Source organism: Prionailurus bengalensis, chromosome B2 (genome assembly GCF_016509475.1).
Source record: "Prionailurus bengalensis isolate Pbe53 chromosome B2, Fcat_Pben_1.1_paternal_pri, whole genome shotgun sequence".
NCBI lineage: Eukaryota > Metazoa > Chordata > Mammalia > Carnivora > Felidae > Prionailurus > Prionailurus bengalensis.
In genome coordinates, this window is record NC_057349.1 from 24,203,032 (window position 1) to 24,347,210 (window position 144,179).

Consider the following 144,179-nt stretch of genomic DNA (forward strand, 5'->3'; position numbering starts at 1 on the left):
TCTTTGTGTATTTGCTTGTTTCCATGAGTCTCTGAATACTCAAGAAGAGAAATGCCATTGGTCTTTGTTAACTCCACACTAAGCACAGTGCCTGGTACATAGTGGTACTTAATCATGGGTTTTTTTTTTCTTTCTTTCTTTTTCTTTCCCCCTCTGGAACAGCTTTTTATTAAACAGCAAAGCAAAAGTGCAACACAATTTTAAATGTTTGTAAATCAGGTCACAAAAGGGACACAAGATGTTTGCAGTATAACTATTATATTCATACAACTAAAGTCATTCATTGAATCTTATACCACTACAAACATAAGATTATTCCATGATTAAAAGTAGCTCAAATCTAATAACCAAAATGATTTAGTGGATCTCTTGTCCTATTTAATATTTATTAAAAAGTTTATTTATTTTTGAGAGAGAGAGAGCAGGGGAGGGGCAGGGAGAGAGAGGAAGAGAGAGAATCCCAAGCAGGCTCCACCCTGTCAGCACAGAGCCCCACACAGGGCTCCATCTCAGGAACTGTGAGATCACGATCTGAGCCGAGATCAAGAGTTAGGCACTTAACCGACTGAGCCACTCAGGCACCTTTTTCCTACATAACATTTTAACATGGCTTCTGATACTAAATTTCTTACCGAATGGAATCTACAAACTAAATTTTTACAAGCTGCGAAAAAGTGACTAATCTTTCAAACCAAGTAGTTAGGTTAACAGCAAATTCTGGGAGAAGTGTTGAGATAAAATACTGAGAAAGTATCAGCTAGTATGCATGCGAAACTCTTGCATTTTATTCATGATTCTGATACCAATACACTGTAGAGGGCTTTTGCAAAAGTTGATCTGCTGGGTGCTACAAATAAGCCTTGAGACTAAACTCTTTGTCACTGTTCTCTTGTAGATGTGGTTGACTTAAGGTTAGTCACATTTCATCTACTTTCATATATATATTCCCTAAAAGATCTTGTCTGTTCCAGAGATCACACAATTCTGGAGTAAAAACATTTGGAGTTGGTTACTACTGTATGCCAAGTACTTTTCCCATCCTATTTCCATTTTTCTCAAAATTTCTTATTTCAAACATATAACTAGAGCTCATCTTTTCAGATACCAAATGGGTTATTTTGTGCAAAAGGAAGTTTTTAACAACAAACCTTTCCAATGTGACAATTCAGTTGCAAAGAAGAATCTTCATATTTATAGGCTCTGTTTTCAGTTGATTAAAAAGAGACTAACAATCCTATCTTATTGCTATGATAAGCCCTAACTGTGATTATACCTTATTTTGGCTAATTTTCAACAATTCAAGCTCAGGTTACTCTCACAGATGATTAAATAGTAAAATTACTTTTACAAATGTGAAACCAATTTCTTCCTTAGGGGAGGGGAAATGGGAAGGAAGAAGCCAGTGGAGACGAGGCACAACATGGTAGACAAGGTACATAAAGCTGGGTATTCAGTGCATGATTTTGGTCACTTTTCACAACACAGTGGTTATTTTCTTGTATCTCTTACTATGCCTACAATAAAAGACAGTGCTAAACCTCTAAATCAAAGCAAATTTGATAAAACATTCACTTTCAAATTTTATACATACATGCATTTCTAATTATAAAGTCTCTACAATACATTTGCATGTTTTCATAGACTAACATATATCACACAAACTCATGGAAGTCTTCTGTTATGTTCTTAATTTTGCCTAGATCTGACATTATCTTCATAAATATTCAATTAGGCCACAAACAAAAGTACTATAACTTTTTGAGTCTATCCACATTTCAAAGAAAAAGATCAGCGGCAATTCCATAAAACAGAAGGGATGTCAATCCTTCACATTCTTTTGCTTTTTGTGTCAGTCATTTGAAAAACACTATAAGCTGACATGAGGTTTTCTATATATTGTCCAAGAGCTTGGTTGTCTGATTTTAGCTTCCTATTTTCTTCCTTAACTGCATCTACTCTTGTGGAGAGATCTTCAAGTGTGTGCCAAAGTTACAACAGTTGACTACTAAGTCGTTGTTTTTTCCTCCAGTTCCACATGATGTTCAGCATCAACTGCGTCTGTGTTGGCATTCATTATCTCCAGTGACAAACTTGGGCACTGGGTACAAAACCCTGGATAAATGGTCACCCGTTGGAGGTCCTGGGAGTGGGAGGGATCTAATCATTGTTTTTCTGTGGTCAGGGTGTCCTTAATAAAGGGTACAACAGAGAGAAGAGAAACATCCTCAGTGTTCCCCTTGGGTATTGGGAGCATAATACTCTCAAATTCTAAGACAACCACTTGCCAGGGCTAGGGTTAAGATAACTGGCTCTGCAAGATGCAAAGAGCAGACCCAGGTAGAAGTGGTAGCCAAACATCTTGCTGCTAACATAGGTTCAACCTCAGTCTATGGACTTCTGCCAACTGGTCAGGATTATCGAGGAGAATGGTGATGTCTACGATAGTGGCAGTGTGTGGTGAGGAGAGGTAATAAGTGTTCACACAGTCTAGACTGGCCTCCAAGACTTGCCTGTAGGTGTGCACAGTTTATTAGGTTCCTTGTGAGGCAGTGACAATAATGAACCACCTAACACCCATTTCCCCTTTCTTCCTCAGTATCTGAATTTTTGGAAGGCAACAAGGTCCCCAGCTGAAAAATTGCATTTCCCAATCTCCCTTGTGGATAGGAGTGGTTAACGAGATTTAAGCTGAAGTTACTGTGTCTGCCCTCTGCTCTTCCTTCTTGCAGCCAGGAACATGAACAGCAGCTGTAGCAGCCATTCTGCACCTGTGGGTAGATGCCATGAGCAGGAAGCAGTCAGGGTCACTGTTGACATCACAGAACTGGCATTTTAGCCATGGATTGTCAACCTTTGGACTACTTTTATGTGGGAGACAAAACAAACAGGCACACAAAGCCTTATATTGTTTAAGCCACTGATCTATAAGTTTTCTGTATAATCCTGATATTCACACTGCTGACATCACTTGGCTTATGAACTGATTGCCCAGTATGGATTTCTTGTTTGCTGTGCTCATGACCTCTTAGAGAGGCAAGACTCACCCTTCACTCTTACTATCTCTGCTCCCAGTTCCACAGGGTCATTGAGACTGTCTGCCTGAGACTATTCAATCTTTTAAGTTACCTGAAGACAAGCAACTGGGCTCACTAGCCACCTGCAACATCAACAAGATGGGTCTTCGAACTCTTTGCTCAGCCCACTCTGCCTGGGGAACTCTGGAAGATTCTTTCATGGACTCTTTAATTTGTACCCAGAGGAACTACTCAGCTGGGAACATGTTACTCCTGAGATTTTCTTCCTCAAAGACAGTTGCTTTTGAGATTTAACTGTATATGTGTAAATCTTCCAGTTTTCAGTTGACACAAGATTTCCTGGGTAGTCAATGCCAAGCTTATAAGGGAAAATCCCATGATGCTCTCAGAGAAGGAAGCATGTACAAGACAATGTATTATTTTAGGGGGAGGCACTTCAAGGTGTGGGACTTCAAGTCTTCCAATATGAAGGAGACTTTGCAGTCAACAGATCCAGAGATCATCACTAAGAAGATCTAGGCTAAGCTCTAACCAGCATTCCAGTGCCAATGAAACAATGTACATCTGTAGGTCTTTCCGGAATATTGTGCATAAACCAAATCTAGCTGAGGCAAGACCAAATAATCCACATGCAGTGATCAAAATGGTAGAAACAGAGATCTGCAAAAGTGTGCTAACATGGCCTTTGAGAGTCAAAGAGAACTAGGTTCAAAGCCTCTTTTCCTCATTAGAAATGAGAGTGTATCTTGGCAGGGTTGTTGAGGATGAAATAAGCAGCTGTGAGTAAAGGGGACTGGCCATCAAAACACAGAATAGAGGCATGGGGGAGATAAGCTCTGGGGTGATCAGAATGGGCTTTGCCATCTAGAGGTGATGGTCTGAATCTAGCCTCCTTTACTTATTTCTCTGTGACCTTGGACAAAGCAGCTCACCTTTTTAAAAAAAATTTTTTTTTAATATTTATTTATTTTTGAGACGGAGAGAGACAGAGCATGAACGGGGGAGGGGCAGAGACAGAGGGAGACACAGAATCAGAAGCAGGCTCCAGGCTCTGAGCCATCAGCCCAGAGCCCGTCGCGGGGCTCGAACTCAGGGACTGCGAGATCGTGACCTGAGCTGAAGTCGGACGCTTAACCGACTGAGCCACCCAGGCGCCCAGCAGCTCACCTTTTTAAATCTCAATTCTCTGATCTGAAAAAATAGGGATAATAAACTATGTTATTGATTGGGTTCTTGCGAGAATTATGTGACATCAAGCATGTCATATAAGCACTTAGCAAAATTCCAAAAAACAGAATATTTCAATAAGTAATACTGCCATAGGCCAGATTCTTCCTCCTCCCTCTCCCCTCCTTCCTCCTCCTCCTCCCTCCCCTCCTCTCCCTCTTCCTTTCCCTCCTCTTCTTCTTTCTTCTACTACTTCCTCTTCTTCCTCTTCTTCTCCACCACTTCTCCTCCTTTCTCTCCCTTCTTCTCTTTCTTCTCCTCTTCCACAATAATAGGAAAGAGCAGATTATTTTCTCTTTTATACCAAAGAATACATTAACATGCTCCTTGGACTAGGAAAAATTGTTTCCTATATATTTAGTCAATGTTTTCCAAGTTCTATTCATTGGAATGCTAGTTATGACAGAATCATTTACTGCTCACCAAATATCCATGTGCATCTCATATTTCCCAGTCCCTTACAGGGTCTATATGACCCCTGTCATACAGTGGGGCTATATGACCAGTTATGGCCCATGAGTAGTCAGCAGAAGTGATGTGTACCATTTGAGCTCAGAGCATAGAAGAGTGACCACTTCTTCATGTGCGTTCTTCCCCAGGCATGGCAAATCCTGGAGTTACACGTTTGAGATGGACACAAAGTATTGGAACTGCCATTAGTTTGAGTTCCTGAGTGGTTATTTGGACCCACACTGGCTGTGTTTAGCTACTGGATTTTGATATTGATTGTTACGACAGCATAACCTAGCATATCTTGACTAATAGAAATATTTGTAGCAGCTGCTGATATGAATTACACAGAAAAGTACTTCAAGGTCAGATAAGCTTAGAGAGTTGTAGGTTACAGAATAGGTTTATTCTGGACTTTGTGGGTCCTTTAAATGTTAATGTCCCTTGTGAAGCTCCAAGTTTTTCCACAATAATCTGACAAAAGATTATTTATTTATTTTTTAAATGTTTATTTCTTTTTGAGAGAGAGAGAGAGAGCACACGAGTGGTGGAGGGGGCAGAGAGAGAGGGAGACACAGAATCTGAAGCAGGCTCCAGGCTCTGAGCTGTCAGCACAGATTCCAATGTGGGGCTTGAACTCACGAACTGTGAGACCATGACCTAAACCCAAGTCAGACGCTTAACCGACTGAGCCACCCAGGATCCCCAAGATTATTTTTTAAAATTATTTTAAAGGAAGCATGTTATACAGGTCTAGTGTTCCATAAAATACACTTCAGAAAAGTGTGCTTGGTTAATTGACTGTTTCCTACTGAGACCCATCCTTATTTTTCTATTTCCATATGAATCCAAGCAATGTATTCCTGCAGTTCCCTACTTTTTTTATTCCAACATTTCTACATTCCATGGCTTCCCATCACTCTTAATTCTTTTTCTTCCCTCTGAATCCCAAATTGCTGAGCCCTGCTGGAAAATAAGAGGTGGTAACTGACTGAACCTCCAATGCTATTGCTATGCCCTGTTAAGCTCCTAGAATCTGTAACCTTTTATTTCATTTTCAGGCAATTCCCTGTAAACCCCCCACCACAGCTTTTCTTTTGTTCACTTTGCTAACACCTCAAACTTACCCTTATTCCCCCTCAGAAGAAGACCTCATTACCTACTTTATGGAAAAGACCAGAGTCATCCAATGTAAACTTTCAATGCATCTTCTCCTCTTCCTATTTTATGTAGATCATTACTGTTCTGTCTTATCTGAAAAGAAAAAAATTTGTTTTCTATTTTAGACATTCCCCAAAACCGAGCCAAGCTATTTTTTTCTATTCCTTGTGTCTGTTAAGCAGCTTTTAAGCTTTCAGCAAATGAACACAGTAACCACCAAGAAGTAACCAAGAGCTTCTTAAAGCCCCCCTCGTTTCCTCAAATTTAGTTTTTTTTACCCTGTGTGCTTTCCCCTTGGCCATCTCACATCCTCTTGTGACCTTGATGTAACTCTATGCAGATAAATTGTGAATCTAGGTTTTCTTCTTTCTTGTTCTTGAAGATGCAGATTTTTGTCTGCCAGCTGGGCACCTCCATATGAATGCCTCAGGTATCTCACCATTCAAATCAAACACATTACCTTTTCTCTCTTGTATTCCTCTTCTTCTGCTTTTTCTGGAGTTGGCCTCCCAGGAACTTAGTGCAAAGTATCACAGATATCTTTGCCTCTTCCTTTCTCTTAACTCCATCTGCTGTGTTGATAAAAGACCTCCTCTTTCCTTTCCTGTATCTGTTTCTTTAGTCCTCATTCCTCAGATATGGACCAAAAAAATAGTTCCGCAACTGGTATTTCCAACTCCAGTCCCCACTCATAAGCCCCCTCCTAATTGGTGCCAAAGAAAGACTTGATGGAATTCAACACCCATTTGTGATTCAAAAATAAACAAACAAGCAAACCAACAAGGAAACAAACTTCCTGGCAACCTAGAAATATAAAGACAACTACAGTGGTAAAGATTGTCTCAAACTGGCAGCCAGTACTATACTTATCAATAAACATTGGGACATTCTCATTAAGGCCATGAACAAGACAGAGATGTTTGCTATTATAATTAGGCAGCATTATAAAAAAAAAAAAAAAAGGAGACATAACCATAATAAAGAATGAAGCAAAATTATCTTATGGTATTAATTGATTTTTTGAGCCAATGGATGAAAGAATGAATCTCATGGAAAAATATTTATATATACAAATATATAAATATATATTGTTGAGTGAAAAAGTAGTGGCTAAAAAAAGAATATAAAGAACATGATCCTAATTTTGTGGTGAAAATAAATGCATATTGATTGAGTGAATGGGGAAAAATTTCATGACTGAACAAATTTAGTTTGCAAAAATTTGTCCACTGTAATCTTAATTTTGTTATTTTTTTTCCTAAAATAGATCTTCAGATATATAAATGAAATTTTATTTTGTTTTTGTGTTTGTTTTATGTGTTCTATAAAGAAATAGATTCTTTTGAAATAAGCAAAATGTTACATATATTTACATATATATATTTATATAATACATATATATGTAACATATATGTTATAATATATTATATTATATAATACTATTATATAATTATTATATTATATACTACTATATAAATATTATATTATATAATAATATATATGATAATATATATGTTACATATATATGTATTATATATGTATAACAACATACATATATATATGTGTGTGTGTGTGTATATATATATATATATATATATAACCAAGCCTCTAATTTTTAGGTTCCAGTATAGATACCAGGTGAAGTTTAATATCCTTGCCATTTCCCTTGTGACTACCTAAAGATTAACTACTCATCACCCCTTTTCACAAGTTCTAATCCTCCCTCTTAGATATAAAATGCCTTAGTTTGTCCTAAATACAAAAAACATTACTTTCTGTCCAAGAACTTCCAGGCATAAGACACCCATAGGGAAACTTCTATTTAGAAGCTATTTGTTAATTGGTGTCTCTGTTCTCAGAAATTCAGTGAGTAAATCACAGATCTAGACCAGGAATTTACCATTTCAGTGGATAAAGAAAGGAGGACATTGTTGAAGCAACAGAATTCACACAGAACCTGAGTCACAAAGAGTATTGTTCAGCCCTGCTTCTGTTAGAAGTTAGGAAGAACATTTTGAAGCTTATGACCAGAAACTGCCATAAAGAGCCCAACTTAATTAAAAATAATAAATCCACCTGATTCAGGAAATTTAGCTATGTTTCCCAATGACTTAATCCTCCTCTGCTTGTTACCTTATTTTTTGGATTCTCTTGTCCTCAACTTGACTTGGTCCTAGGTTTTTAAATTTCTGATCTCCTTATTGTGAATTCTGTTACCAGTTCCCAGTGTTGGCCCTCAGACCATGCACCTGTCAAGGTCTCTGGGGTTCATCTCCGCCCAGCTCATGAGGTTGGGCATGACATTTCATGCCAGCTATGCATTCAGTTAATTAATCAGGTCAGGCAATAAACAATTGTAGGTGCTAACACGACAAACCATAGGGTATGCTTTTGAGTATATTCTTGCTTGAGGTTTACTGAGTTTGTTGGAATTGTGAATTTATAATTATCATCAAATTTAGAAAATGTTCAGTCTTTTATCTTCAAATATTTTTTCTCCCTCTCTTCTTCTGAGATCCAATTATATATGAGATAACTTGTTATTGTTCCACAGGTCTCTGAACTGTTAATTTTATTTAGTAATCTTTTTTCTTGTCTATAGTTTATTTTTGATAGTTTCTATTTCTATTTCTTCAAGTTCACTGATCTCTTCTTCTGCAGTGTCTAATCTGGTGTCAAGCACATCTAGTGATTTTTTTTTTCCACCCGTTTCTACATATTGTACTTTTCAGCCTTAGACTTTGATTTGGTTCTTTTTTTTAAATTTTCTATTTTTATATACCTTATGTTCATGGTTCATTTTAAACCCTGAGCATATTTATAATAGCTATATTTAAAAGTCTTTACTCATTCCACAATTGATATCATTTCTGGTTCTGATTCCATTGACTGATTTTGCTTTCTGGGTTATAGGTCCTTGGGTCTCATTTACCATTTCGTCACATGTCTAGTAGTTTTTTATTGAATGCTGCCCATTGTGTTATGGGGTGTGTATTGCATGGGTTTTGTTGTCTTCTTTTGTTAATTAATTAATTACTTAATTAATTTTTAAATTTACATCCAAGTTAGCATATGGTACAACAATGATTTCAAGGGTAGATTCCTTAATGCCCCTTACCCATTTAGCCCATACCCCCTCCCATGACCCCTCCAGCAACCCTCTGTTTGTTCTCTATGTTTAGGAGTCTCTTATGTTTTGTCTCCCTCCCTGTTTTTATATTATTTTTGCTTCCCTTCCCTTATGTTCATCTGTTCTGTATCTTAAATTCCTCATATGAGTGAATTCATATGATATTTGTCTTTCTCTGACTAATTTTGCTTAGCATTAATACCTTCAAGTTCCACCCATGTAGTTGCAAATGGAAAGATTTCATTCTTTTTGATTGATGAGTAATACTCCATTGTATGTATATACCACATCTTCTTTATCCATTCATCTTTCAATGGACATTTGGGCTCTTTCCATACTTTGGCTATTGTTGATAATGCTGCTATAAACATTGGGGTGCATGTGCCCCTTTCTTGTCTTCTTATAAATAGTATTGAGCTTTGTTCTGTCAGGGAGTTAAGCTGTTTACAAATCAGCTTGATCCTTTCAAGGGTTGTTTTTCACTTTTGTTACAGCAGGTCTAGAGTAGACTTTAAGGCCAAATAAGCCCTCCCATTACCCCTTCTAAGGTCTCTATTGAATCCCTTGGGTATTGGAGAGCCCTCCACTCCGGATTATTGGAACTCCAGTGTTTCACATCCCTCTGTGAGCTCCAGGAATTGTTGAGCTTATAGGTTTCTGGTAATTATTTGCCTGGCCTTGTGGGGTTTCACTCTCTGTAGACTCATGGGGACCTCTATTCATATTTGTCTTTTCTGGTACATGCCAATTACAGCTACCTCAGAATCCCTTAACTCTGATCTCTCTCTCCTCAATCCAGAGGGCTTCCATGCTTTGTTTGGGTTCCTTCTTTCCATCTCTTGGTCTGGAGAATGTATCCAAGCAGAAACTTCTTGTGATTTTAAGACTTAGGTCTATGTCTCTCTTCTTTCAGGGATCATCGTTCTATGCTACCTTTTGTGCAATGTTTTTAGTTGTTATAGTGGGATGGAAGTCTAATATCAGTTACTCCAACATGGCTGGAAACAAAGCTCCCCTGTACTTTGTTAGTGGTATTGTGAGAAATAGATCTCATTCTATATTTTACCATTCTTTCTTTTTTAAATTTAGAACTATGTATGTCAGATAAATTCAGGTTGATATGTTTATATCAATTTGTTTCTTCTAACTGTTGCATGATTGGAACTTTATTTTTTTTAATTCATCTGGCAGTACTATGAGCTGAATAGAGAAGGGACTTGTCCTATTTATTCACATTTCTATAGTTTTTCTAAAGCTCCTCTCATTAACAAAAATACCTTTGTTCCTCCTGTCTGTTGAAATATGCTTGTCACTTTCTTAATAATTAAAACATTCTGAAGTATTTTTCACTATATGGAAGTATATAGATAATATAGAAAAAATGTAGCAGATATATATATGTGCCAATCATCTAGATTTAAATATACTTCTCTGCCTGCATTGTATGCAAGCTTTTTGAATGATAAGAAATAAGATGTTTCAGAAACAGCAAAAGTCATGTTTCCCCCTACTCCCTACCTTAGGAAAACACTGGAAGTTGCTGTGTACTTTTCAATCCATGATTTTATATTTTTATTATATAGGTATTGCTTCATTAAGTATACAGTGGTTTTTTACATGTTTTAAAACTTTACCAAAATGGCATCATGCTGTTCATATCCCTTTGCAACTTACTTTGTGGCTTAGTATTAGGTCTGATATTTTGATTTATTGAAACTGATAGGCGTGATTAAATATGTTAATTGCTCTATGGGATTCTCTCAGTTATTTCATCCATAGTTTCTTATCTGTCCGCCTACCCATGGAAAGTTTACTCTTTATTCTTGTAGATATTTCCTTGCCCTCATGTCTCCTTGTGCTCACTTCATCTAATTGGCAAAAATTTAAAAATCCAGTAAGACTAAGTATGGTTAAGAATACAGGAAAATGTAATATCTTATACGATGTTGATGTGGGTATAATTCTACTTGGGAGATCAATTTAGAGATACTAGCACTGACAATGACTAAAGGTCCATTTTTTTATTTTGGTGAGAAAACTGTCAGAACCACTTTTTTTGGTTCTATGTAATAAACTTTTATGGCAAGTACATAGCTTATTATTCTAGCCATCTCAAAAACAGAAAACTGCTGTAAAACTTTATGCTTTTTGGGAAACAGACTCCAAATGGTGGAAAAAAAGTCTTAAAAATTTTTGAGTGAGTTTATTGTAAGTTTAGTTACACCTGGAATTATTAATAGAAAGTAAAGTTACTGTCTTTCACTGTATCCTACACTAGCGATCTTTTACCACTTTCTACAGTTACTCAAAATGTGTTTTAAGTTAGCTCCCCCTCTTAGCTGAAAATGTCCAGCGTCTTTTCTAACTCCTCTTTGCTCTGATAAGGTCATTTCTCTCTCCCTCTGCTGCTTAGTATACCCTTTCTATGTTTATGAAAAAACAACAAATCCCAGTGGTTCTCAACCCTGGCTGCTGATTGGAACCACCAATTTTAAAACACCAATCCCTGGGACTCACTCCCAGAGATTCTGATTAAATTGGATTTAGAACCACTATATTATGCAGTTCAATTTACCAGTATAGACCTTTACACAAAACAATAAATTATGAAAGATACATCTGTATATAATATACTCATATATCTTCTTTATCTTTTACCTTCTTTTGGAGTCCATAATTTGGGGAAATTTTTCACATGAACCACCCCTACTCTAGTTCCTACTAATTATGTGAATTTGGAGAAATTACTTAATCTCTGTGTGGCATTTTCCCCCTCATCTGTAAAACGGAAATAATAATCACAACACACTCTTCAGGGCTATTGCAAGAATCAAATTAAATTATACATGCAAGTAAAATGGAAAGCAATTTACAAATGTTAATTATTATGAGTCTCTCTGCTCAACATTAACATATGCTGTTTGAATCACATCCGCATACAATTCTGTATATGTTGAATTGTAATTTCCTGTTTATTTTTGTATGTATCCTTAAATTTGTGAAACCTAAATCTCAATTCAATTAAGATGTTTTTGGGGGAAGAAGCAAATTTATACTTCTTTAGTATGTTTTATTTTCCCCACTTCCAAACAGAGAGAGGCAAAAACCATTGAGTTGAATGTATTAACAGAAACATGGTCCATAATTAAAATTTTTTTTCTGTTACAGTACATACTAACTTTGGCTATATTTTATAGACACAGGAAATTGTTTTCTGACATAATAACCTTTATTCCCTCTCCACATATCTCTTTTTCCTTTCTACCACTTTCAGTCAGATACTTGGCTCATTGAGAGTTGGTTAATTGTCCAATGGGAGGGTTGTGTCAAGATCAAAAGCAGAAATAACATATGTGTCTTTTTTTTTTTTTTAACTTTTCCTTTCTAAAAGTCTAAACCCAGAGCAAGTTAGAGGATTTGGAGCATAGACAAAATGACCCATGAAACCATGGAGAACACAGAATTTTTTCCATCTCCAGGCAAGAAAAAGATTTACTTGAGCTAAGGAGTGAGGTGAACAGAGAGAAAGGAAAACTGTGCACAGAGGTGGCAAGATCCTAGAAAAGGAGGCCAAGGGGGCATCAAGGCAGATGGACAGGTTTGAGAAGACTTCAGTGTTCCAAACATGATTCAGAAAGGTTGACAGCACCTGGACTTCCAAGAACTGACATAATAGGGAAGTGGATGTTCCCCATGGCAACTCGTGTGGGCAGATGGCAAAGGATGGGATTTCCTATAATTCCCCATGCCTTGCCACTGTGTAGGATTTTGCAACCATGCACAACTCTGGCTATTGTGGAGGCACAAGGTCATAAAGACCAAGGTTAACATATCTTAATAGCTTAGTAGCTAAACAGGAATTAAATTGCTCAAGAAATTAAAGAAAGTTCTATTTCTTGCACATTTAAAAATATGGGCTGTAATATCCACATATATGCATGTAGTTGTTTATATTTTACATTTATACACACACACACACACACACACAACCACACACACAACACAGAATTCAGGTTATCCTGCCAGAAATGACATTTGTAGTTTTCTGTCTTCTCTAGGAGAAGTGCCTAGAAATCACCTTAGAATCTCTGGTAGTAGCCCCACTATTGGAAAGACCCTTTCATATTACTGTGGAGTCACTGCACAAGGAAAATGCTACCTTGAGATATATTAGAAAGGTGACAATTTTGTAGTGAAGAGAGCATATATCACATTCTCAAAGAAATTCAGAGGTCAGAGGTCAACCACATATATACTAAAGAACAAACTTACATTAATGTTAACATTTTCCCATTGCTGATATTTTTCTCCTGACAGGACAGTTGACATACAGTTTTTGTGATAAATTAAGAATTATAAAACTAGGGTATCTGGGTGGCTCAGTTGGTTAAGTGTCCAACTCTTGATTTTGGCTCAGGTTGTGATCTCATGTTTCTTGAGTTCAGGCCCCGCATGGGGCTTTGTGCTGACAGCGCAGAGCCTGCTTTGGATTGTCTCTCTCTCCCTCTCTCTGCCCCCCCCCCCACCCTGCTCATGCTCTTGCTCTCTCTCTAACTCTCTCTCAAAAATAAATAAAAATAAACTTAAAGAAAAGAATGATAAAACGAATGTTATCTCATTAGCAACGACAAATTGACATGACAGCCAGTGGCTAGTGATTTCCACAGCAAGGCAAGGCTCGGTTGTTTTAAACGACAAAGTGAAGGCAATCCAGAGTTTCTCACATGTAGCCTGGAGCGTACATCCTCGGAGGTTCTGGTTTTTAATTCCTATGAGAAGGAAGGTGAAAAAGAAGGGGGGGGATAATTAAGAAAATTCCATGGGGAAAAAAATAGCTGATCAAAATTTGAAACTGTATCTTCCTCACCATTCTATTCTTCCCCTTTGCAATGCATCTGAGATGTCTATTAATAGAGACCTCTGTCTGTGATGCATCAGTAGTCCTGCAATCTTGAGACAAAGCTATCTGGGAAGAAAGGTAGAACTTGAAGACAGAAGGAAACTGATTTCTTTTTTTTTTTTTTTTTAATTTTTTTTTTCAACATTTATTTATTTTTGGGACAGAGAGAGACAGAGCATGAACGGGGGAGGGGCAGAGAGAGAGGGAGACACAGAATTGGAAACAGGCTCCAGGCTCTGAGCCATCAGCCCAGAGCCTGACGCGGGGCTCGAACTCACAGACCGCGAGATCGTGACCTGGCTGAAGTCGGACGCTTAACCGACTGCGCCACCCAGGCGCCCCAGGAAACTGATTTCTTGATAACTCCCTGAAATGGATGTTGATGGCCCATGACTGCATACCTCTAGACTTCTTGTTACAAGAGGACAATAACCTTTAAAAAAAATTTTTTTTTAATGTGTATTTATTAAGAGAGAAGAGTGTGAGTAGAGGACAGGCAGAGAGAGAGGGCAACACAGAATCCGAATCAGGGTCCAGGCTCTGAGCTGTTAGCACAGAGCCCAACTCGTGGCTCGAATTCACAAACCATAAGATCATGACCTGAGCTGATGTTGGATGTTGAGGCAACTGAGCCACCCAGGTGCCCCAGAAAATAATCTTCTGTCTTAAGTCACTATGGTTGGATTTTCTGCTCCTTGCGGCTGAATGCTTCCTTACCTCAAATCTACATGTACAACTATGAATGGCTAATATCCTAAGGAGCAAGATATGCTTAGGGCAGGGCTCATTTTTAATAATAGTAAATGGAAACCTACATTTCAGTAAGTTGCCTTGAAGATGTTTGGCCAGGCCCTTGTTCAATTAGGTTGGATTATCACTTTTATTCACTATGGAGGTATTTACAGTTCAGGCCAGGACCTATTCTATCACCATCCTGCTGTTTATTTATGCCTCAGTTAATACTCCAGAAGAATCTTTAGAAGTCACTATTGTATCTTATGGAAATTAACTTAATTAAAAGGTTGTGATGCATATGCAATGTAATTCTTTACATTAAAGAATGGAATATATCCATGTAATGAGTCATATAAAGTGCAAAAGGAGTTTGTAATCTGCCATCAAACAAACAAGGGAGTTCCCAGCATTCCTACCCCATCAGACATGAGGGTTTTCCCTTTAGCAGGACCTGGCAGGCCACATGCAGATGAGGAGAAACAACACTGTTAGTCTGAATATGAGGCAGTAATAGAGTTTAACTTACTTATTTTAGGAACTGAAGTAAATATAGAGTTCGGTGAATTAGAAACTCTAAAGGGACATTCAAAGAATGTCCCTTCTTTTATAAGAAGATTTTAGCAACTAGATTTTGCATAAATTCCCCCCTTTCCAAATTATTTTTTACTCATTACTAGGCCTGCAAGAAAGTCTGGGAAATTTTCAAGGAGCCAAAGCAAATAAGTCTCACATCTCATATGTAAAAAAAACAAAACAAAACAAAAAACAAAAACAAAAGTAATCAACATGGATCATGAACTTAAATGTAAAATGTGAAATTGTGAAACTTTTTGAAAAGTTAATAGGAGAAAAACCTGCTGGGTCCAGGATTAGGCAGACTTCTGAGACTTGGCACTAAAGCACTTTCCATAAGAGGACGAACAATCAACTAGACTTCATCAAAATTAAAAAATTTCACTCTACAAAAGACCCTCTGATGAGGATTATAGACGGGGAGACTATGTTTGCAAACCACATGTCTGACAAAGGACTAGAATCTAGAATATATAAATAACTCAAAACACAGCAGTAAAACCAAGCAATCCACTTAAAGAATGGTCAAAAGATATGATGAGACATCTCACTGAAGATACACAGATGCCAAATCAGCACATGAAATGATGGTCAGCATCACTATCCATTGGAGGAATGCAAATTTAGACCACAATTAGATATCACTACACCTATCAGAATGGCTAAAATAAAAAACAGTGGCAACTCCAAATTCCGGTGATGATGAAGAGAAACTGGGTCTCTCATACATTCTTGGTGGGAATGTAAAGTATGGTACAGCCACTCTGTAAAATAGCTTGTAGCTTCTTAAAAACAATAACTAAACATGTAATTACCATGTGGCCCAACATTTATACTCTTGGGCATTTGACCCAGAGAAATGAAAACTATATGCACACCTGTACATGAATGTTTATAGCAGCTTTGTTTGTAATGGCCAAAACCTGGAAACAGCTCAGATGTTCTTCAACAGGTGAATTGTTATACAAATGGAGGTACATCCACCCCATGGAATATGGTACACCAATAAAAAGGAATGCACTATTGATACACGCACCAATCTAAATGAGTCTCCTGAGAATTATACTGAAAAAGCTCAATCCCCCAAATGACATACTATATGATTCCATCTTTATAACATTGTTGAAATAAGAAAATCATAGAAATGGAGAACAGATTAGGATTAGGGACTAAGGGGGGATAAGAATGAAAGGCAAGTGGGTGTGGCTATGAAAGGGCAAAATAAGGATTCTTGTGCTGATGGAGAGGTTCTGTATCTGACTGTATCAATATCAATATCCTAGTTGTGATATTGTATTGTAGTGTTTTGAGATGTTACCATTAGGGGAAACTGAGTAAAGGATACAGAGGATATTTGTATTATTTCTTAGAACTGTATATGTATCTACAATTATCTTAAATAAAAAGTTTAAAAAGTTGTTGGAAGTGGGGGAGGCACCTGGGTGGCTTAGTCAGTGAGGCACCAGACTTCAGCTCAGGTCATGATCTCATGGTTCATGGGTTCAAACCCCACGTCGGGCTCTGTGCTGACATCTTGGAGCCTGCAGCCTACTTCAGATTCTGTGTCTCCCTCTCTCTGCCCTTCCTCTGTTCACACTCTCTCTCAAAAATAAATAAACATTAATAATAATAATAATAATAAATAAAAAGTAGTTAGGGCATGTGGGTGGCTCAGTTGGTAGCATCCAACTTTGGCTCACGTCATGATCTCATGGTTTGTGGGTTCAAGTCCTGTGTGGGGCTCTGCACTGACGGTGAGTCTGCTTGGGATTCTCTCTCTCCCTCTCTCTCTGTCCCTCCCCACTCATGCACTCTCTCTCAAAATAAATAAATAAATTTAAAAACAAATTAAAAATTAAAAGGTAAATAAATAAAACTGTGCTTTAAAACCAGAAGGTAAATTATAAACAAACTTGAAAGTTAAGGTTGCCCAGTGAGTAGAAATAGCAGCAGTTATGGCCGTCAGACTAAATGTTAAGTCCATGGCAAAAACAAAACAAAACAAAACAAACTTGAACTAAGTTAGGTTTCTTAAATATCTTGGGAGTAAGGCACCTCAGTTTGGGTCACCAGGATCCCCACAGATTAAGTTCAATTAAGTAGAAGTTCATACTAAAGTTACAAGGAAACAAGCCGCCATAAAGGAGAACAATAAATTAACACAATAAATGTTAGATTTAAGTGCTGAAGGACATGAGGTATTTTTTACTTTTCTGGTATGGGGTATAAAATGGCTATAAAAGGAGGAATTAAACTCAATAAATGATGAAAATAAAAATAAGGAAAGAATAAGAATGCAAAATTACCATTATAAAAAGATTGTAAGGTGAAACAGCTAGAACTTACAAAAATGAAAAAATATAATCATTAATTAAAGTTAAAAGTGAGGGGATCACTGCCTCCATTCTGCATTGTACAGAGGCCTAGCCAGTAAAAACGAAGTTTTTTTTTTTTTTTAAAAAGGAAATAGAATATATAAAAATTGGAACAGAAGGAGCAAGTCTGTAATTATTTTCAGGTGATACAATTATACAGCAAACTCAACACACAGAAAAATCATTAGAATAAAGAGAGTTTAACAAGGTGGCTAGAATGTAAATCAATATACAAAAATCAAATCATTTCTATAAACCAACAATAAACAGTGAAAGTAATTTTGAAAAAGATACACTGACAATACCAACAAAAACAAATTGCTTCAGAAGAAGTATAACAAAAGGTCTGTAGACTTTTTATAGAGAAAACTTTTAAAACTTATTGGGAAAGAAAACTGAAATAAATGGAGAGATAAATAATGTTCATGAATTAGAGAGACTTAATTTCAGCAGCTTTTTACCCTCTCTTCTCCTCCAGTTGATGTGCTTGCTTTCTGATCCACTGAGAAGAATGTAGCAATCAAAGAACTTCAACTACCACATATGAATATCAAAATTGCAGCAGCAGTTTTATGGAACTATATATAAAAGTTGCTACATATGTTTTGTTGAGTGTATCTTTTGAGGCTTTTTCTGTCAGAAGCAGTGATATATACACTGGATGCAGCTTCCTCTACTTCTTCTGCCTCCCTCCCTCTCATCCAGGCCAGGTGCAGCTGACCAATCTATGGGCAAAGAGAGACAGTTCCATGATTGCTTAAATTAGGCTCTTGCTTCCCAGACCTTGTTACTCCTGTCCACAGGTGTCAAGAGACAGCCTACTCCCTGCCTCCATCTACAGAGGGCAAGAGGAAGCCATGACACCTGTCCCTCTCTATTCTTCACCAGGCTATTTTCATAATTATGTTAACCTGTGTTTATGTCTGTTTCCGTCAGTGGTCCCAGACTCTTGGTCACCTCCTAATCTCCTGTACTTGAGTCCCCACATAGCTCAGTACACCCTTTCATGCCCATTTCCCACGCCTTCCCAAAATATGAAACCCGGCACTGTGCCCTCTGTAACTCATTTGGCAAAATCTTTTATACTTTAAACCTCTCCTCGGACATGTTTTCACTTTCTTGCTCAGAGGACACCTGGATTTCCCCTGAACACCTGCTTCTTCTAAAGACCTCTTACATGACTGTTAATTGTTCTCCCAGAGTGCTTTGATCCCTGGGTCTGGAAATGGCCTGAATATCTTCTTTGCCACACATCATTGTCTCAAGCCATTCTCTCTCTTCCCACTCAATAAAATACCCCATCTTTGAAAATCATTTTGTCTTTTCTAGCCCCCGGGGTACAGCTATCTCCTGACCTTTGTTTCATCTTACTTCTAACTTACTTTAACTCCTATTTTTCTGTCACTTTATTCAACATTCCTTTTGTCTTCATTCTTAATGATTTCAATATGCACATAGTCTGTTCCACACTCTAAACTCTCATTTCTTTGACTCTTCTCAATTTCCATTTTCTTCCACCGTATCTTTCCTTTTTACTACCAAGCACATAACTTAGACCTTGTTATTACCAATAGCTCCAACTCTAATATTTATGGCTCTTTGACTTCAGGCATATGGTAGAATTGAACTTTGTTCTTCCACTGAAGTTAGACATGGACATATGATTTCTCTTGGCCAGTGAAATGACCAAAAGAAGCTTTATTATGAAGAGCCTTATTGCTCTTCTCCCTGGCATGATACCCAGCTACATTTGCGATGATGACTTCCCTATCTTCTGGGACCATGGGTTCTCATTAGTGATGGACAGAGCCCTCCTGAAGGCTTAAATAAACCTTTACTATTTACATTAAATAAGGAATTTGGGTTTGTTTATTGCTGTAGCATTTTGTGCTTTCTACCCTTTCTCTATTCCTCCAATCTTTCCACATCACCCCCTTTAGTTTCCAGATCCCAACAAACCTATGTGAATGTCAGAGAGCCAAAAGTGGCATATGGTAATTCTCTTTGCAGTTCTTTGGGGGTAAATCTAAAACTACTCTAAAGTAAAAAGTTTATTAAAACTAATATAAGAGAATGTCAGCAGCATGGTAGACTAGGAAACTCTAGGCCCTAATTTTCCCACAGAAACATGAAAACAAAACAAAAACTAGACACTGGATAAAATAACTTTATAAAAGATCTGGAAAAAAGAAAAAAATCTGCAGCAACAGAAAAAATAGTTCAATCCTTTAAAAGCCACATTCAAAGCAGTAGAGAATTTCATGGCATGTTTACTTGTTCTTGCCCCCACCTTCTTACCAGTATGATCAGGAATAAGCAGCTAGTCCCTGCTTCTCTCCCTTGAGATGGAAGAAGAGTAAATCTTATCTGCCGTGTTATGACCTGTCTGCGGGCTGCTCAGACAACTGGTTTCAGTTTTGCCTTATTTGGAGCTTGATGAGGGAAGGTAGCCTAACTTAGATCCACAGCTTGAGAAAGGCCAGAAAAGGCAATGGGAGACATTGTGGCAGTAAAAGCTTCAGGGGGACTGCAGATCTTCAGGTCTGTGGCAAGAGATTATAAGTAGAAGAATACAATAGAGCATCTAAGGCCTCAAGAAAAAATGAGAGGTGAGATTCTGGAAAATCAAGACATTTAAACATAGTCATGTATATGGAGGAATATTTAAAAAAAAGAAATCATCCAACCCCCCACTCCTCACACAGCCCACACAAGATGGAGTCACAGAAAAAAAAAAACAACTGATAAGACCTTAGGCTTTCACTCTGGGCTGATCCCAATGCTCAGATCATGCCCTGATAATTAGCAAAAGGCTTTTGTTCCTACTCCCTCATCTGCAAAGGCTGAGAGGGGTGGTTATTTTTTCAAATGCCCATTTTCAACAAATATTCACAAGACATACAAAAAAACAAAAATATGACCCACTCAAGGAACAACATAAATCTCCATAAATCATTCCTGAAGAAACCTAGGCACCAGACTTAAAAGACAGACTTTAAAACTGTTGTCTTAAATGTGCTAAAGAGATAAAGGAAAGCATGGAGAAAGAACTCGAGGAAATCAGGAAAAAAATATATGAACAAAATGAGTGTATCAGCCAATATATACTAATAATTTTTAAAAAGAATCAAACAAACTCTGGAGATGAAAAATATAATTAATGAATTTAAAAATTCACTAGAGAGGTTCAACAGAAGATTTGAAGAGACAGAAGAAAGAATCAGCAAACTTAAATACAAGTAATTTGAAATGACCATGTCTGAAGAGCAAAAAAGGAAAAGAATAAGAAAAAGTGAATTCCTAAGGGAATTCTGGAACACCATAGAACAGAGCAACATATTCATTGTGGGAGTCTAAGAAGGAGAAAGTAGCGAAAGGCACAGAGTAATTATTTGAAGAAATAATGGCTGAACACTTACCAAATTTGAGGAAAATCATGGATCTACAAATCCAAGAACCTCAACAAACTTCAAGTAGGATAAACTCAAAAAGACACACACTAAAGCACATTATATTTAAATTTTTGAAAGATAAAGGCAAAGAGAATCTTGAAACAACAAAAGAAAAGTGACTCATCACATAGAAGAGATTCTCAATAAGATTATTAGTGAAGTACCTTGCATGCCAGAAGTTAGTGAGATGACATATTTAAAGTGCTGAAAGAGGGTGTCTGGATGGCTCAGTAGGTAGAGTTTGCAATTCTTAATCTTGGGGTCATGACTTCAAGCCCCATAGTGGGTCTAGATTCACTTTTAAAAATTAAGTAGGGGCGCCTGGGTGGTGCAGTCGGTTAAGCGTCCGACTTCAGCCAGGTCCCGATCTCGCGGTCCGTGAGTTCGAGCCCCGCGTCAGGCTCTGGGCTGATGGCTCAGAGCCTGGAGCCTGTTTCCGATTCTGTGTCTCCCTCTCTCTCTGCCCCTCCCCTGTTCATGCTCTGTCTCTCTCTGTCCCAAAAATAAATAAACATTGAAAAAAAAATTAAAAAATAAATAAAAATAAATAAAAATTAAGTAAAAAAATACTGAGAGAAAAACAAATGTCAACTGAGAATTCTGTATCTGACAAAACTATCCTTTAAAAATCAGGGAGACATTAAGACATTAAGACAGATAAGGAAAAGCTAAAGGAGTTAATTACCACTAGACCTGCCTTACAAGAAATGCTGAAGGAAGTGTTTAACGTTGAAATGAAAGAATAAGAAATGAAATGTAAGACAGCTACACAAAAATATAAAGTTCTCTGGCAAAGGTAAATACATGGAAAGACATTAAAAAACTGTTATTATAAATTTAGTTTATACCTCTATTTTTGTCTACAACAGGATTTAAAAGATACATGCATATACATTATTATAAATTAGGTTAATAGATGCATAATATATAAAGATATAATTTGTGATATCATTAGCATAAAGGAAAGGAGAGTGAAGCTGTAAAGGAGTAGAGTTTTTGTATGCAACAAAAGTTAGGTTGGTATCAATTTAAAATAGATCATTGTAACTTTAGTATGTTATACACAGTCCCCATAGGGAATAAAAGGAAAGTATCTGTAGAGTATACACAAAAGAAAAGGAAAAGGAAATAAAAATGACACTACAAAAATCAACTAAACATAAAAGAAAGCAATAATGAAAGAAATAAAAGACAAAAAGCTGTCATATACACAGAAAACAAATAACAAAACTGCAGAAATTAATCTTTCCTGATCAGTAATTACTTTAAATGTAAATGAATTAAACTCACCATCAAAAGGCATTAATTAGCAGGATGGTAAAAAAAAAACATAAACAAAAACAAAAGCAAAAGCAAAAAATATACACAGACAAAACAAGATCTATCTGTTGCCTACAAGAGAGTCATTTAATTTTTTAAAATTTTTTATTTAACTTTTTATTTTTAGAGAGAGAGAGTGGGGGAGAGAGCAGCAGAGGGAGAGAGAGACAGAGAGAGAGAATCTTAGGCAGGCTCCATACTAGGCACAGAGCCTGACACTGGGCTCAATTTCACAGCCCTGGGATCATGACCTGAGCCAAAATCAAGAGTCAGCTGTTCAACTGACTGAGCTATCTGAGGTGCCTCAAGAGTCATTTTAGATCTAAGGACACATATATAAGTTGAAAGTAAAAAGATAGAAAAACATATTTGGTGCAAATAGTTACCAAAAGAGAGAAGAGGTGCCTATACTATCAGACAAAATAGACTTTAAATAAAACATTGTTATGAGAGACAAAGAAGGACATTGTATAAAGATAAAAGAGTGAATTCATCAAGAATATACAATAGTTATAAGCATATATGCACCAGACGTTAGAACTCTAAAATATATGAAGAAAAAATTGACAGAATTACAGTGAGAAATAAACAGCTCTACAATAATAAGAGACTTCAATACTCCTCAACAATAATGGGTAGAACAACCAAAACCAGGCAGAAAATCAGTAAGATAAGAGAGAACTTAAACAACATTATAGACAAATTGGACATCACAGACTTAGCCATTCTACCAACAACAGCAGAATATATGCTTTTATTCAAGGGAACATGGAACGTTCTCCAGGATAAGCCATATGTTAGGCCATAAAACAAGCCTTAATAAATTTAGTAAGATATAAATTATATAAAGTATGTTTTCTAATCACAATAGAATAAAATTAGATAGTAGCAGCAGAAGGAAAACTGGAAAATTCAGTATGTAGAAATTAAACAGCATACTCTTAACAACTAATGGGTAAAAGAAGAAATCACAAGGGAAATTAGAATATATCTTGAGACAAGTGAAAATGAAAACACAATGTATTCGAACTTATGGGATGCAGCAAAAGCAGTGCTAAAAGGGAACTTTATGACTACAAATGCATTTAAAAAGAAAGATCTCAAATCGACAACTTAATTTTATATCTTAACAAAATTGGGAAAGAAGAACTAACTAAACCAAAGCTAGCAGAAGGAAGGAAAAAAGTAAAGATTAGAGAGAAATAATACGGAGAATAGAAAAACAATTAAAAAAATCAACAAAACCAAGAGCTGGTTCTACATAAAAATCCACTAAATTGACAAATCTCTAGCTAGATTGACTAAGGAAAAAAAAGAATGAAATAGCTAAAATCAAAAATGAAAGAAGAGAGGCATCTGTGTGGCTCAGTTGGTTGAGGGTCTGACTCTTGATTTTGGCTTAAGTCATGATCCCAGGGTTGTGGGATCAAGCCCAGTGTCAGGCTCCATACTCACCATGGGACCTGCTTGGGATTCTCTCTCTCCCTCTATCTGACCCTCACCCCTATGCATGCACACTGTCTCAAAAAAAAAAAAATAGAAAGAAAGAAAGAAAGAAATGAAAGAAGGGATATTACTACTAATTTTACAAAAATAAAAAGGATTATGAGAGTGTACTATGAACAATTGTTCACCAACAAATTGGATAATTTAGATGAAATGGATGAATTCCTAGATACACAATCTACTAAGATTAAGTCATGAAGAAACAGAAAATATAGGTAGATTTGGAACTAGTAAGGAGATTGAATCAGTAACCAAAAACTTCCTAATAAAGAAAAGCATAGGGTCAGATGGCTTTCCTGGTAAATTCTGTCAAACATTAAAGAAAAATTAAGAATATTTCTCAAACTCTCCTAAAAATTGGAGGGAATGCTTTCTAACTCACTCTATGGGGCTAGCATTGATACCAAACCATATAAAAACACTACAAGAAATGAAAATTACATACTAATATCCTGATAAATATCGATGCAAAAATCCTAGACAAAATACTAGCAAAACTGAATTCAAGATCATATGAAAATGATTATCCCCATAAGCAAGTGGGATTTACCTCTGGAATGCAAGGATGGTTCAGCATGTGAAAGTCAATCAAGGTAATACCCCACATTAACATAATGAAGAAAAAATAAACACACATCATCTCAATTGATAAAGAGAAAACATTTGACAAAATTCAACACTGTTCTATGATAAAAACACTCAACAAACTAGTGACAGAAAGAAATTACCTAAACATAAAAGTCATATACAAAGTTAGAAATAGAAGGATACTACCTCAATATAAAGACCTTACGTGAAAAACTCACTGTTAACATCATATTCAATGTTGATAAATGAAAGGCTTTTCCTTTAAAATCATGAACAAAACAAGGGTGCCCGCTTTTGCAAATCCTACCCAACATAATACTGGAAGTCTTAGTTAGAGCAATTAGGCAATAATAAAAAATTAAAGGTATCCAAACTGGAAGGGAAAAGTAAAATTATCTGTTTGTAGAAGACATGACCTCATGTGTTATCCAAAGGATACAAAAATGCTGATTCGAAGGGGTATATGCACCCCAATGTTTATAGCAGCAGTATCAACAATCGCCAAATTATGGAAAGAGCCCAATGTACATCGAATAATGGATGGATAAAGAAGATATATGTACATACATACATACATATAGTGGAATATTACTCGGTGATCAAAAAGAATGAAATCTTGTCATTTGCAACAACGTGGATGGAACTAGAGTGTATTATGCTAAGCTAAATAAGTCAGTCAGAGAAAGATAAATATCATATGATTTTACTTATATGTGGAATTTAAGAAACAAAACAGATGAACATAGAGTAAGGGAGACAAATCATAAGAAATTTTTAAATGCAGAGAACAAACTGAGGGTTGCTGGAGGGGTATTGGATGGGGAGATGGGCTAAATGGGGGATGGGCATTAGGAGGCACTTGTTGGGATGAGCACTGGATGTTGTGTGTAAATGATGAATCACTAAAACCTAGTCCTGAAATCATTATTACACTATATTTAACTAACTTGGATTTAAATTTAAAAAATAAAATAACATAATAAATAAATAAATAAATAAATAAACAAATATCAATTTTTGAAGGAAAAAAAAAAACCCTGAAGTGATGCTCAACATCGCTAATATTAGGGAAACGCAAATCAAAACCACAATGAGCTAGCACCTTACACCTGTCAGATGGCTGAAATAAAAAAGACAAGAGGGATGCCTGTGTGGCCCAGTCCATTCAGAATCCGACTTTGGCTTGGGTCATGATCTCGTGGGTTGTGAGTTTGAGCCTTGCATCAGGCTTTTTGCTGTCAGCATGGAGCTGCTTCAGATCCTCTGTTCCTCTCTATCTCTGCCCCTGCCTCGCTTGTGCTCTCTCTCTCTCTCTCTCTCAAAAATAAATAAAGCATTAAAAAAAAAAGACAAATAACAAGTGTTGGCAAGGATGTGGAGAAAAAGGAAGGCTTACAGACTATTGATGGGAATGTAAATTGGTGCAGCCACTGTGGAAAACAGTATGGAGGTTCCTCAGAAAGTTAAAAAGAGATGACTATATGATCCAGAAATTCCACTACTAGTATTTACCCAAAGAAAACAAAATACTGGTTAAAAAAGGTATATGTGCCTTTATGTTTATTGCAGCATTATTTACAATAGTCAAGATATGGAAGCAGCCCAAGTGTCAATCCATGGACTAATGGATAAGGAAGATTATATATATACATATAATTAAAATGTTACTCAACCATAGAAAATAAATTTTGACAAAGGTGTCAACACCATTCAATGGGGAGAGAATACTCTTTTCAACATATGGTGTCAGAAAACTGAATATCCCACAAGCAAAAGAATAAAGGTGGACCGTTACCCTACACCATACACAGAAATTTAACACAAAATGGGTCAAAGACTTAAGCATGTGGAAGAAAACTATGAAACTATTAGAAGAAAACATAGGGAAAATCTTTATGACATTGGATTTGGCAAAGATTTCTTGGATATGACACCAAAAGCGCCGGCAGCAGGGGTGTCTGCGTGGCTCAGTCGGTTGAGCGTCCGACTTCAGCTCAGGTCACGATCTCACGGTCCGTGAGTTCGAGCCCCGCGTCAGGCTCTGGGCTGATGGCTCAGAGCATGGAGCCTGCTTCGGATTCTGTGTCTTCCTCTCTCTCTGCCCCTCCCCCGTTCATGCTCTGTCTCTCTCTGTCTCAAAAATAAATAAATGTTAGAAAAAAAATTTTTTTAAAGCACAGGCAGCAAAAGAAAATATAGGTAAATTGGAATACATCAAAAATTAGAAATTTTTGTGCATCAGAAGTAATAACAGAGTAAAAAGGCAATCCACAGAATGGGAGGAAATATTTGTTAATCATATATCTGATAAGAGACTAATATACAGAATATACAGAGAATTTCTAGAACTCAACAAACAAAAGAATCCAATAAAAATGGACAAGGAACTTGAATAGACATTTCTCTATAGAAGATAAACAAATGGCCGGTAGATGCATGAAAAAGAAATGAGGGAGATGCAAATCAAAACCGCAATAAAATACTACTTCACACATTAGTGTGGTTATTATTTAAAAGAAAAAAAACACAGAAAATAATGTATTGATGTGGATGTGACAAAATTGGAACCCTTGTGCACGAGTGGTGGGAATATAAACTGGTTAAGTTGTAGTGGGAGACAGTATGGTCGTTTCTCAAAAAATTAAACATAGAATTACCATATGATTCACTAATTCCACTTCTGGGTATATACCCCAAAGAATTAAAGCAGGGACTCAAACAGATACTTGTACAGCCATGTTCACGGCAGCGTTATCTATAATAACCAAAAGGTGGGACCAACCCAGTGTCCATCAACAGATGAATGGATAAACAAAACGTGGTATATAGATACAATGAAATAGTATTCAGCCTTATAAGGAAGGAAATCCTGACACATGTGACAACGTGGATGAACCTTGACGACATTACACTAAATAAACCAGCCACAAGAGGAAAAATATTGTATGATTTCACACATATGAGGTCCCTAGAGTAGTCAAATTCATAGAGACAGAAAAAAGAATGGAGGTTGCTAGAGGCTGGGAGAGAGGGGGATGTAGGAGTTAGTGTTTAATGGGGATGGAGTTTTAGTTTGGGAAGATGAAAATGTTCCAGAGCTGGATGATGATGATGGTTGCACAACAATGAGAGTTACTTAGTGACACTGAGCCATACACTTAAAAATGGTTAAAATGGTAAATTTTATGTTATGTATATTTTACCATAATAAAAATGTTAATATAAATAGAAATTCTAATATTTCCCCCCAAATCTCAATGAATTGTCTTATGCACTGTATGGGTCCATGTCTTCTACTGTGGACAACGCTAATCTAGAGGATCCCTTATCCACCAAAGACAGTGAGGTCTCAGATTCTGTTGCTTAGCCATTCTGTTGTGAATATGCAGGACATCTACAGAACCAGATGGACAACTTCCAAGAGAGTCCAGTAGATTAATTAGACCACCTGGAAGATTCCACCCCTTCTGCCATGCAATATGTACACTTTCCCACCCCTCCCCCCGCCATTTTATCTGCGCTGCATACTTACCTTCAATCTCCTTGATACATTACCAGTATGACACCAGTGTATCATAACTTTGTCATCTGAGATGTTGGCTTCATGCCACACCTATAGCCTAACATTCCCGATACTGATCCAAAAATTCTAGACAAAATACCGGTAAAACTGAATTCAAGACCATATGAAAATGATTATTTAGATAATAAAGGGTGAAACTGCCGTTCACAGTGTTGTGAAAAACATTTCTTTTGGTGTGCCCTGAAATAATCAGCTTTGCTACTGGATCACTTAGTTTCATCTCAACATGTCTTCATTCGTTTTTCTGTACCACAGTCAGGGATATCATTTCTGTACCTGAATGTACCTCATTTTTATAGAGGAAAATGTTCTCCAAGTTGAGTGAGTCCCAGGATACTTATTAGTATATTTTCAGATGAACTTGATCTCAATGTGTACATAACACAAGATAAGCACATTGTAATTATCTCTTGGAGAAACAAAAATACACAATTAGGTTGGCAGGTGTCCAGAATTGGTGCATTCTGAATTGACCAGTGATAGTTAATGTATCTGATGCATCTTGGGATGCTTAATTGGCATATGTAATATCATCATAGTCTCAGAGATGATTATTGGCTTTGTTTTGATGTTCTTTAATTTCACATTTGTTTCAACTTCTCTTCTAGACCACATATTTGTCTTTTCTGCATCTGTTCTCAGAATATTTCTGCTTAGCAGAGAAGCAATGTCAGTAAGATTTACTATGTTAAAAAGTTTATCAAACAGCAAACTGTTTTTAGCTGGTCTGTGGACCAGAAATTATTGGTGTCTTTTTTTTTTAGTTCTTTTAAAGTATATCCTGTAGGGGCTGATTTTGATTAAAAAAAAAAAATCCTTTGACTTTTAGTCTGCCATGAACTTATGAACTCACATTACATAAAATCTTTATATTTGCACCAAACTTTGAAATTTCCTGAGCATTTCCATACAGATTTTCTCATTTAATTCAACAATAAATACTATGTGGCCATCATTAATTCTGTTTTACGGGAAAAGCAACTAATATCCAAAGCTCCTGAGGAAGGTTTTCTCTTTCTGTAACTCTTGAAAATGTGATCAAACTTTCAAAATGTATGAAATAAATTATACTAGTATTTCTTCATTACGTATTTCAGGCCTCTGCAAGTGTGCAGATATATTCTGCATCATCCTAACGAAATTTATGAGAATATTTAAATTTCATGGTTTTATTTTTTGATGATAAACATGTTTTAGATTATCTGGATAAGTGCCTTAGAAGCAACATGTACATTCATGGTCATGGTGATATTAAGTAATGATTTAAAGTTATAACTCTTTACTTTTAATGTGGTGTTTCTTAAGCTAGGGTGGACTTTCAGGGGATCTAGAATTTTCCAAATTAACCAACCCCAAGCAAAAACTGACAAAGAGAAAATGAGCTAACACCTGAGTATTTGCAGAAAACTTTCTGGTTCTTTCTTTAAATAAAAAAAATTTAAGTCTATTTATTGATTTTTGAGAGAGAGACAGACAGACACAGTGAGCAAGGAAGGGTAGAGAAAGAGGGAGAGAGAGGATCCCAAGCAGGCTGTACACTTTCAGCACAGGCCCAGATGCGGGGCTTGAACTCACAGATTTTGAGATCATGACCTGAGCTGAAATCAAGAGTTGGATGCTTAACCAACTGAGCCATCCAGGTGCCCCTTCTGGTTGTCTTTTAAAAGAAGAATGTTTTGTTGTTGCTTTGGTGCTGTGACTTGTGTTGATCAACATGATGATATAGAATTGAAAGGAACTTGAAATGATTTATTACTATTTAAAAGAGCAGAAAGTCTTATACAAAGGGAAAAAATATAGAACCAGAAATGGAGCAGAAACAGGTAGAAAAGAATAAGGGGATGGGGAGAAATTGAGGACAGCACAGGAAGTTAGATTTGGGGCTGCTGCTCTGTTTAGCCTGTAAGAGAAAGGAAAAGAAGTGTTTAATAAGTGTGCTCTGTGTTGTGAATAAAAATCCACTTTAGCATTTTTAAGAGACTATTTGAAAAACTTAAATAGCTTTGATATCAGACTGGTGTCCAAATGTAATACGATCCTAAGATGGCCCCTGAAGGAAGCATCTTGGATTTATCTAGCTTATTTTATTAATAACTTAGGTTCTTCTGTGAGGGCCAGAAAATTGAAAAGATTGGTGAATTACAGGAGATAAATATTTATCTATATTTGTATAAAGGCAGCCCAGGGTCCATGGTCATCAGGGATTTGGTCCTCTATTTTGTGGTTCTGCTATTCTCAACATGTGGCTTCTATCTCATGAGCCAAGGTGGCTGTCTCAGCTTCATCTGGGGTCTTGCTGACCCTGGAGGAACTACCCCTCCCAGAACTATCTAATTCCTATTAATAGTAAAAAATTTACCTACAGTGTGCTTATCAGATGCAAACCAACCAGTCTAGAGCCCACACCTCCAACATTTTTCTTATTAGGCTCTCATATTTAGGCCACTATCCACCTGTCTTAAGCAGGGTACCAGACAACTAGGGACAGCCTCTATGGCCTAGTGCCACATTGAAATCTTTCAACCTAGACAACCCTAAACCTCTTTAGCCTTCCTCACCCATTTCTTGCCCCAGAAACCAGTTCCCCACTTCTGCCTCCAGAATGACACTGGTGCTTTCCTGTGTGACCCCTATGGCTGGTGTGCCCCTTCCTTTAGGGATCTGTGAGTACAAAACTTTCTTTTCAAGGATTGTTGTTTCCTGATCTATAGGCCTAGATCATAATAAAACCTATATTTTATTTTATGTATCTAAAAAATTGTTTTAGCCTGGGTGGCTCAGTTGGTTGAGTGTCCAACTTTGGTTCAGGTCATGATCTCTCGGTTTGTGAGTTTCAGCCCCATATTGGGCTCTGTGCCAACAGTGCAGAGCCTGAAGCCTGCTTCAGATTCTGTGTCCCCTTACTCACTGTCCATCCCCCACTTGTGCTCTGTCTCTCTCTCTCAAAAATAAATAAATCATATTTATGCTTTTTAATGATTTATTTATTTTTGAGAGAGAGAGAAAGAGAGAGAGAGAGAGAAAGCATGAGTGAGGAAGGGGCAAAGAGAGAGGGAGACACAGAATCTGAAGCAGGCTCCAGGCTCTGAGCTGTCAGCACAAAGCCTGAAGTGGGGCTTGAACTCACGGACTGCGAGATCAGGACCTGAGCTGAAGTCAAACACTTAACTGACTAAGCCACCCAGGTGCCCTTAATAAAACCTATATTTTAAAACATAGTTTAATAGCGGGCATCTCTGGGGGATACTAAGCCTTTTTCTTCAATCCAGATAGGTACCTTATGTTCTGGGGACCTATAAATCAGAGATAAAATATCTCCCTCAACACACCCAAAATACAATGTTGAGTAGGAACAAGGAAATCACAATTAAAATTTTAGCGAAAAATTCAATAAAGAAAGAATGAGAAGCACCAGTATCAATCCCTGGAGATAGAGCAGGAAGATTCTCTTCTCTGTTAGGAGAGTGTGTTCCTTGGTTAGTCCATCTGGTAGCTCCTATTGGAATAAACCAACCCAGCCAATAAAAGACACTCCATTGCACTACAAAAGAGAGAACACAATTTAATATTGAATAAGCATTAATGTAACACATGCATGGCATGTAGAATGATAGTGTCTACAAAGTCCAGATTGAACTTTACACATTTATACAGAAAAGTAGGAGACAGAACATTAAATCTTCTCTTCTCTGCTGGGATTGTCTCCTGTAACCCCCCTGAGAGACACTTGGAAGTTTATGTTGGAAGTAAGTAGTTATAGGCCCAAATGGTCAGAAGGTTCATGACCTTTGGCTGCAAAAATCAAAAGTTTGGATCTTTTATTGGGTTTATTATATTTTCAAGGAGACACCCCACCTAGAGTAGAGAAGCATCATCTTCCCCTTCAGCCCTGGTTCTGCTCTGTGGGTTATGATCACATGGTCACTATGCTCTGCAGTCTCTGGGTCTGTCCTCTGGTGGGGGGTTGGGGACAGCACTTCCTTGTGTGTTGTCTTGTACAGGGGCATCTGAAGGGGACATTGGAAAAGGTGCCCTTTTATGGGTTGCACATACTTCCAGCTGGGCCAAGTTTGGAGTTTGGATTCTGCTCAAGGATTGACAGTTCAGGCTACTTCAGGCCAGCTTTGTGATTTCTTAGTAGTTTGATGTTCTCAAAAATTTAAGCTTTCCCCCTATTTGGCTTTAATCAGTTTCTTGTGCAAATAATCACAAATGAATATCTGTCTAGACAAAATTTGAACCTGAAGACTGAATCAGCAGTCTCTGTGCTCTGCCCATCTGCTTCTCTTGCAACATGATGGTGGTTTCCTTGAGGCCATCTGATGCTATAGGCTTGAATGGGAAGACAAAAACCTTAATTTGACTTTGTTGCTGCAGAGGCTCCTGTTGTCCAGTGGAGATAACGTAAATTAGGAAGTTGCTTTAAAAAAAGACTTGTGGCCACAGGTTGTCACTTTGAAGTCACTGCTTATAATATCGTAAGTTTGGGCTGCAGAAGGAGTTGACATTTTCAGTTCAGATAGTCTCAATGAGTAACTTTCAGTGAAGTTAGATCACAGAACATAGGCAAAAAGAGTCTCACTTTGCAAAGTTACTCTCTTCAACTTGGTCTATAGATAAGTTAGCTATAATCAGAGTCAATTCTCTCTTGTTGGACTTTCTTGAAAGTGTCAGAAGTTGCCAACACACATAAGCATTCTAAATCTCTCCTACTGGTACACACTTGGATGGCATGTGAAGTAACCTCATGGGCAGGGCTGGGACTGGGGTGAGGTGAGTGAAACTCTCACCTCAAGTACAAAGTTTGAAGGGGCACCCACCCCCGTCCCCTGTAATCAAGATAAAGATAAATATTTCAATGAAAAAAAAATTTTTGGGGGGGGGAGAGAGAGAGAGAGAAAGCATACAAGCAGGGAAGGGGCAGAGGGAGAGAGAGATTCCTAAGCAGGCTCCATGCCCAGCATGGAGCTCAATACAGGACTTGATCTCATGAACTGAGATCATAACCTGAGCCAAAATCAGAGTCAGACATTTAACCCACTGAGCCACCAAGGTGCCCCTAGATGAGACATATTTAAAAAATAAAAATTAACACAAATAATCTGTGACAAAGTATCAAAATTTTAGATGAAGACAGGATCCATATTGCTGACTCTTCCTTCTGTCTCAGGTTCCAGTGTGGCTTAGCATGGCATTGCTCACAGATAATTTTGCCAAATATTTTGCAATTGAAATAATAGGAATTGCCAGCTTTCCAGCCTGAAACACTGAGTCCTTATTACCATCTGCCACAAAGCTTCCAATAAGTCACCTCTAGAATCCCACTCCTGGTACCTAATTGTATCTTAAGATTAGGTTCTGTTAAAAATGAGAGAAAATCCAGACTAGCAGAACCTTAAGCAAAACAAAAATTTATTTCCCTCTCAGGTAAATATAGGCAGGCCAAGGTTGGTGTTCTAGTTCCATTATCGCGAAAGACCCAGGCTCCCTCTTTCCTAATTCTCCATTATCATCGATATGTGGCTTCCACCTTACAGTTCTTAAAAGCTGCTGTAGCTCTGGCCATTACATCTACATTCCAGCCAACAAAGTGGAAAGTGTGAAAAAGGCAAAGATTATGCTCACATTGTTTCTAAGGAGTGTTTCCTTAAACTACCACATGACACCTGTGCTCATATTTCACTGGCCAGAATCAACAAGGCTACATCTAGCTGCAAGGGAGGCTGAAAAGTATGGTCTTTGTTCTGGGTTGCCATGTGTCCAGTGGAAGAAAAGGAGCTCAGGCACTGGAGACATCAACAGTCTTGTAAGCTATGAGGACTTTGGCTGAATCTGCAGCATCAGCTTCATTTGTGTAGGAAAGACCTGCCACCATGCGGGCCAGGTAATCACTATCACTCTTAAACACTTTGTCACATTGTGCCCCTGACCACCATTTCCATTAGTTACCTCTGATTTCGGTCTACTAAGATCTAATTTTAATTACATTATTAAGTTTGTGAGGTGAGAAAGATATTTTGAAATGTTAACTGACTTTTCCTTTCCTCCCTATATATCCTCCTACTCAATCAGCTAGCTACCCATTTTTTTTTTCAGAGAAAGGATAAAATAGAATGACAATGCCAAGAATTTTATTCTTGCCTTTGGAACTTCAAAAACCTAAGACTGCTGATAGATTTAGAAGACTACATCACCAGCTGGAGCTAGTGTCTGTCTAGTGATTCCTTCCCTCCAGAGCATGCATACATTTTCCTGGACAGAGGGGGAGAATGAAGAGCAGAGATGAAGCAGGAGAGTTACATGCTGGTATGAGTCCTTGGGAAGGGGCCCAGGGTGTTGGGTGGGAGTAGGGGGTTAGAATCACCTAGATAAGTTTAGGATCCAGGAACAGAGGCATTTGTGTCCCAACCTCCAGGGAAGAGCTCAGGAAGTCTAAAAAATGATTGCCATGTAAGGTCTCTGGGATGAAGAAGTGTCCACATTGTGTGTCCAATGTATTATTCAAGGTTTGTCAGGGAAACAAAACTAATATGAGATTTATTATAAGGAATTGGCTTGCCTGATTATGGAGGCTAAGAAGTTTCATATCTACCATCTACCAGCTGGAGACCCAGGAAAGCTGGTGGTATAGTTTCAGTCCAAGCCTGAAGGCCTGAGGAGCAAGAGAGGTGAATGAATGCTATAAGTCCCTATCTGACGGCAGGAAAAGACTGAAGTCCCAAATTAAGCAGCCAAGCAGAGAGATGGTCCTCCCTACCTCTGCTTTTTCTGTTGCTGTTCAGGCCTTGAACGGATTGGATGAGACTCACCCACATTGGGAAAAGCCATCTGCTTTACTCAGTGCACTGATTCGAATGCTGATTTCTTCCAGAAACACCTTGACAGACACACACTAAAATAACATTTAACCAAATGTCTTGGCACCCCATACCCCAGTCAAGTTGACACATAAAATTAACCATCACATCCAGGTCAAACAGTCTGTTTCTACTGCTGAACATTCTATTTTACGTGCAATAAGGTGCCACTGGAGAGTTCGATCTGGGAAAGAAAGGATATGATGACCATTTAAAAGTGGTAAGTCTGGTGTTTGAGTGCTACTGGGCAAGACTGTCCACAGGGAGGGCTGAAAATCAAGACATGAGGGGTAACTGAGGCAGATGTCACAGACTAGAGAAGTATTAGGTGGAATGTTCATCATCTGGATGGCTCATGCAAATTAGATGGACCTGGGGACAGCAGGTTTCAGAGGTGGCCATATTGTCTTTATTTGTTTGAGGCTCTAGAAATCTGATTCCAGACCCCTTTGGGGGAAGTTGCTCTAGACCTGAAGCTAGCTCAGATCTAGTGGGGGATGTGTGGTTTGACTCCTGTAGAGTAGTGGTTCTCAAACTTGAGTGTGCATGTGAATCACTTACAGGGATTGTTCCAGTACAGACAACTGGATCTCAAACCCAGAGTGGCTGGTTCGGGGTGGGGGGGGGCAAGAATATTCATTTCTAACAAGCTCTAAGGTGATGCAGATGCTGCTGGTCCAGGGACCACACTTTGAAAACCAAAGCTGTTGGGAAAGAAATGACAGTCAGAAGATGGAGTAGAGAGTGGAGTCTCTTTCAACCAAGGGGCCATCTCAGGTGGCCCTCTGCATCCCCAAATTGGTTCATTACCACCATCACTTGATAGCACATTTTTTTCACACCTACATATAATACTGGTTTCTTATTCCTCAAAGTCTCCCAAATTAAAGGGCTTCCTGGTGGTGACATTAGGAGGAACAGAAGACCAATGGGACATGGCTAGGATATGACTTACCCCCCAGCTAACATTCACTGACCATCCCTATGGGCTGAGCATAGTTTTGGGAGCCATATGTATATTATCTCTTTTATTTCTTACAGGAAGTGAGTGGGGTTTTATCCCCATGTTACAGCTGAGAAAACTGAGACACAAGTAGATTTAAGTAAATTGTCCATGGTCTCACCGGAGTTAGTGGAGGACTGGGCAGACTGGCCTCAGTGTCAAGTAACCACCGCAGCCCCACCAATGCTCATTCAGTTGCTGCCTCTGTACTGCTTTACCTTCTGTGGGGACAGAGGGAAGAATCTTCCAGGGAATTCACTGGGAGAAAGGAAGCTGTGCTCCTGAAAGAGGCAGGTGATGCAATCCAACTCTCAGTGTGGGGAGGACATACCCCACGCCAGGCAGCTCTGGGGTAAGCCCAAAGCTTAGAGTCTCCAGAGCTGCCCACTTGCCTCCTAATGGAAGGTAGAGAGTGTTCTAGATAGTAGACTTTATTATGATTCAGTATGGTGAGGTCAATAGACCCACAGATGACAGCCATTGAAGAGATAGCTGGCTATCGTCACTAATCCCAGAATGCAGGGCATGCCATGACATGAGGCAACATGGCGAAGCACCAGGGTCAGTCATGAGGCAGAGGGTGTGGGAGAAAGTGTGGTGAGAGCCTTTATTTATTTATTAAATTTGTGTTTTCTGTGGGAACGAATAAGTGAGGTAAGGTGAACAGGTTTAGGGTTGGCTAGATTGAAGAATTTCAGGGGGGCTGGGGCACAGAACTATCCCTGGTGGTCAGGTACCTGACCCTGGGTGATTGGCTTAAAGAGTGAGAACCTTTAAGTGGTCAGGGTGTGGGCTCCAACTGGTTGGTTTGTATACAGAAGGCACATGCACAGGTAAGTCTTAGTATCTCTAATTGGCTAGTCTTGGGAGGGGCAGTTGCTCTAGGGTCACCAAGGCCCCATGATGTCTAAGTATCAAATACAGACAGAAACTAGAAAACACAGTTATTACAGAGACTCCACACCAAGACTCCATTAGGAGCTACCTCTCCATTCAAAATCCCTGATCTGATTTTATCTCCAGGGTCATTTATTTGGAAAGAGACTTATAATCAGAAAATAATAGAACAAGGAGGGCAGGCCACAGTTAAGAATAAGCAAGGGATTTGTCTTTCTTGGTACAGATCCAAAGTGTCTAGGCGGGCAGGGTGAGAAGAGGCTTGCAAGACTGTAAAAGGGGCTGTCAGCACAGAGAATGATATTTTGATATCCCTGAGTCACATTATGTAGACTCATGGGACTTTGTTTGTTTTCCTGTAATTTCCACATTTTCTCAATTGACCTATGTGTCAAAAAGCACCTGGGGAGCTCCCTACAATTGCTGGGTCTTACCCCTACAGCAAACCACTACTCTCCATCAGAATCCCCTGGAGGGGTTGCTAACACAGATTTCTGGGTCCCACACCCAGAATTTCTGATTCAGGAGGTCTGGGATGGGCCTAAGAATTAGGATCTGTTTCTAAAAAGTTCCCACATAATGCTGCAGCTGCTGGCCAGGAGTCCACATCTGGAGAGCCGCTGACCTCTGGATTCCCATTTAGTAGGTCTGCACAGGGCCCCAAGTGGTTTTGACACAGCTCTTCTGAAGCCCACACTTTGAGAAATGTGGCCCTGGGATTTTGGTGAATTCTGGTGTGGGCATTCTAAGAGTGCTACTGCAGTGTTGTGAAGAATTGAGAGAAAGTCCTTGACCCTGCCTGGGAGGTGGAGGGAGGGGGCCCCCAGCATGGTGGTAGCAGCAAGACATTTTAGAGGAATGGGAATCCATCTTTCACAAAATGTCCTTCCTTGTCTAGCCCACTGGTGCTCACCTGAAAGATTCTCTTACTTGTCGATTTATCAAGGAAGATGGTGTTTTCTGAAAGGGAAGGTACCCAGATGACTTGCCCAGCTCCTTCTCTCCCTCGTCCATGTTGAGTGTTAGTGGACCTTCTCTTATGGTGAGTCAGCCTCCCTCCAGTAGGACCGTGCTGAGTCCAACAGTTGCCTCCCACGTGCACTTTCATCTGTGTGTATTAAGCTACCAACCTGCCCTTTGGTCTGCTGCAGCATTTTCTCACACCCTCAGGCTCTCCACTCCCTTGTAAGGAGAGATGATGATCTTTAATATTTATATATTTTACAAGTTTGATTAGACTCTGGGTTGGAACAAGAATTCCTTTGTCAATGTAAAGATTGCCAAGACATCACATCATAAGACATTATTCTATCAATATCTCCATGGTTGTTTAACACGTCAGCAGGAACCTCTGTCAAGTGAGGGATGGGGAAGCAGACAAGACACTGCTGAAGGCAGCCAAGGAGCCCTGAGAGGGGAGGGGTGAAGGAGGAGATAGGAGGTGCCCAGCTGTGCCTCCTTTGTAGGTTTGTGTAGGGTTGGCCTGGACTTAGCCCTCCAAATCCACCTTGGTAGTTCCATTGGTACAAATGCCTCATGCTGTTAAATGGTAGCCTTCATTCTGCATTTTCTGATATAATTGTTATTTCATGTGATTTTATTGTTTTCAAAAGACACAGTCCATTCAAGATGCCTGTCCCCAACAAAGGAACACCCCACCCTAATGTGTCACTCACCTCCCTTCTCCTCTCTCCACCTCTAGCTTCATCAGGATATGTATTGACTTTTCCTCCCCTGCTCTCCTGCAGCCACCCCTTGGCCACCCTTTGGGCATAGTCATTAAAGGGGAATTTGTCCTCAGGTGGAACTTCCCCCTCAGCTCCTGGGATGCCTGGCCCTGTAAGGAGGGACACATCCAGGAGAAGGTGAGAGTGGTCCCCCCAACGTGTGGGGCCTAGTTCAGGGGTGCCCGTCATCCAGTCTAAAAATAGTACCTTAACAAAATGTCATTTTATTCTAATATCTTTTGGGGCTTGTCATGATGTTAGTAACACAAAACTTGCCAGATCATCTGGCTTGAAAAAAATATCACCATAGATATAAAGAATGTCCCCAAACTTTGAGCTCTTCTGCTGTTAAAACACCCCAGACTAGACCTAGCCTCAGGACTCAGTGTTGTGGAAACATGCATGTAGAGCCAGGACTACAAAGTTTCAACATCCAAGGTGCACGGGTGACCTCTCTGTGGGAAACTTACTCTTTCAAGAAAACTTAGTTCCTCCTGCTTCAAAAGCTGCTTGGAAAAATTCAGGCAATGATGAAAGCCAGCACCAACTTTAAACTTCAGCATGCTCCAGCTTTTTCACATTTGTCACATCAGCAAAGGCTTCCAGGAACACTTTTTAAAAAGAAGGGCATGGAGGGAAACTAACAACTTGTTTTGGTCCTGTGATCTATAAATGCAAATAATGAATTGGAGTTGATTTCTGGTGCAGGAAGAGTTGAGTGACACAAACTCTACTAGCTTTCTGTAGCCTGGACAAATGCATAATTTAATCTCAGATAGCTGGACTAGCAAACTGCGGTGGGGGATGTCAGGCCAGAATGCGATTTGTGCAAGGAATCGGAATTTCAAAGGACAGCCTTGCCCGGAGAGATACCACCCAGAACAATGAGGGTTTAATTAAGGCTTAGAACCCTGATTTGTTCACTAAGGGCTGAGCGAGAGCCTCCAAGTAAGATTTTATTTGGTAATAGATTATTGACCAATGGCAGGGGAAGGGTGGTTCATTTGCATATATTACTATTCATGACCTCAGGACTAAAGGAATCAGAATGACAGCAGGCGATATCTCTGTCAGCCTTCTGTTTCTGGAGGGAAAAACAGTTTGGTGGGTGGATAAATAGACATTTTTTGTGCTGCCTTTTCCTCCTGGACCTGATGTTCTATCAAACGCAAGTGTGAGAAATACTCTGAGGAAAAGGGGACACTTTGATGAGATTAATTAACCCGAATACCAGAGATCCATTTGTGGCACCAAGATGTGGAGCCAGTGGGCAGACCTTGCTCAAAGAGAAGCAGGTTGAAGTTCCAGGAGGGCAAAATGGGACCCAGGAAGCTTGCGCGTGCTCCTCAGCATGAGCCAGGCACTCTTGCTTTACTCTTGACCAGGAAGGAAATGATTCTGGGGAATTCCCAACACATTCTAGCCAGGGATGCAACACAAGGGTTCCCAGGTTGTGGTGCTGAGCTGGGCCTCGCCTGCTCACCCAGGCGAACAGGGTACCAGGGAGAGCTTTCTAGGGTGAAGCTTTCTGGAGTTAATGGATTCATGAAAGATGTCATCAAATACAGGGGTAAGGGAGAGGTGAAGCTTGGTAAGGTGGGGTGAAAGCTTTTCTTCAGGGACCTCAGCCTCCAGTTTCTGCATTTCTTCCTCATTCCAATGACACTGTCTTCCTAGATGTCCTCCTCCCACCTCTACCCAAACATAACAAAACAACTTTGTGGTGACCAGTGCTTACCCCCTCACTTCTTGCTTCCAAATTTGCTCTCAGGAAAGCCTCCAGTACCAGTAATTAAAACTTTTGGAGGAATATATATATATATATACACACATATATATGTGTGTATATATATATATATTCATATTGTTTGTTTGTTTGTTTGTTTGTTTGTTTGTTTGTTTTGAGAGAGAGAGAGACCGAGAGAGCATGAGTGAGGAATGGGCAGGGAAACAGGGAGATGGAGAAGCCCAAGTAGGCTCCCAGGTGTCTCTGAGATCATGGCAAGAGCTGAAACCGAGAGTCAGATGCTTAACAGACTGAGCCACCCAGGCGCCCCGGAGGATTTTGTTTAATGTTTATTTATTTTTGAGAGAGAGAGAGAGAGAGAGAGAGAGAGCAAGTGGAGGTAGGGCAGACAGACTGGGAGACACAGAGTCCAAAGCAGGGTTCAGGCTCTGAACTGTCAGCACAGAGCCCGACACAAGGCTCGTATTCACAGACTGAGAGATCATGACCTGAGCCAAAGTCAGATGCTTAACGGACTGAGCCACCCAGGCGCCCTCCTGGGACGATTTTAATTTAGATATTACCTTACCTTTTTTTTACATATGGATGTCCAGTTTTTCCAGCATTATTGTTAAAAAGACTGTCCTTTCTCCATTGACTTACCTTTGCTCCTTTGTCAAAGATTAGTTGATTATATTTGTGGGGGTTTATTTCTCGGCCCTCAATTCTGTTCCACTGCTCAATCTGTTCATTCTTTCACCAATATCGTGCTGTCTTGATTACAGTAGTTTTATAGAAGTTTAAAGTCAGGTAATATTAGTCCTCTGACTTTCTTTCTTTTTTTTTTTTTTTTTTTTTTTCAGTATTGTGTTGGCCACTCTGGGTCTTTCACGTCTCCATATTAACTTTGGAATCATTTTCAACATCCAAAAAATAACTAGCTAGAATTTTGATAGTGACTGTACTGACTTTATAGATCAAATTAAAAAGATCTGACATCTCAACAATTTTGAGTCTTCCTATCCATGAATGTGGATATCTTTCCATTCATTTAGATTTTTTAATTTTTTAAAAAAACTTTTTAACATTCATTTATTTTTGAGAATGAGGGAGACAGAGTGTAAGCAGGGGAGGGGCAGAGAGAGAGAGGGAGACATAGAATCTGAAGCAGGTTCCAGGCTCGGAGCTGTTAGCACAGAGCCCGACATGGGGCTCGAACTCATGGACCACGAAATCATGACCTGAGCTGAAATCAGATGCTTACTCAACTGACCCACTCAGGCACTCCATATTTAGATCTTTTTAAAATTTCTTTTACCAGAGATTTGTAGTTGTCCTCACATAGATCCTATAAATATTTTATTAGCTTTAAGCCTATTTCATTTTTAGTTGATGCTAATATAAATAGCAATACGTTCTTTTAAAAGAAAATTTTTTAATGTTTATTTATTTTTGAGAGAAAGAGACAGAGCACCAGCCAGAGAGGGCAGAGAGAGGGGAGATAGAATCCGAAGCAGGCTCTAGGCTCTGAGATGTCAGCCCATAGCTCACGGTGGGGCTTGAATCCACAAGCTGTGAGATCATTACCTGAGTTGAAGTTGGACACTTAACTGACTGAGCCACCCAGGCACCCTGCAATATGTTATTTTTATAAGACTATTTTTTTTTTAGAACAGTTTTAGGTTCACAGCAAAATTGAGAGGAAGGTACAGAGATTTCCCTTTTATTCCTCTTACCCTTACAGATACATCACCTCCCCCAATAGCAACATTCCTTACCACAGTGATGTATTTGTTACAATTGATGAACCTACATTGACACACCGTAATTACCCAATGTCCATAGTTCACATTATAGTTCACTCTTATTGTACATGCTATGGATTTGCACAAATATATAATGGTATATATCCATCATTATGATATCATACAGAGTATTTCTACTGCTCTAAAAATCTTAAGTGTTCCACCTACTCACCCCTTCTCCCCACCACCCCCAACTAACCCCTGGCAACCACTTATCTTTTCACTGCCTCCATAGTTTTGCTTTTTCCAGGATGTCATAGAGCTAGAATCATGCAGTACATAGCCGTTTTAGATTGGCTTCTTTCACTAAATAATATACATTTAAGGGACCTCCATGTCTTTTCCGGATTTGAAGGATCATAGTGCTGAATATTTCATTGGATGTACCACAATTTATTTATCCATTCACCCACTAAAGGACATCTTGGGTGCTCCCAGGTTTTGGCAACTTTGAAAAGCTGCTCTAAATATCCTTGTGTAGTTTTTTGTGTGGACGTAAGTTTTCAACTTTTTTTTGGTAAATACCAAGGAGTGTTGTTGCTGGTCATATGGCAACATTATGTTTAATTTTGTAAGAAACTGCCAAACTCTCTTCTAAAATTACTATACCGTATTGCATTTCCACTAATAATGAATCAAAATTCCTGTTACTCCACATCCTTACTAAAATTTGGTGTCAGTATTCTGGATTTTGGCCATTCTAATAGGTGTGTAGTGCTATCTCATTGCTGCTTTTAATTTTTATTTCCTTGATGACATACGATGTTTGTGTATGTTTATTTGCCATCTGTATATCTTCTTTGATGAGGCATCTGTTAAGGTCTTTGGCCAAATTTTTGTTTGTTTACTTATTGTTGAATTTTTTTTATTAACATTTTTTTTAATGTTTATTTTGAGAGAGACAGACAGACCGACAGAGTGCGAGCTGGGGAGGGGCAGAGAGAGGAGACACAGAATCCTAAGCAGGCTCCAGGCTCTGAGCCATCAACACAGAGCCCGATGCAGGGCTCAAGCTCATGAGCTGTGAGATCATGACCTGAGCCAAAGTCGGATGCTCAACTGACTAAGCCACCCAGGATCCCTTACTTATTATTGAATTTTAAGAGTTCTTTGTATATTTGGAAAATAGTACTTTATCACATGTGTCCTTTGTAAACATTTTCTCAGTCTGTGGCTTTCTTTCTCATTCTCTTGACATTTTCCCTTTAACTTTAATAAAATCTAGCTTATCACTTCTTCCTTTCATGGATCATGCCTTCAGTACTGTATCTAAAAAGTCATTGCTGAGGCACCTGGGTAGTTCAGTCTGTTGAGCTTCTGATCTTGATTACAGCTTAGGTCATGATCCCAGGTTCGTAGGATTGAGCCCGATGTCAGGCTCCACACTAGTGTGGAACCTGCTTGAGATTCTCTCTCTCTCTCTCTCTCTCTCTCTATCTCTCTCCTCTGTGCTTCTCCCTTGCTCAAGCTTTCTCCCTCCCTCTCCCTCTCTCTAAAAAATAATAAATACATACATACATACATACATACATACATAAATACATAAATAAATAAAATTCATTGCTATACCCAAGGTCTTCTAGGTTCTCACCCATTTTATCTTCTAGGAGTTTTATAGTTTTGAATTTCACATTTAAGAATGAGATTTTGAGTTAATATTTTGTGAAGTGTGTAGCAGTCTTGGTCTAGATTAATTTTTTTTTTGTATGTGAATATTCAGTTGTTCCAGCACTGTTTGTGGAAAAGACTATTTTCTACTGTACTGCCTTTGCACCTCCATCAAAGATCAGTTGACTCTTTATGTGGGTTTATTTATGGACTTTCTATTCTGTATTGATCTTTTTGTCTATTCTTTCACTAATACCACATTATCCTGATTACAGTAGCTTTACAGTAAATCTTAAAGAACTTTGGTCTCCTTCTTAAATGTTGTGTTGGCTATTCTGGGTCTATTACCTCTCCATTTAACTTTAGGGTCAGTTTGTCAATATCCACAAAGTAGTTTGCTAGGATTTTGATTGGGACTGCACTAAATCTATAAACCAAGTTGGGAAGAACTGATATCTTGACTTCCTATCCATGAACATGGAATATCTCTCCATTTATTTCTACTTTGAAATTGTTCATCAGAGTCTTATAGTTTCCCTCATATAGCTCTTGTACATGTTTCGTTAGATGAATACAAAAGTATTTTATCTTAGGGGGTGCTAATGTGAATGGTATTGTGTTTTAAATTTTAAATTCTACTTGTTCATTGCTGGTGTAAAGGAAACCAGTTGGCTTTTGTATATTAACCTTGTATCCTGCAACCTCGCTATAATCTTTTATTAGTGTCACAACTTTTTGTCAGTTCTTTCAGATATTCTATTTAGAGAATCATGTCAATGGTGAAAAAAGTCTGAAGAGAAGTCTGATGTAATTCTTATCTTTGCTCCTCCATAGGTAAAATGTCTGCCCCTCTTCCCCCACCCTGGCTTCTTTCAAGATTTTCTTTTTGTCTTTGTTTTTCTACAGTGTGAATATGCTATGCTTAGGTAGAGACTTTTTAGTATTTATCTCTGTTGGTGTTCTCTGCCCTTTGCATCCATAGTTTGGTTTCTGTAATTAATTTTTAAAAATTCTCCACCTTTATTGCTTCAAATATTTCTTCTGTTCATTCCTCTTTTTCTTCTTTTTTGGTATTCTCATTATGTGTATGTTAACACACAATTATAATTTGTTATTGTCCCACAGTTATTGGATATTATGTTCTTTCTCTTTTTATTTATTTTTTTTCTCTTTGCATTTCAGTTTTGGAAATTTCTATTGGCATAGCTTAAAGCTAATTCTTTCCTTGGCTGTGTCCAGTGTACAAATGAGCCCATCAAAGGCATTCTTCATTTCTGTGACAGTGTTTTTGATTTCTAGCATTTACTTTTGGGTTTATTTCTTAAAGCTTATTTCTCTTGGTTTATATTAGCCATCTGTTCTTGCATGTTGTGCACTTTTTTTTCCATTAGAGCCTTCAGCATATTATTCAGTTATTTTAAATTCCTGGTCATATCTGAATCTGGTTCTGATGTTTGCTTTGTCTCTTTGATTAAAAAAAAAAAATCTTTGACAAGCTTTTAATTTTATTTTGAAGGCCAGAAATGGATACCTATTGGTAATAGGAACTGAGGCAAAAGGTCTTTATGGTAAAATTTTATGCTTTTCTGACTAGGAGTTATGTTGTGTTTAATATAGCTTACATGTAGCTTTCTGAGTCTTCAATTTCCCCTAGTGTTCTTGTTTTGCATTTCCTTCTGTTATCTTGGGGCTTTCCAAGAGACTCCTTCTTAAATAGAGTCTTAGGCTTACAATTCTTCCAGCCATAATTCCCTGTCAATATACAAGAAACTGTTGGTTTGGTGGTAAGGTGTGGTGGATCCTGTGAGTAGGATTCAGTCAGTCTTTTAGTGAACCTGTTCCCCTGGACTGTGACCTTCACAAGTACTTCTCAGCTTTTTATTCTGCCTGAGGTGAGGCAGGAAGGCTATAGGGGGCTAGAGTTGGGTATTTCCTTTCCCTCACATTTGTTAAGTCTCTGGTAGAGTAGCTTCCTTTGAGGGAAGGCCTTCATTAATAAGAAGAGATGTTCTTCAGGTGTATTTCAGAATGGTTAGTTTTCCTCTTCACTGAGAACCTGGTGAAGATTTTAAAGGTAAAATTCATGAAAGTGTGGACACCACCACCTTCCCCCTCAGCTGCCAAAGGCCCCCAGGATTTTTTTGGATCTCAAGCTAGTCCACACTCAGCCTCAAAGAATTATTCAATTACCATTGAAGCTTTCCTGTCCATTAGTTACTTGCCCCAATGGCTTCTGCTTCCAGTAAGCTATAATTCTCTTTAGTCAGGCTATGATCTGCATTTACCTGTTTTTCAAGTTTTGGGGCAACAATTTGCCCTGTGACCTCAGTTTTCTCGTGGGTCTCAGAAGAGTTGTGGATTATCAGTTTGCTCAACTTTTTTTCTTTTTGTGGGGTAAGAGTGATGAGCTCCAAGCTCTTTCCATGTTGGATTAGAAACCCAGAAGTCTAATTAACTTTTATATGAAGCATGAGATTAGGTAAGTGTTCATTTTGTGGTTTATGGATATCCAATATTTAAATTTTTTAATGTTTATTTAATTTTGAAAAAGAGAGAGAGACAGAGCATGAGTGGGGGAGGGTCAAAGAGAGAGGGAGACACAGAATCTGAAGCAGGCTCCAGGCTTGCAGCTGTCAGTACAGAGCCCAATGCAGGGCTCAAACCCACAGACCATGAGATAATGACTTGAGTCTAAGTTGGATGCTTAACCAACTAAGCCACCCAGGCACCATGGATATCCATTTTTTAAAAATTTTTTAAGATGTTGATTTATTTTTGAAAGAGAGAGAGAGAACCTGGGAAGGGCAGAGAGAGAGGGAGACACAGAATCTAAAGCAGGCTCTAGGTTCTGAACTGTCAGTACAGTGCTGGTTGCGGGGCTCCAACCCATGAACCATGAAATCATAAGCTGAGCCAAAGTTGGACACTTAATGGACTGAGCCACCAAGGTGCTCTGGATATCCAATTTTTAAGTAACATGTGTTGAAATGCTACTGTCTCTCCAAAATTATCATTGCATCTTTTAAAAAAACTCAGATAGTCATTGGAGGATGCCTACATGACCATTTCCCAATAAAACTCTGGGGTACTGAGTCTCTAATGAACTTCTTTGGTAGGCAAAATTTCAAATCAATAAGATAATATATTGATTTGCAAATTTTGGATTCAAGTCAGAAAGTTAAAGTCAATAAGACCCAACATAAGATAAATGAGATTAAACACATGGAGTGATGGCTTTTTGCATGACTAGTGAGCTGACCATCTTTCCAAGGGAAGACAGACTGCATGCTAAATTTACGTGCAAAACAATTCAAAGTGGCTATGATGATTAATTTTATGTGCCTACTTGATTTGGCCATGGCACCCAAATTTTATCAAACATCAGTCTAAATGTTGCCATGGAGGCATTATTTTTTAGATGAGATTAACATTTAAATCAGTAGAGTTTGAGTAAAGCAGATTACCCTCTACCCTGTGGATGGGCCTCTCCAATCAATTAAAGGCCTGAAGAGAAAAAGACCAACTTCCCCCGAGGAAGAGGGAATTCTGCCCCCAGATGCCTTCAGCCTCTTCTTTGAGCCTACAGCTTTCTGCCTGATCTGCAAATCTCAGACTTCCCAGCCCTCACAATTGCATGAGCCAGTTCCTTAAAATAAATCTATCTATTATATAGCCTATGATTCTGTTTCTCTGGAGAATCCTGACTAACATGGAGACAAGGGTGTAGCCTTAAGAAAACATGCCTGGAATGCAGAGACTGAAAGAGAACTGACCATGTTACTGTTCCAGTGTGTGGTCACAGCCTGAGATACTACTGTGTCATCCAAAGCAAAGGGTGGAGACTTCTGGGCACATACCCTGAAGGGAGCCAAATAATGTGTCTCTGGGTCTCTGCTGAAGAGGAAGGAGGCTGGTTCCAGTACCATCTCTCCAGGATATTTCTCTTATGATGACTGATTAGCTGTCAGGGTACCTGGTGTTAATAGAAACATCACTGAAAATCCTCCCACACTCTGCTCTGATTCTTGGTTCACCCAGTGACATTTTAACTTCAACTTGGTTCCCTAAGAGTACTAGGGGTGAGTGCTATGCCTTGAGAGATATTACTTATAGATTCAGTTAGCAAACTGGTAATTTTATTAATTATTTTGGGTTTGTTAAGCAAAACGCCTTCTTATTTCAGGTTCTCCAGAGAAAAAATTTGGAGGATGATTTGTGTGCAACCCATTTTCAAGGAAGGTTCCTGGGAGAGCAGGGAGGAGTAGGGGCAACAAAACCAGGAGGGGGAAGAAGCCAGGAAGGATGCACTTTCAGGCAAAGTTTACCCAGTGCAACTTCAGCCCAATCCTGCAGGGAACCCTGGAATGTAGTTTACACCTCACAGTCTCCCAACCCTACAGCAATGGAGCTGAGCCCTTATGCTTGCGTAGCCTTCATTCAATGGTTAAGAGTACCTGGCGGTTCTTGGGTGCTTCTAGCTCTCTGTGTGCTGCAGGGTGGAGCAGATGAGTCTCAGGTCAGTCCTGCCCAGAAGAGCTGCAGATGCTGGATGTTGAAGCAAAAGCACACTAAAGTGGGCAGGGGTGCCCTCCAAGATGGATCCAGTGAGATCAGACAGAGCACTGACATTATACTGTACAAAGTAGTTCTCAAGAGTTGAATTACCAGGTTCCACATGTGACCTTGCAATGACCCCTGTAGGTTCTCACTTGCAGACCTGAGACAGGATCCACTGGAGTAGACCTAACATTTACCTTTCTCTCCTTTTCCATCCTTGCCACATTGTCTCGAGAAGTTATTGTCATTCTGAGCAATACCTACAGAAACAGAATCAACTTTTCACATATATGGAAATGACCAGACTTTTGGTCACTGGAACATTAATTTACTTAACACATTATATTTGGGGTCAATAACCTGAGCATTCTGGTCACAGTGGGGAAGAAGACACAGTTCCTGACTTTTTGGAGCTAACAGTCTAGAGCTCTGTAATCCAATGTTCTGTCACTAGCCACATATGGCTGCTTAAATCTAAACCATTTAAAAATAGATAAAATGTGGGGTGCCTGTGTGGCTCACTCGGTTAAGTGTCCAACTCTTGGTTTCGGCTCAGGTCACGATTTCATGGTTCGTGATTTGGAGTCCCGTGTCAGGCTCCACACTGGCAATACGGAACCTGCTTGGGATTCTCTCTCTCTCCCTCTCTCACTCCATCTGTGTCTGCCCTGCCCCCCCCCCCCCGCCCCGCCCAAGTTGCACACATGGTCTCTCTCCCTCAAAAATAAATAAACATTTAAAAAAATAAAACTCAATGCCTCAGTTATACCAGCCACATTGTAAATGCTCAATAGCCACATAAAGCTGGTACCTACTATATTAGACAGTGCAGACATGGACCAGCATTGACCAATGGCCATGACCATCGGGATGCCCTTTATTCTCACATGTCCTTTAAAGTCGCACAGAAGATGTTCATACCCATAATTATATCCAGCCTGATGATATCCCTGGGAGGTGGTTAGGAAGGGTTTACTATTTCCAGCTAATAGGTTCGCTCAGCAGAGAATAGAACTAAAGTCATGGGCACTAAACTCACAGTGAGTAAGTAGCAGTGGTAGAGGCAGACCTTACCCACAGGTGTGCTGGTTCTTGGGCAGAGAACTTCCTGGTTGAAGCAGCATGTTGTGGAAATAACAAATTCTCCATGAAATGGGATTCCCATAGGCACATCAGCCTTGTGGGCTGGCAACACAACATCAGGTACTCCTATAAGGGATTATCTCTAGGGGACATTTGAGACCTAAAAATATTATATTGTCTCCAACAAAGCGCATTATATCTTTTTATTTCTGTCCTCATATTTTCTGCATCTTCCTTTCACCATAAAGTCCAGAAGCCAATATGTTAATGTCAAATAATAATAACAATAATAACAGCAAACATGTGGAGTATTTACTAGTCCACAGACACTGCTTCAAGCATTTTACATATACAAATTCAGTTCATCTTTGTAACACCCCTGTGATCCTGGTACTATAATTATTCCCAATTTACAGAATCAAAAAATAAAGCCCAGGGAGGGTAGGTGACTTGTTTAACATCCCATAATTGGCAAGCAGGAGACACACTCTTTGAACCCAGGTCACCTGCTCTAGTCCACCAAACCACTGGGAATGCTGCCTCTCAGCCATGAGAGCACATTTATATTTGTACTGATTTCACATTGTTAAATACAAATACAATGTGTGTTTTCAGCCCTAATCGTTTTCAGAGGTGAAGGGTCCTAATGACTCACTAGACCAATGCATTTTCCAAAGCCTTTTGAAAAATACCCTTTACATAATAGGCTTATACAATTGGTATACTCTCTTTATTTCTCAGTATAAGTGTCCATAAGTACTCCAGGGTGTCTAAATGAATAGAAATCAGTTTTTATGTTTCTAGAGCTTCTGTCATCAACATTGACCCCTCCTAGAGCATCAGCTAGCTAGCTTAAGCAGAAAAGGATCTGATACCAGGACTTAGATGTTAGCTGCCTATGTGGAAGTCTCAACAATTCTTGGTCCTCAAACTCATATTTGTAGCTTCTGCTATGACTGGAAGCTTTGCCACTGGAACAGAAGGCAAAGGATCAGAACGCTGGCCTCTGCAGCAATCAGAAGAACTGAAGGGAGCTGCCAGAACAGGTTGTTGGTAACAGCCTTGCCAAGATCCATATCCCAAATGATCTTTCACACCTGCCTCTCTTTCTACTCCTCTCAGTTTCCAGTTCAAGTCTGGCCCAAGTGTATCAAGTTGACAAATCTGAGTGACAATGCAATATGTGAAATGCAACTTTTACCTCTGTGGCCTTTGCAGGGGTGGGGGGGTGGGGGTTGGCATACCACTGGGAAACTGGAATGGATGCTGAGAGCTGGTCCACGGGATCTATTATAGTCCTACTGTCAGGCAACTCAGCATCCACATACACCATTCCTCTGTGGTGAACTTCTCACCAGCAAGAGTAGTAACATGCTTCCCTCACATAATGCAACTATTCATGTACAAACATGTTCATCTTTTCCTGAAGAGAAGAGACCCCAACTCGTCTCCTAATAGCCTTTGATATCTGGCAGTGTTCTCTCCTCCAGTTCAGTTCCAATTTTATTTTAGTTTCTCAAACCCAAACATCAAAATACAACAGTTAACAAGTGATGATATACTCTATGTAAAGTAGCAGAGGAAAGAGTGAGGAGAAAAGGAAAATTGGTTAGTATTCATACTAGTTGGTTAGTTCATACCTAACAGAGAAACAAAACACAAAAGGAGTTATTACAGTATTATTGGCCAGAAGTCCATAGTTTCTATGTATAAATTCCTCTCCTACCCATTCTATTTTTCTTTTCTTTTTTTTTTTTTTTTTGCCTTCAGAGCTTCAGTTTATTGGGATTCTTTCCCTATACATTGATGGAAATCCTTATGTATGAGGGATCTGAGATCTGGTGGATTTATATGATTGTTGCAAATGATCTTTAAGATTAATAGTGAGGTTTGTTGTCCCACTTACTGTATTCTGGATCTATTAATCACTGGTTCAAGACATATCCAACCTCCTTTGGGGTAGCAATGAAGACTCACAGAGTGTTGTCTCTCACCTGGTGCTGTGACTCTTCCATAGACCATTCTACATTCTTTAGGACTGGCTGCTTCTTGGGGCTGAGCAACATAGTAAAACCAGTTTGCTCCTTGGGCTAAGCCATGGGCTCTCTCCTTTTGGTGTAAAATGAAATTTCTTGGTCAGAAGCAAAGTTGAGTAGAATACCAGATGAAACATAATTCAGTAAGCCCATTGATGATGTCTTTAGAAGAAGTAAAGAAAGGTTGAAAAAGAAGTTCATATTTTGAAAGCATCTACTCTCATGAGGAAGAAACACTGCCTTCTCCATCATGAAAGGAGTCTAATACTATCAGCTTTCACCAGGTGAATGACTGCTCCTCCCAGGTGTAGGTGACTGGAGAAAGAAACTGAATGGCATCCACAGACTGGGCCATGCTACCTACCTCTGCTGAGGGGTCTTTTGGTGAATATCATGAGGCAAGAGTCTCCATGCTCTGGGACTTTTCTGAAAGTTCCAGCCACAAGTATTTATCCCAAACCTCCTTGTCAGTAATTCTCTTATTTTGAGCTTTCCATGTCCTGACCATCTGGCTAAGCATCCAGACGCTGCCTACAAATTAGTGTAGATACGGATATCCAGCCACCTTTCCTTCCAGGTAAAATGCAAGTCAGATGCACCACTCAAAATTCTGCCCTTGAGACAATTTCTCTTCCCCATCGTGCTTCAGGGTCATCTCTAATTGGGGATGTAATGCTGTAGTGGTCCTCCTCTGACCAGAATCCACACATCATGCAGAACTATCTGTAGACTGATGTCAAGTTTTCTTCCTCAGTCATCTGGTCCTGTTATATCACATGAGGCCATAGGTGTAGGTTGAAAGACAGCTGATGATACTGCAGGACTGGATGCCATGGGACAAGATGCCACTTGTGAATGCAAATTATACTTTCAGGACTGGCTCAGGTCCACTTTGGATATTTCACAGCTACTGATGATGAAGTACTTTTGGATATGACTAACTGGTGGATTCATAGGTCAAAAGAAGTTCATGATGCACAACTCAAGTTTCATGTGCATTCAGTTCTAAAAGGTACTAGCAGCAAGCCAAAAGCTTCTTCTCAAAGGGACAGACATGGATTTATTCCAAACTCAGAGGACCTGTGATATTTCCTCCACCAGGTCTTGCTATAAGCTCTATACAGCAGTGTTCTATTGCAGACATTTTGAGGTACTATATCATAAATCCCAAGTGACACAGCTTTTTGTACTGTAGCATTAACCAGCTGGGAAAACAAACAAACAAACAAAAAAACTTCTCTTGCTTTGGGACCCATGCAAAACTGGCAACCTTGTGATTACCCACTACATGGGTTGGAGTAGTACAACTATATTTGGAATCAGTTATCTTCATAATAGAAAGATACTCACCAAGCTTTGCACTTCTTAATTCAAGGTTGGGGTGCAAAGCACAAAACTTGTATTTCATTTCAGAGGGGATATCCTATCATGCCCAGAATGCTACACCATATATGTGTATGATTTCAGTGATCTCAGTGGGGAGGATGGGACCCCAAGGAAAATTCCCAGAAGCAGAACTTAAGCACCAAAGACAAAGTACCATGATTCCTGCCAAGTCTGCCGGGCCTGAGGGTACTCAGAGGGACTTGACCTGCCTCTATCTTTGGCAGAAGATGATCTATCATGGGGTACCTCCCTCCTTCCTAAATTTCCAGGAAGTAATACCACCTATAATTTATTTCCATCTCAAAATGAAAATAACCTTAACCTCCAGTCCATCTTTTTCATTGATAAACATTGTACAACACAAGGCTGAAGTTTCCTTAGAGCAGAGCTTAACAAACTTTTATGTGCATTTGAATCACATGGGATCTTACCAAAATGCAGATTCTGACTCAGTAGATCTGGGGTGAAGCCCGAAATGCTGCATTTCTCACCAGCCCCTGGGTGAGGCTTGTGCTGCTGGTCCATGGCTCACATGTTGGAGGAGGGCTGAGTAGTGGGCCCTACTTCCCCTTCCCACTCCTGCTGAGCTCTTCTGCTGTAACCAGAGTAGCTTCCTCTTTTTACAGGAGTCTTATATAAGATTTTTTTTTTAAACAGAAACAGTTCTAATTTTAAACAGATCTAATTTTTTAAAACACCTGGTCTAGATATTCATAACAGAATTTTGATAAAAACAAAAACAAAAACAGATGACCAAGTAACTCCAGTTCCCATTCTTAAGGAAAGGGTAAGGAGTTTAACTTTGGGAATTCTTTGCGAATAGAATTTTCACTTACTCAAGAAATAATTTTTTTGCAAGGCTATTCTGTGTGAAGCACTATAAAGGCTGAGATTGCCTAGGACCCACTTTTGCAAAGTGAAATTCTTCTTCTTTGGCCCTCCTGACCTAGGAGTCATGTCCCTCTGTAACTTCATTTTCTTTGGCTACATCACAACCTTCTCTTCCTGGGCCGGGTCAGGATTTGGAAGTAGGTACATGTGCCCTCATGTTGCCCTGACCTTCCATTTCAATCTCCTGATATAGGCAGAGGCCATAACTGCCCAAGGTCTGGACAGCCAACAAAACATTTCAGATGGATTTTGCAAAGACCCCTTTTGAGAAGGGAATGCATTTCTGTAGATAAAATTATGAGAATATGAGTGAAGGCAGGAGAAGACAGCTTTCAAACAGACCTATCACCTATTCATTTGATGCGCTTCTAAATTTTGATAAATGCCAATGACTTTCAATTCCAGAGAGGTAGAATATTTATTGCTTGTTCACCTTCCATTGGTCACAATTCCTAACACATTAATGTTGTGTCTTCTCACCTATTAAAATTCTTTTCAAGTCACACTCAGGGCTCCATTTAAATGTCACCTTCTCTGTGATGTCATTTTTGACAACCCTGTTCTTGTCAGAAATAATTGATCTTTACTCTGCCCTCTTATGCAGCTAAGCAGAAGTTCCCAATAGATTTTGGGTATTAACAATACATATATATTTTTGAAGTAAGTTTTATAAGGATATTAGAGTACAGTCTTTGAGACAACACGAACAGATCTGGTCAATACGTGTCCATCCTATGTGATAAAATATGTTAGTTGATTATCTAAACATTTTTATTGATGCACTGTATATCTTTTATTATAACCCTTAATACAGTCAGTTTTATATGGTGCAGTCTTTCTTTTTTTAAGTTTATTTATTTATTTTGAGAAAGAGAGCATGAGCAGGAGAGGGGCAGAAAGAAAGGGAGAGAGAGGGTCCCAAGCAGGCTTCATGCTCTCAGCACAGAGCTGGATGCAGAGCTTGAACTCATTTACTGTGAGATCATGACCTGAGCCGAAATTAAGAGTCAGACACTTCACCAACTGAGCCACCCAGGCACCCTGGTACAGTCTTCTTTCTTATAGATTGTAAGCTTAGAAGGAAGTGAGTATGTCTATTTATTCTTCACATTAAGCTCAATAGATTGCATTGTATGTACAAGCTGCTTAGCAGTTCTGTGAAAACCCCAACACTCTAAGTGAAATTTTGTGCATATATGTGTGAATACAATTTTATGGGGAAAGGGTGCATAGATTTCTTTAATTTCTCAGAAAAGTCTGAGAACCTATAGAAGTTAATAACCATGGGCTTAAGAAGCTCATGGTGAGTCTGTTTATGAAGCAAACATCTGTTAGTGATACACATATTGTTTGTAGTCCTCATGCACGTATTTGTAGGTTTTAAGATTTGGAGTTTTGGTGTTAGTTGTACTTGAAATGGGACACACGTACATAGCAACTCAATTATTCTATGCTGTGGGATATTGCAGCTACTTCCTTCACCGGCTATCTGCCCATGGGCCTTTTCAATCCTTAGCTCTTCCACTGGGAGATGGACTGAGGCAAGGATAAGAGATAGGGCACAAACCAGCCAAAATAGTGACATTATTAGCAGCTCCAGTAAAAGCTTATTTGGAGGGGGAGTTGAAATCACTGATCCAACTGAGGTTTGGGGATTATCAGTGGATATCAATTATCCATGACCTCACAGTCTCCCATGGTTACCAATGACTTAATGTTCCTTGTAAGCTTAAATGATTTCTTTTAATTAAATGAAAAGACTCAAATTCATAAAGACTGGTGAGCCCGGGGTTAGAGCTAAGGCTGTATCACTGATTGGTGGGAAGTGGCAGAGTATCACTTTTCTGTGCTGTAATGCATGAATAGGATGAAAGTATCATGGGTTATCTTTGGGAGAATGTCCCTGAAAAGCACAACGCTTCTCAAATAGGAGGGCACCAAAATTTCTGCAAAAGGGTGGGGAAAACAAGGACGACTGGTGTGTGAGGTTTGAGAATCTCGCAGGGGACTGTCATGTGCTCCCCTCTGCATCCCCACCGTCAACTAAGAACACACTGATCTGTGAAGAATGAAATAACATCTGTAAGACACGAGCTTCTTGGCAAGATACGTATTTACCATACGCTGCCCTGCACGCAGGCATTCAGTCATAAATTTCACTTAGTACAGGGTATATGATCTGCATTTTCTAATGTTTGAGCCTCCTCCATTTGTCCTTCTTCTCCTGCTTACACTTGCCTTGGCTATTTCGTATTCATGGTACATAAATTAAGATGGAAAGTAGATAGTCGAAAGGCAAGTTTCACATAATGTCTCTTCCTGGAAAATGGGAGTTATTTTTTTTTTGGAAGACTCTCTCATTTGCCTCATTTTTGTTGATTGCTGAGTAACAAAATCCAGCTACCTCTTCTCTCCTCATGCTGGGAACAGAGAGAAAAACAACTCTGGGAGCTTTCCCAAAGGGTGCCGGTGTCTCAAAGGGCAAAGCCAGGGACTCAATGCCTTCTGCTGGGCGTGTGCCTGGAGAATTTGCCTCACTGGAAAAGGAGAAGGTTCACCTAACAATAGAACTCTGTGTTTCCTGTTAACTGTCTGGAAAAACAGAAAATATTAGCAACCTTGGCTCCTTGAATGTGATCTCACAATACTACCCACAGCATGGTGTGACAGGATTGTTGAGCACCTTTAAGGCTCTTTACATTGTTAGTGTAAGCAGGCTCAGAAAACTATATATCAATCATGGGACACACACACACACACACACACACACACAAAGCTATTTCTTACTGTTGGATCTCATGAGCAGCATAAGGCCCAGAGAAGTTAAATAACCTGCTTACAGTCACACAGCCATCCCAGAGATGGCTGTTCATACTTCTGTGTTTGTTTGTTTTTTTCAGGCCTACAATTTAGCCCTGGGTGTTGCTGCTTTTGGCTTTCTCTCCTCTCAATTTTGTTTTGCTCCCAAAAAAGAATCCGAGGAAAAGAATGCTTACGCTAAGAGAAACAGAAGAACAGAATGATGTGTTTTCTCATTTTGCTCCCAGATCTTCAAACCCAGGAGAGAATTCCGAGTGAGGGAGCAGCAGGGGTGAGAGCCAAGCCCGAAGGCCACATACCAGCCGCTCCTGCTTCTGGCCAGAAGTCCTGGTAACCTGCTAGCCTCCCACCTGGGTGGGGTCCCAGGGCCAGGCACACACTCTCAGTCCTGCCCTGAGCCATGTCAGGAGAGGAAAAAGACTGACTTTCAGAGGCAACCGTGCTCCAGCCGCAGACCCCGAGCAGCTCTTCTGAAGCTAAGCCACCTTCCCCCTCAGAGCCTTCTGCTTCCTGCCTCGTTCCAGCCGGCTTCTGTGAAATCAATCAGGTCAAGGTCAAATGGCCAAAGCGGGAAGCCAAACTCAGGGAAGTAGATTTAGAGAACTGAACAGACACCCTCACTGCACGCTCACAGTGGTGACTCAGCGGAAATTCTGGAACGAAGAGCCAGACCTAAATGTTTGTGGAAAAGAAGGGAATCGATGCTCGTGGAATTGGCAGTGAATGAATCAACGCTGTGGCTGATGAATGAATGAATGAATGAACAAATGAATGAACAAAGGAAGGGAAGGCTGGGCCCTTCTTCACCCTGCTGAGTGGCTCTGAGGAAATAGGAGGAAAGAGCTGTGAGCAATGCACTGGTTGGAGGAAGCTTAAGAGTATGTGCTTGGAGTCTTCAGGGAAACCTGCCGGTGGCATTTCCTCCCTCTGCACCCTGTGTGGTTGGGCAAAACCCATCAATTGGTTACTAACTTTGACTGAGGAGGAAATCCTAAGCAGACTGACTTGGGGAGGGCTCCTGGCCTCCAGCCGGCAGGTGACATACAGAAGCAGGATGGGCAGGAAGACATAGCTGGCAGGTGTCCCATGCTGAAGTCACAGCTACTAAAGATAGGTGGTGACCTTTGGTAACCAGCTTGCTCTCAGGAAGGAGAAGCACTCCAGGAAGAGGCTGTGGGTGTGGCCGCACTGAGGCCATGGGGCAGGAGCCTGTCACTGTCACACCGTCACCGCCCAGCTCTGACAGTTCGCACAGGATGGAAAATTCAGGTGTGCAGTGAGATTCGCGTCTTACATTCGGCCCAAATGAGAACAGGGGACATATTCTGCTGAGAACAGCTGAGAAGAGAAAGAGCCTAGGAAACCTCTCACTGGGCTCCCTCTGGGGTCCTGTGAGGGCACAGGAGAAATATCACTCCGTCCCAGTCCCATCATGGGCCACCGGGTCAGGGAAGGAGGGCAGGGAGCGGGGAGGGGCTCCTGGCAACAACTCCACTTTCTACCCAGCAGAGATTTCCCCACCCCCCCACTTTTGAAAGTTACTTCTTTTGGGGCACCTGGGTGGCTCGGTTGAGCGACTGACTTTGGCTCAGGTCGTGATCTCACAGTTTGTGAGTTTGAGCCCCACATCAGGCTCTGTGCTGACGGCTCAGAACCTGGAGCCTGCTTCGGATTCTGTGTCTCCCTCTCTCTCTGCTCCTCCCCCACTCATGCTCTGTCTCTCTCTGTCTCAGAAATAAATAAACATTAAAAAAAAATAAAGTTACTTCTTTTAGTCCCCTCCCCCCCACTTTTTAAAATGTAAATATACTGTTCAGAAAGTTCTACCAAAGTCTAAATTACTTCAGACGACCAGTTTGCTTTCCTTCAACACCCTCAGATCTCCCATTCCACTCCATCGACATTTATCGGGAATCGTTTGTGTGCAAGGCCCTGAGCCAGGTGATAAGGGCAAACAAAGATTTATAGACAATGAATAACATAGTCACTGCAGGAGTGGGACTTGAGTGGAAGTCCTAATTACAGCTCTCTGCTTTCATTTGGCAAGTCTCCTCTATACAGTGGGTTCGACAATGCCTGCCTCATGAAGTAGACATGCGATGTGAGGACAGCGGTCACCCCAGTGGGGAAAGGCTGAGTATAGAGGTGACCTGGGTGAGGGCTGAAGGCCAGCAGCCTCCTTCTTGTCTACATTAATTATCACCAAGATAGAAGGGGTTTTCTTCCCTCTTCTTGAAGACTGGAGGAAAGGGAACATGAAGCTACCCACGGCGTCTCCCACCGCAAAACTAGTAGGTGGCAGCTTGTGCAAATCCACAGGGCTATCCCTAAGACCTTGTCAGACCAGCACGAAGCACAAATGCTTGACAGGGACATTAAGGTAGAAATAACCCTGAATCGACTCTAATGAATACGTGAAAGGCTGATGCATTTGCAAGCTTCCAATGAGTTCTGTCTTCATATTTAGGCAGCTCACCCCTTGGAGCACAACGCTGCTGCTTGCGAAACACTAGTCTGTGGTAGCTGAGAAGTGTGGTTTGTACCACTGACTCTGAGCATTCCCGAAGGGCCAGATCCTTCCGGGAAGAACAGGACAGGACAAGACCCCAGTTCAGGAGGCAGCGCCCTGTGCCTGGAGGCTGGGAGAGAGAGGTTCTCAGGAAGGGAAGGAAAAAGGGGAAACCCAGGCCAAGTGAAACTTCCATCATTCTTCCCCAGACTCTGGCTGTCAATACATTCCTACAAGCTGAAGAGTGGAGGAGTGTGGTGGGGGCCAGACATCGTCCTTGTCCTTGAAGACATCGTCCTGTGTCTGGTGCATAGTTAAGTGCTCAGTAAATGTGTGTTGGAGGAAGAATTGCCTGGAGGTTGGTGTTTGCCAATTTCCTTGCACTCCTTTTTTTTTTTTTTCCTTCTCTTCATCTTTCCTATGAAGGAGGGAAGAGGATGGTGGGCTAGTGTCTAAGCAGGAGAGTCCCTTTCCCTCACTTTAATTGTTAGGAACTGCTTGGGGGAGCAGGGTTCAGAAACCACTTAGGGCTGCTTTAACAGCAGCACCAAACAGAAGGTGTGCAGGAAGGTAGAAAGGCCAGCTGCATGGATTTATTACTGAAGGCCTGGACCCCCCCTTTCTCAGAGGTCAGATGCTGGCACAGCCTGTGTCCTGCGGGTGAGGGGTTGGAGCCCTGGTCCTGAAGAGCCTACAGAATCAAGGACAACAGTAAACAGAACAGATGAGGCCAAGTGTGAATGTGGACTTTTCATTCAGTATTTCTTCCTCAGGACAGTCAGTGGAGGAACCAAGTATTGTTAGCCCTATTTTACATATGAAAAAATAGATTCAGTTAGGCAGGGTCAGGCAGCTAGGAATCACAGAGCCCTGACTTCAAACGCTTCCCTTTTCCTTTACCCTAGGCTACTTCCAGAGAATCAGCAGACTTGGTCCGGGGGCGGGGGCGTGTTAGATCAGTAAGTCCCTGGATCACCTATTTCAGGATCACCTGAGGAGGTTGTTAAAAATAGGGCCTCTGGGCTCCCAGCCTTGTTTAAGGATGGGCTGAGGAAGATTCCCTAATAGCCATTCCTCTGGCTGCAGTTGGGGAAATTACTAAATGCTTCCCCAAGATGCCCTGTGGCTCGGGTCCAAGCTCTGACAGCTGTTGAGATTCATTTCAATTTCCTTTCAAAAAGGCTTTAAAGGAGGGAGAGAGAGCTAGTTGGGAAATTTGCTTCCAGAGCAGAAAAGATTCATGAACAGGAAGTGACTCAAACAATGACCAATCAAATCCTGGTCCTTTAAGTATATGTATTGTGTGGCCCACTTCTAAACAGAGGTGTGGTGGTGCCTCTCTGTTGACTTCAAATGCCAACAGATAAATTAGTGGGTCAATGGCCCAAAGCAGATTTTGTGGAGCTTCAATTTCACTTCTGTCCCGATTTCATTTCACTAAATAATTATACAAGGAGATTTCTAACCATGATCGTGGAGTATCTGCATCAATCAGGATTCCTTAGTCCTATAACTAGTGGAAAAGTCTTGTCCCAAATAGGCTTAAGTAAAATGGAAATGTATTCCTTCCCATCACAAGGGGCTCAGAGTAGGTCTTCAGAGCTGGTTAATTCAATGGCTGCACCATGCCAAAGTGGACCACATTCTTTCTGCGCATCCACCCCCAATGTTGGCTTCCTCCCCAGGCTGGTGGCAAGATGGGCCACAGCAGCCCAGGCCTCACAGATCCACAAATAATCTCTGTATAAGAGAGCAAAGTTCCCCAGAAGCCCCCAGCAGAGTCCCCTCAGGTCTCATACTAACCACCTAACAAACCCAGCCTTAAGCAGCCACTGAGAGAAAGGGGATTGGGGAAAGCTGCTTTTGGTTAGACCTCTCAGGATCTCCCCTCTGGACGAGGGCCCAAGTTGTACCTGGGGGCTCCCCTGAAACATGCATGGACAAGGATAGATATCGGGATTCTGCTCTGAAGGAGGACATGTGAGTGAAGGCAACAGATACTGAACAAACAACTAACTGTGACAGCTACAGTTTCTTTCCCAGGAGAGAGCTGGTTTGGAGAAATGACTTACCTGTAGCTAATCCGAAGGCAGTCTATTACCCTAAATAAGAGGACAGTTCCAATAATCTAAATGAAGGCTGAAATTAAGCCTCCTCTGCTCTCTGCTCCTCTTGCTTACTTCTCATCCTGGATGGAACCTTCTGGAAGCAGACATGAGGCAGCAGTGAGGGAGGGAAATAGAACACCAGTGGGAAAGATGCAGAAATCTACTTTTTGTCCCTGTCTCACCACTTCCTTCCAGAGGATATCCATATCCTATATCCTCCCTACAAGGTAAACTTGGAGGTCCTTAGAAAATAAGATGATCTCCATGGAGCCTAGAGCTGCTTTCTACTGTAGACAACCAAGCAGAATGCCTTGAACATATAGATACTCAACAAATATTTGGTGAATGAATAAATGAGTGGATGAGTGAATGCATGAGATGTTTGACTAGCATAGCGATGCATTCTTTCTCTTTAAACTCCCAGCAAACAATGATGAGTGCTCTGAAAAATGCTGCTGGTGAGGTCAGCGGCAGAGCGGGGACTGTGACCTCACGGATCTGTGATCTGGTCCAATCCTTCAGTGCATTCTGGATGCAGTCCTTGGGGACCACAGCTGAGATCAGCCCCTGGCATCAGTTCAGCCCTACGCCATGCATATGAGGAAAACAATGGCTGTAAGTGCTCTGCCTCAACAGACACCATCTATGTGTGGGCCCCGTGTGCTTTGTCCAAGCGAAGCTGTCCTCCAGGGGCCTCCAGGCACTGATGCAGGGGGTTTGCTGCCAGTTTCTAAGTCTATCTGCTCGACCTTGGAATTCCATCTTATTCTTTTAGCTCTAGTATATGGAGTAAGATTCCCTTATTTAAATTTAGATAAATTTTCTATTAGAAAATATTTATTTTTGGTTACAGGTATTACAAATATAAGAAAGTAAGTTGAGCCTCAGACAATATTGATATGAGAACTGAGTGAAACTAAATATGAAACATATTACATTGGTGGAATTTTCATCATTACATTGTGTGGAGGAATGAAGGTTGGCTACATTTTATTGATTTATTTGATCTAAAATGAAACAAATTTATTCTTTCATAATTCTGGAGATATAGGTAGACACACACATTCATGCTGTTGTCCAGAAAACTTTAGGTAATTTTTTTTAAGTTTATTTATTTATTTTGAGACAGAGGGAGAGAGAGAGCCCAAGTGGGGAAGGGGCAGAGAGAGGGAGAGAGAGAGAGAAAAAAAGAGAGAGAGAGGTAGAGAGATAATCCCAAGCAGGCTTCTGCATTTTCAGCACAGAGCTGGTCGCAGGGCAGCACAGAGCTGGTCGTCAGATCATGACCTGAGCCGAAGTTGGATGCTTAACCCAAAGAGCCACCCAGGCACCCCCAATTTTGGATACATTTTTGACTGAAGTGTAACTACTACAGAAGAGTGCACAAATCCTAAACTTGCAGCTCAATGAATTTTCACAAAATGAACATTCCTATGTGATCCAATTCAGATCTTAAAATAGAGTATTATCAATACCCAAGAAGCTGTCACTTGCTCCTCCCAGTCACTACCCATCTCCAAAATGTAATCATGATCTTATATCTACTGCCATAAAAGAAAATTTGCCTGTTTTTGAACTTTATGTGAATAGAATTATCTTGTATGTACTCTTTTGCTTTTGGTTTCTTTTGTTCAAAGTCATGTTTGAGAGATTCTTGCATGTCATGATAATGGTAGCTTTTTCCTCTTCCTTCCTGTGTCGCATTCCATTGTATGATATTCAAACAATGTATCCATTCTGTTGTTGGTGCATATTTGGTTCGTTTTCAGTTTGGAGCTATAATGAATAATATTTATTATTAACTCAATGAACGCTTCTATGAGCATTTCTGCACATGTTTTTTGGTGCACATTGGCTTTTTTTTTAAGTTTATTTATTTTGAGAGAGACAGAGACCACATGAGTGGGGGAGGGGCAGAGAGAGAGGAAGACAGAGAACCCCAAGCAGGCTCTGTACTGTCAGTGTGGAGCCTGATGGGGCTCAAACCTGTGAATCTGTGACATCATGGCCTGAGAAAAAACCTAGAGTCCAAGGCTAAACAGACGGAGCCACCCAGGCTCCTCTGGTGAACATTTGTAATGCAAACCCAAATAGAGTTGCTGAATCGTAAAGTTTGCACGTGTTCAAATTCAGTAGATACTGCCAGAGAAGTTTCCAAAGTGGTTGTACTAGTTTACATTCTTGCCAGCAGTGTTCAGATTATTTTACATTTGTACCAACTGTTGATATAGTTTGTCTTTTTAGTGTTACCTATGTTGGTGGATGTAATTTGGGATCTCATTGAAGTTGTAATCTGCATTTTTATGATGAGCAATAAGGTTGACTACCTTTTCATGTGTTTATTGGACATTTGTGTGTCCTTTTTAAAAAAATTTTTTTTAATGTTTATTTATTTTTGACAGAGAGAGAGAGAGACAGAGCATGAGTGGGGTGGGGGGTGGGAGCAGAGAGAGAGGAAGACACAGAATCTGAAGCAGGCTCAAGGCTCAGCACTGTCAGCACAGAGCCCGATGGGGGGCTCAAACTCACAGACTGTGAGATCATGACCTGAGCTGAAGTTAGATGCTCAACCGACTGAGCCACCCAGGTGCCCCAATTTGTGTGTCCTTTTTGATGAAGCATCTGTTCAAGACCTTTACCTCTTTTTTAAAAGTAGGCTTATCTGTCTTCTTCTTATTGATTTGTGGGAATTCTTTATATATTCTGGACACAAGTCTTCTGTTGAATATATGTAATCACAAATATCTTTTCTCATTCTGTGGCTTGCCTCTTTAATCTTTCCCCTAATAGTGCCTCTTGTTGATCAGAAGTTCTTAATTGTAATGCAGCCCAGATTATCAGTCTTTCCTTTAAGATCAGTGCTTTTTGTGTGTCCTGTTTGAGCAATATTTGTCTATCTCAAGAGTCATCAAGACAGTTTCCTACATTATGTTCTAGAGCTTTATTGTTTTACCTCTCACATTTAATTCCACAATCCACCCTGGGATTGATTTTGCATATGGCATGAAGTCGAATCATTCCTTTTTTTTTTTTTTTTTTTTAACTCGGCCTTGTTTCTTTCAAAAACCATTCATTTTAATGTTTCAAGTTAAATAATTCATACATGCCAGAGAAGCCTGGTATCCAGGGAACAACCTTTATATTTGCTATTTTGTCCCTAGTTTGAGAGAAGACTTTTTTTTTAACCCCAACTTGAAAAAGAAGACATCAAGGTATGCTAAACCTAGTTTTTAAAAAAAAATTTTAACGTTTATTTATTATTGAGAGACAGAGAGACACAGAGTGATACACAGTGTGAGCAGGGGAGGGATAGAGAGGGGGGAGACAAGAATCTGAAGTAGGCTTCAGGCTCTGAGCTGTCAGCACAGAGCCTGACATGGAGCTCCAACTCACGAACTGTGAGTTCATGACCTGAGCCAAAGTCAGTCATCCAAACAAATGAGCCACCCAGGCCCCCTGCTAAGCCTCGTTTTATCAACAACTATGAAAATGTTAGGAAACTGTTAAGTGTACCCATTGTTTCTGGAACTTCCTAGAACTTCATTCTTATGAGCAGGATGTACTGCTCTATTTTGAGGTTTTCTTGTGTGTGTGTGTGTGTGTGTGTGTGTGGTTTTGTTTAAGTGAACCTAAGTATTTTCCTTTCACTTGAGGGGCAATGCCTGGATCTATGAACCCCTGTCTTGCTGGACTAAATGTAAAGAACCTACCTGCCAATGCATCTTTTGTGAGGCATTATTACCTGGCTCAAGATGATGCATGCATGGTCTCTGTTTAGATGACCGTCTGGCTGCACTGCCTTTGATTGGGGGTATTTCTCCTCAGGTTGGATTATTTGCTCACTAGGTCATCAAGCCGTCTTCTGCATTAAATAGGAAACTCCTCGTCATACTGTGCTTTAACCCAACATATATCTCAGTTGAAATTGCTTGTGAAATCCTGTGAGGTGCAGAGTTGTTCCAAACATGTTTCATTCTGTCCTTTAATCCTGCCCCACGTGCCTTTGGCTGCCTCCCTTTCATTTTGTCCACCTTCTTTGTTACCTGATGGATTTTGCCATTATATCGCTTGTTGAAAGTCACATCTCCTTTGGTATGCGGTGCCACGTTTTCTCTCTTTCCCCCTCTTTTCGCTTTTTTATGCCCATTATATATAATCTTCAATAGCTTTATGGGGCTGCCATTTTGTTTTGAAAGTGACCTTGCTCTTTTTAAAGAGCAAGTTTATCTTGTAGAAAAACTAATCTTTTTAGAATTTCAGGGCCTTTGTTGTTTGTTTGATTTCATGACTTCATGACACTCTCCTTCCCCACCCCACAAAATAAGGGTAAACATTTAACAAGTCATGCTTCTAAAAAAGCAACTTTTAATTAATTTGGTTTTGAGAAAAGTCCAAGACACTTGCCAATATTACAGCCTAATTCAAGGGAAGTATCACTTGGGTGGAAGTGATTGGGTTGGTTCTAGACCCAGCTCTGCTATCAATTAATTATATGATCTGATCTTACTTTTCTGAACCTCAGTTTCCTCCTCAGGTAAGTGAATGAATTGATTCTGAGGGCACTTTCAGCTCTAATGTTGTAAGTTTCTCTGCAAATGGATGCAGTCAAGATTAAAAAGTCAGGACTATGAATCAGCCACATAGACTGAGTTCATCTTTCTTAAGGTTTTGCATTTTTAAAATTTGTATGTGAAGACATTCTTACATAAGGAATTAGTCTGACTAAATCTCATCATAAACATACCCACAAAAAGTGAAAAATAATGCAAAGTCTGAATAATGGTTTATTTAGACTTAGTAATACTGAACATAGCAATAAAAGTAGAGTACAAAAAGAAAAAGATGCTGGACAGTTTTTTTGGTATGAATTCCAAATCTGATCTATTAATTTATTTTGTATGGATTCATTTAAATGTTGGTGAACATTTCAATATTAAAAAAATATTTCACTTCAGTTTATTGAAAATACATTTCAAAATTAGATGTCTATTATCCACTATTCTTTCTCTTTGTGATAGGCGGTTTCAAAATATTTTTGTAGAAGCTCTGGTGATGTAAATTTCTGAGAAGTGGTTACTAAATCCATATGCACAAACAGGGGATTTTCTATAGGCCAGGCAGGCATTGTGGAGATGTCAAAGACATAATATAAAACATGACTATTGTCCTTAGGAAGTGGACAACCTACTTGGACAAAGAAGACTTACATAAGTGAAAATGTAAATCACAATAATAATGTAAAAAATGATTAAAGCCCATGATTCCCAGGCCTCTTTTTTTTTTTATAAGCTGATGAACTGATTGTAAAGGTCACTGGAGACCTGTGGCTCCCCCTCTCTGACTCGTGGGGCTGCTCCCAGTGGAGGCTTCCTGGGGGCAGGCAGGCTGGAGGCACAGGTACATGTGAAGGTTTTTTGGCAGCTGAGTGTGGAAACCATTGATCACCTGACCTCATTTCTACCTGTTCAGTGTCAGCAGGAGAGAATACCCACATGAGCAAGATAGCACAGCAGAACAGTACTCTGGGAATACATGTTATTCACACTCAGGCCCATGCCAGCTCACAGTGGGTTCCTCCGCTGGTGCCTGTTGGCCCTAGGGGTGCAGGCAAAGCCATGCCTCCAAGCAAGCAGAGCAACAAGGGCTCACCCCTGCATCGAAACAGCAATGAGTATGGTCAACGCACAGAGAGGAACAACATGGCTGTGAGAAAGGGCCGGTTGAAAAGCAAGCCAAAAGCACAGAGTGAATCAGCTCAATGAAGAGAATGAACAGTTGGAAGCAAAAATTCAATTGCTGACTAAAGAATTGAGCGTACAGAAAGATGTGCTTCTTGAACTCTCACACAACTTTGCAGAAACCGTGCAACCCGGTAGCACTGGAAAGATCACAACTCCTGATAACACAGTACAGTAGACCTCACCTCTACCCAACTTCACAACTTGCGGCTTGAACGTTAAGGCCGTGACTACCTTTCACCACTGGTGTCAATGGCCCAACGCAGTCTTGTTCCCTTAATCAAAGATTCATTGAAGGTTGTCTTCTAGGATCAGCACTGAAGAGTTGATTAGCCATGTAATTTGACTATCTAGTTTTAAATGAGATGGATTGCTTTTGTGAGGAAAAAAACACATTTTCAAGGTATATGGTAAAAACAACAATGAAACACACACACACACACACACACACACACACAACCAAAAAAACCCCAAACCCTTGGACTTTGATGTTCTTAATAAATCCTTACTTCCCAAGGGGAAAAAAATCAAGTTCATTGGGAAGAAAAAAATGGATAAAAAATTAAAAGACTAATCAGCAGTTATTGGGAAGAGGGAGTGCCTTATACTACCAGTTATCCAGGAAAGCTATAAAACCATTGCAATTATAAAAACCCTGCAATAATCTAAGATCAAAAAAGATAATAGAGGGGCGCCTGAGTGACTCAGTCAGTTAAGCATCCAACTTCTGCTCAGCTAATGGTCTCATGGTTCATGAGTTTGAACCCCACATCGGGCTCTACACTCACAGCACACAGAGCCTACTTGGGATCCTCTGTCCCCCTCTCTCTCTGCCCCTTCCCCACTCACTCTCTCTCCCAAAAATAAATAAATATTAAAAAAAATAATAACAGAAACAGATCCAGGAATATATGTATGTGTGTATTCAATATATGAAAAAATTGGCATTTTAAATTAGTAGAAAAAGATAATGTATATTAATAAGATCTTTGGAAATAATGATAGATGCTTCATCATATACATTAAAATAAATCTCAGATGAACTAGAGGTTAACTGTAAAAACAAATAGAAGAAAATACAGACCAATATTTATGTAATCTTTGGTTTGGGAAAGGTCTTTCAAAAGAGCACATTTAGGGGCACTTGGGTGGCTCAGTTGGTTGAGCACCCAACTCTTGATTCCAGTTCAGGTCATGATCTCATGGTCTTGAGATTGAGCCCCATGTCAGGCTCAATGCCTGTTTGGGAGCCTGCTTGGGATTCTCTCTCACCCTCTCTCTGCCCCTCCCCTGTTCTCTCTCTCTCTCTCTCTGTCTCTCTCTGTCTGTCTGTCTCATCTGTCTTTCTAAAATAATATTTTTTTAAAAAAGCACATTTAAAGGAAACATCACATTATATGTGACTAATAAAAAGCTCATGATATATTTTACATATCAAAAAGCCTGGACTATTTTAACCTAAAATGATAGAAAAAGTAGATCAGCGGTTACCTGGGCCGGACTGTCTGGAAAGGTGGCAATTACAAGGTTCAGCCATCCCCAGTGAGCAAGTACACCTCAAGTCAGCTGTATACACATCCTCACGTCCCATTGGCTAAATCAAGTCAAATGACCTAAACAGATTGGAGGATTGGAGAATTAGGCTCCACATCTTTACTAGTGGCAAACACTATGAGGGCAGATTTTGCAATCTGCCACATACTATTTAATAATAAACTTTAGAAACCATGTAAATGTTCAACAATAGGGCCACGGTCAAATACAATATAATTCAACCATATGATGGACAATGTGTGATACTACAGAAAAAATTTGATATGGAAAGGTACTTTATGAGAACTCAAAACAAAATGTGCTGCATAAAACCACTTCAGTGAAAAAAAAAAGACATGGGAGAAGAATGGCTGGATAGACAAAATTTTAAATGTTGTCACCCCTATGTCTGAATAGAAGGGATATGAGAGATATGTTTACTTATACTTTCCAGCTTTCTAAATTTTCTTTTTTTTTTAATTTTTTAATGTTTATTTATTTTTGAGAGTTGGGGGCGAAGGGCGAGAGAGAGAGAGGAAGACACAGAATTTAAAGCAGGCTCCAGGCTCTGAGCTGTCAGCACAGAGCCCAAACGCAGGGCTTGAACTCATGAGTGTGAGATTGTGACCTGAGCCTAAATCAGATGCTTAAGTGACTGAGCCACCCAGGTGGTCCTCTAAATTTTCCAATAGAGGACATGAAGTAGAATAATGTGGTAATTAAAATATAGGTTGGTCTGGTCTCAAGGTTCTGTTCTGCCTCTCCTTAGCTGTGGGACCATCAGTAAGTTACTGGAGCTCTTCAAACCTCAGTTTATTTATCTATAAAATGGGGATTACCATAAGCCTCCCTTGCACAGTTATCAGGAAGGTTAAATGGGATACTTCATGGCTAGAGCTTCACACATGGCCAGACACCTAATAATTGCTCAATAAATGGTAAATAAGAATGTATTATTTTTACAATTAAAGTAATTAAATATTATTTTTAAACTGTATTTTGAAAGACACAAATTTATAATAGTATTTGTATTTACTCAGTGTTCATTGATTAAGGAAATACATGACAAGAAGGGTCAATAAGTTTTAGCAATGCTTTCTTTTAGTGTTGTATTTTATCAATCCCATTAATACCAACATGACAAATAGCAGTACATGTCATATGCGAGAAATATTTACCAAATCCACCGATGAGTGTGCTCTGCAAAGGGATTTGAAGCCCCAGTGATTTTTGTCTTGTGAGTTGGGAGCCAATTACTTGAGACAACAAAAGAAAAGATGTAACAAAGCAGAGCCTGGTCAATTGCCAATTAAAACGTCCAGGCAGTAAATGGATAATGTTGGTCATCTAATATTTTTTAAACTACATAAGACTTTTTCTCCATTGCAAATGGCACTAGAAATTCTTACGGCCCCCTAAATATGACAAGCCCCAGTTTGGTCCTCCCTGCTGTCCTTCCTTGGTTCTGACTCACCATCCCCAGGGGCTCCTAGGAAGCACAGACTTCAGAAAGTCAGCGCTTCCTGGGTACTGTTTACTATTTTATTTTTCAATCTCCCATGGGACTTTGAGAGTTTGATTAGTGTGGAGTCCACAGCAAACGTTGTACTTTATTTTGTCCCCAGCATTCTTCCCAATGCCCTTGACTCTCCAAATCACATTAAAGCAAAACAAAACACTGTGGTGTACGAGATGCATGTCCCTCTCAACAATCCGTTCAAAGAATGTGCATTGACAGCAGTGTCGCCATGGAAGTTTCTGAGAAAGTATGACTGTCCTTAATGGTAGGGACACTAACCTGTGAAATTGGAGCCCCAGCCCTTCCTAACTATCAGGGAACCACCTCTTATAGTCATTCCAGAAGTCTTTTTCTTGCTGCACTAAAACAGTACTTCCCTCTCTTTTCTTTGGATGAATCTGATAAAATTTTATTTTCCCTCTCAGCCTTGTCATTCTGAACAGAAGAGGCCGCGTTTTTGTTTCCTCTCATAGAAGACTGTCCATCACTTTGGTTAATTTAGATGCTTCTACTTGGACCTTCTGGAGAACCCTGGAAAGCATCATCACACTTAGTGCCAGTAACTATCATGCCAGCTGAGCTGGGTAGGTTTTATTCTCTTCCTGATTTTGGCCACAGTCATGGAGGAAGTGGCTCCAGGAAAGACTCCACAAGACCCTAAGGTCCTCTTCTTAGCAGCAAACCCAACCCTGTGTCAAGATACTCCAAGAAAAAAGACCTAGAGTACTACCTCCCAGTTCACCTGATGTCTGCTTGCTTCATTCCTGCTGGCTCCCTGACCCCATGAGTCCCCCCCCCCCCACCCCGGGAAGCACATGCTTCTTTATTCTTTGTGCCTTGGTCTATTCTTTGAGCACTTGGTCTGTGCTATCAGCAATCCTAGGAATACAAGATGAAGGGTTTCATGGTAGTCTCCCAGTTTCTGCCGTGAGATGCATGTATCTGCATAGCCAGTGTGCCTTAAGCTTTGACAGACTTTGGGTATCAGTGAGGTTCTGCTGCATAGATTCCTATGCCTCAGCTCTGCAGGCCTCTTATCTGTCTTCCACAGATTCTCCCCACCCCAAATGTGCTCAAGAATTGCTTCCAGAGACTCTTGAAATAGTTCTGATCGGCACTCGTGGGTGGCCAGGTGGGAACTCTGTTGGGCCCCTGTAACACAAACAACCATGGTCACTAGCTCCCTGATGGTCCTTGGGGGTGTGACTCCCCTGGAACTGGAATTCAGTGAGCACTGCCACCGCTAGGGCAGAGCCAGGGATCCAGCTCTGCCCCCACCTTGCAGCTGTTGGAACTGTCAGAACTGGAGGCTATGGCCGATGCCACCATGGCCACCAGCGAAACCTGCTGACCACACTAGTGCTGCTGTCAGTTGAACCAGGGCTGGATGGCCAAGCTCCCACCATCCCATAGAGCAGTGGCTTGTGTCTAGCTGTCTGCTCCTACTGGCTTCAGGGTAAATCCTTATTAATTTATACTGACTCTGGATAACCAAGGGAGACAATGGTATATTGAATACTAAAATTCCCTGTGTCCTAAATTATCAAGTGCTTGGTGCTACAACTCTGTATGCTCAAATAAACCTGATGCCATCTTCCTCCAGATACATCAGGGCATCAGGGTGGTTGGGTCAGGGTGGATTCCAGGATAAGCAATATGCAGTGACTAGAATGAAACCTCTTCTCTGATCTTTCTGTTTTGGAACTGTATAAGGTTCTAGACTCCCAGGGTCATCATATACAACTTGTATGTTATGCATTGCACAAATCCAAAAAGAGATTAAAAAGTAAATGGTGCCCTCCGCTAACTGAGAGTTGTTCAGTGCACAACCTGCATAGCTGTTCACAGTGGTCCTGAGCACTTTCCTAATGATAAACTGTGCTCCCCTGGGCTCTGCTGTCCTCACTACAATATGGCTTGGTGTGCAGATCTACTTTCCAATCCTTGACCCTCAAGAGGGTCAGAGATCCACTTTCTTCCCACCCCTCCTCCACTTTCAGGGTACTAATTTGCTTTTATAAAAATATGTAACAACAAAGAGATGCTGCCAGAACTCCACTTATAAAGCATCTGAACCCCAACCAGCATCCTTGCAAAATAACCTCTTCCACTTGTAAGAACCTCCCATCTTTTCAAATGCTCAAATAATGGTGAAGAGAGGAGTCCAGTAAATCTTGACAATGAGTAAGTGTTCCTCCTACCAGAATCCCTGCCAAGTCGCCTGGAACAGGAAATAGAGTCATCACTAGGGTCACAGCCCCCGTTTTTTCTTGACGTCAGCATCTCTTCTGCTACTCCCTGGATAGAGACCATCTGTCGCAACTCCCCCGTCTGTGTCTCCTTTTGTCGCTGCTATAAGGACCTGCCAGTGCGAATCTGAGAATAGCCTGCATGTCTCTTTCATTCTCCGCAGCTCTCTTGGGCTTTGTGCCTCGGTGGCACAGGTCATCTCTGGTCACCACTTGCACTGTATGCTCGCAATTCAGGTGGCTTCCATTAGAGCATCGTACCTTGATTTGTTTCAATAGAGTCACAGCTGGGCTGCCTTCAGACAATGAGATATTCAACAGGGTTAACGATTCAGCATCCATAGCTATTCCCAGCACAGTGCATGGCGCCCGTGGAGAAACAGGACTTGAAAGAATTTACAAGGCTTCTCAGACAAACTAGTTGAAAATGCTGGTGAACAATTACATCTATATATAGAACTGACCCGGATCCACCCCTGGCTGCAGGCTTTGATACCATTCTTTTGGGCATTTTGAAGTCCCAGGCTTCTTTCATCACTTAGTGCTGCTAAATGTTAGAGCTGCTTTAAAAGGACTAACTGGGTACCTCATTACGATCTTGTTTGATTTCAGGGCAGCAACAATTAGATAATAACACAGCCCCAGATTCTTATGGTGGAGTGGGTCAGATTCCAGGCTCAGCTCTTCCCGTAACCTGCTGTGTGATTCCACAAGTCACTTAACCCCTCTGGTCTTTGTTTTCTCATAACTCACATAAAAGGACTAGATTAGCAGACAGGAGAGAAAACTGGCTTTGGAGGCGGGCAGAACGGGTTTTAACCCCAACTCCTACCACTTTCTAGCCAAATTGTTTAATGCTGAGCTTGCTTCCTTTTCAGTAAAACAGGTAAGGTCATACTTACTGGGCAGGACTGGGAGAGGATTTCATAGGAAAAATGAGGTGTCAGACACAAAAGTAGGTATTCTGTCAGTGCTAGTTCTCTTTGCTCCCTGAATATTGTATCCAGCTCTGTTAAAAACTGGATTTGGAGAAAAAAAAAAAAAGGTGGAGTTAAGTCTCCATAGTTTCAGTGTATGCAAATCATATGGTGTCTCTGAGCCTCAGTTTCCATATCTGTGTAATGGTACTATCACCGCTAGCATTTACAAATCAGAATATGGCGATAACTTCTCCAGTTTACACCTGGTGCAATCGTCTTTTGTCACTGCATCCCCTCCACTGGACCCTCTTGCATACATTTAAAACTCCCCAAGCAGCAGCTATGGGTAGGATATGCCTCCTCAAACCGTTCACACTTACGGTTCCATTTCTCAGCCTGCCTTCTCGGCAAGGCATTCTAGAAACACTAGGCCAATTACCACCCCTCCCAGGAGACTCCCAGAAACTAGTTGTCAGGTGAATAAGCTTCTATGATTGTTCCCTCACCTCAGGCACTGAAGTGATGAGGGTGGCAGCCAGCACGGCTCCAAGATAAACAGATGATCCTCCTGTTGGAGTTCCAGCCAGTGGGGTACTCAGGCTTCTGCGTAATGAGTAACTTGGTATAAAAACAGAACAATCTGCTCGCTGACTTTCAGAGAAGGGTGGGGGGAGGAGGGCATCATTTCCCAGATTTCCTTCCTGGGCCTCTTGGAACCTCATTATTCCCTACCACATGTGCCCATCCTCTAAGAGGAGACATACACACCTTGCACTTGTGCTCACTTCTCCCCCCTCTGTCTCCCTGCCCCCAGGTAAATCTCATGGATTTTCCTCAAGAATTTCCCATGACAGCCAACACCCTCTGTAAGTCCTTTGGCTCAGCAGCCCAGAGCTTGACGCCCAGCACTTTAGGTACCTGGATATACATTCTTATAAATGGCTCATTTTAGGATAATAAACACAGCAGACAGATGACCAGGAAGGCATTTAATTAGATTGAGTAGACTTTAAAAATGGTTTTTCCCTGCTGGGGAAAAATGGAATATTGGGTGTTTACACTAAAGCAATAACATTTTACAGTTGTAACAACCCTTGATGAAAGTGTGCTATGAGTTTTCTTAGAGGCCAAATAATAATAATAATAATAATAATAAGGATATACAAAATGAAAATGTTTTCTGGAGGTTTATGAAAGGCTATATTAATTATTCCATCTAGTCTTCAGAGAAATTGTTTCTTGCCTCCAATAAAGAATTGCTCACGCTCTCAGCCAATGTGCCTCATTATTTTGGCTTTACTGACAATCAAAGAGAACGTCTGATGTACAGGTGACACAGTGACATGGGACATGGTGGACACCCTCCCACTGGGAGTTCCAGTTTGGCTGCCTCAGCAATGGCTCATCTTCAAAGGCTAAAGGCATTTCCCCCACTGAGAGGCGATACAAAGAGAGGCCACTGCTTCAGGACCAGCTTAGGCACCTCAGTTTAAAGGGCTTTCCCAAACTGGAGCATGGATTGGAGATGGGGTAGACAGTCTGGATTCTGCCTCAGTGGTGGGGATTGGGACTGTCCACTCAAAGAAAAGAAGTGCTGGGTCACCCAGCAGTCACTCAGAAATAGAGGCCTTGTTTGGGTTTACTCTAAGTGAATGGTGGCCAGTGGGTGTCATCCATACTGAAGCACATTGGGGATAAAGAATCTCCAAAGGGGGAAGCAAATTTGGTAGATATGGGCTTGTGCTTCCTGATCTGTCCTGCCTCAGAGGAGCTCTCCACTGGGTTGATTCAGTGCCCCTCATTCTAGCAACAGGTCGGGAGAACTTTAGTCCTCACTCTGCCCTGCCTCCTTCCCTTGGGCTTGTGGGACTCCTGGTAAGCTGGACAAGCTTGGTGCCCAACCCCTCAAGGTACCCTCCTATTGGACACTGTGGGCATGTCTGGCTGCCCTCACAGGACACCCTCCTACACCCTTGCAGGCTGCTGTGCTGGCTTGAGCCCTGGGAATGGCAGACTGTGAACGTCATGACAGAGTGAAAGGTGGGCAATGACTCATCCCACAGCTCAGCCCTTGACCCTTTGCTAATGAGGATGAGTGATACTCACCAAGGAAGAGCTTTTATTTTTTTTTTTAAGTGTATTTATTATTTTGAGAGAGAGAGAGAGAGAGAGAGAGCAAGTGGGGGAGGGGCAGAGAGGGGGAGAGAGAGAATCCCAAGCAGGCTCTGCATTATCCCAATGTGGGGCTGGAACTCACGAACTGTGAGGTCATGACCTGAGCGGAAATCAAGAGTCAGATGCTTAACCAACTGAGCCACCCTGGTGCCCCAAGCTTTTATTCTTACATCCTGGCTCTAAAGACATTTGTTTCCCTCCATGGATTCTTGACCTTTTGCAGACCACAGCCCTGGGAATTCAGGCCTGGGAACTATAATATAAAGCTAAGCCAAACTTTAGCCTATTGGCCAGTGTTTTCAAATAGGCCCCCACAGAGTTCTGGGGTTCCAAGAAGGAGCCTTAGGGCCATGAAAGGGAAGAGATACTAACTGGGTGTGGCTTCAGAGCCTGTGTCCCGTCCCCGTTGAGTCGTGAGGGCTTCCCTGGTGTTGGTTGTCTACATGGCTGTCGGATTCCACATGAAGTTTTGAGAGTAAAAATGTCCCCTCTGCTAAAGGAAATAACAAAAGCTTGAGAGGCCGTGTAGCCCAAGGATTAAGAACACCAACAACAGTTTGAATTCTGGCTCCCCTACTTATTAGCTGAGTGACTGCTCTGTGCCTCAGTTGATTTATCTCTAAAATGGGGGTGATAACAGTCTTTCCTCACAGGTTGTAGTGAATGTTAGATGAATTACTGCACACAAGCTGAAGGCACCCAGCAAGCACTGCCTGAGGGCTGATTGTTATTCTCGCCATTGTTCCAGGGGGATGGGCTATTGTGCGGTTCTGAGTGGGGCAATCTCATGGTTAAATCTGTGTTTAAAAAAATCTTTCTCTGGGGGCGCCTGGGTGGCTCAGTTGGTTGAGCGACCAACTTCGGCTCAGGTCATGATCTCACAGTCTGTGAGTTCAAGCCCCATGTTGGGCTCTGTGCTGACAGCTCGGAGCCCGGAGCCTGCTTCCGATTCTGTGTCTCCCTGTCTCTCTGACCCTCCCCCATTCATGCTCTGTCTCAAAAATAAATAAACGTTAAAAAAAATTTTTTTTTAAATCTTTCTCTGGGGACGTGTGGGTGGCTCAGACGTTAAGGATCTCCCGGCTCAGCAGGATCAGAGGATCTGTTGGCTATTGGGGAGCCTCAGAGGAGAAGGAATTGAGGGGGACACTCATCCCATCTCAGGTACTCAAGCTCTGTATGTTTAGGAAGAGAGGAGGGTTTACGGGACCGTCGTGAACATGAGGTGCTGCAATCACTGAGTGCAGGTGACCATCTGGGGTGCTGGACCCCCAGATATAGAACAGGCCAGGGATTGCACAGGAATTTACAGGTTGTAGTAATTTATGTTGTGAGTGTGAATGAGGTAAGCAAGAGAAAAGGTGGACGATGACCAGAGATGACCAGGAATGAATCCAGCAGAATGTGGGGGACGGGCAGGGAAGAGCTGCTGGTGAGTTAGAAGCAGGACAGTACCTGTGGGACCCTCAGCTTGTCCCTGTCATTGTCTGAGCACCTGCACCTGTGGGTCAGTGCTGGTGCCCTCACTGAGTCAGGCAGACCTGAGGACGAGCACACAGGTGACTTTGACAGGCTCTCACCAGGGCATCACCTCAGGTGGCCTAGAGAGGACAGGAGCCTGGTCAGGGCGCACGGAAGCAGGGTCTGGTTCAGCCTCCACAGCAGCTGGTGTGAAACAGAATCACTCACCGAGAGCCATCTGCAGTGTATTCCCCAAACGCAGCCAAAATAAAATCTGCAGGCAAGTTGGGAGGATGTTAAATTAAGTAGGTGGCAGACACTATTTGATGACGCTCCATCTGAGTGACAGCTTAGCATGCAGTAGAGGTGGGGTAAGCAGGGAGAACTCAGGGTGGGGGCTGGGGTTCTGCATCCAAGGGAACAGGAGCACACCCAAATCAGAGCCTGTGGCTGTGAACTCCCATTTTCTGTGAGCCCACGGCCCCGAATCCAGTGCTGGGACTCAGCGGGTGTGGAGCACATGTTCACAGAACTGGACCGAACAGACACTGCAGGCAAAATTCAAGTTCCTCTTGCTTCAGTTCCCCTGGACCTGTCATGTGGAAGGGACTTTTTTTGCCTGAGGTGTATGAGTGAACAGTGCCTCAATTCTCTGAATGATTCTCCTAGTTAGTGCCATACTTTGGATTTGCTTTTTAACCTAGAGAAAAGTTCATTGAAGGAAAATCTCTGAAAGAGTGGTGATGGCGTTCATCAAAGGCATTGTCAAGACCCATTTCCCTGAAGAGGGCGAGGAAGAAAGGCCAGATAAATGTTCATTTCTCAAGCTCAAGTGTTTGGGGAGGAGCGGCTGGCTCCGTGGTTCGTGGAAGCATACGTGGGGCCTGAGTGTATTCACAGGCCACGTTGCTATCCATGTTGTCCCTTGGAAGCAGACTCTCAATGGAGAAATAGCCCATAGTTGACTGTTCACGTGGGCCCTCATCCTGGAAAGTGGATTTGTCAATAATACTTCAACGCCACTATTAATGACTCATCTATAGAGGAAAATTGTGTTTTAGAAAGTCTAACAATGCATGTTGGAGACAAAAAAATAGTGTAAATCCATGGGTTCATCCATTTATTCCAACATTTATTTGTTTATTCATTAATCCAAAATGCTATTGGACCCTTTGTATACTACAGGCATCAGAAAGAGAAATAAACGAGGTAAAGCATCTAGAAGAATGAGGAAGCAGCAGGGTAAAACATACATGTACATATATTTGTAGTATAATGTAGTTAAGTACAGGACCAAGGTACAGCTGGAATGGATACTCCCTGAGGGCAGGATCTCAGTGTCTTTCCTGTTCACTTGTATGTTGTCAAAGGATCCTTCTATTGAATCATTCTGTTACTAAGATACTCATCTGTTTGATTTTAAGCTATTAGTATTTTGCAATAATTGAAATATAAATTGACCCAATAACCCACTTGAAATAACTTTAGGGCTTTTTATGGCAGGGGAGTGAGGGTGGGGAACATCAGTAAGGAAAAGAGTATTGCTATAATAATTCTGAAAATTTCAGAATGAGTAGAGACTTTTTACTACTTAGACCTGGAAAGAAAAAGGAGGATTACATTAAAAAGCACTCATTAGTAGAGTGCCTGGATGGCTCAATCAGTTAAGCATCCAACTCTTGATTTCGGCTCAGGTCATAATCATGATTCGAGCATGGTTTGATTCATGGGTGTAAGTCCCGTATTAGGCTCTGCACTGACAGCACAGAGCCTACTTGGGATTCTCTTTTCTCTCTCTCTCTCAAAAATAAATAAATAAACATTAAAAAATTCATTAACAATTAAAATATAATAAATTACCAGACTCTATCATCACTCTATCTACACATATGTATTCTTTACAAATGACTCCATAGTGTAACTGTATCTACATAATACAATTAAATAATGTTGAGTAGTAACTTCTGATGTTGCTTTTAAAAAGAAATGCCCTCTACTATGTTAGCAAAATCACAGTTGTGTCAAACTAGAATTTTCATCACAATAGTAATGATTTTTGAGTACTTACTGGGCACCAAACACTACTCTTAATACATTCATTTAATTTTTCCAAGAACTCTTTGAGGTTGTGCTATTATGATCCCCACTTTACTATTGAGGACACTGCTCTCAGAAGCTAAATGACTTGTCACAAGTTGCAGCGATCATAAGTGCAGGATCCAAGGAATTGAACACAGTTTAGTGCCTGAGCCAAACTCATTACAGATGTTCTCTACTATTCCCTACAGAATATATTTAAAGTATTCCACTTGTGGAAGAAATACCTTACATGGGTTAGGATAGTATTTTCAAATACTTTAAAGGTTTTAGAAGACATCACTCTCCGACCACCTGACTTTTTGGTTAAAGTTTTTGTTTTTGTTTCTTGAGATCTACTTCATTCTTACTGGGTGCAGTCCTGGTGGGACTGTTAATCTAGATGCTCTCTGTTCCTCAGACCAAAGGGTGACATTTGAGCTGAGTCAGCCACCTAGGCCTTCTCTGGGCAACTCCCAATGTTGAACAGAATGAGTCACCCAGAGAGGGAACACGGTTGTACCTGAACCATAGGGTCTAAGGAGGTATCCAGTAGTTTTGAATACTCAAATCCTCAGAAAGCCAGCTTTCAGCCATTCAACTCTGTGAGCTAATACAGCTTGCATTTAGAGCCGGTTCACAGAGTTGTTTGCTGCTGTTGGTAATCCAGGAATGTCAATTTATTTCTCCTTAGGAAGAAAGGGGATGAAACTTTTCCATGTGGTTCCAGCAGGACCAACTAGAAGCAATGGACGGTGCATTCTGGAGGTTGCTTTTGATTCAGAATGGGGGCAAGACTAACAATGGAAGAAGTAGCCTTGAGAAGAAACTCCTATCACTTGACATGTTCCAGAAAAATTGCTGTAGCAGAAGAGATCGGGTGAGAGCATGGAATAAAAGTCCTTAACATCCTTTTTCAGAAATGAGGGTCTATCATTCTCTATGTGTTTTCCTGATCCTCACTATACCTGAGAATGATCTAAGTGCAACTTACCCTTACCTTCCCCATGTGTTCACAGGAGCACCTTTCATCCATCAACACACAGTGATGATAGACATTTATTGGGGGCACCATTTTAAGTGCTTTGTATCTTCTAAATACTTTAACAGACATAACAACCTATGAGATCTGTATTATTATTATTCTTATTAGTTTGATGGAGAAAGTAAGGCACAGAGAAATTATGTAAATGCCTAAGGTTACAGACTAGTAAGTAACAAAGCAAGGATTTGTTTTGTTACCCCCGACAATGCCATGCCTCCGACCTTTAAGCTGTGGAGCAGATGTTGTAATGGTAAGAATATGTTTATTTCCAGGCATAACTTAACAAATACTCATGCCCACTTCATTTACCACAGCATCAGAATCCTTACTTGATCTGGGATGGGCACCACACACGATTAGGTCTGGACAGAAAATTCACCATTAGTACAAACTGACTAGAGATGGAGAGTGGGCGATGAGATAGGGACAGTGGTGGGCTGGAGCTGATTGTGCACATGTTTTCTTAATTCTGTGTCCAGTGACTTCATGGAGAGAATATTTACACCAAGAAAATTGGCAAATGCTATAAATAGTTGTGCAATTGAAAGAGGTTTTTCTCAACAGTATAGATGGAATCACTGTGTTCTGTCTTGATCTGAACTCCAGCCATCCAAGGTGAAAGGTTTCCTTTTACACCTCCTCCATCAAGCATTCTCCCCTTTCCTCTCCTCTGGACAGTCATTCCTCCTGTCAGGCGGCTGGTGGCTCACTGCCCAGTTAAGGCACATGCACAGAGCCCTGCACCCAGCTTATCTCAGCAAACCTTGGAAGAGGCTCTCTCCAGAGATGGATCTTTTTATAGACACAAAGAGCCACGTGGTGAAATGGGGCTTGTCACTGGGCCATGACTCAGAAGCTTTGGGTTCAATTCTGGAGTTCCTGCTAATGTGTTGGGTGACCTTAGGCAAGCCAGCCACCCGCTGCAGGTCGGTTTCCTCCTCAGCAAGAGTAGACACATCAACACTCACTAAATATTCCAGAGTGCTTGGAGAAGAAAATGTGTTCCATAAAGCAGTCTACTTGTGTAAAAGTCAACTATCAAGTCCAGTTGGGAGGCTTCACTAGATGGGGTCTGGAGGTTGCTTGTTGGTTTATGCCTGAAACGGGGAGATGTGAGGCTGAGACACATAAGAAGGGATAGAAATCATGAGTGACTTATAAGGAAGAGGGTGCTTTAACAGACTGATGACACAGATGCCTAGAATATGGGCTGACAGAACTAATTCTGACTCCTCAATCATATTATGATTAATTAGTTTCCCTGGACTCCCTGACCAGAGAAAAATGAACTGCCTGCTCCAGAGAGCTAATGCACAGATGCACCCAAGGATTACAATGAGTCTTAATGGGCCTGTTTGTGCTCATATCTGTTCCCACCTTCCCCTTTTCAGCCGTGTGCAGAGAGAACAGCCAATGAGAACAACAAGCAAGAGATTAGAGGGTGAGAGGAGGAGAGCCAGGGCAGTTCTCCCTATTCCTCTGCTTCCTGTAGCACCTCTGTCAATGGCTGCATCCTCTCCAGGCTCTAGCCCCTGCTGAACTTCCGGACTCTGAGAACTGGCTTCTCTCATCCCATCCCAGCTCTAGGGGTGGGGCAAGCTTCCTCTGTGGCTAGCCCATCCCCAGTTTGGTTCCCAGCTCTTCCAACTTTATATAACCAATTTCCTAAATTGGTTATATATTGGTTAAATATCCTCTGTTTGAAAGACCTAGAGCAGTCCCTATTTCCTGGCAGACCTGAGTGAAGAAGGACAGGTGGTAAAGGAAATATGGCTGATGAGTCCATGCAAACTCATTGCCACTGTGGGAAATAACTCCTTTCAGCTGTCACGTGGTGCCCTGCATGTGGTAGGAACCCAGAAAATGTTCATTAGATGAATCAGATCAAATGGCTTACGTTTAAGATACAAAGCACTTAAGATACAGGCACCTGGGTGGCTCAGTCAGTTGAGCATATAACTCTTGATGTCGGCTAAGGTCACAATGTGGGATCAAGCCCTGGATTGGGCTCCATCCTAAGTGTGGTGCCTGCTTGGGATTCTCTCTCTTTCTCCATCTCCTCCCTGTCCCCCCTCTCTCTCATTTGCTCTCTCTTTAAAAGAAACAAAACAAAACAAAAACAAACAAAAAACAAAAAACAACCCCCCCCCCAAACAAAACAGTTTCTGTCTCCCAAGGGATGCAATAAATTCCAGGTTCTGGGCTCTCCACAACTGACTAACTTTGCTTATTCTCTTCTTCACATGATGGAATAAAGAAAAAGATCAAGAGACTCAAGTCTTTGGGTGGGATATCCTCTTACTTTTCAAATTTCAGCCCATGCCAGATTTATCTTGTTCTTACAGGTAGCACACAGGCATTTCAGGGCACAATCAGGAAAAGGTTCAGAGTGTGGGGGTTATCAGAGCCTGAGAGACCTGGAGGAAAAGGCCAAACCACTTCTCCTGGGGCACCTTTGTGAAGCTCTTCTCCTCTTCTTGCTGCTATCCCATCCTGGCTGACTGAGAGGCTGTCCATATGGACTACCTCCTTGAGTCTCCTTCCCCTCTGGCTTCCAGCTAGATGTGGTCAATGGAGATATCTGGCAGGAGATTAAGGCAAAGGAAGAACAGTGAGGTGGGGGCAGTGGTGGGCTGGAGCCTGCTCATACCAGCTCACTAGAGCTGATTGTACACATCTCTTTAATTCTGCATCCAGTGACCTCATTGTGGTCACTTGACATAGGCCATGGAAAGAGTATTTACACCAGAAAAATGGGCAAATACTACAAATTAAAAAAAATCTTTTTCCTGGAGCACCAGCTTTTAAACGTTGACCAGTGTATCACTGGGTTGGGATATTTATTCCTTTTTTAAAAATGCTTTTATTTATTTATTTATGAGAGACAGAGAGAGAGAGCGCGCGCATGAGTGGGGAGGGGCAGAGAGAAAGGGAGACAGAATCTGAAGCAGGCTTCAGGCTCTGAGCTGTCAGCACAGAGCCTGATTCAGAGCTAGAACTCACAAACCATGAGATCATGACCTGAGCCAAAGTCGGACTCTTTACCGACTGAACCACCCAGGATCCCCCTGGGGTTTTTATTCTGCTGGCTCCTTTCTTGTGGAGTAGCCACAGGCCGACCTTGACCAGAGGCCTCTATTCTTGCCAAAGTAGTCGTATCTACACACCTCTCTTCTTCTGTGACTGCACTATCTCTTGTAATTTCCCAACTTTCCCCCAGCTTTGTAAATGGCCCCCTACTGATCAATTCTCATATTATCTTAATTTGAGTGGGCTGTTTGTTTCCTGCAGAGCTTATGGTTGATATAGTGGGTGGATAGATGACTCATAACTTTGCCTGGGTGTGAGGTGTCATGGCTAGTCATACCCTCAAGTGTAATAGTTCTAGAATTTAAGGCAACGACCTCAAGAGAGCTTGACGAAATCAGAATCCTGGAATGACAGCCAAATTCTCCATTTCAAAAACAACTTTCCTCAATATTTTTGCCTATAATGTCCCCTTCCCCCAGAAATTCGTCTAATCCTAGAACATGGAAAAAGAAAATCCTTTTCAAAAGATGACTCTGGAAACCCTCACATTTCACTGCAGATCCTGGGGAAGGATCCCCACAACGTGGAATCAGTGGTCTCTTAATTTGGCAGCTAGATTAGAGTGGAAGTCCCAAATCACTGGCTCCCAATGTTTGCTACACATTACAATCACCTGGGAGATATAGACAATTTGATACTTGGCTCTCCACCCAATTCAATTAAATCACATTCTGATAGACACTGCTGTGTGAACTTGAGAAATAATCTCTCTAGCCACTTGCCTCATCAGAAAGCATACCTAACTTACAGGATTGCTGGGAGGGTTGCACAAATAGCAAAGAGCACTTGGCATTAGCATCCTAATTCAGCATTGTCCCACATACCAGTGCCACCCTAGGACACAAAGTACAAAGCAGGTTAGTGGGAGGTTTAGACCACAGCCTCCTAAAGAGCTGTCCCTGGATCCTAGCATCACTTGCGGATTTACTAAAAACCCAAATCCTCCAGCCTCATTCCAGGTTCACTGATTCGGAAACTCTAGGGATAGGGTCCAGCAGTTGATGTTTTCACAAATCTTCCAGAAGATTCTGATTCATGCTAAGTCTGAGACATCATCTACCTGCTGGTGACTTCTGGAATTGCCAGCTGCACTCTTCTCCCCATTTTTGCCCAGGTTTGTCCTTTTGGCTGACTGGACTCTCCCACTCCATAGATACCCCAGGTTTTATATTTTCACAATGTGGTTCAAGACACACGTTGTGTGCTGCTACCAGCACCTTCCACCAAGTCAGCAAGGGTTGTTTGGTTTGTCTTGGTTGGTTTCCAGGGTTCACCACCCATGCAACTAGGGATAGGGCAAACACAGAGATGAACTCTCCTCCTTCGGAAGATACAGAGCCATCATTTGGGGAAGAAATTACTTCCCTGTTTTGCTTTCAAAATAGCTACTGTGTTTATGAATAATGACTCTGTTCATTCTCTTTCCTCATCACATGAGGTCCCTTGGGATAAACATATCTGACCTGAGAGATAGAAGCATGGAAAGAGTTTCTCCTTTAAGATCCATCAGTATATAGGTGCCTGTGGGCACCTGGGTGCATGCTTGTACGTCTGGGCTTGGTGGGGTAGAAAGCAGGATTTGAAGACAGAGAAGAGGCAAGACCATTTCTTTGTAATAAGCACATCCTTGCATCTCATGGTTGTGCTGAAAAGCCTGGTTTGGAAGTTTTGGACCAAGAAGGGTTGGAGCAGGAATGTGTTGCTATGGAGATTTCCCAGCCCTGGATTTCATCCACCTGTTCATTTCTCAAGCACCAGAAGGAAGAGCCTTTCCCTGCCATTACCCAGGGCCCATAAAGAGGATTCCAACCAGAGGAAAGCTCTCCTTTCCTCAGCTGCCAGACAGGGCATGTTGTTGAGCTTTCATGACCCCAACAGGAGAATCACCCTCCTGTTCGGTTAGATGCAAGTATCAGGCAAGTGTGAATGTTGGCTTTGGAGAGAAACTGAATAGAGTTCCAACAGGAATCCAGTGTCCTTGGCTGGCAGGCTCTTGACCTTATAAAATGCCTCTTGCTTTTTCCTAAACTACATTCACTGTCCATCTGTACAAATTTTATTGACGATCCCCACATGCATATGAAAAGGATTCCAGGATTTAAAGGGCCATCCCTCATGTGGTGGATGCACATCGGCTCATACCCTCGTTTACTAACCATGAAATCAACCGCTTGGGCGCTCTTCATTTCACGGCGTCTTCCAGGGGCAAACTTGGCCATGGTAACTACAGGTGGTGCAAATGAATGAAGTGCTCCACGAAAGGAGCATCTGAGAACATAGAAGTGTCCTTCTGCTGGGCAGCCTGGTCCATCTCTGCCACTGCCAGTTCAGCCATAAGTTCTCTCTCACTGGTGCATTTCAAGCCACAATGTGATAGATGGCAATGGTGTCCAAGTGGCATTTACAGATGGCCCTACAGCAGAACAGCTGATGGAGACTCACTACTAGACAAAAACGTGCCCTATCATTTTTATTTGTAGATAAAAAATATTGCAGTGGCATTTTCCCACAGTAGCACAAGTGAGAAATACGCAAGCCCATTACAAACTTATCATTCAGGTCTTGATACACCAATTCACTCTTCCAATCTTTATCCGTGAAGATTCTTCATGTGGTATCATTTTCTCTAAACGTTTTTACATCTTAAATATATAAATCTTCACACCGACCTCTGTGTCATTCATCATATCATTTGGATGATGATGATGATTATAGGGTAAATTAAGGACCATAATCATAAACCACATCTAGATATTTACGAATCACCGAGGTGAAACTGCTTTATAGCTGTGTATAAAATCCTTGTCAAATTCTATTTAAGCGTGTTTTAAAAAGTAATGTTCTGGTACAAACTGAGATTTTTGTAACAGTGGTTAACTGAAAGCACCAGTGTCAGGAAAGGAACTGTTGCTATGGGGACCGTCCAAGGTAAATTTTGGCTCTTATCAGGGCCTTACTAGTTTGGTTGGAGGCAAGAGGCCAAGAAGGGGATTTTCTCCACTCAGTTAGAATATGAAAGGTAGAGATGAAGAGATGGTTGGGTGTGGGGGAAACTTCCTCTGACTGATGAGGCGGGTTGGGGGAATCTCACTGCTGGCTATGGAAGCCTGGTGGGACTAAGCTCTTTCTTTTACTGTATTTGTCAGAAAAACTGGAGCACAGGGCTAAGGAAGAGGTGCTGTCCCCTACACTGGCAGTGTCTTCTCTGTGCCCAGAAAACAGGAATCTGGGTTGAGTGGCAAGGGTCCTGAACACCACTGGGTGGAAGGAGCCAGACCAGGCCCACCTAGTTCCTCTGGCAAAGGAAGCTCAAATCAGCAGTGAGGCCTCCAGATACCTGAAGCCCTGGTCTCATACATGAATGTTGAGTTTCACATTGAGATAAGCTACAGAAGTATATTCTCATTAAGATTTATGAACAGGAATAAAATAAAAGCAAGAATTGTAACAGTGAAAGGTTAGTGAGAAAGCCATCTAAGTCTACTTGCCTGTATGTTTTATTTAATTCTTGCTTTATGTATTAATCTTTTATAACACAATGTTCTTTAGAAAATCTTGAGCTTAGAGAGAAAAAATAATTTCTGTAGATGTTCTTGGAACTCTCACATTTACCCTCTTCCTTAGTTCAGTACACTAACTGTCCCTGACTCCCATTTTCCCACCCCTCCCCCGGGTCCTGGGAGTTTGCTCCTGGTTCCTAGGTGGCCCCTACCTGGGGAGGTCATACCCCCATCTGTAGGGGGTAGTCAGCCTATACCAATGACTGGCTATCAGGGGAAAGTGTAAAAAGCTGGCTCCCTTGCCCAAGTGGGAGATAAGGCTGGGGTGGGCTTTATGCTCCAGAGCTCTCCACTGTGGATGAGCTCAACCCCCTTCCTTCCCTAGTCTTGCTTGCCTTACTTGCTTACAGTTCTTCCTGGAGAACACTCCCAAGATAAATAGCTTCCACTGAATCCCTGCCTCAGGCTCTGCTCCAGGGTACCCTGACCCAAGATAATAACCACAGAGCAAAAGGAATATCTGCATGCTCACTAGGCTCAAAGGAAGGCACATTGCCTAGTCCCATACCCTGTCACAGCAAACACATGACCTGTTAGCCCTAAATTTATGAACAGAGTCCCACAAAATGACAGTGCTGTGTGGTTTACATTTCAAAAACATGAAATATTGGGTGGCTCAGTCAGTTAAGCATCAGACTTCAGCTCAGGTCATGATCTCCTGGTTCACAGGTTCAGGTCCTGCATCAGGCTCTGTGCTGACAGCTCAGAGCCTGGAGCCTGCTTCAGATTCTGTGTCTACCTCTCTCTTCCCCTCCCCTGCTGGCTCTCTCTCTCTGTTTCTCAAAAATAAATAAACATTAACAAGAAAAATTAAAAAAAAAAGACAAACCATTGTTGGAGCACCTGGGTGGCTCAGTTGATTGAGTGTCCAACTCTTGATTTCAGCTCAGGTTATGATCCCAGGGTCGTGGGATCCAGCCCTGAGTCAGGCTCTATGCTAAGCGTGGAACCTGCTTGGGACTCTCTCTCTAAAACAAACAAACAAACAAACAAACAAACAAACAAAACATGCAAACCGTTATATTTATCACATGATAGCTAACATCTAAAGGGTCGTGAGCGCAGAAGAAGAGATAATGCCAACTATTTGTGTGGCTGCCAAACTGCAAACAAGAGAGTTAGCTAGTGAGGCATGTTGGGAACACTGTATTACCTCTTGATCAAACTGGCCACAGTGTTAGACCACCAAACCTCACAGGTAGTGTGGCATATTCCACAGACCCTGAAACAGGCACAGTGCAGTTGGTGAACATCCCAGCCCCACGTTGGCTGCTTTGTGACTGTAGCCAATGACATAATTGCCAGATTTCAGGTTTCTCATTTGGAAACCAGGCACAATACTGCCTGCCTTACTGGGTTATTTAGGATTTAATACAATAATGTCTACAACTTGCCCAGCATTGTGCTTAGGACAATATAAGAGCCCAATGAACATCAGCTGTTCATCTGAAAGAAGTGCTACACTCCAGGTTTTTGAAATTCCAAGTGTATATTGACTAACTTCTTAAAAGTAAAAATGTTACAAAGATCACACATGAACTCTGTATTATTTACAAACATTCCTGATATTTTTCTATGTACATTAATATATATTTGAACATAGTGTACTAGCATAGACATGGCATTTTACATCCTGCTTTTTTTCCCATTCAGCATTATTTTGCACAGTCATGTCTCTGTTTAGGCATAGTCTATATATGTCATTTTTATATTTCATCCCTGAAAGCAACACATGCAGAATATCACAAGAAGTTCTTACCCATTTTGTTACTATTTGCCTCCCCAAAACCCCAAGGCTCCAGGACTCACCCACCCTGTTAGTAAGTCAGTTGGGGCCGGCTGGAGCCTTTGGCCATTGGTCATCCTGGCGTGGCCCCTCAAAAGTGTGCATCTGGTTCTCTTTGAGAGACCCCACGGTCCCCTCTGTGTGTTTCCCTCTTGCTGAGACAACTTAGTTCCCGATGACTCCTTTTGGGACAGGGTTTTTTGATCTATGTGTTAGTGACATCTGAGCCAGATAATTCTTTGTTGGGCTGGGAGATGGCCTGTACATTGTAAGAAGTTAGCAGCATCCCTAGCCTCTACCGACTAAATGCCAGTAGCACCTGCCCCACAGTTATGGCAATCAAAAATGTTCTAGACATTGCCAAATGTTCCCCAGGGAACAAAAGAAACCTTGGTTGAGAACCATCGGTCTAGGATCTCGCACCACAACGGACTCCAGGTTTTGACTGTTGCTCATTTGCAGGCCCAGAATGTCACTGGCTTTGCCTCTCGCTCATCTAAAAGCTGCACCATCTCTCTCCCTGGTGGTTTAGCCACCATCATAGAAATGAAACGCCATGATTGATGTCTAAAATACGGCATGATGTCCAGACAAATCAGGATGATTTCTACTCAGTATAATTACCAATAAGATAAGAAAGGCAATCAAGTATAATGGAAAGTCCCTTTACCTTTCCAAGTCTGGGTTATTCATATATAAAATGGAAGTAGTAACAGAGGAACCTGCCTAACTTGGAGAATGTTGTGATGATTGGTATATTCATTGACTGACTCATTCATTCATTCATTCATTCACCCAACAATTATTGAGACAACCACTGTGTTTGGTACGTGGATGCAGAGATGTATCAGGCAAAATTTCCAACCTCAGTGGAGAGACAAACACAGATTCCTATAAAACACAATAGTTTCATGAATGATGATGAATGAATAAACAAAATACAGTTACATACATACAATGGAATATTATTTGACCTTAAAAAGGAAGGGGCACCTGGGTGGCTCAGTCAGTTGAGCATCCGACTTCGACTCAGGTCACAATCTCTCAGTTCGTGGGTTCGAGCCCCACATCAGGCTTGCTGTTTTCAGCCTGTCAGAGCAGAGCCCACTTCAGATCCTCTGTCCCCTTCTCTCTGCCTTTCTCCCCTTGCTCTGTCCCAAAAATAAATAAATATTTTTTAAAAAGGAAGTAAATTCTAACACATGCTATAACATGGGTGAAACTTGAGGACATTATACTCGTTGAAATAAGCCAGTTACAAAAAGAGAGATACTGTGTGATTCTTCTTATATGCAAGTAGTCACATTGATAGTGACAGAAAGCAGAATGCTGGGGACAGGAGCTGGGGGAGAGGGAAACAGGGAATTGTTCTTTAATGGTGTCATGGACTGAATTGTATACCCCCCTAAATTCTTATACTGAAGTCCTTACCCCAGTGGGATTGTATTTGGAGATGGGGCCTTTAGGGGGATAATTAAGGTTAAATGGGGTTATAAAGGTGGCAAGACTGGTGTCCTTGTAAGAAGAGGAAGAGACAGGGGTGCCTGGGTGGCTCAGTTGATTAAGCATCAGACTTCGGCTCAGGTCATGATCTCACAGTTCGTGAGTTCAAGACCCACATCAGGCTCTCTGCTGTCAGTGCAGAGTCTGCTTCAGAGCCTCTGTACCCCTCTCTCTCTGTCTCTACCCCACTTGCTCTTTGTTTCTGTCTCTCTCAAAAATAAGTAATCAGTTGAAAAAAAATATTTTTTAAAAAAGAGGAAGAGACAAAAAAATAAAGAGGAAAAGAAGCCAGAGCTTGCCCTTCCCCACCTCCCTCTGCTTGCTCTCCCCTTCTGTCTCCCTCTCCCCTCCCAACCCCTCACCACATGAACACAGAAAAGGCTATGTGAGGACACAGTGAGAAGGTAGTCATCTACAGACCAGGAAAGTCCTCACCAGACACCAACTCTGACAACACCTAGATCTTAGACTTCAGCCTCCAGACCTGTGAGGGAATAAATATCTGTTGTTTAATCCCCTAGAACACTAATACACATGGGCATAGTGTCAGTGTGAGTTGACGAAAAAGTTCTGGAAATGGGTGGTAGTGCTGGTTGTCCAACAGTGACAGCAATATAAAGTCCTTAATACGTCTGAGTCATGCACTGAAAAGTGACTGGAATGGCACCTTTTTTTGTACACGTTTTACCGCAATGAAGAAACCCACACTCCTGGTGGTGCCTGTTGTCATATATGCACAGGATATGCTGAGCTCAGAGAAGGGGCTCTAGCTCAGGGGCATGGCAGAGGCTGGGGTGGAAAGGAAAGAGCCAGGCAAAGGGGGGAAGATTGTTAGGCCAAAGGGCCAGAAAAAGCCAAGATAGGAAGGAGGAGAGAAAGGGTGATACGTGGTTGTGAGTTGCCAGCAGTTGGACCTCCTGGAGCACGAAGTAGTTAGTGAGATGGGGAGGCAGTAAAGGGGGCTAGCAAGAGCACTTGTGGCTACAACCATGAGAGCCTTGAATGCCATGGTAAGAATCCTGGACTTCATCCCGCACGCAGCAGGAACCACTTATCGGCTTATAGACAGGGAAATAATATGGTCACATTTGTGGCTGAGTGAGAGGATGCAGGTAAAAGCCCTTTGTAGGTTGTAAAACTCCTGCAGAAATGTAAAGTTTAATTACTGCCGTTGTTACAATGGCAGCTGTAGGTGACATACGGCATCTGGTGAAACAACAGAATGTAGGATTGCAGAAAGTTCTCTAGGTTGCCATGGATCGTAAGCACAAGTGGAGTAAGCTCACATTGCTCACCGAGAGCTGGCCGACCTCAGGTGGAGATCACGGACAAAGGGCCTTAAATGCTGAATGAGAATGTGATAGCAAGAAGCCACTCCTTAGCAGACTCCTGGCATCGAGCCATGAATCCAGGCCCACATATTCTGCCCACTGGCTACTGGGTTATTCCGTAAAGCTGGAGATGTAGTGTGGCTACTGGAGCTCCTTCACAGAGAGAAGCTGGACATTTGTAAGTATTAGCTATGTACTATCGTCCAGCATTTTTTCGTAAATAGTGGGTCAAAGACTTCTTATAGTCGCTACACAACTGGTTCTACCCTCATGCAGCATAAACCACCACTGGGACAAGGCTGGGGAAGCAGGAGGTAACTCGACTTTAGGTGACACGTTTGTGCCTTACATTTTGCCTGTAACTCACATTTTTGTAAACTGAATGTTATTTCCCCTTTGGCAGTCAATTAGTTTCTGAGGGATTTTTCACTTTGAAAGGCTTGGAGTCCTCTCTGCAGCCCATGCTTCTCTTGTAGCACCGAGGGGACACACACACACACACACACACACACACACGGAGCCATATGAGGCTGATGGTTTTACAGGAAGCCCGGGGTAAATCCTTGCAGGCTATGAGCAATCATCTCCCAGCATTTCTGCTTGGAAGGTCCAAGTTTTCCTATTCGGTCACACCTGGAATATATTAAGCTTGGAAATAAAATAATAAGAATATCAGGAAGGCAATTCACACTTTTCATCTAAAACTTCAAAGCTAAGACTCAACAAATATTTATTTGGCACCTGTTAGCATATTACTATGTGGAGAAATATTTTATTTTTACTCTGCCTGTCCCTAAAAACTATTTATGGTAACTTTACAAATAAATAGAGGTCGGAGACCAGGTTTCCTAGTAGGAACAGTACTTTTTCTCTTTGAATCCCTAGTGCCTAGCACAACACATGGAGAATAATAGACCCTTCATTAAAAATTCTTACGAAGAAGGGCACCTGGTGGCTCAGTCTGTTACGTGTCCAACTCTTGATTTTGGCTCAGGTCATGATCTCACAGTTCGTGGGATTGAGCCCCAAGTCAGCCTGCTGGGATTCTCTCTCTCTCTCTCTTTCTGCCCCTCCCTTGTTCATGCTCTCTCTCTCTCTCTCATAATAAAAAAATAAGCTTAAAAAAATCTAACAAAGAATGAATGAAAAATATACAATCAATTCAGTTGGAGGAGTCAGGACACAAGCATAATAAAATAATAAATATTATAGTTATATTAATATATTATCATTATATAGATATAATGGGTTCCAAAGGAGTGATAGAATAAGAGGGGGTGTGGACAGAAGTGGGTGGAGTCAACATTGATGAGTCCCTACTATGTGCCTGGCACTCAAGACATCATCCTCTTTCTCCAGTGAGCCTAAGACCATCGTCACGGGAAGAGAAACAGAAGGCCAAAGAGGTGTGTGCCTTGTACGAGGTCACACAGCTAGTCGTAGAAGGATAGAAGGATGATGACTAATCATAGGAAGATGACTCTGGGATTTAAGTTCAGAGTTGTAAGTCTCAAAGTCCCTATTCTTTGCTCTCTGCTTTCACAGGCTGAAGAGAGAGCATGGTGGGCTGGCATCTGGGAAGGCTGAGAGACTCAGCAGGTGGTAGGAAGGAGAGGAGGGCACCCAGTGTGAGCCCACTGGAGGAGACCGGTCCCAGGAAGAGTAGTGGAGAATCGCCCGGGGAATGAACCACATTGTTCCACCAGGGCTGTCCCAGGGCATGTCCCAGTACGTGCCCCAACGGGTTGGTCCCAATGGCGTAGGACACTAAATACCAGGTCAAGGCTGAAACTTTACCCTGCAGCTACAAGAGCCCATTAAGATTCAAGCAAAACCATGTTAAGGGGATGACAGAGATATTAAGGAATGAATAGAAAGGGCACAGAAGAGCAGAGGATGAGAGTGAAACAGGAGCCTGTTCCTTCCCAGCCCGGATCTCCAGCCTATCTTGAGCAAGGAGAGGCAGGCCACCTGGCCGGCCCTTGGGACACCTCCGGGGTATGAACTGGTGACCCTCGTGGCTAAGGCACAGGATATGGAGGATGCAGCCACTACCCACCACTGCTGTCAGTGGAGACAGGCAGGCTCACCCTCTCCTGGCAGCAGCACGCCCTCAGGATGGCCTCTCACTGCATCCAGGGTGACTCAGCAGTCCCAGAGCCACCGACTTCTCTTCCCCAGGGCCTGTCCTGGACTTTGGATGCTGCCCTGGGGTAACCAGGGCCAGTCCCCAGGGGCTGGCCTTCCCTAGGGTCCTGCCAATCCCAAGAGGGAGGCCCGGGGAAGCCAGACCAGCCAGCTTCCCTGCGGCTCCTCCAACTGGCCTTCGCCAGAGCTGGGAGCCCATCCAGAGGGAGCCCTGCTTTGGGCATCAGCAAGAGGCTTTGCTTTTCAGTAACAGCATTGCAGAGAAGATTCTGGTTTGGCCATATGGATTCCAAACAGACTTCTAGATGGTTTCAGATGAGCAGCGGTTCAGCCTTGGCCCTTAGAGGCTGGCTCTAGGTTTTTAGAACACACTTCAAAGAGCAAACATGTCTCAGGGGATTAAAAAGGGTGTATTGACCTGCTGGCTCTTCATCCAAGAACCTCATTACTTCATCTGTGGAACTCTCTCGAATCTGGAGCATCTAAACAGGACACAGAGGACCTCTGACCCCGTGCCCCTCCCCCATACCCCCCCCCTTCTCACCGAACCAGTTCTGTAACTCCAGGCTCTGTACCCCCCCCACCCCTTCGGGGGGGGGGGGGGCTGTCATCCTCACTCTGCCCTCAGGCTTCCCTTTTCTTCTCTCACACCTGGGGCATTTGAGGAGCCCTCCTTACCCTGCACTGTGAAGCCTCTCCTCCCTGTCCAGCTGCCCCCGCCCCCCTTCGCCGCCTTATTCTGGAACAGTCCGCTTTCTCCTGCGTTGGCTCACACAGGGCCTTGATGTATGTAGTGCCCCCACTGCCAGCAACCTTTTTCCTGTCCCTGGCCAGATGGCTTTCTAGGACTGGTGGCCCGATCACAGATCACCACTCAGAAGCACCCTAAGGTCGCAGTGGCGCACAGCGAGCCGGGCAGTAGCAGAGCTGGGCGTTCTGAAGCAGGGGCATCTCACGCAGTGATTGGGGCAGGCTGCAAACCCACGGGCAGATGAGGACTGGGCTCCGAGAACACGGAGATCCCCCTCTCGGGACTTGCAAGCCCTTTGGAGATGATCTGAGGGTCCCGGGTTCCACCCCACCCCAGGTAGATCGAAACAGAGGAAAGGAAATAGTGTTTTATTCCTATTCTTGCTAAATGTTTCTTATTCCCTAGATGTGAGACCTGGGAAACTCAGAAAACACACACAATTTAAATAACAGGCTTTTCATAAACTTGAAAAAGGAAAAATGACCTTTATTCTCAGAAAGGAAAATTCAGGGAAAAAAAATGTCCTGTTCCACGTAACATATTTTTTGAGAGTAACAAACTGGTGATTTCATCTCAAAGTCAAAAGTCAGAGGGTGATTGGCCATCTCTATAAACTGGAGTCTTTGAGTGAATATGGATAAGGTAGGAAAAAAGCCAACTATTGGTATTTCTGTATTTAAAAAGGCAGTAGTGCTTTAAAATTTTTTTTTTCAACGTTTATTTATTTTTGGGACAGAGACAGAGCATGAACAGGGGAGGGGCAGAGAGAGAGGGAGACACAGAATCGGAAACAGGCTCCAGGCTCCGAGCCATCAGCCCAGAGCCCGACGCGGGGCTCGAACTCTCAGACCGCGAGATCGTGACCTGGCTGAAGTCGGACGCTCAACCGACTGCGCCACCCAGGCACCCCCAGTAGTGCTTTTATACTCAAAATACAAAATATGACAAAACCCTAGAGAGTTCTCCATTGCCTCCAAGAGTCAAGATTCCTCAATGTTCAAGGGCCTTAAAAATTTACAGCTGAGCTGCTTTGTTACCTATGAGTGGCCACCTTCCCCCCAAGCCTCTGTGCTCTAGCACATTCTGGGAAAGACCGTGATTTCCCTGTCTCACTGCCTTTGTAGAATCTTTCTTTCCTTTTCTTGGATATCCTCCTCTCACACCCTGTTGTCAGCTAGTGTTATGGGATGACTGTTTGTGTCTACGCCCCCCAAAAAAGCTTGTATGGTGAAGCCCTCATCCCCAATGTGATGGTTTTTGAAGGTGGGGCCTCTGGGAGGTAATTAGGGTTAGATGAAGTCATGAGGGTCCAGTGGCTTTATAAGAAGAAGAGAAATCTTGCTCCCCTCTACCTGCATCATGGAGGAAGGGCCATGGGAGCACACAGCAAGAAGGCAGCTGCACGCCAGGAAGAGAGGCCTTACCAAAGAAGTGAATCAGCTGGCACCTTCATCTGGGACTTCCCAGCCTCCCGAAATAAATGTCTGCTGTTTAAGCCACCCAGTTTGCGGTATTTTATTATAGCAGCCCGAATGGACTGGGACAGCTGGCAAACACCTACTCAGCTTTTAAGACCCAGTTCAATTACCGCTTCTCTCCAAAGCCTTCCTGAGCTCTTCAAGATAAATTAGTCATTCCTCTCCTGTGCCATCAGAGTACTTTGGTCCCAGTACTTCTGTAGCTCTTCTCTGATTTTATCAGACCTATTGATTTGTGTCTGTGTTCCCATCAGGCTCTGAGCTCATGGCAGGGATCAGTTCTTACTCACCTGTATTGGTGTTCCTACACCCAGCCTATGCCTATTGCCATCACTGTGTCCAATGTCTAATTGTGACTTGATAAATTAGTCCTTTGAAGAAACAGTTTCTTTCTATATCTCCAAATGTTTTGATCATTATCATCACAAACATAAGCCTTCACTGTTAGGAAGAATAGCAATTGGAAATATAACCACCATTAAACAGTATTTCTACAATGCCCATGGGCAAGGGGCCATATGCATTCAATGGAATATAGAATTAGAATGAAATGCACACATAATTCCTGATATCAAGGACTTTGCAGTCAGGTCAGGGTGGCGAGACCTATACTGAATAAAACCATAAGATTTTGAAGTTGGAGGGGCTAAGTTAGAGAAATAAAACAATAAACAAACAAGATTTCTATTGCTTTGTACCTCCTGTGGCCTTGCTGTCTCCCCAGGATGGCTGCTGCAGGTCTGGGGATGGATCTCCATTGGAAACATCTGGAGATCTTAGGGATCTAAGCTGGGCTGATGGTCAATGTTGGGGAGAATTGCTTCTCTGTCCCACTGGGTTGTACTCTGGTAGAGGCCCCCCAGGGTGTCACAAGTTTAATCAAGGTTTTTGTGTCATGTTCTCCAACCTCAGAACCCAGACAGGGGTCCAGGGAACCTGGCCAGGGATGGATTCAAATAAGGGAGACATGCTACACTGAGAATCCCTACTTCTCTCTAGTGAGGTCTTGTTCCTGGGTCCAAATAACCACGTCATCTCTTATTTCCTCGCACAGCAATTTCCAGAGGATTTCTTCCTTCTCCTTCACATCAGTTCAGGACCTCTGAGAAGCAGATGCCAAGACCAGAGTAGTCATGCAAAAGACTGGAGGAAACTCTTGTGATAGAGAGGAGGGAGCAGGAATAGGCAAGGAGGGCCTTTGTCCTGCAACACAGGTGTGACACCTGAAAGAGGAGAGAGGGAAGGAGGGCTGGACAGGCCTCAGGCCTCAGAGCAATCCTGTGAGTCCCAGCGGGGCCCGTAGGGAGTTGATTCAGGGCTGCCCAGATGCAGTTTTCCTAGAGGGAAGAAATGGCCTGGCTCTAGTACCCCTGTGGGCAGACCGGAGAAGTGTGGCCTGCCATGACTGCCACCGTGGACCCAGGGTGCAGCACCTGGAGGCTATCAGTTAGCTGTGCTCTCTGCAGAAGGTTCTGGAGGGACATCTGAGCAGGGCATCTCCCTGACAGCCACACCCTTGCAAATAGAACTTTGTTGGGTTGCTTACTGAGCTATGTCAGATTCCCAGCAGTGAATATGACTTGACTTCCACCCCAGGAGGAAGCAGGTCCCCCTGCAAGCAGTCCTCTGCCAGCCTTGGCCTGTGGTTTAGCAAGCCTGGCACACTTGTACCCTAGCAATGAGAAGCAGTTAAGGCATTATCCAAACTGCAAACACCATGTAGCAGGTAAAAGTTCATAGTCATAAGTGTGCAAAAATAAATCAGTGATTTCTTGGCTGATTACAAGGTTTCTCTGCCAATTTGGAGTCCTCTTAGTTAATTCAGGGTGGTCCTGCTCCTGACCACCCCCCCCCCCCCCAGGCCACACACATGTTCCAGGTCTCACCTGTCATTGTGGCAACTAGGGGAAAATGGCGTGCCTGGTCCACTGCCCTGCCCTGGCTTCACTGGGGCACTTCTCAGACCGGGAATCATCAGCCTTTGTCTTAGTGGCCTCTCCTGCTGCTGCCCATGCTCCACTCCCATCCTCACCCTGAAATGTCTGTGGCTCACACCACCCACCTCTCAGCCACTATCAGAGTTGCCAGTCAGCAACCAAGGCCGTTTCTGATCTGTCTTCCCTCTCTCTGCCTCTCGCAAGTTTTCTCCTGTATTATGTTGGGTCTGTAGCCAGTCTTGGAAAGGGGCCGTGACCTTGGGCAAAGCAGCTCTCTTCAGCTATGTTATTTCCAGAAGACAGCTGTCTGCTGGTGACACTTCAGCAGCTGGGGGATGGATCCTTCATTCCTGAAAGGGAATCTGGAAGGGATATCCTTAGCATGAGGGTACTTGTGTGCAAGTATCGAGAGAGTGTAGGCCATTATGATCTTCCTCACATCCTAAGGATGTGAGAGTAATGAAATATGAAATTAACATTAATTATTAATCAAAATTAACATTATTATTAATTATTAATTAATTGGTTTTGATTTTGATTTTCAGTCCCATTCCTCTCCCTCAAGGGACTTCATGTCAAAGTGACCACTCACTCATTCAAAGACTGTTTGCTCCCTTGGGAGATTTCCTAAGCCTTTCCTGGCTCTCCCTCCCCTTTCCCCATACTTGTTTGCATTTCTACCACAGGCTGTCAGGGGAAATCAAAAGCAGTGAAATGCAAACCAGTCCATTGTCAGCTCTGGCCATAGGCTCAAAATCGATGGGAAGTGGCAGCTACAGTATTGGCTAAATTGATTTGGAAGTGTTTCCAACAGCTCCTTGCTCCTGTTTCCTTGGATAAAACCTAGAGATGCCTGCATACATAAAGTATCTTCTCAGGGTGCTCTCCCTGCATGGCTGCTACCGAATCACAGAGAGGCTCTGCTGATCCATGACAGCTCCTTTGTCACATACTTCCCACTCTGCCCATAAACACCCCCAAAGGAGAATCCATAGATTCAGAAAATGTAAAACCCAACATAAAATCCGCAGTGGGATTCCTCACTAATTCTCCACAGAATCCATGTAACAGGGCTAAGTACTTCTCTGTTATGGTAACATATGGATGAGTCAAAGCCAGGATAACCTTCTAGAACCTCTCAGAGCTGCAGACGCTGGGAAACAAGTCCAGGGAGGGCTCAGCCTCTCCTAATATAATGCTTCTCTTGTGCAGACCCACCAGGGGCTGTGCCTCTGACATTTCAACTCTAGAAATATTCCCCTCTCCATTTCCAGTCTCCATCCCAGATATGTGAACTCCTGACATTCCCATCTTTAGTGACTCATTCCCTTGGCTAATACCATGCATCCTTGTCTCACTTCATCTTTAACATGGCGATTCCCCTGGGAGGGTGTTGTTTTACATCATTCATAGAAATGTGAGAGCTAGAAGGGGTCTTAAAGATAACCTAGTTCTGTGTGCTCATCAAACCTGATGCTGTAGTTATGGCAAGCCTGGGAAAGCCACAGGAAAAACCAGGCACGCCTTACAACAGGGACTTTCCTGTGCTCTGCAGAGTGAAATTTTCCTTAAATTGGGGTGCAATTTAGAACATCATATTTATATCAAAGCAAACAAGGATACAATGTGGTGCAGAATGCCAAACTTTGTGTGAATTTTTAAAAGATTGTGATATGCTGGCCAATTCTGGACAACTACTAGTGGACAAATTTATTCGTAATGGCTGTTGTGGGTACTCTGTTGGAAAGTTTGGGAAGACACTGCTTTACAATGTGCTTCAGCAATTCTACTTCTGGGTATTAGAATTTTGACTCCAATTATGATTTGTGGGGTTTTTTTTCTACACCACCAAGCAACTAACTCACTTTTGACAGTCTACCTGGAGATAGTATCAGATCTCACAGGTTAAGGTCTCAGTCCTTCAAGACTGACCTCTGCCCCTACTTTAGACACCAATCAAAAGTCTAGGTAGTTAACTGTGCTTCTGACTACCAGCTATAGATTGGAGATTCCCATGATCCCTTTCTTCGGGTTCAATTAATTAGCTGGAGCAGCTCACAAAACTCAGAGGAACATTTTACTTACTAGATTACTGGTTTATTACAAAAGGCTTTAACCCAGGAACAGCCGGACGGAAAAGATGCACAGGGCGGGGTATGGTTAAAGGTCTCAGAGCTTCCATGCTCTTCCAAAGGTGGCACTTTCCCCAAAGAAGCTCTCTAAACTCTCTCCTTTTGGGGTTTTATAAAAGCTTCATTACATTGGAAATTATTTATTAAATTGTTGGCTATTGGTGACTGAACTCAACCTCCAGCCCCGCTCCCCACTCCTGAAGTGGGGGGGGGGGGGTGAGGAGACTGAGAGTTCCAGCCCTCTAATGCAGTTGGTTCCCCTGGCAACCAGCTCTCCACTTTTGGTTACCTAGAGGCCTTCCAAAAGTCACCTCGTTAACATAACAAAAGACACCTTTTTCTCTCTTGTCACTTAGGAAATTCCAATGTCTTTAGGAGCTCTGTGCCTAGAACTAGGATGGATACCAAATATGTATTTCTTATTATAAATCACAATATGACAGTATACACCAAAAAGAATTGAGAGCAGAGACTTAAACAGATATTTGCACATCTATGTTCATAGCAACATTACTCATAATAGCCCAAAGGTGGAAGCAATCCAAGGTCCATTAATGGACAAATAGATAAACAAAATGTGGTATAGATTTACAGTGGAACATTATTCAGCCTCTAAAAGAAAGGAAATTCTGACTCATGCTACGAAATGGATGAATCTTGAAAACATCATTCTAAGTGAAATACGCCAGACACAAAAAGGACAAATACTGTATGATTCTACTCATATGAGATATCTAGAGTAGTGAAATTCATAGAGATGGAAAGTGAGGTGGTGGTTTCCAGGGTCTAGGGGTGGGGGTGGGGTGGTTAGTGTTTTATGGGGCCAGAGTTTCAGTTTCCAAGAAGAGAACCGTCTGGAGATGGATGGTGGTGATGATGGCACACAGTGTGAGTGCATTTAACACTACTGAAGTGTACATTTAGAAATGGTTGAGGTGGTAAACGTCATGCTCTATGTACTTTTTACCACAAGGTTAAAGAGGTAAGAGAGCGTGTGAGACAGGAGTGGAGTTTCAAGATCAGGTCGTCCCACCCACAATGTCCATTCACAGGTGACGTAAGCTGAGGTCATAGTGGCTTTCATTTCCTGGGTGCCTCGTTAGTTAGTGCTGGAGCTGAGCCCAGGCTTCCTGAATTCTACGTCAGTGTTCTTTCCACTAAATGCCACTATTTATCATTTTTCTCTACACTGGTGGGAGAGACACAAGTGACAGGGCAGTCAGTTCAAGTGAATGTGGCAGTGTCACCTGTATCCCCCTCCCAATTCCTGCTATACTGCCCTAGTCCAGGTCTCTATCACGTGAACTACTGCCACAGCCCCCTAAGTGACTTCCTGACTCTAGTAGAATGCATTTTGCATACACTGCTTTAACCAGGTCATTCCCCTGTCTCCAAATTGTCAATGGATTCCCACTTTCAAGAGCAGAAATGGCAAAAAAGTTTTTGATTTAAATGCAACTCAGTCAATTGGGAATGGTCATGTGTCAGTTCAAGTCCTCCCAGAAGCAGACACCAAGTTGAGATTAAAGGTGTAAGAATTTGAGGGAGAAATACCTAAGAAAGATGGGAAGAGGGAGCAGAACTAGGCAGGGAGTCCTTCACACAATGCAGGTCTAACACCTGTGCAGGGAAGGGAGAGAGGGTTGGGTGGGAAGAGCCTCAGACCTCAGAGCAGTGCTCAGAGTCCTGGCCAGACTGAAGGGAAGTCAGAGCTGCCACAAGAGGCACCTCCAAGGGCAAGAATGACCCTGTTCCAATAGCCCTGCCATGCCTAGTCATTGGCCAGGAGCAGCTGGAAGAAGTGTGACCAGGTGTGGACACCATGACAGACCTGAAGGCATGACTGCTGGAAGGTGTCAATCAGCTGTGCTCCCTGCGAGAGTGTCCCTTGAAGGCAGATCCAAAAGGGCACCTCCATGGCTGCCACAAGACACTTAGTATTTTTGTGTTTATATGCTGAGAAGCCCATGGATCCTGAGGCCATACTCAGGCCAGGAAGAAGTGCCATGATCAATTACTGGTATTTTTGTGTGGCAGGCATAGGTATGGGAGTGAGATGGGTGGTGGCAGATGGGCAGTGTATTTGTCACCCCTTCTCTTAACCTAGTAGAGAGAAACAGATTCCTTAGTCTGCCAGTCCAGATCATCCATAACCTGCTCCCTGTGCCCGCTGATTTGCTATGTACCCCTCAAGGCAAAAACCATCTCCTCCTTAAAACTTTCCTTTTGTCATCTGCCTTTCATTGAAGTCTGATAGCCTCTGAGCTTTTCTTCTGGAACCCACTATATTGTGCCTTGTATCTTAAACGTGTGTGAGCTTTGTCTCCGCTAGACAGTTCCTGAGAGTTGGTGTGATGCCTCATTCACCTGCACTGTGGGGTTTGGGTTGTATTTTGTTTTGTTTTGTTTTGTTTTGTTTTGTTTTGAGAGAGAGAGAGAAAGAGGGTGCAAGTGAGTGAGGGGCAGAGAGAGAGAGAGAGAGAATCTCAGGAGGGGCAGAGGGAGAGAGGAGAGAGAGAATCCCAGGAGGGGCAGAGGGAGAGAGAGAGAGAGAGACAAGCTGGGCTCACCCGAAGCAGGGCTCATGCTCACCCGGTATGGAACTCATGACCTGAGCCGAAGTCAGATACTTAATGACTGAGCCACCCAGGTGCCCTGCACTGCTGTTCTGTAATGGCATATTCTATGACCACCTTGATGCCATTGATGTAGAGTCTAGTCAGATTAAATTAACTTTCGCACATCAATGGATTCATCAGATAGGACCATCGAGTTCAATGCCAATGTCTGGGCTGATGCATGAGTCTCCTCCATCCAAGAATACAGAGCCCTTCTCCCATGTCTGTGCCACCCAGCAGTGAAGAGAGCTCTGTGTTCCTCTGCCTCTGTTCTGTCATTTTGACTAACGTGTGGGATGGCTACAGCAAAGAACAGACCTTAGGAAAGATGCTTCATCACTCCACATAACACAAAGACCAGTTAAATAGCATTAGAAATAACTTTTTAAAAAGCACTAGCAACACATAAACAGATATTCAATATCCTTTCAGCAATAAATAAAACAAGCAATGTCAACATGAGGGGCTATGGAGAGAGAGAGGTGCCAAGATTCTGAAGACAAAATTTGCAGGTCCAAGATTTCACCCTGGGCCAGTGTTGGCCCCAAGATGGACCCCAGGTCAGTCAGTTTGAAAGCAATGTTCTGTCAATTCCATTTCCTCTTCTACAGATCACATGCTGTCCTGCTGAGGTTTCTTATGGCTCCCCGCCTCCCTCCAACCAGCTTCAGCCATTGCCATGAAATACATCACTCTAAAAACGGAAATGCAATGGACCCTTCCTAACTGTGCAGAAATGGTTATAATGGACTAGCTAGTCATCTCCCTTTAAAAAAGAGAGAGAGAAAGAGAGAGAAGAAAAGAAAGAGAGGAACGAAAAAGAGCCAGAGCCACTTCAGGAAGAAATGAGCTATCTTCATGGAAGCATGAGACAGATTCTAGAAATAACCTCCAGAGTGGAAATTTGATGACTGCCTTATTCAAAATATTTACTGTGACTGAGAATACACTGTCAGGGTATTATAGAGCAGGCAGTTGCACTTTGGGGAAAAATAAAGCTTCATGAATAGGAAAAATATGTTAAAATGATATATTTTTAATAAAAATTAGATGCTTCGGGGCTCCTGGGTGGCTCAGTCGGTTAAGCATCTGACTTCGGCTCAGGTCATGATCTCACAGTTCATGAGTTCAAGATCTATGTCAGGCTCTTTGGTGACAAATTTGGAGCCTGGAGCCTGCTTCAGATTCTGTGTCTCCCTCTCTCTCTCTGCCCCTCCCCTGCTTATGCTCTGTTTCTCTCTCTCTCAAAACTAAATAAACATTAAAAAAAATGTTTTTTTAATTAGATGCTCCTGATTTGTTGTTGAGACATAGGTATATGATCTAACTGCTTTTATTTGCTCCTGGGATATACTTGGTATTTTCAAAGGACTCTTAAGGAGATGCCCCTCTCACTGCCTGTCACTGTTCCTCTGCAGACACTCAAGCACATAAATGCACTTCTAGCACCCCACCTGCTGCAGAGCCCCACATGGGGGCCAGGGATGCCTGAGATACACCCATAGGTTCCTTCTGCCCATTTCTCAATGTAATCAACAGAGAGCAGTCTTGGGTTTCCACCTGCAAATGACCATGGCTATCCACGATGCTCTGCAGTGATGTCAACAATGCCCTGTCCCATTGCATACAGCAGCTAAGTCTTCTGAAAAAGCAAAGCCTGCTCTTGTGGTTTCTGCAAAACAGGAGCCCTAGCAGGTTTGTTCCTCCAGCCTGTCAGCCTCATACTACAGTCCCCTCTCTCTGCCCCACATGACCTTTGTCCCCAGGGGTCAGCAAAGCAATGGTGGACAGGATGTGGGTGAGGCAGGTGTGGCTCTTTAAGGAGCACACTGTGCAGTCTGCTGTCACCTCTGTGAGTTTCTCCTTCCTCAGTACTGCCTGCTGATGGTCCCTGATGCCAGGCCATGCCTTGGGGACCCAGTTAGTCCCTGACCTCAAAGGGAAATGTAGATGGAAGCACAGAGACGCAAGAGAAACAGAGAAAGAAACAGACACACAGACACCGAGAAGGAAAGTCGAGAGACAGAGGGAGAAAGGGATAAAGAAGGTGAAGAGAGGAAGACAGAGTGGGACTAGAGGGTGGGGCAAGGAGACTGGAAATTATTTTTTCCTTTTTGTTCCTCTCTGGGGGCTTGAAAGTTCCTTTACAGTGATTCACTCTCTTTTCTGCAGACAGCAGCTGCTGTGGTTAATCAGCCATGCCTTTTGCCATGTCAGAAGAGAAAGCCACGACTGGGCTCTGCCGCCCTGGTGGGAACCCTCTGGAACAGGTGGGAGGAATGTGCTGCTTGTGGCTCACCCCTAAGGTCCCCAGCACACTTTGTAACCACCTGTGGTCAGAAGGCGGCCAGCCTGGGGACATGCAGTCACAGTGCACACAGCCAGAAGGGTATGAGGGAAGAAGTCTCCCTGCAGAGGCACTTCCCCAACCCAACCTGGAGTTCTCATTGTGTGTTACGCTGCCTGTCCCTGGAGTCTCCAAGGCCAGAATCCCAGGACTGGAATGCAAAATGGTGATGGAAGGCATCGAGGGAGGCAATGCTCCCACTTACAGTCAGAAATAGAGGGGGGAGAGCGGTGCCTGGGTGGCTCAGGGGGTTAAGTGTCTGTCTTCGGCTCAGGTCATGATCTCGTGGCTCATGAGTTTGAGCCCTATGTCGGCCTCTGGGCTGACACCTCAGAGCCTGAAGTTTGCTTCCGATTCTGTGTCTTCCTCTCTCCTGTTCCTCCCCCACTCGCTCTCGCGCTCTCTCTCTCCCTCTCAAAAATAAATAAATATTTTAAAAATTAAAAAAAAAAGAAATGGAGGGAATGTCCAGTGGTCTTGAATATTCTCTCATCCACTTCTTGTGCAACCTTGTGTGACAAGTCACCCAGCCTCTGTGCTATATGTGTGAAGGATGGTAATGCCCATGTAACAGGGGAACTGTGAACATAAGCTACTTTGATAATCTCAGTGGAGCACTTGAGTACACTGCTTTATCTGATGGCTTAGCAAAGAGTCTGAAGTTGGCTTGCAGTGTATCTGAGGGAAGAGGGGCAAGGGCCCTTTGTCAGAGGGTCAAGAGCTAAAGCCCCTGACTCCAAAGTTGGTGTCTTCCACATGAAAAAATGCTCAACATCACTCATCATCAGGAAATACAAATCAAAACCACAATGAGATACCATACCACCTCACACCTGTCAGAATGGCTCACATTAACAACTTGAGCAACAACAGATGTTGGCGAGGATGCAGAAAGAGAAGATCACTTTTGCCCTGCTGGTGGGAATGCAAACTGGTGCAGCAACTCTGGAAAACAGTATGGAGGTTCCTCAGAAAATTAAAAATAGAACTACCCTACAACCCAGCAATTACACTTCTAAGTATTTATCCAAGGGATACAGGTATGCTGTTTCGAAGGGGCACGTGCACTCCAATGTTTATAGCAGCACTATCAATAATAGCCACAGTATGGAAATAGCCCAAATGTCCATCAATGGATGAATGGATAAAGAAGAGGTGGTGTGTGTGTGTGCATATATATATATATATGTATATGTGTATATACATATATATTACATACATGTGTATATTATATATACACATAATACTCCATTGTATATTGTGTATACACACACACACACACATATATAATGGAGTATTACTTGGCAATCAAAAAATGAAATCTTGCCATTTGCAACTACGTGGATAGAACTAGAGGGTATTATGCTAAGCAAAATTAGTCAGAGAAAGACAAATATCATATGACTTCACTCATATGTGGACTTTAAGACACAGAATAGATGAACACAAGGGAAGGGAAGCAAAAATAATATAAAAACAGGGATAGGGACAAAACTCTTAAATATGGAGAACAAACAGAGGGTTGCTGGAGGGGTTGTGAGGGGGGTATGGGCTAAATGGGTAAGGGGCACTAAGGACTCTATCCTTGAAATCATTGTTGCACTATATGCTAACTTGGATGTAAATTAAAAAAAAAGTGGAAGAAAGAAAGAAGAAAGAAAGAAAGAAAGAAAGAAAGAAAGAAAGAAAGAAAGAAAGGTGGTGTCTTCCAGATGCTAAACCAGAAGGACACTTGGAAGCTGACAGATTTCACATCAAAAGGGGAGGACTCTGAAGGGGCCAGTTGTCTGAAAGCCAACTCCTAAAAGGATAGATCCCTGGGAACACCATTACCCCATGTATCTATTCACAACAATCTTGTTTTAAAAAACAGTCTCTCGGGGCACCTGGGTGGCTCGTTCGGTTAAGCGTCTGACTTCGGCTCAGGTCATGATCTCACGGTCTGTGAGTTCAAGCCCCGCGTCGGGCTCGGTGCTGACAGCTCAGAGCCTGGAGCCTGTTTCAGATTCTGTGTCCCTCTCTCTCTGACCCTCCCCCGTTCATGCTCTGTCTCTCTCTGTCTCAAAAATAAATAAACGTTAAAAAAAATTTAAAAAAAAAAAACAGTCTCTCTGAAGATAATCAGTGAGTGTTAACATCATCCTTTTACACCTTATGACCGGTTTCAGCGCTTTGAATGGGAAACGTCTTTACTCGTTTATTCATCCTTTCAGAGTTTACTCATTTCTTTCTAAACCTTTGAAAAGCCATTTTCTGTTTTTCCAATATTTTAGCATTTTAAGGACCCTTTCCCCCAATATATTGAATTTACTTATTTACCAAAAAAAAAAAAAAAAAAAGTTTGAGCTTTTTATAAAATTTCTAACAATAATAGATTTGGGATGTCTTCAGGAGATTTGGTAATTTCTACCAGGTTTTAGTTGACTAGCTCCTATTTCAAGGAATGTCACTTTGCTGCCACAGCTCCCTGTTGCTGTGGAATGGGGAGGGGCCTTGAGCCTGGGGGAAGGGGGCAGGGAGTTGTAGAGAATGAATGAGTGCTAGATACTGCCAGGCTGCTGGTCCCAGAGAAAGGGGAGGCTAGAGGAGAGATAAAGGGAGAGTCTGAGAAGCAGTGGGAGGGGGTGAGGATGGGGACCTCAGGGAGGGGGAGTGTGGGAGCCGGCCTCCAGTGAGTCCCATGTCCAGGTACCACCCTCTAGAGTCTTCTCCACATTGGGTGGGGGTGAGCTGTGTACAAACAGCATCCTCCAGAGATGACCCTGCAGTTTCCCCCTTGTTCTCTCTCTGATCACTAGTTCTAGAAAAACCTGATGCCATGTTGCAGGACACTGAGCTGTCCTGAGAGGTGCACATGGTGAAGGAGGAACTGGGGCCACCCACACCCACCAGCCATGAATGCGGGTTTGGATGGATCCCAGCCTATACATAGTTATGCTCTGGGCTAGAAATGCCGGGGCACTCACCTGTAAGAGCCCCCATAGTTACTCCCCTGACCCAGGCCAGTGTTGTGGCTGGGCCAGTCCTGTGGTTCTTATTACAACTGTCACAGGCAGCTCAGTGACAGCTGCCATGGTCAGGGAGCTTTCAAAAAACAAGGTCTATTACTCACAGGTCCTGGAGGGTACATGATCCTCCCGGGGACCACACAGCAGGGTCATGGGTAGAGAGCTAGTGAGCACAGACCTGGGGTTCTGCCTTTATTGGTGTTGAGAGAGGGGTTCCTCTGGTCTCCAGGGTTCACTTTTTATGGGTGAGTTGAAAACATAAGAGCAGGAATTAAAGCACCAGAAGGGAAAAGCAGGGTCACTCAAGTTTCAGTTATCTTAGTTACTCAGGGCCTTCTGAAAAAAGGAAACTTCATGGGTGGGGTAGTGGCTCTTTATCTAGTTGTGTGACTGGCAGTGTGTTTCTTGGAGATGGTTGTCTTTGAAGGGGACACCCCAGCAAGCAAAAGCTTAGTGTCATGCACTTACGTTACAGTGAAAGAAAGCTAATCATTAGGCGCTTAACACTCCAGTTAGCCCCCTGGGGAGTGCATGGTCCAGTTCCAGTCCTCAAGTGTCAGGATATCTCCACTGCTATCTTGCAGGAGACCCCAGGCCTGAATCACCCAGCCAATCCGCCCTGAATTCCTGCTCTACAAGAACCCATGGAGTAAGACGTAGTTATTGTTATTTTAAGCTGTCACATTCGGGATTAATTGGTTATGAGGACAGACAGGAGGAGAGAGAAGCACAGAGCAGGAAGAACTGAGGTAGAAGAAGAATGTCTGGGCCCAGAACCCAGGAGGCCTGACTCTCAGGGCTCTCTTGGGCCCTGCCAGTGTATCTGTAATGAATTGGGGTGAGCTTTCTGAGTAGTTGAAAGGGACATGTAGTTTATAAAGTTGGGAAATTTGAAAAATTGGTCATTATGGAAACTATCCTTAGATAAACTGACTTTCAGTGAATTGATTTTGTATGACTAACCAAGAGCTGGAATGCCCGCAGTGTTTTCATCCTTTGTAATCATAGAACCAGGGTGTGAAAAGTATTTCAACTGAGATTTGTTAAGGTAGGGTTGATATGAGTAAGTAATAAGTGGCTGAGATAGAAGTTTGGGAGACATATCTCTCTCTGTCTCTGTCTCTCCCTCTCTTTCCCCCTCTCCCCCACTCCTCCCCTTCTTCCTTCCCCTCCCTATCCTTCCTCATCTCCTCCTCCTCCTCCTTCTTCTTCTACTTCTTCACTCTCGCTCATGCTCTCTTGCATTGTATCTGGGTGACTGTAAAACAGATGTAACAAAGACCCTATCTACAGGTGACAACACTTATACTTTTGATTTCCAGTAATCTCTGATTATGTCTGGCAGTAAATTTTTCTCTACAGGATGATGATAAGAGCATAATTTACAGATAGAATGAAAAGAGAATTTGGATTCATAAATAATGTCTCCACTGTTGCCTAACAGAGGCCAATACCACTTTCACAGAGATGTGGAAGCCTACTTCCCCTTGCAAGTACCCTCTGATTGCCAGTGAGCAAGCCAGGTGTAATTGTTACTGAAGTTTCTGCAAAACCCAGTTTGAAAAGTCGTTTCACCCATCAAGAGGAGGAAAAATGGAATCTAGTGTTGATTACACACCATAAGTTATCCTCAGGGCTATGAGTGGTAAAAACATGACAGCCTTGTATACTTAACATGACGAGTACTGAATAATGTATAGAATTGTTGAATCACTATATTGTACCCCAGAAACTAATATAACATGTATGTCAACTATATTGGAATTAAATAATAATAATAAAGTCAACTGATTGTAAATGTTTAAAAGAAAATGACCTCCTAGGGGTACCTGGGTAGCTCAGTTAGTTAAGCATCTACTCTTGATTGCAGCTCAGGTCATGATCTCACCTTTGAGGGTTCGAGCCCTACATCAGGCTCTGAGCTGACACTGAAGAGCCTGCTTGGGATTCTCCCTCTCTCCTTCTCTCTCGCCCTCCTTGCCTCTCTCTTTATCTCAGAATAAATTAAACTTTAAAAGAAAAGAAAAGAAAATGACCCCCTATTCCCGAAGACCATCTTCTGAGGATGGTGTTACTGACCCGGTTTTAGAGATTGGGAAACTGATGCTGAGGGCTGCAAAATAAATTGCTACTAGTCACCAAGCTAGTAAGAGGTAAGACTTGAACCCTGGTCTCCTGGCTCTTGCCAGTCATGATAGCTCACATGAAGTCGGCTTGATGTGAGGGCTACAGTGTCTTGGAGATAATGCTTGAGCCCAACATGAAAGTCCATGATGAACATGCCATGTGGACAGCCAGGAGCAGAGCCTGCCAGAAGCACAGCTGACCCTTGCGGACCTGGAAACACCTAGGGAGGAAGCTGGAGAGCTCAGCACTGCTCTACAGGAGAGAAGTCTGTGAGCTTCAAGATTCAGCTCAGATAGCAGCTCTGAGAAGACTTCCCTAGAACCACAGGTGGGCCCAGTGATTGGTTCCAGGCTCCAGTGGCCATCTTAGCATTTGCTGCCTCATTCTGGAATTCTCCTTCCATCTTTCACTTGAGACCCCAAGCTCCTGGAAGGCAAAGTATGCCTCAGTCACCCTAGACCCCCACTTTGCATCTAGCTCAGGGCTGACATGAGGAAGGAGCTCACCAAATTACCACTGAGCTGAACTGAACCAAAGTGGGTCCAGAGTGAGGGCATGGAGTTGGCAGTAATGAGGGACAACTGATTGCCCAGTTCAGGGAGCGACAGCCCCGAGTGAGAGCAGGGAAGGTGAGGGCCTGGTGGTGGCTCTGTGTGCAGAGTCCTGCGGAAGTAGTGTGCACCTGTGTAGTACCCATTGTCTGGTACTGAGGCCTCCTGGAGGCCCCTCCTGATAATGAAGGGTCACATGGGGGCCTGTGGGAACCCTGGTTCATGAAATCACAGAGGCCCCTGGCTTCTCAGTGTTTCCATAAAAGAAAAAATGCTACCAGTGTTTTCTTCTTTTGAATCCCAATAAAATGGTTTTCTGTGCTATAAAATGCACACCTGGTGATACATGGTTGATATATGACCCCTTGCTGCCTGTTAACCAGAGAGCCAGTCAACGTGTCCAGCCACTTCCAGGTGTAGGGACTTATAGGAATCTCTCCTTCCCAAGGCTTAGGATTGCTTCATGGGAGAGGTCAAGCAGAGAGAAAGAATAGGCAATACAAGGAGACTACTCAGTTCATCCTTCCCTTCTCTTTCTCTTACCTCTAAATTATCATACCTCCCTACCCATCTTTTCCATTTTCCTTTCCTTTCCTCTCTGCTTCTCTTTTTCCTTTCTGCCTTCCTTCCTTCCCGTCTCATCTCAGGTGCACAGTTGATGTATAGTCATGCTCCTCATTTCGTAGCATACTTCACCAAGCCCTGAGTTTTCATTTTATTTTATTCTTTTTGTAATATGTTTTATATGCCAGCCTCATATCCTCCCCCCACCCCTGACAAAGGACCCATTCTAAGGTGCTTAATATATATTAGTTAAGTAACAATCCCTGAAAAACATATGGGATTATTCAGAATTAATCTATATGTAGGCATTTTTGTAGGTATAATTTTCTTTCATTAAATACACAGATCTTAACTCTACAATTTGACATATTCTCAACAAATGTATCTATCAGTATAACCACCACCCAAGCAAGATAGAGAATATTTTCATCTCCCCAGTAATTTCCTTTATGCCTCTTTCTAGTCAATCTCCACCCTCTAGAGGCAACCTCTGTAGAGATTTCTATACCACACATTGGTTTTGCCGGTTCTGGAGGCTGTATGTACAGTCTGACTTCCTTCATGCACTGTAATGTTTTTAAGAGACATCCATCTAGTTTACTCTTTTGTATTGCTGAGAGGGATTCCGTTTTATGGGGACATATACTTTATCCATCCATCAATTGTTGCACATTTGGGTTGGTTCCATGTTTTGACTACTATGAATAAAACTGTTATGAACGTTTGTGTACAAGTCTTTGTGTGCACATGCGTTTTCATTTCCCTTGGGTAAATACCCAAGAGTGGAATTGCTCTGTCATTGGGAAAGTATATGTTTAACTTTATGAGACACTAGGAAACAGCTTTCCCAATTGTTTGTGCCATTCGACATTGCCACCAGTGATTTATGAGCATTCTATTCTAGTGGGTGTGTAAGTATGTCACTATAGTTTTGACTGTCATTTCCCTGAAGACTGATGGTATTGGGTATCTTTTCATGTGCTTATTGGCCATCTGTATGTCTTTTTTCATAAAAAACCTAGATCCTTTGCCCATTTTTAAATTCAGGTTGTTCATATTTTTTTGTTGAATTTTAGAAGTTCTGTACATATTTTAGATATAAGTACTGTAAATATTTTCTACTAGTAGTACATAGCTTAACTTTTCACTTTCTGAATGATGTCTTTTGATAAGCAGACTTTTTTCATTTGAATGAAATCAAACGTATTAGGATTTTTGTTTTGTTTATGGTTGGTGCTTTTTTTGTGTGCTACTGAAGAAATGTTGCCTGTATTTACTTAAATTCATGAAGATATTCTCCTGTATTTTCTTCTAGAATGTTTATATTTTAAGCTTTTGTGTTTAAATCTATGACCTATCTCTAATTTTTATGTGTAGTATGAGGTGAGGGTTAAAATTCATTTTTCTTTCTGTACAATTGTTCCAGCACCATTGGTTGTAAAGACCTTCCTTTCCCCCCACACTAACTTTCATGAATTGTGTTTATAATTTACATAAATATTATTGGGTTACAGTTGTCATTATATTTCTTACTTTTTCACTTAACATAATGTTTATAAGATCTACCCACATTGCTGTATTTAGTCATTTATTTATCTACCCATTCGTTCATTTAATTATTTAACAAATAGTGCAGTGGTAAATGAAACTTGTGGGGTTTATATTGACCAAAACACATATATGTATATAAATGTGTATATATTTTTGCATATTTATATTTATACATATATATATAATACATACACATATATAGAAATGCATATAGTCAGTGATAGGAGCTGTAAGGAAAATAAAGCAAGATAAACAGAAAGAAATTTAACAGGGGATACTATTTAAATAAGGTGATGTGTCAGGAAATGTGTCCCAAGACCTAACATTTGAGCAGATTGCTGAATGAAGTGACCCGTGACTTTATCTGGCCCTAAGTTGAGCAAAATGCTCCTGGAAAAGCTAAAAGGCTAGAGTGATTAGAAAACAGAGAATGAAGGGGTGAAGGATAGGATATTAGGTCAAGGACCACATCAGATAGGACACAAAAGACCAACATAAGGGCATTGGGTTTGATTTTAAGAATGTTAGAAATCCATTGGAGAGTTTGTTCCTTATAGACTTTATTTTTTAGAGTAGTTTAAGATTTGCAGCAAATTAAACAGGAGATCCGGTGTTGCCATAGTCCCCCCGCCTTCACACATGCACAGCCTCTTATCAACATCCTCCACCAAAGTGGTACATTTGTTACAATAAATGAACCTCCCTGATGCATCTTTATCATTTAGAGTCCATAGTTTACATTAGAGTTCTTTCCTAGTGTTGTACATTCACTGGGTTTGGACAAAGGTATAATGATGTATATTTGCCATCCCAGTATCATACAGAATAGTTTTATTGCCCTAAAACTCCTCTGTGCTCTGCCTATTCATTCCTCCCTCCTCTCCAACTCCTGACAATCACTGTTCTTTTTACTGTCTCTAGTTTTGCCTTTTCCAGGACGCCATAGAATTTGAATCACACAGTATATAGCTTTTTCTAAATGTACTAAGTTTATTTATCCATTCACCTACTGAAAGACATCTTGATTGCTTCCTAGTGTGGGCAATTATGAATAAAGCTGCTATAAACATACTTATGCAGGCTTTTGTGTGGACATAAGTTTTCAACTCATTTGGGTAAATACCAAGGAGCATGATTGCTGGATCATATGGTAAGAGTATGTTTAGTGTTGTAAGAAACCACCAGACTGTCTTCCAAAATGACTGAACCATTTTGTATTCCCATCAGCAATGAATGAGAGTTCTGGTTGCTCCACATTCACCAGCATTTGGTATTGTCAGCATTTGGATTTTAGCCATTCTAGTAAGAGAGTAGTGGTATCTCGTTTTAATTTGCACTTCCCTGAAGATGCATCATTTAGAGCATCTTTTCATATGCTTATTTGCCACCTGTATATCTTCTTTGGTGAGTTATCTGTTAAAACTCTTGGCCCATTTTTTAAAAATCATGTTGTTTGTATTCTTATTGTTGAGGTTTAAGGGTTGTTTGTGTATTTTGGATAACACTCCTTTATCAGATGTGTCTTTTGCAAATATTTTCTCTCAGTCTTTGACATGTCTTCTCATTCTCTTGACATTGTCTTTTACAGAGCAGATGTTTTTGTTTTGATGAAGTTCAGCTGATCAATTATTTCTCTAATGGATCATGTCTTTGGTGTTGTATCTAAAAGTCATCATCATATCCAAGGTTTTATCCTATCTTATCTTTTGGAGCTATTTAGTTTTTCATTTTACACTTAGATCGTATGATCCATTTTGAGTTAATTTTTGTGGGCTGTAAGTTAATTTTGTAAGGACTGTAATCTGTGCCTAGGTTTACTTTTTTGTATGTGGGTATCCAGTTGTTCCAGTACCATCTGTGGAAAAGACTATCTTTGCTCCATTGTGCTGCCTTTGCTCCTTTGTCCAAGATCAGTTTACTATACTTACATGGGTCTATTACTGGGCTCTTCATTTTGTTCTATTTACCTATTTTTCTATTCTTGCACCAATACCACACAGTCTTGATTGCTATAGCTTCATAGTAAGTCTTAAAGTTGGGTAGTGTGTATCCTCAGATTTTATGTTAGAGAGTCTTGAGCAGGAGGGTGATATGATCTAGCTTATGTATTTAAACTATTTGGATATGGTGCAGAGAATGGGTGGTGGCTGCAAGAATGGAATCTGGGAAGGAAAGGAAAGTAACAATTCAGGTGAGCAGAGAGAGAGAATGATGGTTTAGTTCCTGATGGTAGTAATGGATATATTTAAGAAGTGGTCAGATCCCAATACATTTGGCAAATATTGCTGATAAAATTTGCTAGTGGATTAAATATTGGGTGGGTAAAGAGAAGATGAGGTGTTAAGGATACCTCTGAATCATGAAAGAAATGGAAGGTCTATAATGAATTATCCATGTTCTCATTAATGTCCTCCCCTTCATTTAAACCCTCAATTCCAGCTCCTTCATCTAATGAATAGCTGCTTCTCTTTCCATCATCAGTTAAAAAAAACAGTTTTATTTATTTTTGAGAGACATAGAGAGAAAAAGAGAGATAGCATGAGCAGGGGAGGGACAGAGAGAGAGAGAGGGAGACACAGAATCCAAAGACAGACTCCAGGCTCTGAGCTAGCTGTCAGCACAGAGCCCTATGCAGGGCTCAAACTCACGAATGGTGAGATCATGACCTGAGCCAAAGTCAGATACTTAACAGACTGAGCCACCCAGATGCCCCTCCATCATCAGCTTTTCCCTCTCTGCTAGATCTAACTTATTACACTACAAATGTATCATTAGTTCTCTATTGAATCTACCTCCTATCTTGACTTCCCTTCTCCTTTCTAATACCTCATTTTTCTTCCTTTATAGCAAATCTCCTCCAAAGTGCTGTCTATACTTACTGTCTCCAATTTCTCTCCTTTCATTCTCCCTGAAGCCCATTCCATTCATGATTTTGCTCCAACCAAATACACTTCGAAAATAGATTTTTCTATTTTCTAATTTACTAATAGAATTTACTAATGTAAATTGCTCCTTTTCAAGTCACAAATGATTCTCATATTCCTAAATCCAACAACCAACTTTCGGTTCTTCTTTTACCCTACCTTTCATTTAAAATGATTGATTTCACCTTCCTTCAGAAAATATTTTCACCTAATGTTTCTCTCTCCCTGTTTTCCTCCCTGCTCTCTGCCCATCTTGGAGGCTCAATCCTTAGACCACATTTCTGTCTGTATTCACTCCCACTGTGAACTCCACCAGTCTCCTAGCTAATATCATTTATTCATTGATGACTTCCTTGATCATTTATCTCCAGTTTGTACCTTTTCCCCAAACTCCAGGCTCATATACTCATTTGGGTCTTTAATATCTCCACTGTCCAAAAGACATCTAAAACTTAACATGTTCATGAACAAACTTCCAATCTTTCCTTCCATATGCATTCCACATAGGTTTCTCCCTAAAGGACAATTACATTCATTCTGCTGTTCAGATAAAAAAATCTTAGATCTTTAACTCTTTTTTTCTCTTTCAAACTTCATATCCAATTCATTAGGAAATTTTGTTGGTTCAATCATCACAATATATCCAGAATTGAACCACTTCTTACCACCACTACCTCATACATCAAAACCATCATAATCTGTGGCCCATATTTGCTGTAACTCTCCATGTATTCAGGTCTTCTGTCATGTCCTTTAATATAGCTTAAAATATTTTTTCATGAATTTTTTTACCCTTTTAACTAGGTTAATTCCTAGATAGTTTCTCACTCTTGCTGCTGTTGTAAAATGTATCTCATTTTCTAGTAAATTTTGTAGATGGTTATTTCTGGTACAAGTGTATGTGCAAATTGATCTTGTATTCAACTTTCTTGCCAAAATTTCTAAATATGCTAATAGTTTGTTGAATCTGGTAAATTTTATATAAAGATCATTAGAAAATAGTGATAGTTTTATCTCTTCCCTTTTAAACCTTTAAACCTACATCTCCTTTTGTTCTTGCCCTATTGCATTTTCTAGTAGCCACATTAAAAAGTAAAACAAACAAAAACCTCAGTGAAACTCATTTTAATAATACATTTTATTTAGCCAAAAATATACAAAACAGTAAGATTTCTCTAAGTTATTTACAAATCTTTTCTTCTTATATCTCATTGTTTTCTCCTGGATTTATTTCTTTTCTTTGCTGTTGTACTTCTTTACAGAATATTTTTATTGTCTGTTAAAAATTATGAAGACTTGTATGTTTAAGAATATTTTTGTTTCATCTATTTAAAGAATTATTTAGCTGCATATAAAATACTAAATTTGAAGTTCTTTCCCTTCATATTTAGAAACTCTATTTGCTTCTATCTAAAATCTGACTATATTTAATAGCCTATTTTTTCCTGCTCATTTTTTGATCCAATCTTTTATTTTTAAAGATATTATTCATAGTTGTTTTATACTTTGCTTCAGATAATCCCAGTGTCTGAAAGCTTTGGTGTCTAAATCTATTTTGGGTTGTTCCCTCTGACATTCATTTAGGGAAGCTTGAGACTTTATGATTTTGGTATATCTATACATTTTATTTATTTACTTACTGACTTATTTTTATTTTAGAGAGATAGCACACAAGTGGAGGAGAGGAGCAGGGGCAAGGAAGAAGAGGTAGACAGAGGCAGAGAGACAGAGAGAGAGAGAGAGTGAGAGAGAGACAGAAACTCAAGCAGGCTCCATTCTCAATGTGGAGCCCAACATGGGGCTTGATCCCACAACCCTGGGATCATGACCTGAGTTGAAATCAAGAGTCAAATCTTTAACCAATTGAGCCACCTAGGCACCCCAATATCTATGTACTTTTAAATTGCAAGCTCTTATTTGGCTGAACTTAATCTGTAGGACACCTGAAGGGCTTAAATCTGAGATCTTGCCACCAAAAAATTTGTGTGTGATTCTGATGGGTACCTAATATTGCTACACTTAGAAATATTTTAATTATAAATTTATCTACTAAAGAAGTATAAATTCAACACCAGATTCAAGTAAGGAAAAGCCAGGGGCTGCAAATTCTCAGGGGATTATTACTGTGTTGTTATTGTTCTTGTTGCAAATTCTCAGGGATTATTACTGTGATGTTGTTGTTTTTCCTCCTAGTATCATGCTGGAGACAAATGAGTTTCCTGATCTCAGGCAATTCCTTCATTTTATGCAAATAACTTTTTTTTTTTCCAAAAGCCAATACTTTCATTAAAAATATGGCCACTTTGAGAGATCTAACTTCACAGGAAGAGGTTCAATGTCCTCCAACATTTCTAGTAACCCAGGTCTATTCCCCTACTTTTGGCATGATAAGCTAATAATCAAAGTTCTAGGTTCTTGGGATCATAATTTGCCCTAGAATATTCATTCATTCACTCCAGTCGTTCAACATATATTTACTCAGCACTTACACTGTTCCAGGCTTTGTTTCAAGGCTTGTGCTCCATCAGAAATAAAACAATCAGAAATCCCGGCTTCATGGAGCCTAACATCCTAATGAGGGTAGCCTTCATTTCCACCTTCATTGACTACACTTGTTTCAACTCATTTGTTGAAGGAGGAGAGAATATGAGGTAGACTTACTTGCTTCTGGATCCAATATTGTATTTAAAACACTTAAAAATTTATGAAGATATTTTCATTGGAGGGAGAAAGGTTTCTAGAATATCTAGTCTGCAATACTTACAAAAGCAGTAAAATATTTTATTTTTCATATCCAGTAACTTCAGTTGGTTCTCATTATCCACTTCATGGTTTGAATAGAATTTCTTAGCTACCTGAAGATATGTATAAGCTTATTTAATTTTTTTTTACTCTGTTTGGTCTATTAATTCTTACTTGTCTGGTGTAATTTGTTCAATTTTTGTTACTTTATAGTATGTGTGTTCTTTAAATGTCTCATTATTTTTTCCCCTGAACTCCTATTTCCATGATTCTGTCAAAGCTAGTAACTGCCCTCCTACCATAAAAATTTAAAAAAGCTGGAACCAAAATATATTAAATGAGTGTTTTCAGACATTGGACAACAAGCAGCACAATAGTCTGACCATAGGGAGAAGGGAAATAAATTAAGTGAGCCCTACAATTGTACCAGCTTATGGCCTAGAGGCAGTTTCTAGGCTAGAATGCAGGGAGGGAGAACCCAAAAGCCCAGTAGTCTTGCTGAGTAGGGACAGAGATAAGAGTTTGGAGAGGCAGGGGCAGCTAGGCTTGTCTGGATAGATGACTTTAGAAAAGACAGCTACATGGAGCAAGAGCTTAGAGCATAGAGGAGTCCCTAGGAGTCTTTCACTTAATAGTGATCTGAGTGTATATGAGTGGAAACTCCACAGCACTAGGGAAGGAACCAGTAAGAAGCAATAGGCTGAATAATTTCTGGAGTTCTTATGGGGTTTAGAAGACTTTACAACCCCACCAAGTATGAAAGATCTCAATATGGGATTGAGATCAATGGGGGGGTATTGGATAGAGTTCTTAGGAGGGCCACATCTCAATAGTGAGGGTAAGTTATACCTAGAGTAAAATATGCTCTGTACCCTAATAAACCTGAAAGCAAGACTCTAAAGGATCAGTCTGATCTGCAAATAACTCAACTGCAAGCCAGAACACAAATCAACACTCTTTAAAGGAATATAACAAAATCTAGCATTTGCTAACATAAAATTCTTGCTGTTTAACATTTTAAATTTGTTTACACTTTATATCAATTAACCTTGCTTGAAATCATATAGTATTGAATTATAAGTCAATAAGACTAATTTCCCATGCTAGAATCTGATCAATACATAAGAAATTTAGAGAGTTTAGATGCCAAAATACTCAGCATAATACTTGTATATTTTTAGTATCATACATCCCAGGAACTATGAACAATATTCTAAAGCAGTGTTTCTCAACCACTTTTTTCATTATTGACCCCTAAGGACCTTTTCAAAATATTCTTTTTCATAATTTATCCATCCCCATGAAGTTTTAATACCATAACTATACTGATACCTTTTTATATACTGGCATATGTATATGTATATCTATGTTTTAAGCATTAAAAGAGTAAGATCCTTCTTCCCCTATCCCCATCCTTTGGAAGCAATAATCATCCCTATTGAGAATGCATGTTTCAGACCTTATGTGGTTCATTACTTCAGTCACTTCAAACATTGAAAGTAGGGTCTTGGGACACCTGGATGGCTCAGTTGGTTGAGCACTCAACTCTTGATTTTGGCTCGGGTCATGATCCCAGGGTTGTGAGATTAAGCCCTGTGTTGGGCTCCATGCTGCATGTGGAGCCTGTTTAAGATTCTCACTCTCTTTCTCTGCCCCTCTCTCCCACTCATGCATGCTCTCTCTTTCTAGGAAGAAAGAAAGAAAAAAGAAAGAAAGAAAGAAAGAAAGAAAGAAAGAAAGAAAGAAAGGTTTTATGGCTATTTGTCTGCATTTCTATCTTCTAGCAATAATAAATTAAAAATTTAAATTTTATAAAAGCATTTTTATTAGCATCCAAATACATGAAGTATTTAGGGATAAATCTGGCAAAGGATGTTAAAAACTGGGACACTGAAAACTATAAAACATTGCTGAAAGAAATTAAAGATATAATTAAAATGGAAAGATACACCATGTTTACCCATAAGACCACTTCAAAGTCATTATATCAGTTCTCCTCAAATGTATATTACTTTAATACAATTCCAATCAAAAGCCCAGCAAATTTTGGGACGCCTGGGTGGTTCAGTCAGTTGAGTGTCCAACTCTTGATTTTGGCTCAGGTCATATCTCACAGTTCATAAGTTCAAGCCCCACATTGGGCTCTGCACTGATGGTGTGAAGCCTACTTGGAATTCTCTCTCTTCCTCTTTCTCTCTGTCCTTCCTGTGCATTCCTTCTGTGTGTGTGTGTGTGTGTGTGTCTCAAAATAAATAAACTTAAAATCTAGCATTTTTGGAGTAGAAATTAGCAATCTGTTTCTAAAATATATGTGAAAAATAAAAACCTAGAATAGACAGAACAATTTTGAGAAAGAATAAAGTTAAGGGACTTACACTGTCTAATTTTAAGACTATAAGACTACAGCAAAGACTACTACAAAGCTACAATAATCAAGACAGTGTGGCAATTGTGTAAGGATTAAATGTATGGATCACTGGAACAGAAGAGTCCACAAATAGACTATGCACATTTCAATATTTCAGTATTTCAATAGGAATTTCAATAGGGAGATGGTAGTCTTTTCAACAAATTGTTTTGGAATAACAGGATATCTGTATGAAAACATATGGACCTCAACACTTACCTTACCATGTAAAAAGTAACTTTTACCATGTAAAAGCTAAAACTATAAAATTTCTAGAAAAAAAATCTTTGCAATCTTGAATTAAGCAGAAAATCCTTAGACATGACCCCCCTCCAATAAAAGGCACAAACATTAAAGAAAAAAAATGGATTTCATCGAAGTCAAAAGCTTTGAATCTTTGAAAGACACTGTTAAGAAAATAAAAAGCCTATGAGAACATATACATAATAAAGAACTAGATTCAGAGTCCATAAAGAATTCTTGGAACTCAATAGTAAGAAGACAACACAATGAAAAAATAGGAAAAGTATTTGAACAGTTACTTCACCAAACAAAATATACAAAGACACAAAAAAGGTGCTCAACAGTACACCATTAGTCATTAGAGAGAGGCAAATTAAAACCACAGAGATACTAATACTATTAGAATGTCTAAAGTTTTAAGAAGAACCTGACCACACCAAGTATTGACTAGACTATAGAATGACTAAGACTCTCAAACAAACTCTGTTGCTGAGACTGAAAAATGGTACAGTTACCTTCGAAAGCAGTTTGGTAGTTGTTTTCATAAGGTTAAACCTTTATTTTCCATATGATCTGGTGCTCTGGCTCCTATATATTTACTCAAGAAAAAGGAAAACATTATGTCTAAGTCCTTACAGCAGCTTTGTAATAGCCCCAAATTGTAAACAACTCCAAAGTTTGTACTGGTGAACAGCTAAGCTAATTTCGTTGTATTCATACAATGTTGGTACCTGCACAATAAAAAACAACGAACTACGGATACACTCAATGACATGGAGGGATCCCAAAAACATTACACTTGTGGGTGAACAGGCCCAAAAGACTACATACAGTATGGTTCTACTTATATACAATTGTAGAATTTTAGAAAAGACAAAAAGAAAATGATAAAGAGCAGATCTAACTTTGGGGCTAGGACGATGGGGCGGAGAAGCAAGAGAGGTGCATTCTGTCAAGGGTCACTAATGAGCTTTTTGAGATAATGAAATTGTTCTATTTCTTGATTGCGTTGGTGGTTACACAAATGTACCCATCTGCCAAAACTTCGTGTAAATTTTATCTTAAGAAAGCTGATTAAAAAAAAAACCAGATCCTTAGTTTTTGGGGCTTTTCCTAAACTTATGGATGAGTGGTAGGGGTAGGGGTTTGGAAGGATCTCTAGGTTTTACAATGGGGGTTCAACAATCCCTTCTTATTTGCCACAGGTAAACCTGTACCTAGCACACTCTGTCTTCCAAGATCTATGACATACAATGCAATGATGCGCCCAGGGATTGCAACCAGTAAGGAGGACAAAAGAATGTTCAGAAGCCTCCTTGTCCTTCCACCTGTTGTTACTCATTCATCCCTTACCCCAACCAGGCTCTGGGACTTCCCTAATTTTCTCCTCTCACCTTTGACTGGCTCTAAGCTGATGCTGCTGTTTTTCTTATCCCCATCTTCCCATGAAAGCATGAACAAGGTTGGATTTTTAAAAAAGGAACAGGGGGTGTAATTCCTGCAACCCATTCTCCAATACCAAGTGCTCTCCCACTCTAGGGTTCCCACAGCACCTGAGACCACTCTATTTCTGTCTTCCCAAAGTTTGCTCACAATTTTTGCACTAGACTCTGAACCATGAACTATCTTCTGGTTTATTGCGTAGAATTCTAATTCCAGGGAGAAAGTCAGCAGCCTATGCTCATCCATGATCATTGTAGTCAGTGAATTTCAAACTAATTTTTGGCCTTTTTAAATAATACCTGCATTTGAGTTATAAATATATGAAGCAGCCAACGGCAGCCCTGCTGGAAACTGAGGTGGGACTGGGTCCCCAAGTGCTGCCCCAATGGCAGAGTTCAGAAAAATCAAGAAAGGAAGAGAAAGCCACTTAGGCTCAGAAAGTAGGAGAAATACAGGTGCAGGGACAGAGGAGTGTGTAATGTGCTCAGAGCAACATGAGCAGGCCAGTTTGGCAGAGCAGGGGATATACATGATAACTCTGGAAAGCTGAGTGGGGGGTAGTTGATGAGGACTTTAGATGATAATGTAGGAATGCTGGAAGCTCAGAGCAAGAACGAAACTCACTGCTTGTCTCATCCAGCCTCCTTACTCTATAGTTAAGAAAACAAGGACAAGGACAATCAGGGAGTTGTGCAGGATCACAGTGAGTTAGTGGCAGACTAGAATCCTGTTCTCCTGACTCCCAGACCAGTACTCTGTGACGAAAGCAAAGACTTGTTATGGTTGTGCAGACAGGAAGTAGCAATTTTTTCTGAAATTTTCTATATGTAGAGAAAGAACTATGGTGGTCAGATGGTGGGAAAGTGACAACCAAGGTGGGTCTTTGTAACCCACTGTGTAGGGAACACTTCTCAGATAGAGTGGACTCACTCATTGGCTTTCCATTAAGTTCTCAAACAGGCTTGGAGAATGAACAATCAGCTTGGTCACTTCCCCAAGCAGCAGCCAACACTTCAGCCCTGAAGTATGCAAACATTGGCTGAACCTCTGGCTCTGTTTCTCAGTGTCAGGGTTTAGTTGATTGTGTGCAAAGCATACACACCTCCCACCCTTTGGCAATCAATAGATCGCTCTGGTGGAAGACTTACTCAAGTAACTTACCTTTTAATTGTTCTGGAACATTTCATCCTGCCCTTTCTCCTCCAACACAATAACCTCTTCTCACAAATCATTCATTGTGGCCTGCAGAAATTATACACCAAATTCCCAGCTTGGCCATTTGTATCAAATAATAGACCTTTAATAGACTTCTATTAATTGAACATTTATAGGATAGGCCAAGAATACCAACTCAATCTCTGCAGGCCCTGCTGTAGAAATGATTCTGGAGACAGAGAAGTCTGTGTCTTGATGCTGAGCCAGATATCTGATGAATGACTGTAGGGGACCATCAGCTCCTCAGGTTCATTAGCAAATGCATCTCCATTATCTACTCATTGATTTGATATTGATGTTTAAAACAAAAACCTCTCCCAAACTCAAAGTTTTAATGTTGAGTTTTTCAAATCTTTAGACTGATTAGAGAACTCAAAATGAAATTTATTTTGAAAGCAGTAAGTATAATGAGTGCTCTGTGTGCATGCTCTTGGTTTATTAGGTTAAAAAAAGAAAAAAAAACCCACCACGTCTGAACATACTTTGTTAAGATATGCTAACCCATGCCCCCACTTCCCACAACATGCTTTTCCCCAATGTGAAACATGAAAATAAACCACCCTGGAAATTTGTAGTGGAAAGAAAACGTACACTCTGGTTGAGATCATCAACACGTACTGATTACTAGTTTTCTAAATGCTTATGAGTCTTTTGCATTTTTTCCACATAATTCAGTATCAGAGTTAATGACGTAGCCTAATTCCCTCTGGTACAGAAGCACTGCAATTCCTAAAAGGTTTTGCTCCCTTCAAGACTGCTTATCTCCTGCAATAATTACCAATAAATCTCTCAGCATGAGAAATAACAGGGCTGAACAAGTCTGTGATGAATGCAGAGGGTAGCTGGTTCCTCTCCATTTATCTTGGTAATCTTTATTGCTATGTAAACACTAAGACACATTATCATGATTCGTGTTTAAGTCAGTTCTCAGCTCAACACCGATTCCAGAGAAATTCTACCTAATCAACTGTTTCATTAGGGGTTGAATGGTAACAGCAAGAAAATGGCAAAAGACTGTGATGCTCTGAACTTGTAAGTGAACGTGTGTCTCAGTGAGAGAGAGGAAGAGAGAGGAAGAGGAATGAATCATTGTGTGATCAGAGACATTGAGCAGTGTGCCTAATCAGCAAACACTCTTCTGAGAATGGTTAACCACATCACTTTCAGTTATTCTCATCAGAATCCATGCTAACTTGACTTAGCAGATACCAGGTATGAAGAGTAGATTCCAGATCTATTTCACATATTTTCTATTTTAACATCCTAAAACTTACAGGTATTAAATCACACAATCACTACAAAGCTGGCATTAGGTAGATAATCTAAAAATATCTGAGAACTATCAGGATCATATTCCCAAACAAGTCTATGCCCAGTTGGAAGAAAATCCTTACTGTAAGAAAATAATTCTCAGGCAAGCACCTGGAAAAATCTATGATTGCCACAACATTTCCAGTGAACCACACCCACCTGTGATAATGTTTTAATTCCAGAGAACCAACCAGAGCCGATGAGATCTGCCTGTCTGTTCCAAGCCCAGAGGAAACCAGACACTCCCTAAGGTTTCTTTCCCCTTAGGAGTTCATCAGTTCTCACTGTATGGGGTTATTTTTAAACATTGGTTTAAAATGTACTATAGCCCAGCTGTTCAACATCACAACATAAGGTCAATTTTATATAGTTGTTCTTCCTTGAAGAGCTAAAGTTAAGTGACCCAAAAGACCGATTTTCCTCACTAAAGAAAGTACTTGTTCTTGGAAAGTTGCCATTCTTCAGTCAAATTTATGTTGCCTTGTTTTACTAGTGCAAATTTTGAACTTTGAAAATATTAATGTATTTAATTTTTATAGTTTTGGGGCTTCCATTACAAGGTATAGGCATGTCTCAATTATGTCCATTAGCAATGAACAAAGAGCCTGGGTAAGTCAAATCCGCTGATAATTCCCAAACTGCACAAAGCCTAGATATAGCCAACCAAACTTCTTTCAAGTGTGGATTGAAATCTTAAAAATTGTGAGAAATAGCATCTTTCCTGTGAAATAGTCAAAAGAGGAGTCATTGCAAAGTAGGATGGTAAAGGAGGGAAGGTACCCAACACAGATCAGGAGGCCAGATTCCCATGGGTTCAAATTCAAGCTCTGCCACTTATTGGCTTAGCTGAATGACCTTGCCTCAATCTTCTCCTCCTTTAAATGAGCATGGAACTGACTTCACAGGATTGTTGTGAAAACTAGACAAGCTGACATATGTCAGCCTTCTTAGACAAGAACTGTGTGGTCTTGGCAGTTAGTGTCACTACAAAATAACATAAAGCTCTTCATTGTTGGTAGATCCTCACCCAGTTCCTGTGAAGAAGTAAGGCTCATTTTATAGAGAGGAAACTGAGGCTCAGAAGAGTAAAATAAGTCACTCTTTGTGATTAGAAAGGAAGAGTCAAGAAGTGTTTGCTGGTTTACTCCATTACACAGTTGCTATTTACAGTAGGTATTATATTTCACTTTTCTTTGAGCTGAGCAAAATTTTTATTTTGAGTGCTTTGAGTTCTCTCCTTTTCTCTCCTTCTTTTCATCCCTTCCTTCTTTTCTCCTTCTCTCTTTTCTTCCCACAAGTATATTTTTAGCATCTCCCATGGGCAAAACTGCCCTCTCAATACTCATGAAATAGCTACATATCATTAAAGTGCTAAAGGAGGCCTTCCGGTGCCCATGTCTCCCACAGAGGGAGAAGGCGCTTCCAGACCAGCCACATGCCCTCCCCGCTTCCTTCGGGTGAGCTCAAAGCTTTCAGCTTCACTTTTCCTCGGGGCTCATTCAGTGCTGCCTAGCAAGGTGACATCTGTGCACATTCACCTGCCTGCAAACGGCTCTAAAATGAAGCTTTGCCCAACACCCCGTCCCCCTATCTAAAAGTGGGCTCCTGTGTTCCAAGTCATCGTCCCCTGGTCTGTCTGCCCCCAACGCATCAATCATCCCAGGGACACATGACAAATCCCTGCAGTGTGGTCAGTGGGCCTGAAGACGCTGTGTGTTCCAGACTTCCCCAAACAAGGCTGACTTCCATGATACTGTATTCTTCTCAAGAAAGGCAATTCATCAAATGTAATTTTTTAAAAATGTGAATAACTGGTGCCTTTTTAATAGAAAAGAATATGAAAATATTTCCTTACCAGAAAATAGGATCAGGATCAGGATAGCTTCTCTGTCCTAACCAACATGCCACCTCCAGCTCCGGTGATGGCCCAGGAATCTAACCATTTTATATTTGCAAGACCTTGACTTCAGTCTAGCCAAAATGAATTAAGTTCACCTGGTTTACCATGGTGCACATGTGTGTGTGTATGCACATGTTATCATGGGAGTTCTCCTTTCAAGGAGGTGAGCTGCAGACACTGGTATTTATGATACAAAAAATCTGGGTTCTTGGGGTGTCTGGGTGACTCTGTTATGTGTTGACTCTTGATTTCGGCTCAGGTCATGATCTCACAGTACATGAGCTCTAGCACTGGTCAGGCTTCCCCTTAACAGCGTGGAACCTGCTTGGGATTCTCTCCCTCTCCCTCTCTCTGCCTTTCCCCGGCTTGCTCTCTCTTTCTCTCTCTGTCTGTCTCTCTCTCTCTCAAAATGAATAAATAAACTTAAAAAAAAATCTGGGTTCTCACGGGCAGCCAGGCTGCCTGGACATGCTGTATTCACAGATGTGCCTTTGAACCTCTGTTGGATAGGTTTCCGAGCTAATGTGATTAATGTGCTTCTTGTAGATGATGTTTCCTGCCATCCCGTGTCCTCAGATGCAGGTGGATCCTGGCAGAATCGGAGGCCCATCACACTCTGCCTTACAGCCTCCAATACTGCTGGTAGCACCACAATAGGGAGGAAGCTGGTCACAGCCACCACCTCCCACACTGACCCCTGTTCCTCAACTACTGTGTAGACACACAGCCTCTGGCTCTTTAAGGAATGCCACCCTTAGATTGTTTGGAGCTGCTGGTCATCCTGATTTTTTACCCTTCAGTCTCCTCTGAACCCAGCAGATGTGTGGCAGGAACTAGGGGCACTGAGGCAAGTGTGCCTAGAGATAAACCCAACACAAGTGACCAGGGAGAGATCAGAACAGCCATAGGAACCCTCAGAGATAGGTTTGTAAAGGACTAGAGATGAAGGGACCTTGAAGCTGGGCTAATCTGACCCTTCTGCTCCTCTGAATAAGAACCCAGGCCTGGGAGCTTGCCGCCTCTCCCTCCTCATCCAGTTGGCCAACAACAGCAAGCTAAACTTGTTTTAGAATATCTTATGCAGGACTAGATGATTTTTTTAAAATGTAATTGGTATCAAAGAGAAAACGGATGAAAATACTGTTGCTGAATTGGGAGAGGCTTTACAAAAAATAATCACCAAAAGCTCAAGGAGAAATGTGTATGGAGAGTGGTCTGTCAATTCCACCAGTAGGGTAAAGAGGTCTGTACCCCCAGACTCCATCTAGAAACTTTCCTGGCAACCCCCAATCTGCTAAAACACTGGCTGTCAAAGTTGCTGTATAATGCCATCAGCTGGGAGGTTGGAAAGAATGCAGGTGCCCCATCAACCTCAGAGATTTTGATTTAATGTTATTAGGTGGCCTGGGCCCTGAGGATTTCTCAAAGTCCCCCAGGAGATTCTTATGTGCACTGAAGTTTGTGAACCACTGTTAAAGCATGAGCTTTCCTCCATCCTTCTCTTGTCATGTGCCAGAATGCCCAGACCTTACCTTCATCCGCACTCCAGTTATGTTTACCACCCATGGTGCTCCTGGGCACATTCACAGGTGTGGCCATACACCACTGTGGCTCGCTTTCCTGGGCCTGAGCCCTGCTTCTGATTGGATCCATAGATCTGTCACAGGGAAAGTGATCCTTGGAGGGACACATAATGACTCCCTGAAAATGGTCCTTCTCTTTGAAACACAGCCCAAGCAACCTCACATTTCTCCAAAGGGAGGAATAAAAAAGTATGCTCACTTATCAGTGTGTGAGACTGTGCTCTCTCTCTGACCCTCTCCGCCTGGCTGTGCTGCTGCAGGTTGATTGACCACCACCACATTCCCCATAGCCACAGAAAATAAAGGGAGGGACATCATAAAGAATGGTTTTCAAGCAAGAGGGGACATGATCTGGTTTGCTTTCAGGAAAATGGCTTCCACGCATTGGCATAGACAATGGAGGATACTAAGGAGACTGGAGTCAGGGAAAGCAGTTTGGAGGCTGATAGCAGGGGGGAAGTAAGAGGAGAGCAGCCTCAGCTAAGACCAGGAGCAGGAAGAGAAGACAGATATGAAAGGCTTGTCCAAAATAGAATCAGTGGGTGGATGACAGGTTTGGTGATGGAAGAATTTAGAGAAATCTGAATGTCTGAGCCAGATAACTGGGAATTTTATGATGCAGGAAAGGTTAAGAACCGCTGATCTAGGGAAACCAACATGGGAAAGATCCATTAACTAAGAGAGAGAGAGTAGCCTTAGAAACTGTAAGGTGTTTTGAAGCTTCTCCTAATTGCTGTTGACCTGGGAATTTCCTGTATAACTCTGACAACTGTCCTCAAGCTCTGACCCATGCAAGGAAATGGGAAGAAAGAGTGAAATACTTATTTTTAATGGTTTCCAGTTTGATGCTTCCCAGTGGGGTTTATGTCTTCAGCTAAAATGAAGAGTTGCATCGTGGCGACGGGGACAAACATGAAATCAGCCTTGAGCTCTCATTGTAATTCCTTAAAATCTTTACAGTAATGAAATAAATATTAAATAAATATTACTATCCATAAAGAGCCATTGTTAATATTATTAAATTAAATTAAAAGCTATTAAAAGTAGCTTTGTAAAAGCTTTATAATTATGGCTGTAATAATCATTTATGTAACTTACCAAATAGCAGAAACTACTACAGAATTCTTCTTTTTTAAATTTTTTAATGCTTATTTATTTTTGAGAGAGAGAGAGAGAGAGAGAGAGAGCATGATGGGGAAGGGGGAGAGGTAGAGAGAGAGAGGGAGACACAGAATCTGAAGCATCTCCAGGCTCTGAACTTTCAGCACAGAGCCCAACGCAGGGATTGAACTCATAGACCACGAGATCATGACCTGAACTGAAGTTGGACACTTAACAGACTGAGCCATCTAGGGGCCTCAGAAGCCACTACAGAATTCTTGATTCCTTAAAAGACATAGGAAATTGGTAGAATATGCCAATACCCTGTAATGATTTTTATTACAACCCAAGGGGTATTCTTGTCAGACATTCAAATGAGGTAAATGAAGTAGGTAAATAATTCTTCTTTAACAAAATAATCTTTCTTCTAAGTGCAAAAATAACACAAGGTCATTGAAAAACTAGTAAAAATGTTAAAAAAAAAGGTAAAGGAATAAAATAAAAACCAATCATAATCCCAATAACCATAGATAATTATTACTAACATTTTGATGTATTTTTCCTCAATAAACATACTTTTTAACATATGGTATCATTTGCATATAATGTTTTGCATCTTTTTTCACATACTATTATAATTAAGGTCTCTTCTAGTACTATTAAATATTCTTCAAAAACATGATGATAACTTTTTTCCTTTTACATGTTCCTTCAGTGGAAATATTGTGGTAAGCATAAAATATATTACTTATGTTCTCAAGATATATGATCAGATATATATCTCAAGATATATTTGAGTGCAATGACAGAAATTTCGCCTTCTTTTCTCCTTCTAGTCTCTTTTATGTCAATTTTTTCAGTAGAAGCTCTACTAAATGACCTTTGGTTAACTAACACTATGATTAATCAATGCTCCATTTATTCTTCCATGGGCAGGGTGAATTCTTGCAGCTGGTAAATTGCTATAATACATGGATACACTTCTGCTGTCACCATTTGTTGTGTATGCTTACCAAGAGTTGGTTGAATTTGTTCCCAAACGTATTTATGGCACTTGGACATACTATAATGATTACACAATTTTCTTATATACTACACAAACCAGAAAGAGTCTCAGTGTGAAAAGAGTGGTCGTTTCCATTAGTATAAAGGAGAGTGTTTTGGAAATACTCCATAAAGGTAAGCCACACAAAATATTTTTGTTTAAAAATAGGTGTGGGTGGGGGTGCCTGTGTGGCTCAACCGGTTGGGGTCGAACTTCGGCTCAGGTCATGAACTCACAATTTGTGAGTTCCAGCCCCACATCGGGCTCTTTGCTGACAGCTCAGAGCCTGGAGCCTGCTTCAGATTCTGTGTCACCCTCTCTCTCTGTCCCTCCTGCTCTCGCTCTCTCAAAAACAAATACACATTAAAATTTTTTTTAAATAGTTGTAGGCAAAAAACAATAATTTTTTAAACATTTATTTTATTTTATTATTTTTTTAATGTTTATTTTTGAGAGAGACAGAGATGGAGCGTGAACAGGGGAGGGGTAGAGAGAGGGAGACACAGAATCTGAAAAAGGCTCCAGGCTCCGAGCTGTCAGCACAGAGCCTGACGCGGGGCCCAAATCCACAAACCATGAGATCATCACCTGAGCTGAAGTCAGATGCTTAACTGACTGAGAAACCCAGGCATCCCCCAAAATCAATCATTTTGATACATTACCAATTTATAACTCCAGACTGAAATTTGTAATGACATTTATAATAGCTCACAAAAAATGATATGTTTAAGTATAAAACCAACAAAACCTGTTCAGCATCTATAAGTTGAAAACTACAAAACACTAAAGAAAGAAAGAAAAGAAACTGTAAATAAAAGGAGAGACATATCATATCCATTGATTGGAAGACTCAACATAGTAAAAATGTCAATTTCTCCCAAATAGATTTATATATTTGGTGCAATCCCAATAAAAATTCCAGTTGTATCATACATAGATGAGCTGATTCTAAACTCGGGATGGGAAAACAAATCAAGATAGCTCAAACAATTTTGAAAAAGGATAAAGTTGGATGAATCACATTACTACAGTAATCAAGACTGTAATTTTGATGAAGGGACAGATTAATAGAATACAACATAGTCTAGAAAGAGACCCACACAGGCATGGCCAACTGATTTCTGACAAAGGTACAAAAGCAATTCAGTGGAGGAAGAATAACCTTTTAACAAATATATTGGAACAATTGGACATCCATATACAAAAATATGAATTTTGACCTGTACACCACATCTCATGCAAAAGTCATCTCAAAATGTATCAGAGATCTAAATGTGCAATGTAAGACTATAAAACTTCTAGAAGAAAACATAGAAGAAAATCTTTGTGACCTGAAGTTAGGTAAAGGAACATGACACCAAAAGTATGATCCATACAAGAAAATATTGACAAATTGAACTTTTGCAAAATTAAAAACATTCACTTTGCACAAAACATTGTTAGGAGAATGAAAAGATAATCTACAAACAGGGAGAAAATTCTTCCAAATCACATATCATCAATACTTTATTCAGAATATATAAAGAACTCTTATGAAAATTCTACAATAAGAAAGTAAATGTGATTAAAAATAGGTAAAAGACATGAACAGACACTTCACCAGAGAGGTTATAAGGTAATAAATGAACACAAGAAAATATGTGTAATGACATTAAACTTAAGTGATAAGATATCACTGTGCCCCATCTAAGAATAGCTAAAGTTAAAAATACTGAAAATATCAAGTACTGGTTTAAATCAGAGCAACTAGAACTCTATTATATTACTGGTGGAAATGCACTCAGGAAATTGATTTGGCGGTTTCTGATGAAGTTAGATGAAGTTTGATAAATGTAAAGTTTTTGATAGTTGATAAAATTAGATAAAGTTAGTTTGATAAAGTTTTGATAAACTTTAGACAAAGTTTTAGATAAAGATAAAGTCAATCTTTGATGAAGATATACTTACTATCTGACCCAGCAACCCCACTCCCAGATATCTACCCTAGAGAAATGAAAACTTAAGTTCGCACAAAAACCTAAACACAAGTGTTTGTAACAGCTCTATTCGCAATAGCTGAAACTGGAAACAAGCCACATGCCCTTCAGTAAGTGAATGGATAAACACATTGTGGTACATCCATACACTGGAATTTTACCTGGAAACAAAAACGAATGAACTACTGATCTAAGCAACAGCTTGGATGAATCTCAAAAGCAGTATGCTGAGTGAAAGAACCCAGGCTCAAAAGTTGGTACATTCTATGATGCCATTGTATAATATTCTTGAAAAGACAAAACTATAGTGATGGAGACCAGATTATCAGTTTCCAGGGGTTGTGGGTTAGGGGAAGGAGTCACCATAAAGGAATACCATGCAGGAATTTTCTTGGGTGGTGGACCTGTTCTGTATCCTGATTATAGTGGTGGTTACCTGAATCTCTACATGTTTTAAAACTTATAGCACTGTACACCAAAAACAAAAGGTCAACTTTAGCATATGATAATTTAAAAAATAAATTTTAGGGGAGCTTGGGTGGCTCAGTAGGCTAAGCTTCCGACTTTTGATTTTGGCTCACGTCATGATCTCATGGTTTGTGGGATCAAACCCAACATCAGGCTCCTCGCTGTCAGTGCAGAGCCTGCTTGGGATTCTCTCCCTCTCTCTCTGCCCCTCCCCTGTGTGTTCTCTCTCTCTCTTTCAAAATAAATAGATAAGCATTAAAAAAATAAATTTTAAAAATTAAGTGTGATCAGGACAACTAAAGAAAAACAGAGGAAATCTAATTTTCTAAATCTAGAAGGTTTCTGCACTCAGATTGTTTTGAAACTATTTTAAGTTCTAGCTGCACTTGAAAGATGCTGAAATAATCATGGAAGACACATTATGGGCAGGATTTATTCAAGAAAGATAATGAGGAACTCCAATCAGGAGACCATTCAGAAAGAAAAGATCTTGGCCTTACATCAAAAGATTACTGAATGCATGCTTACATATTTTAAATTAAAATAGAGCATTATTGATTTTTATGACTCCCTAAAAATTTTTATTAACCACCTAACTCATGATCTCATTGGATAAAATTGTATTAGAGATATTTTATTATAGTTACTTACTTTTTAAAAGTATCTGATAGTCTATGCAAGTGAAAGACTCTATTTTGAAATAAATTTTCTTAATGGTATTTTGTTACATCTTACTCTTCATCTAGGACAAATAAATTTGCATGTTATGTGTATACAATCTGCCCTTGATATGGGTGAAAACCACACAATGTTTATTCCCAGCTTAGTGACTTTGTTGCTATGCAACAAGGTCAAGATAATGACATTAAGATTAGTTATTGATTTAAGCTCCCAATAGTCAACCTTTGTTCATAGAATGGTTCTTTCTGCACTCTTCAGATAAAATAATCACTGAGTGCTCAAGCATTTACATTAGCACAAAAGTAGTGTACTTTTGATAGAATCGCTAAGCTGAACTGAAAGGAAAATCTTTAATTATGTCAAAGATGGAGAAGATGAAATCACTTGTAGTCTTCAAAGCTTGTCCACTCCACACAGTCACCCAAGGGTACCAGATCATCTGTGTTGTAGCCATTATAATAGCAAAACGTAGAGGTTAGGGTTGGTGTTTCCATGCAGAAATTTCTTCCTGGAATTTCTTAGGAAATTTAAATGTTTTAGTGAATCCCAAGAAAAATCAATCAAGAAATTGGGGAAACTAGAAAAAATATAATTCTCCTGCAATAATTAAAGCTTAACAATCTACGTAGAGATGTTTCTTGTTCTAAGTAATGTATTGACATCAACAAGAGCTGACGTGGGGAGGCAAAGGTTGAGGTTGACATTTCCAGGAACTGGGACAGGAACACAGATTAGTCATGATCTCATCAATCAGAGCTGCTGTAGCTGTTGCCTTGTGGGTGTGTTCATGGCTTGTCTGCTGCTAGTGGTGAGTCACTCTTATAAATAAAATAAATGTTGATAAGTTTGTGTGCATTGTATACTTTACAAATCCTCTATGTGGTATTCTCAAAATAATAAGTTTTAGAAGCAAAATTAGCTCTTTAACTGGCCATTTCAAATGTAACATTACTGTATAACATTCTATATAACATTACTTTCTGTAGAACATTACTAACTATGCTAGGAGACCAAGTGTTATGTTATTCAAATACTATTCCAATATTTGCTGGCATTTTCCAATGTTTGAATATTCCCTATAGCTGCACTTATATAGTATCTACTGGCCATTCATGTCCATTAAGCCCTCAAAATGTGCCTCATTCCAAATTGGTATATTCCAGATTTCATAGAATTAGCATGAATAAAAAGAAACAAATTATCTCATTAATAGAATTTATATTGATTATATATTGATATGATAACATTTTGGTTATATTAGTTTAAATAAAGTATATCAGTGAAATTAATCTCACCTGTTTCTTTTTTACTTTTTTAACATGGCTCCAAGAACATTTAAAATACACACATGTCTCATGTTATACTAGACAGCACTGATCTGAGCTCTTTATAGACACAACAAAACCGAACCTTTTAAATTTACAAAGCAATTTTTTAGTTATTCTTAGTCATGAGTAAAGAGTATGAAGAGTATGGAATTAAGCATAACATGATTTCTGGAATTCCAAAATCCTGAAGATTATGGTCAGGAACTTGGAAACACTAGCCTAGGGCACCAGCTTTAGAGTACAGACAGCATTCATTTTCTGCCTCAACTCTGATGCTGGACTTCCTTGTATGTAATGAGATGATAATAAACACCACCACAATGTCACAAATATTGTTAAAAAAAATATGGGGCAGGGGATCCTGGCTCAGTTGGTTGAGCATCTGACTTCAGCTCAGATCATGATCTCACCATTTGTGAGTTCAGGCCCTGCATTGGGCATTGCACGGACAGCACAGAGCCTACTTTGGGTCCTCTGTCTCCCTCTCTGCCCCTCCTCTGCTCCTGCATGCTCGCTCTCTCTCTCTGTCTCTCTCTCTCTCTCTCTCTGTCTCTCTCTGTCTCTCTCTCAAGAATAAATAAACATTAAAAAATATTAGTTAAAAAATAAATAAAAAATAATATAGAGCACCATTCCTCCTCCGAAGATTTTTTAGGGTTCCTGGGAGTTCTCCCACTTTCCTGTCCCTGGTTGGCACCTACAGTTTACAGTGTCCTGCCCATTCTCCTACCAGCCAAATGAGCATCCTTATTCCAGTCCTGTAAGATGAACAGCCAACTGTTATGGAGTGCCAATTTAGGTCACAACACTGCTCTGTGAGCTTTGTGTAGCCAATTAATAGATCCTATTATTGCAAACCTTTACAAACAGGCATATTGAGACACAGAGACATTAATTAACTTATTCTAGGTGATCCAGCTTGTGAGTGGCAGAGCCTGGATTCAAACCAGGTAACTAGGTTCTAGAATCTGCAGACTTTTTCTTCCCTTCCTCTGTCACCTCCTGCCTCCCTTCCATCCTTCCCCTCTCTTTCCCTTTTTTGAGGCTTCAAGCTGAGCTAAGTATTCCGTAACTCAGGGCCAGTTGCTCTCTGTGGTCCACACCAGGGCCCTATTTCCCTCATTCTCTGCCCTCCCCATCTCCATCCCATTTCTTTCTCACCCCAGTGGTAGCCACCTTTATGTTCTTAATGCATTTCTTTTTATTTGATTATGTTCTTGCAGAATGTACATGAGCCCCAGTGTGCCTGCCTGTAAGATAGAGTAATAATAGTACCCACTCTGCAGTTGTGTTTGGACGAAGAATTGGCCACCTGTGCTATAAATACATCGACCATGCCACTAGCACTGGATGAGTGTTCCTTGACCTCAAGACTGTCATCCCACATGGAATTTTGTTAATCCCAATCTTGCAAATTTGCCCCTCATTGTAGACTTACCTGCATTTCACTGATTAGTAAAGGTTTTAAACATATTATACACTTGGTAGCTTTGTGGAATTCTTCTGTAAATGGCTTTTGCCCATTTTTTCCCATTGCAATTGTGGTCCTTTACTTGCTGACTCAAGACCCTACCTATTCTAGACACATATCCCTCACTTTATATCTTGCAATTATCTTCTCTCCTTCAGTCTCTTGTCTGTGGCCATAGTCAGCATACTCTGTCACTAAATGAAGTGGCCTCTTTAGGCCCTGTTCCCATCAGACACCAGTTTTAGTCCTTTGACCTGAGAAGACCTCCTTTTGGAGAACACTTCATAGTTACTTATAATGCTTATTCATTTGAACTTTTTCCTATGTTCTGACTCTCCTTTGTCAATTCTTTGTTTGATGAAATATTTATTGAGCACCTATCATGTGCAGTCAGAGTTCTAGGCATTGGGATATAAGAGTGAACAAATAGGCACAGTCTCTGCCCTTAGAACACTGGAAGGGATGGAGGAAGACAGACAAAAAAACAAAATAAATAGCAAAATATATGTCCCAAAACTTGGAGACAACGCAGATGTCCTTCAATAGGTGAATGGATAAGTCAAAGTGGTACCTCCAGACAAAGGAATATTAGCACTAAAAAGAAATGAGCTATCAAGCTATGAAAAGACATGAAAGGAACTGAAACACACATCACTGAGTGAAAGAAGCCAGTCTAAAAAGGGTCTATACTGTGTGATTCCAACTCTATGACGTTCTGGAAAAGGCAAAACCATGGAGGCAATGAAAAGATCAGTGTTGCCAGGAGGTGGAGGAGGGAAGGAGGAATAGGTGAGAACATGGAGGAAATCTTGGGGCAGTGAAAGTACACTGTGTGATACCACAGTCATGGGTATGCATCATCATGCATTTACCTAAACCCACAGAATGTACAACACCAAGAGTGAACCCTAATGTAAACTATGGGCTTTGGGTGATACTCATGTGTCAGTGAGGATTCATGGATTCTAACAAATGTCCCACTCTGGTGGAAGATGTTGATGGTGGGGGAGGCTGTTCATGTGTGAGGGCAAGGGGTAGGTATATGGGAAATCTCTGCACTTTCCACTCAATTTTGCTGTGAACCCTATCTATGTATATATACACACACGTGTGTGTGTGTGTGTGTGTGTGTGTATGTGTGTGTGTAAACTGTGTTAGCTGGTGTTAAGTATTATAGAAAACAATAGAGGAGAAAATGAAAACTGATAAATGCTTTCAGAGTTTGGTCGAAGAGGACCTCTTTGAGGAAACACATTTGAGCAGAGACCTGAAGGGAGTAGGGAGTGAGCCATGAGAATATCAGGATAGAATGGTAACTGCAAAGATCCTGAGGCAAGAATCAGCTTTGTGTGTGTTCCAGGAACAGCTGGCAGGGCAGCATGATGTGTGGGTGAGAGAAAGAGTTGCAGAAAGTCAGTCTGGAGGACTGGGCAGGAGCTAGAACATTCCAGAGCCAGCCTATAGACAACAGCAGGAACTGTTCCATTCTCCTGATTGACATAAGACATTCTTTCTTGAGTTAACACCTGAAGCTCAGTCTTTCCTTTCCAGGTGACTGGCAGTTCAGCTCTGATTCTTTTACATACGATTTTATGGTTTAAGATGAAGAGTTGGTCTTTAAATATTTTATCATTCTTGGAGATCATCTCCCTACCACCCACCAGTTATAGAATGTTGAGCAGTTTGAGTAAGTTGGAAATCACGGAAGTGGTAAATTAACCCCTGTGTATAAAGAAAGTATAATCATTATTGGAAGTATGTGCATCGACACAAAGAAGATTTTTATTTTTAATTAGCAGAGATAAGTCATTTGTAGCCAACTGAGAGTTTAATAACTCTTTTCAGTAAGATGTAAGAGTTTAGAGAAATTAGTCCTTTGAAAGCTGGGATTTAAAAAAAAAGAAAGAAAGAAAAGAAAAAAAGGTTTCCTTAGTGCTAGCCTAGCCATTTCCTGCATAATTTAGTGCAGTATTCTATTGGTTCAAAATGTTTTCCATTAAGAAAGACAAAACTTCCTATCCCAGATTAATCAAAATTCACTTTAAGTGACTTCAATTAGCAACAGGAAAGGAAGTTTCATCAACTTGAAAATTAAACTAAGCAACATTTGGTTTATTATTTGGAAGTGAAAATCAAAGGAAAATTTAATAAAATTTAATAGAATTTCTAAATAAAACAGCATATGCTTTAAGTTTTCTATTGCAAAATTCAATAATAAATATCATGTTAAACCACGTATCAGGCAGCATGGTTAGAAGACATCTTTGAGAACATTCCTTGATCCTCATGTGGTACAGACAGGTCATGAATTTTCTCTCTTCCTTTGTCCAACGTGGATGTGACTTACTATTTCCCAATGAAAGCTATTTTTCAGTAGCTCATACCACGTCCTCCCTGCCTTGTGGCTTTGTGCATGCTGTTCCCTCCACCAGTGACACCCTTCCATTCTCTCTTCATTTAGTTCTCTCCTAATGGTCTTCAAATCTTAGCTCATTGTCACTTCCTTAGGAAGACTTCCCTTGGCCTCTTGGACCAGAATGCCATTACCCCTCTGTAGTGCTTGTCAAAACAGCATTTGTGGGGCAGGGTCCATGTTTTTAGTCCATACCATGTTTTTAGGGTGCCTCAATGAACATTTGTTGAAAGACTGATAGGAGGATTTGTACAATCACTAGGAGGGCAATTGCTATTGAAGTACTTGAACCACCAGATGCAGAAATCCAAAAATGTCTTAGCTGGGAATGCTGGCTTTATTGTGATTAAACTGGATCCTTAATTTTTTCCTAATGAGCAGATGATTTTGTTTTTCTCAAGTTTTTTGATCCAAGATTCGGTATTATCAGTACAAGATAAACACTGCTGATGGCTCCCCCGTTCTAATAACAATCCCCAAAAAGCCAAAGAAAGGGGCTTTAGAGTGGTGTTGGATGTATACATCAACCAGGTCAAATTTGAGATCACCTCTTAGCTTTTACATTTGGTAGCAGTATTTTCCTTATCTCCTTCACCATACATAATCAAGGGAACCTACAAATAAAGCATGGGATCTGCTGAGGAAGACAGGAGAGAAAAAAAATGGGGAAGAAAAAATATGCAGAAAGGAGAATTATAACTATATGTAATTCTTTTCTAGAACATTTTCTGTAGAGTAGTTGATAAATAGCTAATTCCTCATCTGTTTCTTTAGTGTCCTAAGAAGCTCATCTTAGAACTATTTCTCTTTAAATGTTTCCAAATATAATTGTGACAAATAGACTGAAAACTTCCCAGTAATTAAACAATAGTTTGTGTATATGAAAATAAATGAAACACCTAAGCCAACCAGAGAGAATCCAACTTAGTACCACAGTGAAGGCCCACCACAAACTCTGGGGGCCAGAAGGCTTCTATCTGGTCAAACATTTTCCCAACCGTGATCCATAGACCATCAGCATCAACATCAATGGGGAGTTTTTAAAATCAGAATTTCTGGGACTTGCCCTGGAGACTCTTGTTTTTAACATGTTTCCCAGATGATTCTTAGAAACCCTCTGGTTTGAGAACCACTGATCTAGACTGGCCCTCTTGTTTCATAAATGAGGAAGATTAGGCATGTTCCTGGGATTATCCAGCTGGTGAACAGTAGGAACTGGACTCTGGCCAGGGCCTTCCTCTGTGATCACCAAAAGACCCAGAACTTTCTGTGAGGCCTGCTAGCGATAATAATAAGAGAACACTTCCTGCAGAACTGCCATATTGCAACTTCTTGTTCACACCATTCTTAAATCCCTGGGGCCATGAATGTCTTGATCGTTGGAACTCACTATAACACCAAAGGCTAGGATTCCAGCTAGAGGTTGACTGGGGAACTTGAAAATATGCTCCCCAAGTGCTCCTGCTCAGCCCTTCATGACCTGAATACACGGTGGCAGGGGGAAACATACTTAGAAAGAGCTTGCAATGTCGAGTACAGTCAGGCCATGGACAAATAGGCTTTGGGTAACAGTTTCCCTCTGTTCAAAATAGCATCTACTTCGTCATTTAGTTGAGAATACTTTCTCAGACTTACTGCAAAATTTCACAGCCTGCCTGGAATGTCACTAATGTTTTAAAAGTTCAGACCCTGTAATATCTTTGGGGGTGTGCAATCCTCACAGAGGTCAACAAAAACCACCCAGGACTGAAAGGCTGCCTGATCAATTCAGGCAGCAAAAATCCCATTGCCCTTTAGAAAGCAATTTATTATTTTTTTTTCCAGAACTGAGAGTTATGTTTACTGAACATGAAGTCCTAAGTAGGAAGTATCACTTTTTCATTCTGGGGGGTCAGGGGGAAGGAAATAGTTATTACTCAGAGTAACTTTCCCATGTTAGCCAAGGTTTAACTATAAAGGATGAACTTGGGAAATCTCCCCTCTGGGAACTGAGCTATTCATGACTCTAGAAAGACAGCAGGCACCCTGCAAAGGTCACTGTTGTTCTCCCTCCTGACCTTTATCACCAGTGCAGTGGGTACAGCAAACCAGCGCCTGCATGGGGGCGGAGGAACGCAGCAAGACATGCTGATTTATTTTAGTTGAGATGAGATTACAAGAGGTTGAAAGTCCTCCTGGAAACCAGACAGTCAGCCCATATGTGGGAATCTGAGCAGGGGCTACTCTGTAAGGGCAAAGTCTGAACAGTTCTGTGCAGCCTCCAAGCCAAGCATCGCCCAACTTTCTTTCTGAGAATGAATGATGCCCAGGCCGGATCAAGGTTGCGAGAGCCTGCCCTCGTCCTTCCCAGCTAGGCCTGGACCTGGAAGCTGGTGACATGTTGGGGCACTTGAGCCAAGGTTGTGGAATTGGTAGGAGGCCATCGTGGGTATTCTTACCTCAGTCAACGCCTTCCTTTCCCTGGCACCCCATTTTCTCTCCAGTCCCACCCACACAAAATACCCAAGGTACCCCCATGTCATCTTTTTGCCCCATGTTTCCAGTTACAGGACTTCAAGTTTTTAATATTTTACTTTAGTGTTAAAAGCATTTATTATGACCCTGAAACAAAAGTTGATGACACATTGGTGACTTTCAATGGTACCGTGACACCCACTTGAAAAAGCTTGTCTCCCACCTTATTCCAAAGCACAAGTTCTGAACAAGGCTTAAACAAGAAAAAAGACAAACTCTCCCACTTCGCATTGCCTGCCAGTTTTCAACCCCCTCCCGATGTCATAATGGCCCACATGGTGAATGGACTGGGGCGCATTTCTATGAGGAGATGTGAGAGAAGTCATTCAGTCCTCCTGGATCTCCTATACCTTCTCCTTACAGGTGGTTGCCTGGCGATGCCCTCCAGCCACAAGCTCTGATGGAACCCAAACCTTCTTAGACACTGGGTACCAGTGATATCACATGAGCCCAACAAGTGGTATTAAAAATGAATGGATCAGGTGACAAATGCAATTAAGGCAAAACAATCTTTTTTAATGTTTTTTTTTTTGAGAGAAAGAGAGAGAGAGAGAGAGCAAGTGGAGGAGGGGCAGAGAGAGAGGGGGACACAGAATCAGAAGCAGGCTCCAGGTTCTGAGCTGTCAGCACAGAGCTTAATGCAGGGCTCGAAGTCATAAACTATGAGATCATGACCTGAGCCAAAGTTGGGTGCTTAACCAACTGAGCCACCCAGGCATCCCAAGGCAAAATATTATAAAACAAAGGGGAATGCAGTGAATCAGCACGCAGCTGTCTGTAAGGAAATGCAGAAGAAAAACAATACAGAAGAAGTATTCACTTTTCAGTTTCCCTACCACTGAGACATAGAGCAGAGAAATCCCCTCACTTCCATTGAGCAATTAACAACTATTCTTCCTGGCAGCTTGCTCCTAACAGTTATAACTCCCAAAAGGTCTTTGAATGCTCCAAAGCTTCAAAAATGCTGTGGTGGGAAGACAGGCAGTGATAGGTGCATCCACTTGGACCTGTAATTGTAATGACCGCTGGGCCAGGCATGGCCTGGGCTTCTGGGGGTAATACAGTGACCAGCTGGGGTCACACATGATTTCTCTCCCTATGTCTTCCACTGACTATTTCAACGAGTATTTATTTGGTCCTATTTAAGGAGGTCCTTTATGATGTGTCGGGGACGTCTTCTCTTCCCCAGGCTGTTTTCTGTGCAGTATCCTTCATATATCCTTCAGACATCCTTCTGATATCTGTACAAACATGGTGACCTGCTCTACTTTGCCAAAATCCCAGGACAAGAGAGTAAAGATGCATCACTCCAGTGCCACGCCAACTAGACCAGGATGTGCTCTGGCAGGACATCACAATTGCCACAGCGGAGCTGAGAGTCACTATTTTTGCGGTTCCTTCTCAACCACTCCAGGGCCCATCCTTTCCCCAGAACCCTGTCTATACTCTTCCAAAGGGGGTTAAGCTAGATCCCACGAAGACCATGAGTGTTGTCCTTTGTGACATTCAAGGTTCTGTGCCAATCACCCCCAGGGCCCAAGCTCCCTGCCCTAGCCAACGTTTCATCTTTGTGAAGTCAACTTGAGGTTGACATCTAGAGTTTAGGAAGAATAGAAAATTGTTGCTTCTTTCATCTTTACCCGAATGGCCTTGAATGTAAGCTTCAAATATAAAGAGAAAGGATTTTCTTGTTCTTTCTATTACATGATATAATAATGTACATATAAAAGGGATTTTGTATCTTCAAGCGTAGCATCATTTAAATACTGTGATATCATTTAAATACTGTGACTTGGCCTACAATTCAGAGTGAGTGGCACAACCAGGGCTCAAACCTGGATCTTCTTATCTCAAGACCCTTGCTGACAGACTGACTTCTTAGAATATCCATTTTTTTTAATGTTTATTTATTTTTGAGAGAGAGACAGAGCATGAGCAGGGGAGGGGCAGAGAAAGAGGGACATGCTGAATCCGAAGCAGGCTCCAGGCTCTGAGCTGTCAGCACAGATCCCAATGTGAGGCTTGAACCCATGAACTATGAGATCATGACATGAGCTGAAGTTAGATGCTTAACCAGCTGAGCCACCCAGGCACTCCAAGACTGAGTTCTTGAAATAAAATAAATATGAATGTCATGGCCAAACCTCACACTTCAAAGAAAAGGAAAGGGTGCCTTTCCTGGGAGGGCACAATGGGACCAAAGACTGTGTTATCTTTGTGAATTTCTATTGTCGTGTAGGCCCAAGGATTTCAGGATTTCTAGGGCAATGCAGTTTTGAATGTCGGGGGAAGATTGCCTCATTGGTCAAGGGCTCAAATCTGAGATACATTCAAGACCTCAGAAATAATTGCCAAGCCAATGTGGGGGAAACCAATCCTCAAAGAGGACTAGTTTCCCTGACAAACACCTTTATTTTCACACAGAAATTGAAAATGGATGGACTGTATTTTGAAATAAGCCTTATTTCAGGGAATTCTCCATCTATTTATGATAATCCTATCACCAATGAAACACTGCTCAAAAGAAATGCATTTACCCTGGGGCCATTCAGTGAAATCATCTTATGGAGCCAGCTATAGCTGTGGAGGGATAGCCCTTCAATAGTGCATTCTTTACGCTAAATGAATTTGGATGGACTTATTAAACTCTTGACAGTTTTTTTTTTTTAATTGAGGGTGGTGATGGTTAAATGGAGTTTTGAGGTGATCTGAGAATTATGATGCAGAAAAAATATGACAGAACACACAGAGATGTCCTCTTGTTCCTGGAGCGGTTAGAATCTGACCATAAATAAGAATGTTAAGAGGAGACTAATTATTTTTCCCCCGTGGAGGAAGACATGACAGCTATAATCCAAAGAGTGACACCTGAATCAAGACATTCAATCTTTTGTTTAATGTTCGCATCCTGTGGTCAAGTTCAAAAAACTATTTTCTGAGAGGAGATTAGAAGGCACAAAAGCGGTGACAGGAAGTGAGGTTCCTGCCTCAAATGCCACCAGGGGGCTGTGCTCTCAGAGCTGTTTAAGCCTTACAGATATTCTCCAGGTGTGAACTAGTGGTCTGTCTCCATTTCACCCTCTCTTTCCACCCCGTGTGGTACATTTGCTTCTGAATGCAGCTGCTGATTCTATATCCTAATTTACCAGGCTGAGCACACAATTAGTG

General features: G+C 41.2%; 1 pseudogene; it reads right to left on the reverse strand.

The window, feature by feature from the left end:
* Positions 1-1,827: 1,827 nt before the first annotated feature.
* On the reverse strand, positions 1,828-59,252 carry LOC122490422 (annotated as a pseudogene).
* Positions 59,253-144,179: the final 84,927 nt, after the last annotated feature.